At 47.2% G+C, this 121,896-nt stretch overlaps 1 protein-coding gene across 2 annotated transcripts; it reads left to right on the top strand.

The window, feature by feature from the left end:
• Window positions 1-39,399: 39,399 nt before the first annotated feature.
• Window positions 39,400-120,250, top strand: TMCC3 (transmembrane and coiled-coil domain family 3). 2 transcript variants are annotated; one of them, XM_075551168.1, is made up of 4 exons: window positions 39,400-39,571; window positions 107,033-107,940; window positions 110,190-110,370; window positions 114,898-120,250. In XM_075551168.1, exons 1-4 carry the CDS (start codon window positions 39,494-39,496, stop codon window positions 115,198-115,200), a joined length of 1,470 nt encoding a protein of 489 aa, XP_075407283.1. In that variant the 5' UTR covers window positions 39,400-39,493; the 3' UTR covers window positions 115,201-120,250. The 2 variants fall into 2 exon arrangements, with proteins under 2 accessions (XP_075407283.1, XP_075407284.1); XM_075551169.1 differs by having other exon boundaries at window positions 110,190-110,325.
• Window positions 120,251-121,896: the final 1,646 nt, after the last annotated feature.

A 121,896-nucleotide genomic window follows, 5' to 3' on the forward strand; every position in this document is an offset into this window, starting at 1 on the left:
TATTCCCTTCTGGCAGTGTTTCCATCTCTCCTACACTTCCCTCAAAGAATTCTGAACTTTAAAAAATTTACACCGTGAAAAACGGCAGTTTGGGCATCCTGGAGGGAATCAACGCTTGTTTCTTTGAATTGTCATTTGGGATTAGTCTGATGGAGCAAGGTCTGGACGGTAGAGTGAATGGGGAAATGTTTCCCAAGGATATTCCTATAGGACAGCCTTTGCTACACTCACAGAATGAACATGTGCATTGTCGTGATGGGGAAACGAAATTCCCAGCACAACTTTCTGGCCTTTTCCTCCTCAATGAAGTTTTCAAATTTTGAGAAATGTAATAAGCACTCATGATTGTCCTGTGTCTTCTAAGAAAATCTATCAAGATTACCCCTTTGGGGATCGTAAAGCACGCACTCTTCTGAGCTGACCTTGCTCCCTTGAATTCAGCGGACCCTTGGAGGGCACTGTTTTGAACAGACCTTTCTCTTGCGGGCACCCTAATGAGACTAACACATGGGGTCCTGGGAGAACTTTTCTGCAGCCAGCCGTTGATCGCAGAGCCATATTTAAACACATATAAACTGGAACCCCAGTAGCAATGCTTCTGATTCGCTCTGGTAGAATTGAAGAGAGAAATCGATACGACTGAAATAATCGTTGGAGATTTCAGTACACAAATTTCAATACAAACAGAACATCCAAAAAGAAGACCAAGGAGACAGAAGACTTGCATACCAACTATGGACCAACTAGACGGAACAGTCATGTGTAAAACTCTCGACGACAAACAGCAAAATGTATGTTTTCCTCTAGTGTACAGAGATCAGTCTCCAGGGTAGACCACATTTTGAGAAGTTTTAAAAGATTGAAATTATACAAAGTATTTTCTCTAATCATGAAGGAGAGTGAAACTAGACATCAATAACAGAAAAAAATAATAAAACTTTGAAAATATACAAACATGGAAATCATGCGATAAACTTTTAACTATGAATGGAGGAAGGGGGAAAATTCGCACATTTCTTAGAGTCAAATGAGAATGATTTGATGTGATGAAGACAATTAACAGAGGGAAACTTTAAACAATAAATACTGACAATCAAAGAAGATCTCTAATTAACAGCCTACCTCTACAACTAAGTAATTAGAAAGAGAAGTGCAAATGAAGCGTACACCTAGAAGAAAGGACAATAACACAGATAAGACAAGAAATAAGTAAAACTGAAAACAGGAAAACAACAAAGAATCAATAAAACCAGAAGTTGGTTCTTTAAAAAGATCAATAAGATTGACAAACCTTTAGTTAGACTGACAAAGAAGAAAGCTACAAATAACCAAAATGGGAAAAAGCAGCATTACAATTGTCTTCATAGAAATAAAGAGAATTATGAATGAACATTATGAACAACTGCATAGCAACAAGCTAGATAACCTAGAAGAAGTGGACAGAGTTTTAGAAGCACAGAACCCACCCAAATTGATGCCAAGGAAATAATCAAAATAGACCCATAACAAGTAAAAAGATAGACTCTGTTTTCAAACCCTCCCGAGCTCCCTGCCAAAAGGAAAATCCTGGACTAGGAGGTCTTCACTGGGGAATTCTATGAGACATTAAAAGATCAACACCCTACTGCTTCAACTATTCCAGAAAATGGAGAAACCAGTATAGGAGATCAAAGGCCTAAACCTGATTGGCATACTGGACCAGATTTGGTTTTCAGCATTTTCTGTACTCTTAACTGGTTGTGTTTTGTTTTGTTCTGATTTGTTTATATTAGGGCATATCTCAGAGATGTGATGTCATTGGAGGCCACCCGCTTGAAGTTGTGTTACACGTGTTTTTCTGTGTTTTGGTATATGAAGCCCAGGATTGATGAACCTATGGGACAGCAAGTTGAATAAGGGTTGGTACAGGGGAGGGCGTGGGAGGGTATAAAAGGAAGACAATGTCAAGGAGTCTGGGAAGAAAAAGAATGTTTGAAAACTGATTGTGGTAGCAACTGTACAATTCTTCTTGATGTGACTGAACTATGAACTGAGAAGTTTTATGTATGAACTCCAATTAATAATGAATTTAATAAACAAATGAAACAAGTGAAGCAAACAAGCAACGCAAATATTTTATATAAAGCAAATAGCCCTGATACCCAAACCAGACAAAGGAACCACAAAAGGGGTGAACTCAAGAATATGCGTGCAAAAATTCGCCACAAAATAGTAGCAAACGGAATCCAGCAGCATATTAAGAGAATCATACACCATGACCAAGTAGGACACATTCCAGGAATGCAGGGATGGCTCAACATTGGAACATCAATTGATGCAACGCACCACATCATTAGAACAAAGGAAAAGAGCAAGACAAAGGTGCCCGCTGTCACCACTTCTACAAAATACTAGACATTATGAGTTCACTATCCAGATCAAAAAGCAAGAAAAAGATATAACAGTTATCCAGGTTGAAAAATAAGAAATAAAATTATATGTATTTGCAGAGAAAGAATTCATATATATGGAAAATTCCTTTTTATTGGAGGCATTTTCGATATGTAAGAAAATTTAGCAAAATTTTCGAGTACAAGAGCAACAAAGATAATACAACTGGGTTTCTAAACACCAGCAATGAAAATCTGAAATGGGAATTAAAGGAATTTACATCTAAGAGAATAAAATGCCTAAAAATAAATCTAACCAGGGATATGAAGCACTTACGCAATGAAAGTATAATACACTGCTGAAAAAGATGAAAGAAGCCTGAAACAAATTGAAAGCCGTGTCATATGCATGGATTAGAAGAATTAATATTGTGACAGTGTTGACATAGCCCAAAGAGATCTATAGATTGAGTACAGTTCTGATCAAAATTCCAACAGCCTTCTTTATAGAAACAGAAAAACCATTCCTTGCCTTTATGAGGAAAGGCCAGAGATTCTTACTAGCTAAAAGAATAATGTTAAAAAAAATAAAAATAAAATAATAATGTTAAAAGAAGAGAAAAAAGTAGGAGAGTTTCCCACTTTCTGATTTTAAAACCTGATGTTCAACTACAGTATTCAAAATAGCCTACTGTTGAATAACAATATGTACATAGACCAATGGAATAGAAATGAGAGTCCAGAAATAAACCCATTCATCTCTGATCAACTGATTTCTTGTAAGGGTGCTAAGTCATTTGATGGGATAAGAAGGATCTTAAAAATTAAAATTAAAAGTACCAAGAAATTGGATTTCCGCATGCAGAAAAATGAAGGTGTCCTTGTCTCACACCATACACAAAAACAAATTCAAAAACTTAAGGAACAACAAGTGATCCAAAATCAATGGTGTGGAGGGTGTAAGAGGCCTGGTAGGACTTGATCAACGGAAATGTAACCGAGAAGAATTACTGAAAACCAAATGAAGGCTAAGCATGATAGTGGAACAAGAGGTAAAAGGAAATAGAGGAAAGAACTGGGAGGCAAAGGGCATTTATAGAGATCTAAAATATGTAAATATTTTATAAGTATATGTAAATATATTTATAAATTCTGATGGGGAAATAGATCTATGTGTATATATTTATAGATTTAGTATTAAGGTAGCAGATGAACATTGGGCCTCCACTCAAGTACACCCTCAATGCAAGAATACTTTGTTCTATTAAACTAGCATTCCATGATGCTCACCTTCCTGACACAATTGCTGAAGACAAAGCAGGTGAATAAGTAAATGTGGTGAAGATAGCTGATGGTGCCCGGCTATCAAAAGATATAGTGTCTGGGATCTTAAAGGCTTGAAGGTAAACAAGCGGTCATCTAATTCAGAAGCAACAAAGCCCACATGGAAGAAGCACACCAGCCTGTGTGATCATGAGATGTTGACAGGATTAGGTACCAGGCATCAAAGAACCAAAAAAATCATACGATTGTAAATGAGGGGTAGGGCAGAGTGGGGACAGAAAGCCTATCTGTAGGCAACTGGACATCCCCTTACAGAAGGATGGTGGGGAGGTGATGAGCCAGTCAGGGTGCAGTATAGCAATGATGAAACATACAACTTTCCTCTACTTCTTAAATGCATCCTTCCCCCGCCCCCCAACCCACTATCATGACTCCAATTCTACATTACAAATCTGACTAGACCAGAGCATGTACACTGGTACAGATGGGAACTGGAAACACAGGGAATCCAGGACAGATGAACCCCTCAGGACCAATGGTGAGAGTGGCGATACCAGGAGGGTGAGGGAAGGTGGGTTGGAAAGGGGGAACTGATTGTAAGGATCTACATATAACCCCCTCTCTGGGGGATGGACAACAGAAAAATAGGTGAAGGGAGACGTAGGAGAGTGTATGACATGAAAAAATAATAATAATTTATAAATTATCAAGGGTTCATCAGGAAGGGAGGGTGGGGGAGGGAGGGAAAAATCAGTTAATACCAAGGGCTCAAGTAGAAAGCAAATGTTTTGAGAATTATTATGATAACAAATATAGAAATGTCCTTGACACAATGAATTGTGATGAGTTGTAAGAACCCCCAATAATAGGATTTTTTTAAAAAAAACAAAACTTAAGGAACAAATGTGAAAGCTAAACTACAAAATTCTTATGATATCACGCAGTGGCAACACTGTCAGGTTTTCAACAATGGATTCTGGAATATAATAACCGAAGCACAAACAATAAGAGGCAAAGTAAATAAATTGGATCTCATAAAAATTAAATGCTTTTGTTTATCAAAAGATTACACAAAAAAGTTAAAAGACAAGCTACAAACTGGAAGCGTATCTTTGAACTCTATACTCCACAATAATCTAATAACTGATATATGTACACATGTGTGACAGTTGAGCAGTGAATAAGGAAGACCAAAGAAGAATTGAATTGCTGTGCTGGTGAAGCCTATCCTGGATTGCCAGCAGAACAACCAAACCTTGTGGACAAATCCAACCAGAATGCTCCTTAGAAAACATGGATGATGAGGTTTTATGTCATGTACTTCGGCCAGGCTATGGAGAGAGACCAGTCCCTGGAAAAGGACATCGTGCTTGGTAAAGTAGAAGACCTTGAAAAAGAAGACTACCCTCCAGGAGAGGGATGGAAACTTTAGCAGCAACGAGGGACTCCAGCATAACAATCATTGTGAGGGAGGCAGAGGGCGGGGCTATGTTTCATTCTCATAGGGTTATTATGAGTCAGAATTTTATGGAAAACCATGTGACAGTCCCTCAAGAGGTGGAAAATAGGACTCCCACAAACCCACACCACTGCCATCCAGTTGATTCCAATTCCTAGGGACAGAGCAGTGCTGCTCCTTAGGGTCCCTTAGATTATAGTAAGTAAGGGGAAGGACCGCCTCGTCTTTGGCCTTTGAAGGCTGATGATTAGCAGTGCCACGCTTAACCCACTGTGCCACCAAGGATAGCGCATGATCCAATAATTCCACTCCTAGATAGATCCTCCACCGCCTTGAAAACCGAGAGAAGGAAACTTGTGTAACCATGTTGATTGTGGTACTAGTCCCAATCGCCAGAAGGTAGAAACACTCTGCCTTGGATACCACTTCCCAGGCGATCGGAGAAATGAAATCTTGACACATCCCACAGTCTGGACATGGTGTTGAGCGAAATCTGTCAATTCAAAAAGTACAAATATTTAAGACAAATGCACAGAGGCCAGTTTGTAAGCAATCTGCTGGGTGTGAGGGAGGAAGGGGAAAGAGGACTCATCATGATTGAAAAGCTGCACTTATTTAGGATAGGGTTGCCCAGCCGATGATTAGCATTGCTCTCACGAGTTGTACCCCAGGGCAACTTTGAACTGACTAAAGGTGGTAGTGCAGTGGTTAAGCACTTGCTTGTGAACCAAACGGTCTGAGGTTCCAGAACGCAAACTTCTCCATGGGAGAAAGACGTGGCAGTTTGCATTCATAAAAATTAGTCTTGAAAACCTTATGGGGCATTCCTACCCTATGGGATGACTATGAGTCAGAATCAACTTGAAAGCAATGGTTTTGGTGTGATTGGTAACTTTATAAAAATTAGCAAGCAAGCAAAAAATAGCTGCTGAGACTGCTTATATAAAACCAAACACCTCGTGGGATTTGGCTCTTCTCTCTGAAGGTTTAAGGTCATGGTGTCATGGGACATCTCAATTAATTGGCCTCATAATATATTTAGTGCTTCTATTCTTGGAAACTTGCAAGCAGCTATCTGAGGTGCAACAATTGGTCTCTAGTCACCTGGGGAAACAGAGAAGAGTCGGGAATGTTGTTGCTGTTCTTAGGTGCCATTAAGTCAGTTCCCACCCATAGCAACCATGTGCACAACAGAACGAACCATTGCCTGGTCCTGTGCCATCCTCACAATTATTCCTATGCCGGATCCCCTTGTTGCAACCACTGTATCAATCCATCTTGTCGAGGGTCTTCATCTTCCTCAAGCATGACGGCCCTCTCCAGGCACTGCTCTCTCCTGACCAAAGTAGGTAAGAAGCCGTGCCATCGTTGCCTCTAAGAGGCACTCTGGCCACACTTCTTCCAAGACAGATCAGGTTTCAGAAGTTCATGATGCTTTCAGTATTCTCTCTAACACCACAAGTCAAATGCATGGATTCTTCTTTGGTCTTCCTTACACAGTGGCCAATTTTCATATGCATACGAGGTCATTGAAAATACCATGGCTTGGGTCAGGCACACTGTAGTCCTGAAAGTAGCATCCTTGCTTTTCAATTCTCTAAAGAGGTCTTGTGCAGCAGATTTACTTAATGCAATGTCTTTTGATTATTTTGACTGCTGCTTCCATGAACATTGATGTGGATCCAAAAAAGACAAAATCCCTGAGAAGTAGACCTTCTCTCCATTTACCATGATGTTACCAATAGGTCCAGTTGTGGTTTTGCCTCTTTACACTGAATCACGGTTCCTATTGAAGGCTGCAGCCCTTGATCGTCTAGTCCCCCTCACTTTGAGCAAGTAAGCTCGTGTCACCTGTGTATCACCGTTCATGAATAAGCCTTCCTCCAGGCCCGATGCCACGTTCTTTGTCTAATCCAGCTTCTCTGATGATTTGCTCAGCATACAGATTGAATAAGCATGGTGAGAGGCTACACCCCTGACCCATACCTTTCACGGTTTTAAACCATGCCGTGTCCCCTTGTTCTGTTTACACAACTGCTTCTTCATTCATGTATAAGTTCTCGTGGGCATAATGAAGTGTTCTGGAATTCCCATTCTTCTCAAGTTTATCCATAGTTTGTTCTGATCCACAATCAAAAGCCTGGACATAGTCGATGAAACACAAGTAAACATCTTTCTGGTACCCTCTATTTTTAGCCAAAATCCAGCTAACATCAACAATGTCAGAATCGGCTTGTTGTCAATCTAGCATCGCTGCGCTGGATTCCGTGAAGCATGTGGCATCAGGATTGGAGGCAGTAAATTGAGATGAGCGATCTATGCTAAACCAGATCAAACTCACTGCCGTTGTTGACTCTGACTCATAGGGACCCTATAGGACAGAATAGAACAGCCCTTAGAGGTTTCCAAGACTGGATCTTTACAGGAGTCGAAAGCCTCATCTCTGTGCTGGCCTTGTGGTTAGTACCCAACACATAACCTATTTCACTCCCAGAGCTTTTACCAGAGACCTACAGCTACCAACACAAACATATGTATGCGCTCCAGTGTTTATTGCAGCTTTGTGCACAACAGCAAACATGTGTGGACAGTTGCCTCGATGAGCAACTTTCTCTTTTGCCATGAGATCAGAACTGGATGCCTTCACTCTAACCATTAAGAGCAACAATGCTTCTGTGAAATATATTCTGACATGAATGGGCCTGGAAGACGTAAGGCTAAGGGAAATAAGCCCGTGGAGTCACATTGTCTGACCGCTCTTTTGTAGGAAGAAACAGAAATAGACATAGAGAGAGACAATAAAAATTGTGTAGTTCAGTGATTATCACCCTGGGAAGAGGGAAAAGGGAGGTCTGAAAGGCCTTTCTAGATAGGAAATACTTGTTATTGGGCTGATGGAAAAGGGGTGCCCTGAGCACAGCATGACCTAAGTCGGTGATACTGCTGAGAAGTGCTCTTGAGGAAAGGCTGCCTGAACAAAGGCGTTTGACATATAGTAGAGGGTAGCAAGTCAGATACCATGGGGCTGCAAAAAAATTGCGGAGGGAACTGTTTATTATCTTTTCATTCCCTTGTCCATGAACTTTCTGAAGCTCCTCTTCCTCCTTAAAACAACAGCAAACCACACCCAAGGTCCCATCAGGTGTTGGGTGCTGTGGTACTGACAGGGTCTATAATCTGTCTAGTTATGCCCATGGAATTAAAGCTGCCTCTCCAAGTTCCCCTGGCATAGGATGCCCTCAATTCCTGCCAAAGCGTTTTGGTTTTTTTCCCACCCCCTGTGGAAAAGACTTATCTCAAGCTTAAAGACATTAACTTCCTTTTCTTTAGGAAGTGTGTGCTTCTACCTAGAGACAAAGGGGACTTAAAAGGAAGCCGATTTGATTTGCCCCTGGCAACTGAGAGAAAGCAATCAGGTCTGAAAATGCACTCAGGATGAGGCTGGCCAGTCTGCCTCCTGGAAGTGCAGAATTGCAGCAAGATGATTATGCCTGAAGCTTTTGTTCTTTTCCCCTTTAAACATACTGCCGAATTTTGGACATGAGGACATGAAATCCAAAGGAGCTCCTTTCCTTCCTGGCTCCTAGCTTCTGGAGGATGGTCCCAGGAGAGACTGAGTTTTCTCAGGGACTCGAAAGAAAATGGAGGCATATAAAAAAACAACAGTTTTCACCTTAGACTCGAAAACTGCATTAATCTAAGTGCCAAGACAGAAGAGTCTGCCAATGGGTGTTGCCTGCTATCTGTTGAAAACGAACACTCTGCCGCTGGACTACTCTGAATAGTGAGTGCCCTGCCTTTCGAGCGATTTTTATGGAAGGGACCATAGTCACGCCCTTGTTTTTGCTTTGTTGTTAACATTTTATTGTGAATTAGGTGAAGGTTTACTGAGCAGATCACCCCATTCAACAATTCATACACATTCTGATTCATCTCATCTATTGCATGCCCTTCAATGTCCCATCTTGGCCTCGTGTTTCCTATTTCGATTCCTCCTCCTTTGCTAACCCTCTGAACTTTGTGAAATGCTACAACTTCCCTTTTAATCTTACCCGGTTGCGTAGTCTAATACAGAGGTGTGCTCAGTTCCCAATCTTAAGGATAAAGGCCAAATTCTTGGGGTCCCACCAGTCCCTATCCAATCAGTAAGTCCACTCTCTTTTATGATTTTGAGTTCTGCTCCACATTTTTCTCTAACTCTCTCCAGGACCTTCGAATCTAAGGTGATCCTTTTCAGAGCAGTTGGTAGTGGTAACGGGGTGCCTTCTAGGTCTTCTGGTCTCCAGGCTGTAGAGACTGGTGTTGATGTGGTCCCTTCGTCCTCTGGTTTTCATCATTCTCCTTTCCCTGAACCAGGAGAGACCAATAGTTGCACCTTCAAAGGCTCGTCTCTAGCTCTTAAGACCCAGTGGTTACTCGCCAAACTAGAACATAGAACATTATCTTTGTGGGCTGTGTCCAATTGTGTCCGCAATTGGCCTTGGTGTCCCCCCAGGACAGAACCAAGCTCTGACCTTATCTCTCGTGTAGTCCTGATGTTCCGTCTGAAGGTTTCTGTAGTCAAGGAGTGCTGGTGGCCCAGAAGGCTGCGTGATGGGCTGCTAACTAAAAGGTTGGTTGGCTGTTCAAACCCAATAGCGATTCTGTGGGCAAAAGATGTGGCAGTCTGTTTCTGTAAGATTGATCCTCAGAAACCCTGGGGAGCAGGTCTCCTCTGCCTGGCTTTGAGGTGAAATCGACTCAGTGGCAGTCGGTTTTGTTTTGTTTTGTTTGGGAGTTTACAGCACTTTGGGTCAATCCTTGTGAAGCATTAGCTCTCGTTAGTTCTGTGGTCCAAGTGAGCGAGTCTAGCTGTGGCTGAATAGTTACCAGACTGTATCAAGTAAATCTCAAGGAACTATTCCTCTGCCAAACGAAAATATTTCCACTCTACAGGGCCCCAGACCTTGAGCACAAAAGCTGCACTTGATTAAATATGTTCCAACTGGACTGTAAGTTTTGTGAAACAAATGTAAAGGCCTCAGAAGCCTTCTCATCTAAATTTGCTGGAAATCTTTTAAGCATGGATCCTGAACTGCCCCAGGTGTATTTCTTCTTCTACCTGGGAAATGTTGCACAATAAAAAGGGCTAGCATCTCGTGTCAGGCAGTCTTGAGCTTGAATCGGTTACCAGCTGCCTTTTGTACCTTTTCGGATTCTCACCATGAACATTAGGTGTTGGGCCCACGACACACACTCCGTAACTACCTGTTTGAATCATATTACTAAATTCCCTTTCTTCTCACCTCCCTGCCATCGAGTCGATTCTGACTCCTCGTGACCTAGAGGGCAGAGCAGATCTGCTCCTGTGAGTTGCCGAGACTGTAACTCTTTACGGGAGTAGAGAGCCTCCTCTTTCCACCATGGAGCGCCTGGTGGTTTGCGCCGAAAGCTTTGCGTTGGCAGCCCAATCTAGAACCGCGACACCACCAGGGCTCCCCCAAGCTCCTTTGCTGCTCAGTTCAAAACCCCAAACCAAATTCACTGACATCAAATGGATTCCCACTCATAGCGACCCCCGAGGACAGAGTAGAACTATTGCTTTGGGCTTCTAAGACTTTAAGTCTTTACAGAAGTAGAAAACCTCCTCTTTCTTCCACAGTTAAGACTTGCTAAATAGATTTGATAGCTTCCCTCTCTCCATTAAACATGCTAAATAGTATTGGATTGTGTTTTTAAGGTAATTCATTATTTATATTCAAAATATAAAAGCTCCACAGATTATGGGACTTTTCATTACTTATTAATTAAGGCCAAATAGCCAGAATTTCACTTGATTTGCCTATCCATATGTATTGCTTCATATTTCCTTAAGTAAATGTCAGCTATGCTGCCAAAATAGAAACGAATACCAATCCAGGAATAAACCTAAGATTTTGAAAAGCTATCAAATCTAATTTTGTATAATGCCATTATAAATATCAATTTTGAACTTAATAATGGAACTTGGTTCTGTTTGTTTTCTTAGAAAGACCAGGGCAATGGAAAAGTGTTTGTCTCCGGTCTCAGACAGATGTGTTGCAATCAGTGACTCTGAGTGGCATGGAGCAAATTTCTGACCTCTCTTGGGCTCGGCCCTTTGATCCTTGGCCTGTCCAAGGAAGCGGTGGGGAATGGGTGTGCAAGTGCCCACAAGCACTGCCAAGTCTCTGCACACTCCCTCCTCGCCCCTTCTCCAGCCTCTTCCCCAAGAGCTCTGGCTCTTGATTAGCAATTCATTTCACAAACTTGTACCTCAGAAGCTCAGAGAAAAAAGGAAGGCTTGACCATCCACAATATATTTTTTAATGGTTTCTACTTGGAAGATAAAACAAATAGAGATGGTACCACACAAGGAGATGCCAGTCAAAAAGTTTGTGGGGAACTGGAATGAAGGGATAATGGAGTTAATGCAGGCACCCTATTGGTGGCTGATGACCAGAAACGTGGATTCTTCACCATGTTCCTCACTCCCTCCGGGTGACCAGAGAGTGATCAACCCCAACATCACTCATCCAGAGGCCAGTGACTGTCTACCCTACCCCCACCAGCTCCTGCTCTGCTGTTGTCAGAGCTTTGCCCTTGTGAATCAGGCACTGGCTTCACTGCCGCCGCCACCACCCTCCCTTGTGTGGAGACCAGCAGAATGTGCAGATCTATCCTAAGCATGCATGGGAGGACAGGAACTCCTTCCATACATACCCAGCCATCCTACCCGAGCTGCCCCCTGGGCCCTGAAGAGTTCTTTCTGAAAATAAGGACCCTGGCCTCAGCCACCCTCTGAGCCTGCAGGAATTACTTCCTAATTAGGTGCCCTGACACCAGACACCATCCAGGCTGGCAAGAACTCTGACTAGGACAAGAGGTCCCCCTCCTCACTCCACTTCACCCCTACCCCAGGAGCTCCCTGACTGGCAGAGGGCACTGACCCCCCCTGAGTGCCCTGCTCCACAGTGTCCTCATTTCTAGCTTCTTCCCCTCAGCCTCGGCTTTCTCTTTCCTTTCTTCTTTTTCAGGCCATCTGTTCTCTCCTTTTTTCTTTTATTTTTACTCTCTGTTTTTATGACTATATTCTCTCTTTTCTTCAAGTTTTATTTCTATTTTTCTCTTTAATTTTCCTTTCCTTTCTCTTTAGCTATGAAATTATGTTTCTTGCTTTCATTTTCCTGTTCTCCCCCACTTTATGTATTAATGTATCTCTTTCTGTTGTCTCTTTTTCCCCCTTGTTTCTTTTCTGTTTGTTTCTGTGTTTCCTTGCCACGGTCAGTGGCATATAACTGTGCCAATGCAAACAAATGTGCCCCTGATACACCCGTACCTCCTGCAGCCCATCAACTAGGTGAGCACCACTACCTGCTCCTATACCACCTGATCAGTAATGGACAGCGGGCAACACCAGCCGAACCTGCCCTCACTGTGCTACGCAAACAGAATGGTGCCCATTGCTCACATGCTCTGTCACACCCAACCAGGACACAGGCGGGAAACGCCTAATGCCAGCACACAACTGTCGACTAAATATAAATACAACACCACATTATTTCCAAATAATAGACATGTTCCCTTCACTTGAAGAAACAAGACAAGGTGGCTCAGAAGAGTCCAAATTACAGAGCTGGAAACTCTTTGTGAGGAGGAAATGGGATTGGAGCTACCTATAAGAAATTCCCAAGAATGCCATTTTTGTACTTTCAATGGGTTGAGAAAAAGATTGAGAACACTGCAGGTGAAGTCCATGAAAACACTGATGTAACATTAGAAGGATCAGGAAAATTCTACAAAAACAAACTGACAAAATGAATGAAAAATTAAACCATATAAAAACAGCTAATAGGAATTCAGAAGATTAACACTAAGACTTCAGAAATAGATAATACATTGAAGACTAAAGGAGTAGAATTAAATCAGTGGGAAGCTGAGTTAGTGAGCATGAAGACAGGTCTCCCAATATTAATTTGCACAAGAACAATCAGAAAAAATGAGGGAAGAAGTATTAAGAAAGCCTAAGACTTATGTGGAAAACTATCAAGAAAAATAACTTAGGTGTAATCAGAATTTGGAACAGGAAGTGATCAAAAATTAGCAGAGAAAATTATGGAAGAGGAATTGAAAGGAAACTTTCTTAGTATCAATAAAAATGAGAAAGTAGTCCCTAAAATAGGATCACTATGACATATCAGAAATATACTTTCCAAAACTAAAGACAAGACTCTTGAGAGCTGTCAGGAAAACAATGCAGACCCAGTAATACCAACCTCTGGTTCCTCAGCAGAAACCAGGCCTGCAAGATGGCAATGGGATGACAGATTTAAAACTCTGTAAGAAAATAATACCAACCAAGAATCATATGCCCAGGAAAATTGTCTAAAGGAATTTTTCAAAACCAGACCAACTTACAAGAAATACTGAAGGGAATACTTAGGGCAAACAACCAGCAACAGCCGACAACAAACTAAGATAGAGAACCAGAGATATAAATTTGTAAATGAAGGCAATGACAGATAAATGCAGGGAATAGTGTAGTTACAGAACTTTTACATGGAGAGGAAGTCTAGTATATCTCAAGAGATATTAGGATGCTTTAAACTTGAGAATAAATTAATATTTTATAGGATAACTTCAAAGAAAATTATAAGCCAACAAAATAAAAAGAAAATCATAAAAATTTAGTAAACATTTAACAGCAATAAAGACAATGGAAACAAGAAAGCAATGACAAGAAAGTAATGACGAGAAAGCAAGCAAAATGAACTCAGCTCAGAAAATTATGTGGAACAAATAAATTAACCAGCATTCTAGGGGGAAAAAATACACACAGCAAAATGACACCAATCAATCATACCTACTGATAATTAGATCGAATGTAAATGGATTACATGTGCCAGTCAAGAGACAAGAGTGTAGCAGAATGGATAAGAAAACAGGACCCATCAAGATCTGTCTACAAGAGGCAGATCTTAGACAAAAAGACAAAATTAGACTAAAAATCATAGGATGGAAAAAATGTTATCGAGCTGACATTCAGAAAAGAGCAGGAGTGTCCATGTTAGTTTCAGATAAAACAGACTTTAAGGCTAAAGGTAAAATAGACTAAAACTAAAGTCAGGATAGCGCAAAGATAATGTTTCCATTCTCCTTCAGTGTAGCCTTAAAAAAGCAGATAATGTTTCCATTCTTCTTCGGTGTGGCCTTAAAAAAAGCGCATGAGCAGCTGCCTCTCAGGCATCTGTTGGTCTCGCACTGTCCTGAGTAAAGAAGAGTGATCAAAATGGAAAGATACATGAAAGCAATTGGTCCTCACGAAGCTCAACCTCCACAAACCCAAGACGAGAAGAGCAAGATGGTGCCCGGCTACACTGCCAGCTGCTCTGAAAGGGATCCTAGTGGAAGGCCCTGGGCAGTGAGAGAGACGCGTGGCAGCAAGCTCAACATCGCAGAGGAGATCAGGCTTGCTGGTCAGATCCAGATTAGCAGGACCCCTCGGCATTATGGCCCGTAGTCACCCTATGGATCTGGAAATGCTCTCATCCTGGTAGTTCAATTTTCACCACATGATAGGTCCGGTCTCTAAAGGGAGCAATAAGGTTCGTGAGCTGTGCATGACTTAGGATAATCAGCCATTTCAGATCAATAGAGTAGCATTTACCAAAGGACAAAGTTTTGAAAATTTCAGAGATAAAGAAGAGCTGAAATTGGTAACAGAGAGGACGTGGAATGAATGGTACTTTGTTGAAGGGATTTCAATGAACGAGATGAAACAAAAAATGTGGAGAAGGACATCATGTTTGGACATCAAGTGGAGGACGGCCCTCAAAGAGAGGCGGAGCAGGGGGAGGATTGTGAGGGGGGTGCAGGACCAGGCATTGTTTCGCTCTGTTGTGCACAAGGTCACTGTGGGTGGGAACCGACTCACTGGCAAGTAACATCAGCAACCTCGAGGGGACTGCAAGGAATGAGATGAAACAAAATGTCTGTATTGTTCCATGGAAAACCCATCTGTCCTGCTAACCTTCACCCAATTCACAATAAAAAGTAAGCAAAAGATCATAGCATTTTCTCATGAACTTTTTGAAGTCCTCTTGTATTTGGAAGGATGGTTGATATGTAGATGAGACTTCCTTCTGAAGACCAGGGACTGTATCTCTGTCTCACGTTTTGCTGTTGTAAATTCTGAGAGCAAGGCAATTGCAAAAAATCAAGAAGGCACCAACCATTTTCTTGCCTTCACCTTAAAAGAGCAGTGAAAGCCCATCCCCTGGAGTCTTGAAATGAATCACTGGAAGGGTGTAAATATTTGTTGGAATGAGAATGGAGCTGAAAGAAGCTCGGCTTTGTCTCCTGGTGGGTGGTAACAAGCCTATGCATCATTGTTTGCACTAAGTATTTAATGATCCCATCTGTTGAAAATGTATATTTGGAGGCACTCTGAGATTGCTATACGTTACCTAGAAATTGGCAGGGAAGTAATCCTGGAGAGGTTCCAACCTGCAACAGACCAAGAAATCAAATATAAATCAATACATAATTATAAAATCCCATTTTTGGCCACAGTTCTCTAAGTGCATTGATTTAGACCTGTGTAGACTTCTGACACCAGAATCTGGAACTGCGGAGTTCTCTGCTAGCCTCGGGTTCAAGCCTCTGGAACTGCTGTTTATTGGACCCAGACTCACAGTCGTGGGCAGGACTTCCTGCATCTTTACCCACTTCCATGCCGTTGTTGCCACTGATCCATGGCATGCTCGTCCCCATCTCAACTGTGTTTAAACACAGTGAATTCTCAAAACGAATCAGTGAGCTTAAAAAACAAACTAGGAGCCTGGCTGTCATAGTAGGTTATGCGTTGTGTTGATAACTGCATGATTAGCAGTTCTGAACCACCAGCTGCTCTTCGGGAGAAAAATGAGGCTTTCAGCTCCCATAAAGATGTACAGCCAGTCAGGGTGCAGTGCAGCAACGATGAAATATACAGCTTTCCTCTAGTTCTTTAATGCTTCCTCCCCCCCCCCATCATGATCCCAATTCTACCTTACAAATCTGGCTAGACCAGAACATGTACATGGGTGCAGATAAGAGCTGGAAACACAGGGAATTCAGGACAGATAAACCCCTCAGAACTAATATTGAGAGTAGCCATACCAGGAGAAGAAGGGGAAGGTGGGGGGATATAGGGGGAATCAATCACAATGATGTACATATAACCCCTTCCCAGAGGGATGGACAACAGAAAAGCGGGTGAAGGGGTGAAGACATGAAAAAAATAATAATTTATAAATTATCAAGGGTTAATGAGGGTGGGGAGGGGGAGACAGGGGGAAATGAGAAGCTAATAACAAGGGCTCAAGTAGAAAGAAAATGTTTTGAAAATGATGGCAACAAATGTACAAATGTGCTTGACACAATGGATGGATGGGTGGGTGGATTGTGATGAGTTGTATGAATCCCCGATAAAAAAAAATTTTTTTCAAAAGTACATCCTCAGAAACCCCCAGGGGTAGTTCTTCTTGGGTCTTATAGGGTTGCGATGAGTGGAAATTGACTTGATGGCAATTGAGATTATACTAAAAGGCTCAAAGAAACCCCAAACAACCCTCATGAGAAAAACCACTGTGGTGTGTAATGGGTTACATGTTAGACTGCTAAACGCAAGGGCAGCCACTCCCACTGGAGAAAGAGGGAGTTGTCTACGCCCATAAAGAAACCCACAGCAGCCAGTTCTACCCTGCCATGCAGGCTCGCTGAGGCAGAAGTGAGCTTTCTTTCAGTTTTATAAGCAGCAGCATTTAAAGAGGTTTCAGGAAGTTCAGGGACGGAAAGGCCATTATCTTCTGTTTTCTACCAATTTTGTAAAACACCCTCATATGTTTTCCTTCTGATTTATGTAATGTTTCTCTGCACTAGAACGTCTCTTCCCTTGGCCAGCCCTATGGTGTGTGCTTAGCATTCTGGAGGATGTTTATAATTTTATAAAGGATAAGACTCCACTGTCATTTAATTTTCCATAAAGAACATCTCTCTGCAGAACCTCAGTGCGCAGTTTCCCCCTGCTTGGGAGCCAGTGGATCTGTTAGGTGTCTCGGGTGGAAATACCTCAGTCCTTGGCTTCGCATGAGAAAGAATTCACTCCGAAGCCTGATAGAAGACGTTTCAGGTTTTACACAGGTACCCTCAAGGCACTTCACATCCACACATGGAAAACTGAGGACAGAGAAAAACCATAGCCCACCGGAGGAGCAGCTGAAAAGGAGGGCAGTGGGCTCTTCCTGGCTTTTCAGGGCCCCCTGTTGGGAGGTGTGGTGGATGGTACTGGTTGACCCCATTGACTGATTAAGCTCACCTGGCCCTGTTTGGGGCCCACCCAGGTGTACGGCCCACCTAGGTGTACCACCCCTTCCTGGCTCAGGGCCTGAATTTGGAGCATGCTCAGTAAACAACCTGGTCCCTATTCTGGCTACCTAACAGATCCTGTACCCTGAACTCTGACTGTCTATCTGGGTATCCCCAGCCCCCACCCTTGTGATTTCCACAAAAGGATGCACACTGGGAACTGTAGCTGATCTCACAAGGAAAAAAGACTGGGTGTTTCAGAAGAACGATTAAAGACATTTAAAGGATCATTACCTCTCTAGTTATCTCTCTTGGTGAGATTCTTTACGTAACTCCATCCCTGTGAAATTAAAGTAGAAGTTTAAGAGAATATCTAATCAAAATGAGCAGTCTTCAACATAAGATGTCGGGATTTTTATTTTCCCAGGTGCTTGGACAGTCTGTAGTTATTTACTTTTTTAAATCATTTTATTGGGGGCGCATACAACTAATCACAATACATACATATATCCATTGTGTCAAGCGCATTGGTTCGTTTGTTGCCATCATCATTCTCAAAACATTTTCTTTCTACTTGAGCCCTTGGTTTCAGCTCCTCACTCCCTCCACACCCTCCCTCCCTCATTAAAATTTTTAAAAATTTGATAATTAAAAAAATATTTTTCATGAATCCCCTTACAGAAGGGTTGCAGGAAGGAGAAGAGCCCGTCAGGATACAGTATAGCACCGATGAAATATATACCTTTCCTCTAGTTCCTAAATGCATCCTCCCCCCACTATCATGATCCCAATTCTACCTTACAAATCCAGCTAGACCAGAGGATGTACACTGGTACAGATAGGAAATGGAAACAGGGAATCCAGGGCAGATAACCCCTCAGGACCAATAATGAGAGTAGCAATAACAGGAGGGAAAGGGGAAGGTAGAGGAGAAAGGGGGAACTGATCACAATAATCTACATATAACCCCCTCCCTGGGGGACAGACAACAGAAAAATGGGTGAAGGGAGTCTCTGTAGTTATAAGAGCACCTTCCTCCTCCTCTTTCCAGCAGCAGTTCCTACTGGCCTCAGAGCGCGAGCTTTGAGCCTGTTTGTCAAATTAATCATATCCAGAGTCATAGCAACACCCCATCTGTGGTACCAGAGGATCAAGCTGAAGAATCCAAGAGCCTCTTCAATGTTTTGATGGCATGAGAGATAAGAAGTTTAGAAAACTTGGGAAAAGCAACTCTTCAACAGGCTGTAAACTCACTTGAGAGATGATCTGGAATATATTTGATTAGTAAGATGTTTGAAAGCATCCTTTTTGTATATATCGATCCCATCCTACTTTGGGGGTTTTGGTCTCCTTTGAAGCCAGGGAAGAAACTTCAGTGCAGGCTCAGGCAGACAGATGTGAAACAGCAAGCAACATCCAGAGAGAGCACTCCCCAAGCAGACTCACAGAAATGACTGATGCCTGAGGTTCCTGGGTTCTGCTGAGAGGAGCCGGCTCTGATCAAGGCCAGTGAGCTCTTGAATGTGTACCACTGAGCTCTGGGCTCAGTTTACAAAACCCCGGGGGAGGTGAGTCAGAGGTGCTGTTTCATAGCAGTGCAGCCAGGTCCCTGTGCAGCTGTGTTTGGGGTTTCGGCTTTATGGAGTTAGCTTCAAAGAAGCCTTTAGAAGGGTTTGGCTCACTAACTGAGTCCCTCCATACATTTGATGGCCTCTACTTAACTTCTAAAGTTTGACCTTTTTAAAGCCACAAGTGACCTCTAGCTTGATTCAACGCCTTAAAGAAGAAAAATACATGTGTTTTCAAAGTACCCTGCTGTGTAGGCATCTTCAAGATAAGTTCTTAGAAAGCACCAGTTCTGTTCCTCTCTGTTTCTGTTGCTTGTGCTCACTGGGTAGAAACAATATATAACCATGCATATGCACTGCATAGCACATTCAGAATTTTCCCTGTGTTCTCAATAATAGAAAACTTGACATAATATAAAGAGAGGAAAGAAATATACTAGGTGTGTGTGTGCGAGAGTGTGAGAGTGCGAGGGAGAGATGCACTACCATTTTGTCTTGTCCATGGAAACAACCAGTTGCTTTATTGGAGAAGGGATGGCTCATCTCTTCCCTTTGATTTGTAAAGCCATTCATGTTATCGATTATGCTTCCATATAAGAATGAATGTATTTCCAGGCTCTGTTCTTCTCGTCGGTTTATGTGCCTATTCCTAGTCAGATAAAAGGAGCCGTGGTGGTCCGGTGTTAGGTGGTTCAAACCCACCACATGCTCTGCCGGAGAAAGATGAGGTTGTCTCCTTCCATAAAGATCTGCATCCTCTAACCGCCTTCCGGCCAAGTCTACTCTTTCCTCTAGGGACCCGGCGAGTGGGAGGCTAATTACTACTGCTTAGAAAGCGTCCTAATACCTGGGAAGGAGAACTCATCCTACCTACCTCCATGGGCCACGTTTGTTTCTCGTTCTTCAGAGTTTTGCCCTCCAAACTTACCTTTGCTCCTCCGTGTTTGTCCAGTTTTAGAGAAAACCTCTTAAAACGATATTAGGTTCTGTCTTATTTATCAATTGATTTAGAGAAAAATGGCATCTATTTGATAAGACATCTTCCCCTCCATGAGTATAGAATATCTCAATATTTACTCAGGGCTTCTTTTATAGAAAATAATATTTTTTTAAAAACATGACAATCTATACTGGATTTAAATCCCCAAGCATTTGTGGAGGCAATTTTGTTGGAAGGATTGTGCCAGACACCGGTGCATTTTTAAATGAGCAAGTTAGTCCTTTGTTAAAAAAGAACACAAAAGAAACGTCTAGTGGTGAAGAGGGTAGTAGTGGCCGTTGTTAGTTGCTGAGGCTTTGGCTCCAATGCATGATGACTTAACATGGAATGGAATGAAGCACACAGAGCATTGATTTAACACATGACACTGTCAGATAAATACTATGCTCAAGTTACCTATTCAGAACATGCTACCAGGAAAGGAAGATTGATTTTGACCCAAATGATAACTTGGAAAATGTCTTAACAAGTATCATTATCTTTATATAGTATTTTTCTTGTATTCTATATAGCAAAGTGGAGAGAATATTTGTAAACCCCTGTGTTACCATATTTTGACAACTAAGTAAAAGAGGTTTGGTGGTTGTTAGAATCGTTGGTTTTGTCTATGGGGTTTCCCTTACATCAGAGCAAAGTTTAAATCAGTGCCTTCAAATAGAAATAGGACGTCAGCCACACAGGTCATTTTAAATGTGTCTGTTTATATATGTGCAAATTCAACAAGGAAGCACATGGACTTTGGGCCTCTACTTAAATCTTACCTCAGTACCAGAATGGTTTGTTATAATAATGTGACATTGTATGATACTCCTGACATTACTGCTGATGACAAAACGGTGCTTAAGCAAATACAGTGAAGAAAGTTGGTGGTGCCTGGCTATTAAAAGATACAGCATCTGGGGCCTTAAAGGCTTGTAGCACAGCAAGTGGCCCTCTAGCTCAGAAGCAGCAAAGCCAACATGGAAAAAGCACACCAGCCTGTGTGATCCTAAAGTATTTATGGGAGAAGGTATCAGAAGTTCAAAAACAAGCAACCAAATCGGCATGAGGAGGCATGAAGGTAGTGGAGACCCAAAACCCACCTGTAAGGTAATTGGACACCCTATCTGAAGGGATGATAAATCCAGGGTGTGATATAGCACTGATGAACCACATAACTATCCTCTATTTCTTTAATATTTCCTCCCGGTTTTTACTTGTTTTCTCTCATTGTAATCATGTCAGATTTGCATAGGCTCAGTGTAAGATATGACAAAATAATAATAATTTTTAAATTATCAAGGGTTCATGAGGAAGAGAAGAACGGGGAGGGAGGGAGGGAAAAAAAATGAGAAGCTGATACCAAGGGCTCAAGCAGAAAGCAAATGTTTGAGAATGATGAGGGCAACAAATGTATACATTATTATTATTTTGTCATATCTTACACTGTCTGGCATATCCCTTCACCCACTTTTCTGTTGGTATCCCCCAGGGAGGGATATATGTAGATCCTTGTAATCAGTTCCCCCTTTTTACCCCACCTACCCTCCACCCTCCCAGTATTGCCATTCTCGCCACTGGTCCTGAAGGGATCATCAGTCCTGGATTCCCTGTGTTTCCCGTTCCTATCTGTACCAGCGTACATCCTCTTGTCTAACCAGATTTGTGAGGTAAAATTGGGATCTTGATAGTGGGGAGGGCGGGAAGCATTTAAGAACTAGAGGAAAGTTGTATGTTTCATCGTTGCTACTCTGCACCCTGACTGGTTCGTCTCTTCCCCGTGACCCTTCCATAAAGAGATGTCCAATTGCCTACAGATGGGCTTTGGGTCTCCACTCCTCACTCCCCCTCATTCACTATGATATGTTTTTTTGTTCTGATGATGCCTGATACATGATCCCTTCGACACCTCGTGATCACACAGGCTGGTGTGCTTCCATGTGGGCTTTGTTGCTTCTGAACTAGATGGCTGCTTGTTTAACTTCAAACCTTTAAGACCCCAGATGCTATGTCTTTTGATGGCCGGGCACCATCAGCTTTCTTCACCACATTTACTTATGCACCCATTGGTCTTTAGCAATCATATCATGGAGGTGAGTGCACAGTGATATGCTTTTTTGTTCTTTGATGCCGATGAATGATCCCTTTGGCACCTTGTGATCACACAGGCTGGTAGAAGCACCTTAGTTTAAATTGGTGTTTCTGGACTGGGTTTTTATGAATAATTAGATTTAGTGATTTTGATTCTGATACCTGTGGATTGAAGAGTGTGCAATTGTACAAGGGATCTGATGGAGACATTAAGATTGTGAAATGGCTCATCTCAGCAGAGCATTGTCCAGAGAATAGTTTTGCAAATATGTGTCAGAAAGCTACAATGAAATCTGTGGATTTCCTGCCTCTTTGCATGAAGCAAGAATTTAAAATTGAGTTTATACAGTGTTTGATCTTTTCTTGAGTCTTTTATTTCTTTTTTGGTTTGGTTTTGAAATAGTTTATCAGTTGACAGAAATATTGTCTGTCTGTAACACCAAATGGTCAAATTTATGAACGATCTGATAAATGTGCCCATTGCATTTTTATAATATCTGTCTATCTATCTATCTATCTATCTTTCTATAGCTGTGTTGCCTGTGGGTATCCTGTCTATACCACTGTATTATACTAATTACTTTAAATTTTGTACCAGGTATATAGCATATTTTCTCTTCTAGTGAAAGACAGTCTTTCTAAGTTAGGAAGGCAAATCAATGGGCTGTCAAAGACAGTAACCGGGAGTGCATCAGCCCCAGCTGATCTGGCAAGGAGCAATGAGAAATAATAGAACTATAGAATACCTTTCAAAACTGTCACCTAGGACACGGCGTGCTTATAAACACTTGTAGGAAATTTGATCTTCACCTCCAAAGTGCTGTGAGAGTTCATTTCTCATGTTGCGAAACTAAAGTGCACAAGTGATTGTCCAGGAATGCTTACAGGTGACGGCAAAGAGACTCAAATACCCTTCAGATGCAGGGCGAAATTGTAAGGACGTCATTTTCAATTTTAGAAGTCCCTTAGTGTCCAACTCTGCTGGGGTCTGGAAGAGCCTTTGTGCCTTGGCAGTGAGTTGCGTGGAGGACAGTGGTTGGCAGGCGGGATGCCCCATGGGGCCTATGACCACTTGGAGCACTGTTAGTGGCTGGCCAAAGGGTCCGCTTACTAGGAATACAGGTGGGCGTCAGAATGTTGGTGGAATTAAATGGTAATGCTCTGGAGCGCCCTCCTGTTGTGCAAAGCATTTTTCACACAGGCTGGACTGTGAAGCACCCCCTTCCAGGCAGGGCCTCAGGGTTCCTGCTGCTCAAGGCCATTGTCAGCACTAAGCATCATCATACATTTTTGTTTATATCAGTCTGGGGAGGGTACCCCCCACTCCATGTATCAGCATGGAACAAGCATTTCCTGGTTATGTACATGTGATCTGTGCATATCATTGCAAATTCTAAGTATAATTTTTAGTCGGGCAAACAACATTTATATATATGCACATACCATAATTTTTATACGTAGTATTTTTAGCAACTAAGAAACAATGGTTTCTTAAGCCATCATGTGGATTGTTTCAAATTCTTCACAGCTATAAACCATGAAGATGGACAATCTCTGTGGGCCCAACTTTCCCAGTATGATCTTGTTTCTTTAGGATAGATTCCTAGAGGCTGAATCATTGGATCCACACGTACAAGGAAAAAGCAACTTTGTATTATGTATGGGGGTGGGTGCCTTGGGGACGAAAGGAACTGAAGATTCCTGTAAAGGGAGGAAGCCCGCCCTTCTTGGTTCTGCTGGTTTGCAGATTCCGAAGCCCCGGGGACTGGGAGGGAGGAGGGCAAGCTGGAGCCAGACAGAGGCCCAAACAGAGGCTCCGTCCTGCTTTCTCTCGCATTCTGTTAGCAACATCTGTGCCAATGAAACATGTCATTGGAATGCATTCTCTTCCTTAATGTAACACTTTTCAGGATAACACAGCTGAAATCCTTGAAATCTTACCAGGAAGAAAAAAAGTTGTCCCAGGAATATACAATTTTGCATTTTATTTCTGTTGTTTTTTGTTTCTAAACTCTGATTTTGTGCAAGGCACTGAGCTAAATCCTTTACATACCTTTTCTCATTTAATCCTCAACCACAGAATGAGGTGGATCCGATTCTCCTCGACTAACTGAATGGGAGAGCCAAGAAGACTGTATAGCCAGTAAGTCATGGTGCCAAGATTTGAATCCAAGCTGCCCGCCGCCAGCCTGGTGGCCTGTAATAGTGCAGGACCATGTGTAATTACCACGTGAGTGATAGAAGCCGCAGACACCGTGCACATGGCAGAGAGAGGGACGGCTTCAGCCAGCAGCCCCCCATCTTTTTTCATAGGACTGTAACCTGGGCTGTTTTTTGACATCCGATCAGATTTCTTTGGCACCTTCATCTCCCACCATCCTGATCCCCATAGAACGCAAAGTGAGTCTGAGCACATGGGGCCCCTGCAGTGTAGCTGGCTCATGCTTCAGATTCGGAAGTGCTTACTGAAAAATACTTCTCTAGGGTTGACCAGGCAGAGAAGGGAGCCAGCCAGCCAGCTCCAGAAAACTGCTTTCTCAGTAGGTGCTTTCGGAGCCCACAGCACCGCTACTGAATGGAGCGGGAGGGAATGGAGCCAGGTGTCTCACACCAAGTGTGGCATGCTTGTTTTTCCTTGTGAACTTCAGGGACACTGCCTTCGCGGCCAGCCAGGAGGCATGCGGAGTAACTGCAGTGAAAAGGGGACCGAGCCTTTGGGAGGAGGGTCAAAAGGATAGAAATCATAACAATGTATTTATGTTTGAGTCGGTGAGCATGTGACATAACGCGACGACCCCGGCCAGCCGGGGCACCCCAGAGCAGAACAAAGCACCCTCGTTTGAGGAACTGTCTATTCAACCTTACAGCGCACGTGTGGTCCACATCTACTGAGTCACGTTCAACCCAAACCAAATCTGTGAACTTTAACGCCTTTTCCCAAGCAAATCAGAACTTTAAGTACCAGTCACCCATTTATGCAACAAAATCTTACAGAATCGCTGCTTTGTGCCAGATGCGATGCTTGGGGTTCATCCAAGGATGAAAGGAACCTGCTTTGACCCTCCTCAAGCTGTTCACCGTTGACAAGCTCCAGAGACAGGTCGTTGCCGCCTGGCAATGACATTTGTGGTCACATTCATGGGAAAGACCCACAGCCCCTGCCTTGGTTTCTAATTTCCAGAAGGACTCTCTCATCTGGACACCTTCTCTCGTACCATGTGCGCATACTCGTTTTTTCCCAGTGAAAATGACCACAATCGCGTCTACATTTAAAATAAGATTGTATTGTGTATGTTTATCATAAAAACGGCTGAAGTCACTGTGGATACACATGCAGTTGTAAAGAATAAAACAAAGAAATCCCACATAGCCTTGACCTTGTTACTCCTGATGGTAACATCTAGCCAAATAATATTACAGTACCATAGTAACACTGATACAATTCACCAATCTTACTTAGCATTGCCCGGTTCTGATAGTTGTGGAACTGGCAACCATCAAAGGGATTCTGACTCAGGCTGACCCCTGTTTGTGTGTGTTTGGCGTGTGTTTTTAGTTCTCTGTGGTTTTATCACACCACCACAGTCAAGATCCAGAACAGCTCCATTGCAAGCAGGACCCCTGGTGTTGCTGTTGTGTAACCTTACTCGCTGCCCTCCTACAAACTCCTGGCTCCCTCCTCCTCCTCCCCTGCTCCTAACCCATGGCAACCACTAATCTCTTCTCTATTTCTAGCATTTTCTCATTTCATTAATGCTGTATAAATATAGAATCCTACAGTAACCTTTTGCAATTGGACTCTTTTTATCACCTCCAGCATGATTTTCTGCAGATTCATTCAAGTAGCTTCATCTCAGGGAGGTCGCTGCTTTTTCTGACCCCTCTTCAGACACGTTATCCAGGAGCGACTGGCTAGATCCCTGCCTTTTATTGCTGAGTAGTATTCCACAGTATGGATGTTTGGCTGAGTCATCCACTTGTTGAAGGACATGGGCTATTTCCGGCTTTTGTGTATTGTGAACAAAGCTACAGTGACCACTCATGTACAGCATTTTCTGTGAAGGTATGTCTCTCCCCCAACCCCGACTCCCTCCTCCTCCCCCCTTTTCTAGGTAAATTCCACTTCTGTTGCTGGATTTCATGACATTTGCCCATTTGGTTTTATAAGAAACTGCAAAACTTTCCCAGCATGGCTATGCCATTTTTGCATACCCACCAGAAATGTATGGATGATCTGGGCTTTTTCCTCTCGCTCTTTCACCCATATTTATTGTTAGCACTAATTTTTATCTTTGCCATGCTCTTCAGTGCGCAGTGATAACTGGTGGTGGCTTCAGTTTGCATTTCCTGATGACGAAAGAGCTACAGTCTCGGAACCCAGAGGCATTTCTCCCCTGCCCTCCAGGCTCACTATGAGTCAGAATTGACTCACTCCGTGGCAGTGAGTGTGAGGTGTTTACAATGATGTGGAACCTCATTCCATGCATTTATTTGCTGTTCATATAGCCTCTTGGATGAAATGTCTGGTTTTTGTTTTGTTTTTTACTGTGGTTTTTTTTAAATTTCATTCTTTTATTGCTGAGTTTTAAGAGTTCTTTATGTATTCTAGATACTAATCCTTTGTTGGACATTTGGTTTGCAAATATTCTCTCCCAATCTGTAACTCTTCATCTTCTTAACAGGGTCTGTTGCAGAACGAGTGTTTCATCTTTTTTGTCTATGAGATAAAGTAGATTTTTGTATTTTTTTTTTAAATGTGGCCTCAAGTCACCAGGGGAGACAAATGTTAGAGACCAGTTCCCAGACACTTGAAAGCTGTCTATAGAATAGAATCCCCTTTAGGAATAATTGCTCATGAAATCAACAGCATGGAATCGTGGCATTTGTTAAAGAAAGGAGTCCCAGGAGGCAAGTTCACGAACCTGCCCGTGTGAGTTGAGTCTTCCTTCCCATTTTTGATCAAAAGCTTACCAGGTTAATGTTGGGCCGCTGTACCAGATAATTGTTCAGGCTAAGTGAATGTTTCCTTACAGCCACATCGAACGTGCTATGTTAGAAATAAAATGGAAATGCTGCGTGCTCATTTCCAGTTGGTTGTAAAGCAGGTGGTTAAAAGTAGAGACATATGTTTGCATCAGACGAGGCAGCTTCTAGCATAGTTGTTCCCTTTGGGGCTGCTAACCGCAAGGCCAGCAGTTTGAAACCACCAGCCGCTCAAGGCCTTCTACTGCCGTAAAGTTATAGTCTTGGCAACTCACAGAGGCAGTTCTGCCCCACCTTGTAGGGTCTCCCTGAGTCAGCATTGGCTCACTGGCAGTGAGCTTGGGAATTGGGGCCCTGGTGGTGCAGTAGTAAAGCTCTTGATTGTTAACTGAACACACCACCCCCTCACCCCCCACCAAACCCCACTCCCAGTGGCTCCACAGGAGGAAGATGTGGCCAGCAGCACCGCAGTCTGGGGAACCTTGGGGGCAGGTCTATGAGCCATGGATTTATTCTTGATTTGGATTCGGACAGCTTCTGGTCTCCAGTGTCAACATTTCAAATATCTGATCTGCCTGCATTCGCCTTAAGCTAGTTGAATAAATTTTTTAAATATGATTTGTTCTCCCTTTCCCTCTCTCAGTTCTTACATTCTGAGCGGGGAGGGCGGGATAAAAAGGCTTCCTGTATTTTTTGTCTTATAAATCTTTCCCTCAGAGGGAGCACTTTCCTGTACAATGAAATCAAGATGCAATATGAAAAGAAATACATTTCCCTTTACCTTCCTGTACAAGAGGCTTGCGTTTCATCTTCAGAACCCGGCTTTCCTTTGTGTCCGTTTCCTCTCCTAGCTGTAATGCTGTGATGAGGCTGCAACACCTAAGGAGAAGAGTTAGGTTCATGAGCAGGTCGGGCTCTCTGTCCTTCCACAGTGCCAAGGGCATAACTGCCTTTGCATCCCTAGCAACTGTGCGTGTCTGTCTGTCTCCCTGTGTGAATGGGATGTCCCTTTAGGATTAAATTGTACTTTATTCATTTTTATAGTCCCAGCACCAAGAACAAAACCCTTCACACTGAAGGTTATCAATAAAAAATGTTTAATAAGCAAACTGACATACTTCAATACGTATTCCATATCTGAAAACTGGCAGCCTCCATTATTGAACAAGTTGCCCTGCTTATTCACTTGTATTATTAATTCCAACCCCTCGAGGGCAACAACTATCTATACCTTAGTCATTTTTTCATCTCCAGCACCTAGAACACGAGACAGTCTTGTTAATCATTTTATTAGGCGCTCATACAACTCTTATCACAATCCAGACATACATCAGTTGTAAAGCACATTTGTGCATTCATTGCCCTCATCATTCTCAAAACATTTGCTCTCCACATAAGCCCCTGGCATCAGCTCCTCATTTCCCCCTCCCTCCTCGCTTCCCCCTCCCTCATGAACCCTAGATAATTTATAAATTATTATTTTGTCATATCTTTCCCTGTCTGACATCTCCCTTCGCCCACTTTTCTGTTGCCCATCCCCCAGGGAGGAGGCCACATGTAGATGATTGTAATCAGTTCCCCCTTTCCAACCCACCCTCCCAGTATTGCCACTCTCACCACTGGTCCTGAAGGAATCATCCGCCTTGGATTCCCTGTGCTTCCAGTTCCTATCTGTACCAGTGTTCATCCTCTGGTGTAGCCAGATTTGTAAGGTAGAATTGGGATCATGATAGTGGGGGAGGAGGAAGCATTTAGCAATTAGAGGAAAGTTGTGTGTTTCATCGTTGCTGCATCGCACCCTGACTGGCTCATCTCCCCAAGATCCTTCTGTAAGGGGATTTCCAGTGGTCTACAAATGGACTTTGCATCTCCACTCCACACTGCCCCCTCATTCACTATGATAAGATTTTTTGAAAATAAGACAGTTTATCAATGTTTAATTTATCCATTTATTTATGCATCTATTCAGGAAGTGTGTATTTAACTACATGACGCTGTGTTGCCCAGAAGACATCGTCCTTTCCCTCAGGTAACCTACAGTCCAGTTGGGGCTGGGATGGGGCATGGAAATGATCACATGAAACATTTATGAGATATTGGAACTTTCCATTGTGTTAAAGTGTTGGAGTATAGATTATAATTTGTGACAGCTCATAGAAGGTCATCTGGCATGAACTGACTAAGGCAGGTTGGCTAGTTAGTGTCCTGAGGAAACACTGTGAGCCCACGAGAATTCTTTGCTCAGTCCTGACCTCCCTCCCCCTCCCCATGCATGTTATCCATACTTCTTGCCTTCTCTTGAAATGCTGCCCTTCTTTGCCATACCTGGTGTTGACTTTGTAACAGGTACAATGCCTTCCATCTCTGACTTAAGCAAAAAGACTGCCTTGGCTCATGGAACTGAAAGGGAGGGAGTCCAGGCATGGCTGTGTGGCCAGCAGAGCAACCCTGTGGCTGCCAGCAATTTCCGTCCCCCCTTGCCCCCCCTCCCACCCCCTGGTGTGTGCATATCACTCCTGTCATGAAGACGCACACACAGTTTAGCCTCGTTTCCAACGTGGCTCTTCTTTGGGTCATTTTAACTAATTTGAGAACGAAGTGGCTGCCATTCAGGAAGACCCCAAGACTGCTCTCGGGTTCAAGGATTCGCTAGAAGGACTCACAGGATTTAGCAAAACCATTGTACTCACTCAAAACTCAACTCACTGTCCCCAAACCGATGTGGACTCATAGCGACCACCTGCAGGCTTCCAAGACTGTGATGGCTTATGGGAGGAGATAGAAAGCCCCATCTTTCTCCCCTGGAACAACTGGTGGTTTCTAACTGCTGACCAAGTGGATTGCAGCCAACCAAGATAACCGCCATGCCACGGGCTCCTTAATGTACTCACAATGGTGGTTTAGCACAGCAAGAGGATGCAAATTAAAATCAGCAACCAGAAACGGTCTTGAAGGAGCTGGGCATGCATTTCCTTTTGCCCTCTTGCCCTCTCCCAGAGGACTGTGCGGAGCAACACTTGCCCACTTCTGCCCACAATGGTGTGTGGAAATGGGCATGGCATGCTGCCAAGCAGTGTCCAAGGCTGGAATCAGAGGCTGGTGGCACAGACATGGCTGGCTACCTCGTGGTTGAATTGAGTCTCCAGCTCCTCCTGAGGTCAAGCTGATACCATCTGGCCTAAAGCTCCCACCATAAATGACATTAGTAGCAAAGTCTACCCGGCAGGGCCTCAGTCCCCCAGGCAAACAAAGGCACTCTTAATCAGGCTTCACATTCCAAAGCCTTACCACCAGGAGCTGACCAAGGAGCAGGCCTCTCTTTAGGCAAGGTGAGTCGTTTACCAAACAGATACACTCTGTCCATTCCAGATCTGGAACCAAAAAGGCCTGGCAGCTCTCATTTCTCATTTCGTACCAGCCACCTGGGTTTGCCCTCTTAAAAGCCAACTGGCACGTCGAGATGCACATCTGCCCTGATGGAGAAAAGCGAGGATGCAGCACTGAGAACAGAGAGGCCTGGCAGCTTCCAGTCGCTCCAGCTTCAGGCGTGGATCCTCCCGCCCCAGCCAGTGAAGACAAACCACCCCTTCTGGGCGCCCCACCCCGCCCCAGTCTCAAACTTGAGCAAATGAGTGGTAGCTACTGCTGTAAGCCAGTGTGTTTTAGGGTAGTTCATCACACAGAAGGAAAGATCGTGGAAAATAAATTAATAATGATTTAAAAAAGATGACGAAACTGCTGTAACAACCCGGATACAAGTCCTTCCCCTCTTCCTGGCTCTGCGCTCCTCAGAGGCTCTCTCTGTACGGTGACCAGGCCTGCCCTCCCAGCCGCCGGTGTACAGGACGCTCGCCTAGCATAAGGTGACCAGACGTCCCGCTTTTGGCGGGATAGTCCCAATTTTTAACAATTTGTCCCACGGTGTTTTAAAAAAGTCCCGATTTTTGGAAAGAATGCACGACAAGCGAGGGAACGGCGGGAGAACGGGAAGGGAATATACGGTTTTCGGCTGCCATGTGGCTATTTCACCAGGATATGAGTTTTATATTATTTTTGTTAATTTTATAATATTAAACTTTAATAGTAACAAATAATTGTTGAGAACTGATTATCGAGAACTGCTTATCAAAGTTCGCACTGTTGATCAGTTGTTAGAATTCGACCACCATTGTTTGGACTTATGAACAATGGCATTTTTTGGCATTGGCAACAATGGAAACATTTGGTAACTGTCTCGCAGATGATGCACATATACTGCGTGCTAGTGCTGGTTAAACAAGGGATTGCCATCAAATCAGCTATTCTGATAATGCCAATTTATTTTCTTCATCTCCATAAGTTGTTTTCCGAAAAAAATTCCTGTATTTTGGAGGAAGATGCAGCAGTATTTAAATATCTTTTATGTTTTGGTGTCTCCAAGTACTTTGAAATATCTTCCTGACGTGCAAAAATCATTCGATCATATTACTCAAAATTTCTCCTATAGTAGTATTTCTGAAAATGATCTTTTTAATGATGTATCATTATTAAAAATATATTGATAAGGAAAAGGTTAAATCATGGGGATTAGCAAAAATCACAACAGAGAACAAATAGTTAGAAATATTTCATCATTTTGAAACAAACCATGTTCCATACAACAATGCACTAAAAATTGTGGAATACACGCTGTCCTAACCAGGAACTAATGATGCAACTGAACGTGGTTTTTCTACGGTAAATAAAGTGTGGACATCAGAAAAATCACAATTCAGTGTTGAGACTTTGAAAGTCATTTAGTGTGTGAAATATAATTTAACAAATTCTTGTGAAAATTTTCATGACCTTTTAAACAATGACAGCAATCTACTAAAAAAATTTCACTCAAATGAGAAATATGCCAAAGAATAAAATAACACTATACATAATTTTTATGTATTATGTTTGTAAATTATACTTGTGTTGAAATTAAAAATATATATTACAATACAATTTTTGCGTTCTATGAAAATTTTTGTTGGCTCCATATACACCAAATGTTTAGTCAAGATCCCCCCACCCCCAACCCACTCAGTGATGCCCCGCTTTACAGATGTTAAAATCTGGTCACCTTCGCCTAGCAAAGCCACTGAACGGGCACCGCTCTTTCCCGCAGAAGTCCAGGGTGACTCTTAATGGCTCCGCCTGGGTAGAGAGTTTACCTCTGCACAAGTCACAGTGACTCTGATTGGCCAAGGCTGTATCACAAGCCTCTCATTGGGCCTAGGGTAGGAGTCATCAGCCTCACCTAAACCACCTGGGTGGAGAGTGGGTGGGCTGGGTTCGAGGCCAGCTAAACAAAACAGACATAGCTACAAAACTCCGGTGTAGCTCCCTCCACCTGCAAGCCTGCTCAGCATTCCTAACCTCCAGCGATGACAGCTCAAGCAACCTCTCCCCCCACCCCACCCCACCCCACCCCAAAGCTGACTCAGCCTGTGCTCCCAGGCTGTGCTCCTTACCCTTGGGGAACACCTTTTTCTTGCACACCGAGGCTTTGTGCCTGGGTTCTCTACTGCTCCAGTGGCATTCCCTCCCCTGTTGGGGGGACGGGCATTTGAGGTGTCATCAGAGGCAGCCAACATTCTTAACTTGGCAGAAGAAGTTTACTCTCTTCCTTGGATCAAAGCAAACACCCCCACTGCCGTGGACTTGATCCCAACTTACAGGACTTTCTAGGCAGAGAGGAACTTCCCTGTGGGTTTCTGAAACTGTTAAGTCTTTACAGGAGTAGAAAGCCTGAAGCCTCATCTTTCTTCCTCGGAGCAACTGGTGGTTTCAAACGGCTGACGTGATGATTGGCAGGGCAATCTATAGGCCACTGCACCCACCAGGGCTTCGCTCCCTCTCAGGGACGACTAAGCCCCAGGCGTTTTGCCTGGAGGCTCCTTCCCAAAAGGAGAGCCCCGTGGCAGTGAAGTTTACGTGTTTGCTCTCTTTCCTGGGGAGCTGACTCTTGCCCTTGTACTGTTTAATTTGTGTACTTGAATACGTGTGTGTAAGTGTGTGTGTAAGAGAAAGAAGAGAGAGAGAGAGAGAAAGAGAGAGAGAGAGAGAGAGAGAGAGGGAGGGAGGGAGGGAGGGAGGGAGGGAGAGAGAGAGAGAGAGAGAGAGAGAGAGAGAGAGAGAGAGAGAGAGAGAGAGAGAGAGAGAGAGATTGGATGAGTGCCCTGCAGAGCAGTTTTTGGGCAAGTAGCTGGCAAAATACATCGAGTGATCCGAATAAGAACATCTTCAAGGAGTTGAAATGTGAAGCAAGCCTAATGAGTCACTTGATGGCAGTGAGAGGTAGCCGTCACTGTCTTCACTCGTCAGTCCTGTGGGCCAGCATTTTCATGACAGTGTTCTAAGGAACGCCAAGTCTGGAATAAGAGTGCAAAGTCGCTGCTGGCTGGTACACTGGAACTGGTTTATTGGGCATCTCACTTAGGTGTGGTGGCAAATCCGGCCTGCCTAAAGTTACCCACACCTGAGCCGTGCACAGTGATACTTCAGTTGTCAAACTCAATGTGTTGCAAATCTGTGTTTCAACAATGAAAAGTTCGAGAATTGACTACATTTTTCCCATAAGAAATAATGGAAGCCAAATAATTGGTTCTGAGGCCTCAGAATTAAATTCATTTCCCCAGGACTTTAAATCACTATGGAGGCTTTTAGCCTGCTCAGATACCATTGTCTTGGATATACTATCACCATCTAGTTGTTTCTGATTTATCCAAATTAACAGTAACTTTTCAACCTCTTTGATGGTTTGGGTTCCTTGTTTCTTGGTTAATGATTTCACATTTTTCACCACATTATCTGCTTTATTTAATCACATTAAAATGTTCATAATATCGCTTTAGCTATGTTGTATTCAAGTTGCTAATGATTTCTTTCTTTAACTCTATTGTGTTTCTTAGTATTTGTAATGCTTCAAAGCTATGCATAAGACTTTCAGCGACTTCTTCTTCCAAAGTGGGGTGCCAAATTCTACAGGCAAAATGCTTGATGATGCAGGAAGCATCAGGAGAATGCACAGTCACTGTGCCAAAAAGAATGAGTCGACAGTCCACCATTTCTGGAGGTAGCATGTGATGGAGAACCAATGGTGCTGAAGGAAGAAGTTCAAGCTACACTGAATGCATCAGCCAAAAAGAAGACTCCAGGGAGTGACTATACCCATTGAAATGTTTCAGCAAGCTGGAAGCACTCACTCAGCCATACTAGGAAATTCAAAGACAGCTACCTAGCCAACTGACTGGAAGAGGTTCATATCTGTGCCCATTCCAAAGAAAGGTGACCCAACAGAATGCTCAAAGTACAGAATGAAATCGTTGATATTTCACAAAAGCACAATTTTGCTGAAGATCATCCAACAGCAGTTGCAGCAGCCCACGGGCAGAAGTTCAGGCTGGATTCGGAAGAGGATGTGGAACAAGGGATATCATTGCTGCTGTCAGATGATCTTGGTTCAAAGCAGAGAATACCAGAACGAAGTTTACTTACGTTTTATTGACTATGCCAAGGCATTTGACCAGATGGACTATAATAGACTGTGGATAACTTTGAGAATAATGGGAATTTCAGAACACTTCATTGTGCTTCTGCAGAAGTTGTACGTGGATCAATAGGCAGCCGTGCAAACAGAACCAGGCATGGTTTAAAATCATCAAAGATGTGCCTCAGGGTTCTATCCTCTCACCGTACTTATACAGCCTGGATGCTGAGCAAATTATCAGAGATGTTGAATTATATGAAGAAGAGTATGGCATCAGGATTGGAGGAAGGCTTATGAACAACCTGCAATATGCAGATGACACAGCCTTGTTTGCTGAAAGTGAGGAGAAATTGAAGCACTTGCTAATGAAAATCAAGGATTATAGCCTTCAGTATGGATCACAACTTAATGTAAAGAAAACTCAAATCCTCACAACAGGACCTAGAAGTAACATCACGATCAGTGGAGCAAAGGTTGAAGTTTTCAAGGATTTTATATTACTTTGATCCATAATCAGTGCTCATATACGCAGCAGTCAAGAGATCAAAACATAACATCCTGCATTAGGCAAATCTGCTGCTTACGACCTCTTTAGAGTATCAAAGACAAGGAAGTTACTTGGAGGACTGAGGTGTGGCTGTCCCTCACCATGATATCCTCCATTGTATCACATGCGTGTGAAAGTTGGACCTTGAATAAGGAACAGTCGATGGAACAATCGATACTTTTGAATGGTGGTGCTGGAGAAGAATATTGAAAGTACATGGACTGCTCAAAGGACAAACCGAGCTATGTTGGCAGAAGTTAAGGCCAGAGTGCTCCTTAGAGGCAAGGAGGGCAAGACTTTGTCTTACATACGTTGGGCATGTTGTCATACCTGTAGGAGGACACCTTGTTTGGTAAAGTGCAGGGGCAGCGAAAAGGAGGAAGGCCCTCAACGAGATGGACGGACACAGTGGCTGCATCAATGAGCTCGGGCACAGGGACAATTGTGAGATGGCAAAGGGCGGGCAGTGTCTACTGTTGTTGTACAATAGCTCAATATGTGTTGGACCCGACTCAGTGGCACCTAACAGCATCATCGTGGTTCTCACAGTTTTCCTTAGCTTTACAGCTGGATCACTAACTTTCTTTGGAGCTACAAAAAACACAATATGGAATGTTTTAACGTACTAACACGTATAAGCGATGTATGTTGTCCAAGCCAGAGTGGGCCTTAGAGGGAAGCATCGCCCCTTTGTGTCCGAGTTGAGACGAGATGCCTGACTCACCCTCGGCCCTTACAGGCCTTTTTCAAGTCAGATTTTCGGTTCCACTATCAAGCACAGTCACTTTGCTCTTTGAGTAGTGGAAAATTCAAGCTTGGAGCCGTTTGACAAAGATATCGCTGTGTTTTCTGAACCCCTAAACACCTCGTTTAAAAAAAAAAGTGAGTATCAGACTGTCTTGAGAGGAAAACCAAGTGGAAGATCTCAGCGATTTCCAGAATTGTTCTTTGAAAGGTCCAGTTGACACAGTGTTGTAAATTAATCAGGGTTATCTTGCTTTGCGTCAAGGTTATACTTATGAAAGTGTCATTAAACAACACCCCCCAAACTCACTGCCATGGGGCCTGTTCCGACTCGCAGCAGCCCTGTAGGATGAGGTAGAACTGCCCCCTTGGGTTTCAGACACTGGAACTCCCTACCAGGAGTAGCATGCGTGGCTTTCTCCAGAGGAGCAGCTAGCTGGTGGTTCCAAACTGCTGACCTTGAAGTTAATGGTCCAATGCACAACCCATTATGTCGCTAGGGCTCCTTAGAAGGCACTTCTACTGGTGACGTCAATTCCAGCATCAAGGACACCACCATCACATCTATCCCTTCAGTCTTCATTGCCTTTAAACTTTTAAATTACTGTGAAATCGTGTATTGGTGTATGAAAAAACACCTATCCAGGCTACCAAGCGTTAACATCTTAAACAGAGCAGTATTTGTAATAATGAAGCTCTCTGAAACCTTCCTCCTGTTGAATTCTTCTTTTTCCCAGAAGAGCTAAACAGCCTGGACTTTATGTTATCAGGGGTTTTCACATATGTCCTTGTATTTTTAGGGCTGATCGTTTTTGCCTTTTGTTAACTTTACATCTGTGGATTCGGGCTGTGTTGTTTTCTGTGGCCTGTGTTTGTTTCTCAACTTCTTCCATATTGATTTTTTTTCTTTTTAAATTCAAGTTCATCCTCTGGCTTATATTTCCACTATTATTTTCTTCCATAAATGCAAGTTTTAAAAATTTAATGTAATCAAACTTTCATGGCTTATGCTTTTAGGGGATCTGCTTTAATTTTTTTTTAAGTTAGGGGGTTTTTGGTGGGGGGGAATCTACTTTTTATGACTTTAAGTCAAAATGTTATTTTCCCATTTTCCTTCTGGCATTTAAAGTTGTACTTCTTCTTCTTTAGATTTTTAATTTACCTAGTATTGGTTTTTACATATGCCATGAGATGAAGACCCAATTTTTGGTTCATATGTGAAAAAGTATCATGTTACATCTTAGCTTCAAAATGTCTAAGTCTTTCCATCCTCCTCAGAGCCAAAGTTAAAGTTCTTAAAATGGCCTGTATGTAATCCACCCCTGGAAACTTTTCTGACTTCATCACATACTGTTCTTCCGGCACACTGACCACTGGCGTTTCCTTGGCCACTCCCAGAATTCCCTGTATCAGGGCCCGGTGTTTTTGCCATTCCCTCTGTCTGTCTGAAATGCTCCGATGTCTCCATAGTTAGCTCCCTCCCTCCTCAGGTGTCTGATCAGCTATCACCTTATAGGAGAGGCCTTCCTTGATCATCCTCTCCAAAATCTTACACACACACATTTGTCATCGCTCTTCTTTGGAAAATCTTACTGAAAAACCCTTTGGGCCTATTGGGGTGTGTGTGTGTGTGTGTGTGTGTGTGTGTGTTGTTTCAAATGGTTCCTTCAATTTATTGAGTGCATTTAGGAATATACAGAGTTCTTTTTGGTTCTTTTAAGTTTAGCCTCTTTATTTTAAAAGATTTCTGGAACATTTTACCTGTTGAATACTTAATATAAGTTCACAATACAAACATCAAAGTTGAAAAGGCTTCCAGACTCACTGCCATCACATCGATTTTGACTCATAGCAACCCTGTGGGACAGGGTAGAACTACCCTTGTGGGTTTCTAAGACTATAACTCTTTATGAGAGTATAAAGTTTCATCTTTCTCCGTTGGAGCAGCTGGTGGTTTTGAACTGCTGACCTTGCAGTTAGCAGCCCAACTCATAACCACTACATTGCCAGGGCTCCATTAAAAAAGTTTGCAGAGTGAAAAATAAGTCTGCCTTTCATCCCTACCTTTTGGATACTTGGTCCCCCTCATCTGGCACCAGGTTCTTATCTGTTTTTCTATCACCCAGAAATATGCATCTATATAAGTATGTATATATACTCCATTTTACATAAATGGTGACATACTACATGTATTATTCTGCATGTTTCTTTTCACTTAACTGTGTGGTGGAGTCATTTGCATAGCCACTCAGAGAACTTCCTCAGTCCAATGACCAGCAGCCAGTTGCCAACAAGGCAAATCCAACTCATGTCCAGTCCAATGTGCCTGGGTAAAACTGTGCACACTAGGATTTGCAACGACTGATTTGCGTCTGGATGGACTCAAACCTCCAACCCTTTGGTTAGCAGACAGCCGTGATGACCATGTGTACCACCCATGGCGTCCCCTTCAGGTAGCATTTGGTAATATTCCCTCGATGGATACATCATACAGTCTCCTAATGAAACGCATTTCAATTGCTCCTGGTTTTTTACTTGATCTTCTAACCACTGCCCCTCAACTCATCTTTAATTAACACTTCACACGACCATCAGTCCTGGTAGTTAACACATTGGGCTGCTAACTGCAAGGTCAGCAGTTGACTCCAAATGAACACATACGATTGTCACTCTCAAGCAGTTCACAGTAAAACTGGAAATATATGTTACTGTAAGCTACTTGATGGGAACCACTGTCTTTTACATATTTCCAATTTTTTTTAGTGAGTGGATGAGTGAGTGGGTAAATGGTGAGTGAGAGAGTGAGTGAGTGAGTGAGTGAGAGAGTGAGAGTGAGTGAGTGAAAGTGAGTGAGAGAGTGAGAGAGTGAGTGAGTGAGTGTGAGTGAAAGAGTGAGTGAGTGAGAGTGAGAGTGAGAGAGTGAGTGAATGAGAGAGAGTGAGAGAGTGAGTGAATGAGAGTGAGTGAGTGAGTGAGAGTGAGTGAGAGAGTGAGTGAGTGAGAGAGTGAGTGAGAGAATGAGTGTGAGAGTGAGTGAGAGAGTGAGTCTATTTCCAGTTTTTCTGTAAATTATTTGATAGTAACCATCGTATCTTTTAATGTCGAGTCTACAAGGGAAAGGACCAATTGGTGGCGGTGGGCAGCGTAGGGGTGGGGTGTGGTGGGGGTGTAAGTAAAAACTCATCTCTGGACCCTCTCCCAGGGTACACGCTCATCAAGTGCATTTTGAAATTGAAAATAACACACAGGAGGCACTTAAGGCAAGCCTCAGCATCTGCCGTAAAAGCCAGTTCTTATAAGCCAATGCACGCTGTAGGTACCCTCCTCTGGAGAACGGGAGGCCAGTGCAGGAGGCGGGGGATCAAGTTTCGCCGGAGCGGGAAGCGGGGAGCTGCACCTGGAGCCGGCTCCGGGCTAGGGGGCGGCGGGGGAGGGCGGGGACTCGCGTCCCGGCTCCGCCTTCCTCGCCTCCGGTTGGCGGCGGCGGCGGCGCAGGGCGGGCGCGCGGGGGGCGGCCCCAGCTGCAGCAGCCCTCGCCGCGCCTCGGCCGCGGCTCCCGGCGAGTCCGAGCCCGGCCGACCGCAGGCGGCCCCGAGAGACGGGAAAGTTCCAGCGCGGGCGTCGAGATGCCGGGGAGCGACACCGCGCTCACCGTGGACCGGACCTACTCGGACCCAGGCCGGCACCACCGCTGCAAGAGCCGGGTGAGCAGCGCGGGGCGGCTGCCGGTGGGGGCGCCGAGCCCCGGGAGGAGCGCGCGGGGCGGGGCGGGGGGCGCCCGCGTCAACTCCCGAGCTCCGCGTTTGCCTGCTGGGCGCCCGGCGCCCGCACGGTCCCCGCCGGCGAGGCTGCAGGGGAACGTCGGAGCCCGGCCCGCGGCCCCGAGCCCCCGGTCTGCCGGCGGGATGGAGCACCGAGCCAAGCCCGGCAGCCCCTCGGGCCCCACAGTCCTCTGTCCCCGAGCGCCCGCCGGGGTCGCCCCGGCCCCCCAGCCCCACCCCCGACGGTCTGCGCCCTGCGCCGGGCCCGTCTCCCTCTCCGCCAGGGAGCGCCCGCCGCGCGAGTGTGGGAATGCGACCCCGCTTTCGAGGCCCGGGTGGGACGCCCCCCTTGCTTGGCTCCTTGGCTGCCGCCGCGTCTCCCGCGAGCCCTCGGAGTTTCAGGGTCCGGGCGCCCGGCCGGCGCGGGGCTGCCCGTCTCCCGCGGCAGCTGCTCGCCGCTCTGCCCAAGTGCAAAGTCAGTCTCGGCGGCGCGGCCGCTCCGGAGTTCCGAGCCGAGCGCTGCGGGCGCCCTCTCCGTCGTTTGCAGCGTAATTTGCTGTTGCTGATTTTGGCTGTGGGCGAAAATAGCTCTTCTGAGCCTGCTGCGGAGTCGGGCGAGCCCTGGAGCGCTTCCTACGAGCGACGGAGGCAGCGAACTGCGCGCGCGCGCGCGCGTCCCCGGGGAGGACGCCTCGGCCCCCCGAGGCCCGAGGCCCTGGCCGGCGGGTTCATTGGCGCGCCTGGACGGGAGACGGACGCGCGGCCCTGCCCGCGGCGGGTGGCCGTGCCGTTTAAAGCAGCACTTCCTCCATCCCGCTGGCATCCCTCCTGGCAGGCACGCTTGACCGAGATCTCGGGTTTGTGTCAGCCTCCCCGGGGAAAGTCCACTGGGAGGCGCGGTGCCCGGCTTCTGGGAGCCGTCGCCGAGCTCAGCCCCCGATGGGAAGAGCCACGGTAAAGGGCAAAGGCTGAGCCGGCGGCTCACGGGGTGCAGCACCTGTGTGGTCAGTCGTGATTTGAAGCAGGGACGGATGGCCGCAGAGTTGTTCACCATTCCGTTATATCTTTTGCACCGTTTTCTTCTTAGCAGATAGTTTGATACAATAAAATTGTGTCGATTTTTTTATACTTGGTTGAATAAGTCTTGCACCTACCCCACTCTTAGTTCCCACCTTCCCAAGAAAAGAGGCAACTCGAAGGTTCTTAGCACTTTGGCGGTAAGAAAAACATCAGTAAAAGGTCTAAGGTTACCTGCACTTAGAAATTTCTAGATGGGTGACTAGTAGTGAACACAGATTAGCGGTGAATCAAAGGTGAAGGTCTTGTCCTAACGCATCACCATTTGGGGAGGGGTGCAATATTGAAGTTGACAGAACATTATGGACGTGAACGAGAGTGGCAGCTTAGGTTCTCTGTTGCCACTCTGAGGGAAGGACCCTGGTGGACGTTAGGTACTGAGCAGGGTTAGAAGCCGGTGGTGGCGCATTCAGAGCTGCTCCGTGTGATCTGCAGAGCTCATGGAATTTTCCGAAACTCACTTCTCTTAACCTGTGAAAGGCGGTGATAACGTTTGGGCCTGGAGTACGTGGATGGAAAATGACAAAGCAAATACCACCGCAACTTAACTGCCCATGTAGATTGTCTCTGCCTTTGCGTTGACCGTTTCCACATTTCTTGTGAAGGTACCCACACTCTATGTGAAATGAGTTGCTGGCTTTTCTTTTTTTCAAAACAAAATATTTCAACAGTTTAATTGGCATATAAGAAGCCCTGGTTGCACAGTGAGTACTCATTGGACCGCTAATGGGAAGGTCAGCAGTTTGAAACCACGAGGCACTCAGCAGGCGAAAGATGAGGCTGTCTACTCCTGTAAAGAGTTCACAGTGGAGGAAAGCCACGGGGGACAGTTCTGCCCTGTCCTGTAGGGTTACCATGACTCAGAATTAACTCAATGGCAGTGAGTTTGAGTGTGTGTGTGTGTGTGTGTGTGTGTGTGTGTGTTACTGATCTATAATGCACATAGCATACAATTCAGTGGTTTAGTCATATTAAAGCAGTTGAGCAGTCGTCTCCACAATTTAATTTTAGGATATTCTCTCCTTGCTTTTACTCTGTTGTTAGCCCCCCATTTTGCCCAGCCTCCCTTGCTCTAACCCTAAGAAACTGTTAACCCAGTTTCTGTGTGCAGGTGTCATATACAGAAGAACGTACGAAAACACAAAGAGGCCCAACAACACAGCAAAACCTTAATTGAAAAGGAAGCAGGAAATACTGAAAACGATCAGAAATCCTGACAGATGTCACACTGCCCCCATTGCTTTGTGAGCATGGGGAGACCCCATTTTTACATAGCCTGTGTATCAAAACGGAGCTGGGTATTGTGGGCACTGGTTCTTCTTGACTGCCTTGTTGCCCAGATACACTCTCAAGAGGCCTGAGAGAAGCAGAGGGAAGTTAGCATTTTCGAAGACCACGCCATAAGTTCTACTGCAGGGTTGTTGGACTTCCTGAGATCCCTAATTAGACTAATTTAAAAACAAAACAGGAACTCATACTCCTAGTCATTTCTGACTCCTAGTGACCCTGAAGGACAGGGAAAACCTGCCCCTGTAACTCTACAAGATTTCGTTACTTTATGAGACTGTAACTGTTTACAAAGTGGAAGGCAGGGGTGGGGTGGGGGGATGTCTTTCCCCCTCAGAGGGGCTGATGGTTTTGAGCTGCTGACCTCTCAGTTGACAGCTCAACTCCTAACCTCTGTGCTCCCAGGTGAACTTTAGCCATCTCAGCTGCCTGTGTTTAGGAGGTTTTTGTTTGTTTGAATTTTATCATCGAACACTGAGGAATAAAGAGAACAAGGGAAAGTGTTATAAGCTCATGTGAACTTTTCTTATGTGAGCTCCTAAGAACTTAGCCGAGGTGGACTCCTCAAGCCATCCTGGGACTGGCGACCTGGAGGCAGCAGTAAGCGTACTTAATGAAGTGGTTGCCCTGTGCAGGGAGCCTGTTCAGTGGGAGCCCTTGAGTTGAGTTTGGACTAACGCTGTAAACACGCTGAAACTGACCGCACTGGAAACACACTGTGCTGTATTAGGACTAAGTTCCTTGTCACTTTCTTTTAGGGAATAAACTCTCACTATAAGCATTCCTTTGTTGGACCATTTGGTGAAGTAGCAACCACAAGAGAAAAAACAAACCCAAAGGAACAAAAAACCCACTGCCACTGAGCCAATTCCTTCTCCCCCAAAATGTTGCCCAGGCTGGAGGTGCCAAGGAAGAAGCGTGGGTTGGCTTGTCAGGGATATGCTGGAAGGCGCTTTGACCCGGCGATTGCATTCTTGGTTACGGAATGGTCATTTTTCTGAGTTGAAAATTGCTGGGCTTGTTGAAGTCTCTAAGACTGGAACAATAACGAGGCACCGTGCTATTTTAACATCTGCAGGAGTCTGTTTTTTACAGCCAGGTGGACTAACCTAGATTCTCCCACCCCACCCCACCCCCTCCTGACACTGAAATGTAACCAGGCAGCATCATTCACAGTTTTAAACGTAATCTTGTAAAACTCAAATTGTGTGTGTTATCTCAGTGCTCATAATATCCCTCTACTTTCAAAGAGAGTACATCATTAGAACCCTACTTTTTACCCAGCTCCCTTGTCCTAGAGCGTTAAAACTACCGTATATACTCGAGTATAAGCAAACCCGAATATCAACTGACGCACCTAATTTTACCACAAAAACTGCATTAAAAATGTGCTTGAAAACTCGGTTTATACACGCGTATACACGGGATCCTTGCTTAAAGAATGCAGGTGATCTGCTCTCTACCGTAACTAGTTCTTATTATTAATGAGTTTTGTGTGGATCCAGGATTGATTCAGTTGGTTGGAATTTTAAATGCCAACCCAAGCCCCTTAGTGTGGAGGTGAACATCTGGGGCTGGAGTCAGGTTGACCTGGACCATATCCCGACTCACTCTTCCCAACTAACTGGCTACTGGGACAAGGTCCTGGCATTCTTAAGCCTCAGCTTCCCATCTGTGGATGTGAACGTAACAGTTCAGTAGTCCAGAACTACTGGGAGTGGAGTGAGTGTGAGTCTTAAATAAGAGGACATTTGTTTAAAAGGAGAAAAAAATGATAGTGTATGTGCACGTCAGGTTGACTCTGTGTGTGTGCGTGTGTGCGTTCTGTTGGTAGCTTATGGAGGCCTGCTGGCCTAGTGGTTAAGGTCTACATTGTTAATCGAAAGATGGGTGGTTTGAACCGACCAGCCACTTTCTGGGAGGAAGAGTTCGGTCGGATGCGGTCTAGATTACGACCCCGAGTCCCCTGTGAGGCAGTTCTAGTCCCTCATAGGGTTGATGGTAATGGGTTGGGTTGCTGACTTGCATCTGGAATGCTTGCCCTTCTCCCTTCTGCCCATTCGGTCAGCAATTCCACTTGGGGATCCGTCTTTGATTTTTCTCTGGAATTGGTTGCTGGGTGATGCCTCACTCATCTCCCTCCTTAATTCAGCCACTTACATGGCCTCACAGGGTGACGGCTGCACCAGCTTCCTCATTGTGCCAGATTTCACCAACTTCCATTATGGTTTGCCTCCAAGGGCCAGGGGGTTGTGCCTCCATGACCACTCTCATTAGACGCTCTCCTGGATAATGAGCTCTTTGCGAGAGTCCTGCCTATTAGCAGTGGGACCATGGACCGACCCTGTGACCATGCTGAGCCTCCACTTCCTCTTCTCCATCACAGGGGTATTGTTAGGAGTCAGTAAAGTAGTGCCTCTGAAATGACTAAGCCTGCTGCTGTAAGAACTCAAAAGTTGGTGTTAGTTTTGTTGGTTGCCATCGGCCACCTCCCAGGGTGAGTGGAAACGGCCTTCCATAGTGGCAGACACCGGCCCGTGTGAAGCAGCGAACTCAGCGGCTTGTGAATACACTTTGAATCCGTGACTTGCTCTGCGATGCCCATTACAGGGCCAGGGCATACGGTGAGTGTGTCTCTTGCCAGATTTCCCTTCACCTTGGGATTCGTGGTTGGACGCGCTCTGTGTTTTCCAGCTGTGCTCTGCTCCAGGATCACCTGCTCTCCCTTCAGAGGAGAACAAATTGCCAGCCACCACCAGCGCAGCTGCTTGTCACTTCCCCTGGCTGCCACCAAGTTGGATTGTAGGATGTATTCTGCTTCAGACTCACTGCCTATACGCTCTCTCGGCCCCCCTGCCCCCCCACCCCGCCCCGCCCAGCCCCGAGGGCAGAAGCCAGCCTGATCGGCAGCAGCGGTGGCAACAAGAAACCCACCAGTCTGGCTTGATGGGAATTGCCAACATCTTGCCTTTGGGGAGGCTGCAGCTTTCGGCCTGCTGTTTCCTAATTGTGTTTTTATGTTTTGAGTGGAGGAGGGTTGGTGAGAAGAGCAGGAAGAGAGCCATGAATCACTCTGTACCGTGAATCAGAGTGAGGACTTCTCATTCCCTCGCAGGGGAACATCAGGGCTGATGATCTGTGTATCAGCCAGCCTCTCCATGGGCCCAGGGCCTTGCTGCTGGAAGGCAAACATGCGGTATGTGTTTCTTGTTCCCTGGGAAGGAGGCAAGACGAAGAACGCAGTGATGAGGCCACAGCCAGCGTGCACCAGTAGTCCGTACTATACGCGTCACGTACTTCCAGTGCACTCTCTCTTAATCCTCTCAGTGCGCATTGTTCCATGGCAGGCGCCTCCAAGGCCCCCAGGCTCAAGCACTTGTGTCTCACCAGGAGAGGTAGAGTAGGATTTGAACCTAGACCTGCCCATCTCCCTGGCTAGTCTCCATAGTGACGACCAGAGAATGGTGGTGGAGTGTCAGGGGATGGTGGTATCCGGCTTCCTGGAGGTTCCAGAATGACACCATGCTCTGATGTCCCTACACTTAGCCGAGCCTTGGCACGCTGCCGTAGTCACTCAGGAATCAGATAACAAATGAGCAACAGTGAGTGACAATTGATAGACTTCTTGTAATGCTTGGGACAGGAGACACGTTCCAGTAGTTTGGGAACATCTCAAAGGCTTGTGATCTAAGGCTGTCACTTTAAGAACGGATCTTCTAGTTTGGTGTTTTGGTGCCAGGAGGGTGAGCACACTGAGGGAGGTGGTTCTTGGTGTGCCCACAGACACGTTTCTCCCTGGTGGACCTCCACGGCTGACCTGTCTGTCCACACATTCTGTTCTCTCAGGCCACATGGTCAGTCACCTAGCGCTCTTTCTGTGAAGGCCCTGTGGTAGAAAGCTGCTTCTTTTGCGTCTTTCCCGCTCATCTCAGCACATCACACTGAGAGGGGGTGCGCGTGCCAGGTCTAGAGTTGCCTGTACTGTATTCGTGGGCAGGTTCCCAGCAAGGAAATGGGCGTTGTAATACTACTTCCCTGAGAGGACTGTGCTGAGCATGAACTGACAAAGCACGTAGAAAACACACGCTAAGTGTTGGCCATCGAGTCAGTTCCCCCTCGTGGGGGCCCTCTGGGGCGAGGGTAGAACTGCCCCGGCCCCTTGGAGTTTCCGAGACTTTAAAACTTTAGAGGAACAGCCTGGTTCTTCTGCCTGAGAGGGGCTAGTGGGCTCGAACCACTGGCCTTGGCAGCCAGCAGCTCCACGTAGAGTCCCCCACTATGCCAGCTGGGCTCCTTGAGGTTAAGACGGGGAGAGAGCAGTAAAAGTACTAACAGGCAGCCTGGCTGCTCTGGCCGTGAAGGGACTGGCTGAGCGGAGACAGCAAGTGTGCTTTCCAGCAGCAGCACTGTGCCTTTACCCCAGAGACTACCTCCTTTCCAGGGCCACTTCCAGAAGGCCATCCCAGCCAGTGCAGGCCTCCTCAGGAAGCTGCAGACGAAATGGCTGGTTGTAAACTTGTATCAACCTCAGGCCCAAGGCCTTGCCAGGAGCCTGTGCCCACTGAAAACATTCTAAAGGATACTTGGAAGCAACTTAAGAACACAGTAGCCTGATGACCACAGCAGAACTCCCTGTGGGACTATAGTCTGACTGGGCAGGAGGCACATGTTTCTCGTCATGTGTAAAGGCCGGGAGTTGGAAAGTTAGATTGGGGATTTACCATGTTAGAAGTGGAAAAGAGGTTTAGAAATCATTTGAGACCATTCATTTTTCAGAAGTAAAAAAAAAAAGTGATGCTTAGCAAGATTGTCAAGCGGTGAAAGGATGTAGCCAATACAGACTATTTGAAACTGACCATTCCAACTTATTTTTATGTCTTAAAATGTATTCATTTATTGCTGCAAATATTTTAACCACTAGGTTAATCACTCAGTGTTTGGAATGGCAGTGCTGATAGGGTGTAGGGTATACATCTCTACCTTAAAATACGCAGCATGAGAGTTTAAAACGATTTTCAGTCGAGATTGTGATTGATGAACAGATTTTTTAAGTGTGTGGATTTTCTAGGTGGAGAAATGTGACTCGGAATGGTTTAATACTTGACTGTTATCCTGAACTGATTTCCATATTTCCTTAGGAGATGGAGAGGTGTGCTCCATCAGTTACTTAGCTGCACTGATTTATTGTCATTTTTAAATAGCCTTTTCTAAGGTCCCTCCTTTCAGAATCACATTTGGTGAAGTGAGGAATTCATCCTTGTCTTGACCTTCCACTTTCTGATAAAAGTTGTTGAAGGGGAAATTACTTGCATACGTATCCGTGTGTGTGTGTGTGTGTGTGTGTGTGTATGCTTGCTTCAGAGCCATGGAATGGCCTCTGAGGCTCTTGGTGCCTGTGACTCGCACTGTGAGGGCATCTTCCAGTGCCAAGTGTTTCTGTCTGGTGTAATTTTCACATGCACCATCCCTAAACTCAAGAAAAAACTTCTGCTCTTGACTACAGGAGAAAAAAACAAATCACATGCTCCACTACTGGGGGGACTTGGTCTATTGAGAGAAGAATGCCAGCCTCCTTAAAGGTGCCTCCCTGACTCCTGCCACATACTGACTTAATGAGCCCAACCCGTGTGACTTTACTGCATAATGAGAGATTTCCACAAGCTCCTCACAGTTGACAAGTCAGACTTAATCTATCCTCCCAGTCTCCCCACCAACATCTCCCCCCCACCCCATTCCTGGTTACTGCTCTCCTCACACACCCCATCCTCCCATCCAGATCCCTGGTATGCTCCATCATCACCAAGCATTCACCCCGCATCCGTGAATTACAACATCCTCTGGAGTTGCTCTCCTGCCCTGGGCTGGCGGCCCCAGGACCTCTGTTTTAGCTCATCTCTGGCTCTTGAGGAATAGTGGAGTGCTTCGGGATATGAGTCTGGAATCAGATTGGAGTGTCAGCCACTCCCCTTCCAGCTGTGGGAGCAGCCATGAGAAGTGAGGTCAGGAAACCAATGTATCACAGCACTTGTTGTTCTGACGTGGAGTCATTCATCATTTACCACCGAGTTTCCCAACTTCTGTCTTCCCACGCCTCCTACACGCAGCTTCACACCACCTGCACTGCTGTTTGTTGAATACTTCTGTCTACATTAAGTCACTTGTATAAGACTTTATTTCTTAAAGTACCAATGCTCCTGTTCTGGCTAGGTCCTGCTTGAGCCTCAGGCCTGGAGTGCTCAATCAAAGAGGAGGCTGGCCAATGTTGGAGAGAGTAGAGATCTCCCAGCAGTAAACTGACCCTTCTGAGCTGGATCAACTGGATTGGACTGAGGATTGAAAAAGTGACTCACAGACTCTGCATAGTTTCATGCCCTGAGATCCTGTTTTAGTATATTATTTCTCCTCTGCCCTTTTTAAACTACTTCTTATAAACCCACTGACTAGAAGATGCTTAGGAACATTTTCCCCCTCCTTGATTATGAAAATTTAGATAATGGGGTTTTGGCTGGCAGGAAAAGGTCCAGGTGTGGCCGAGCTCAACAAGATATTTGCTTATCTTTCTGTCTTCTCATCTCTTGACTTTGGTTCCCTTCCCTAATTTGTGTTCCCTGGCCCCACTTTAAAAAGGAGCCCAAATGGTGCTGTGGCTTAGACATTGGGCTGCTAGCCAACCATGAGGTCAGGAGTTCAAGTCTCCCAGCTGCTTCTCAGGAGAAAGATGGACCTCTCTGCGCCTGGGAAGATTCACGGTCTGGATGTTTGCGTTGGCCCCGTGATTCTCAAAGGACTCAATGGCAGTAGGTTTGGTTGGGGAGGGGTGGGGGTAGGGTGGGTTTGGTCTCACTTGAGACTAAATGTTTGTGCATATACATATTCATGCATGTCCTGCAAGCTACCTTTAAATCCTTCATGTACCAAATGGAGTGTAGCTCAATGTCTTTAACTTAATCTAGATAAATGTTATTTGATATTGGGAAAAGACGAAGCTCACTCTGGTGAGATGAGCCGAAGGTCGACTTGTCGGGGTAGCCATAGTCGAAAGAGTCTGGAAAATTGAGGGATGTGCTGGCTGCTGGCGGCCAAGTTTCTCTGTGTGTCATCTTTAGTTTCCTGGTGACCTGAGAGAAACTGAGGCTGAAGAGTGGAACATAACCCGCAAGATGTGATTCTTGGAGGATGTCAGGCAAGAGCAGATAGTGTGTGGAGAAGAAATGGAGGCTGTTTTTCTGAAGCAAGGTTGAACCTCATTAAGATGTGTTGAGTGGGCTGTGACACACGAAAAGGCTGCAGCCACACACCAACGTTCAGATGGAAGGACTTATTCACAAATGCAGTGCACCCTGCCTGAACACTGGTCTCTACAGAAACAGACTAGTTTTCACTCCAGCTGTGCGCTGGGGCCAAAGTCCCCTCTCTGTGTCATTGTAAAGATGGTGTAATCATCCGGAAGGCCAGGGACTTGACTCGGAATAGTCCGTGGTGTACTATTTTAATCTCACTAATTGGAACAGGTGGCCTCTATTTGGGACTGAATCACTAGTTGGCATAAATTTCAACTTATCTGACAATATGAAATCCATTCAGAAAGAGCTGCTCAGGCTGTGTGCTAGCATCAGGCAAAGGGCTAGAAAGCCTGCATTGAAAATCCCCGAAGATGATGTCAGAGAACAGTCAAATGACCCTGACCAGACACGCCCCACTGCCGTACAGTGATCTTCTCTAGGGCGTCCGAGTCTGGGAGTCCTCAGGGGAGACCCTCATCTTTCTCCCCGGGAGCAGCTAGTGGTTTCTTGAGCCACCAACCTTGCCGTTAGCAGCCCAAAGCTTACCTTCCAGCACCACAAGGGCTCCCCAGAGAAACCTCCCTCTCACTGCCACCAGGGCCACTCTGACAGGGTAGAACTGCCTTGAGGGGCAAGGGGGGGTGGGTTGTTGAGACTTTAACTCTCTACAGGAATAGGAAGCCTCCTCTTGCTCCTGCAGAGCGCCTGGTGGCTTCAAACTGCTAGCCTCAAAGTTAGCAGCCCAGCGTACCTCCAGGGTAGTCACTATTTGCTTCCTTTATTTGAGGTCTCTATGCTGCGTGTAGCGCTAGTGAAAGATCTGGTTGAGTGCAGCATGTCTAGATGCTTGAGGAGAGGACTTGTAAGTCTTTCTTCAGGTGACGAAAACGTCATTTAAGTATGACCTTTCAATCTGCCCTATAAGGTAACTTCATTTAAGAGTGCTTCACGTTGTCTTCGTGGCTTCTTTGTTTTGTTTTATAAGTAGTAACACACTCTCAGGCATGAGGGGAAAGTGTGTGACCCTAAGTCCACACGACGAGTTACCTTAAGATACTTCTAGTGGCCTCTAAGGTGGTCCCCAGATAATAGACTTCTCTAACTGGTACATTACTTAATATTAAATGTTTGCCCTGAATACTGCCTTGTTTTAAATCGTACAAGACAGCAGAATACCAAGGAGCTGATACCAAGGGCTCAAGCAGAAAGAAAATATTTTGAAAATGGTGGTGGCAACATATGTACAAATGTGCTTGACACAGTGGATGGACGGACGGATTGTGATAAGAGCTGTAAAAGCCCCCAATAAAATGATTTTTTTAAAGGACAGAATCCCTGCTTAGTGCAGCTCCCAGAGCCTCTTCTCTGGCCCTCTTCATTCACCCATCCTCAGCCCTGCTGTCCTTCCCCTGTGGGTCTCCCTGGATGCCTGCCATGTTCTTTCTCATAGAGCCTGGGACGTAGCCAGCACTCCGTGGATGCTGGCTACATGCGTGCCTCTGGAATGCTGTGAGATCAGGAAATGGAAAGCATGGGCCATGCTTCATCCATTTCAACAGCTCTGGTGGAGGTTCAGTGGTGAAATCCTCGCCTTCCGTGAGGGGACCCGGGTTTGAATCCCGGCCAGGGAGCCTGGTGTGCAGCCAGCACCCATCTCTCTGCGGAGGCGTGTGTGTGGTTGCTACAATACTGAACATTTAAGACCAAATAAGAAGAAAGACTTGGTGAGCCACTTCCAAAAATTAGTCATTGATAACCCGGTGGCTCCAGTGGCCTGCTCCTCAGCTGACCACGAGCACGGTGTAGACCCAGCCGGCCTCTTGTTCCTCTGTGCCCGCCGTCACCGGGAGTCAGGGGCCAACTTGAAGGCAGCTGCGAACAAATTTGTTTTGAAAACAAAATGTCCATATCAGTGAAAGAAAAATTCTTTTGCGTTAAGTTTGGTGCCCATGAGCCCCACAGCCTCAACAAATACCTTTCCCTGCAGGACGTGGTGCTACCGCCCCTGGAGCTCTGAGTCCTTTGAAAGCCCTCTTGCCAAGAGAGCACTGTAAATGGCCCGAGTGTGCGTCAGGATCTTCAGCAGCGATGTTCAGCATGCTCCACTCACTCAGGAGAGCTCTTCAGGATGCTGGAAACAGGTGGTGGAGCATTCAGTGTAAATAAGAGAACTCAGTACTCGCTGGGTAGCACACAGGTAGTACACGAGTGAGCCCCTGAATGGGAGAGAGGGCTCATACTTTAACTGAGGGGTCTGCAGCCCAATGGTCTTGGCAGATACCATTCAGTGAGCACCCTTAAATTGGCTGGCACCTGAGGTAAACTTTGGTTTGCTTTCTACAAGGGATATTGCTCGATAATTTGCCTATGTCAAGAGGTTTTACAAGCATGGTACCTTTTCCAAACGAAAACACATATGGTGAGAGCCTGTTCATTTCCCCCTGAATGTGCTCTTGGGTCGGGTTAGGAAATGGTGTTTGTTTGTTTCCAGGCACACACAGCAGTTTTACTCTCCCGCGGTGTCAGACGCAGGGACTCCCAAGCAGATGGACCTCTTTCAGTAATTAACACAGGTACACATGACAACCAGGAAATACCGAACAATATTGAGTAGGACACAGGAGTAACATAAATAAGGATACTGAAGCCCTAAAAGAAATGGCTTATTACCTACAAATCTGAAATTCGTAATTTCCCTGCTTAGGGACTTGAAAACAAGATGTTAAATGTGTTTACTAAGTGAGAGGGATCTATTGTACGCAGCCAATTTAATTGTAAGATACCAGTGGAGCAAAACCTCTTAGATCATAACCCTGAAGCAATGGAAAGGAAGCTTCCTCAGAAGTGTGCCCTACTTCCTATATAAGTAGATATTATGGAAAGGATTGCTTGGTTTTTTTCTGTGTTTGGATCCTCCACCCGGCTCATCGACCTCCAGTTCTTTGGACTTGGGCCCACAACCTGCCCTGTTGCCTGCTGACTCTGGGAGCCATCAGCACCCTGCCAACCTTGGATTCAGTGGACTCTGCAGCTTAATATCAGCTTGTAGTCTTCCTACTGATCATCAGTTTCCAAAGCTACTGGGGTCAGGAGAAGCCTCCAGCTTAACATCTGACCCACAAAACTTGAGCTGGACATGCCCACTTTTACAACTTATGTGAGCCACAGAGAGACCTATTTCCCCAGTGATTTGCTTCTCTAGAAAACCCAGCCTAACACATACAGTTGCCACTACTGACTACTCTGGCCTGAGCACAATGGAGGGCCCTGGTTAGGATGGGTGAAAAATGTGGAATAAAATTCAAATTCCTAAAAAAGACCAAATTTATAGGTCTGAAAGAGTGCCCCAAGGCTATTGCCCTTAGCCACCTTCTAATGTGAAACTGAAACCTCCCCAGAGGCCACATCTCAAGCAACAATAAAACCACACCCTCTGGCATCAAGTCATTCCAACTCGTATCAATCCTGTATAGGGTTTCTGGGGCTGGGAATCTTTGTGGGAATAGATCGCTTCCACTTTCTCCCACTGAACACCTCGTGGGTTTGAACTGCCGACCTGTGGGTAGCAGTTCACTGCCTGACCCACGGCTCTCCAGGACTCCTCAGCCAAATAATCGAGTATAAAATAGACATTAACACACATGAGGCATGTGCTCCACAGAGCTATCAACTATGTGACTAGACCAAGAGGGCTACATTTGCCTAAAAGCAAAGATTAGAAGGCTGGGCGAGGCAGGGAAATGAGGAAAAGAAAGACCAGAGTCCTTAGTTTATGTACACAATAGCCTTAAATGAGCCTGCGTGTTTCTTCTAGGGCAGCTAGCTTATTAAACTTCCAGTGGATTTTAATTTTCTTATGTTTCCCCTTGCTTACTTTAGTTATTGCATTTAGTTGGAGGTTGAAGCTAATGTCCTGTGTAAATGCAGTGACACCAGATTCCAAAACTACGAGGTAATGAAATAGCCCATCAGAAGCATCAAGGTAGACAATATTTACAAAAGTACACTGCGGATTAAAAGATGGGAGAATTTTCTAAGCATGAGGAAAGCCCATATCCAACCAGTAACCAAATAGTTCTGGTTAAGTAGGAAGTAGGCAAATTGATTTTTTTAAATTACTTAATACTTCAAATGTAGAAAAGCATTTTTTAAAAACAATATGACTCCTATACACTCACCTCCTAGATTTAACAGATGTTAAGATTTTGTTCTGGGAGCTTTGGTGGCGCAATGGTTAAGTTCTCAGCTGCCAATCAGAAGGGTAGTGGTTCAAACCCACCCATCAGCTCTTTTGAGAGAAAAACCGGGTAAATTATACCAAACAGCATCTCGCTGTGTTTGCGTCGCACCTGCCACTTCTTTATAAGACACAAATGGCTCTAACCAACTGGATGTTATTTCCTCAGAAGCTATGTTCTTGTGAATCACTCCTTCCCGTGTTTCCACACAGAGGCGTATCCAGAAATGATCACACCGCATTGTTTCCCGTATTTCATTGTCACAGAAATGATAGCTCTTCAGTCTTGTCTGAGGCGCTGTTTCTTCAGCCTGGCCTGGTAGACTCCCCCCATGTGTCAGCGCTGATCAGTCTAGGTCCCTTCCGTCACTTCAGTGGGTGACTTGGCCAGAGCGTGCTTCCTGTCTTTCTCCTAAGGATGGGCTGGAGGGGTGATTCCCCCAAGGTCTCAGTACCCGGGGAGTTTCTCTAGAGCAAAGCTGCTTCACCCCAAACTGAATGCAGGATGGTGGAAAATTGGCAACAGTACAAGGTTCCTGAACGTGCAACAACCCAAACGCAACTCGAAATGAACACGCAGAATGATTCTGAGGTGTTTCTGGCAGTGCCTCCCCGCGTGGCAGGTTTCCTGGGGGACAAGGGTCTCCAGTGGAACAAGTTTACGAAGCCCTGCCGGCAGCTGCCGAGATGGGAAGTCGCTGGGGCACAGAAAATGTAATCTTTTCAACTGGGTGATCCGTTCCCAAGTGCACTCAGGTGGTTGTGCTTACAATACTGATTTATTAAAATCTGCAGTCAGGAAAGTCACTCTGGATTCGTAGTTGTAGTTGGGTGGCACCGGGTGAGCTCTGACCCATAGCGACCCTACGGAAACACCGCCCTGTGCTGTGCCAGGCCCACAATTGTTCCTGGCCCGAGCCCATTGATCGGCCACTGCGTCGGTCCATCTTGTGGCCTTCCCTTCTTCCCCGCCCCTCCACTTCTCCGAACACCATGTCCTTCTGCAGGGAGTGAGTGGCCTCTCCCGACCTGAATTTGTTCGCAGGCAGTCACTGGGCATGGACAAGAAGGTAGCAGCTCCACACTGGGTTCTGTTGTGCGCAAGGAGCCCACTCGGCAGCCCCTAACAGCAGCAGCAACAACACTGCGCGTGTCTACGAAAGACAGCGTGGTTGTTTTTCAGTTAGTGGTGGTGTAATTTAAACCGTAGAATTTCCCTCCTCCAGTGTGAGTTTTAGCACAGAAGAGCAGGTAGTTGTGGGCACACTCTCCAGGAGCCCCGGCCGGCGAGGACCTTCTGGAGAGAACCTGCCCAGGGGCCTTCTTGAGAAGCTCTGGACTGGAAGGAACCAGTGTCGGCTGGCACACCAGCCCGCTCTCCACTCCCACCCTTCCTTGATGTACACTGTGACAAGCACAGGCTCATCACCATCTTCCAAGCAGGACCCCGAATATTTCCAACACCCCCGGAAGTCGCCCCGTTATCGTCAATACAATCTATCGATCTGATTTCGCTCACTGTCGGTTTCCCTGTTTTCGGAACGTAACAGAAGTAAAATCAGTTGAGGAGCTTCTTTCACGGAGCATAATGCTGCCAAGATTCCTCCATGGTGTGGAATATATCAGCAGGTCAAACCTTTTTTTATTAGCATCTATATGATTAGTATCCATATCTATTTAAGAGTCGTGGCGTGTTCATGTTAGAAACACAAGGACGAATGACGTCAATCCCTTCGTGCCTTGCCACGACTGATTTTTCTCACCGTTTTGTGTGTGTGTGTGTGTGTGTGTTTCTGTGTGTTGCAGTCTGGTGATAGTTCGCAGTGTTATGGCCCACATTTAGAAGGAATGTTATAGACCTGAATTGGTTGGTATGTCAAGAGGTCATGCTTTTATGTTGATTGAGAGTGTCTACAAAATGTTATATACAGCAGGCACCTATTTTTTTTGTTTGTTTGAAAAATGAATAGATTCGTGATTTTAATCATGCTAACAACTGATTGGTATTGTGTCTGATAAGGACTTTCTACAAGCCATGATAGATTCAAACAGTTAATTCTCAAGACAGCACCACGGAGTAGGTACCATTATATTTATTTTATGGATGAAGGAAGGGAGGCTCACACAGGGTTAAATGACTTGCCCCAGAGCTTGTGTCTAAGAAGTGAAAAATCTAGAATTTAAACCTAGGATAGTGTGATTCCAGGGCCTTTGCAGCTCCACCAGGCCTGAACACCTGAAAGGATGGGCCCATAGAAACCCAGGTGTAGGCCCTGGGAGATAGAATGCTAGCCAAAAAGAGCATATTTTGCAATGAAATTGAGTTAAATGGACACATGGAACGTCTCAAAAAACTTTTTACAGAAGAAATGATAGTATTGGGATTATGAAAAAAAATCAAACTCCCATAAAGTTGATACCGACTGAGAGACTCTATAGGACAGGGTAAAACTGCCCTTTTGAGTTTCCGCAAGACTAATGCTTTACAGGAGTAGAAAGCCTTGTCTTTCTCCTAAACATATAATACTGTAACTTTCTGATTTACCAGGGAAGGGTCCTGGGTCCAGACTCTAGCAACAGTGCTGAGTTGTAGATTTCCCGGGCTACATGCCTTCCAATGTGGGCCTAGAATTCTGTCCTGGCTTTCTTCTCAGTCAGGGCCAATTTGCAGCAAGCTCGACCCAAACCTGAGACCTCAGCAGGGAATTCATAACTTACCTTAGCTAAGCGCGCTGTTCATTGTCTCACATGCTTGCTGTGTTCCCGTGCTGGGCTAGACTCCCAGCACAGCGGGCAGCAGTCAGTTGCAGGTACTGCCCGCAGGAATCTAGACTGGGGGCCCGAGAACAGCTTGAGAAGTTCTAGACTGGAAAGAGTCAGTGTTGGCTGATACCCTTGCTCTCTCGTTCTCCCTTTGCCCTGGCTACCCTCTTACAGGCTGTCTTTGTAAGCTGGGGCTAACACAGATAGTAACACTTTTAGGTTTGGGGTCACTCCTCATTAACCCTTTTATAAGTATGTGTATTGGAGAAAGAGAGCGAGATAGACCAGCCGAGAGAGACTGTGTCCTCATGCCAGGGCACACACTAAATCATGGGCGTTGTGTATAGATTTCTTTGATTTGACTCAGAAGAAAGATGCTGTACAAAGAGGAACAAGGACCTCCGTTGTCATGGCAACCCACAGGTTTTTGTAGTGGAACCCTGCATTTGTAACCCAAACCAGTCACCTTTTTGCTAACTACCAAAAACAGACCGACACAAGCTAAGGAAATTATAGCATCCTCTCTCCGTGGGGTTTATTTGCTTTCTTGGAAATGGTTTCACAGTGATTTTAAGTCCATCATAGAATTGCAGAACTGAGAGGCACTCTTTAAAGGTCCGACAATTTTACCCCAAATCAGGTGCTTAGTGGCTTTTTCATGGGCCATACCACCACCACTCCAGATCCACACGGTCAAGATTTTTACAAAGGACTTAGAATGAACATGAGCTTGGAGTTTGGTTGACATTAGACATTCTCCTCCCTGGGCACAAGCATTCTCCCTCCCACATTTTCAGAGCAAATCATTTTTGCTATTTGACCTTTTGTGAACTCAGCATCCAGCACTCTTCAGCAGATGCTGAGCTGCTTAGAAGACATCATACCTGCCAGTTGCTAGGTAGGCAAGTTCACAACCACTCTTGGCGGTCTGAAGGAGCGCTGGCGGCATGGAGGTTGCACGTCTAGTTACTAATCCCAGAGTTGAAACCATCAGCCGCTCCGCAGGAGAAAGATGGGGCTTTCTATTTCTGTGAAGAATTACGGGTCAGAAACCCCTGGGGCAGACTACCCTGTCTGTAGGGTCACTGTGAGTCAGCATCAGCTCAATGGCAGGGAGTTCTTCTGTCTTCCAGCTCCTGAAAGCGTGGGGCCTCTGTGGTGGTCTTTCCATTGCCCTGGTGAGGTTTCCTAGGGCTGGGATGGGAAGGCTAGTGTTGGGTGTGTACAGGAGGGATTTACATTGAGAAGAGAAAGAGCCCTGGTAGCACCCCAGCCCCGCTTTCTGTTAATTAGCACCTTGAAAGACAAAGGCAAAAACACAAGGCAAGGGGGCATCAAAAGGTTTGTGGAAAACTGGAATGAAAAGACGGAGGAATTTTGCCAAGACCTCGTTGTAGCCACACAGACACACACACACACACACACACACACACACACACACACACCCTCCTATTCTTTTCTTCATTTTTTACCAAAGGCTGATGGTTTGCTGGTTGGAGGAGTCTTAATAGAAGTCTCCCAGGAACTCTCCTGGAGATTGAGAGCTCTGGAACCATCTGCCCTCCTGGCAGAGAGCATATGTGTGTGGGGGTGGGGTCCTTGAACCATAGTAGAGACTGGTAGCACCACCACAGGATGTGGCAGGGAAAGAGTTCACACAGGCACCTCTTCATGGCACTGGATTTCAGGAGCTCCGCTCAGCCTCTAAGACTGGCTTCTTACCACCCCCCACCATCAGGAGCGGGATGGGACACTGGAAATGCCTAGCTAGAGTCCATTCATGAGCAGCACAGGTGTAGATTGTGCTTAATGGTTGGTTCAGCGTCCAGTCGAATTCAAAAAATTCATTCAGGTATTTATTGAGGGGTATCTTCTATGCGCCAGGCAGGCAGGCCGCCCAGCGAACAACGCAAAGTTCTCCGTCATCGAGCTTTTAGATTCTCATGGGTTGAGGTAGACCAACCAGACCAACCATACAACGCACGGTATGTGAATTGGGGCTAGATGTAGTATTGAGAAATAAAACAGAAACCCAGTGTGAGGGGTGAAGCTCTTTCAAGGAGAGCCCTTCGGAAGACTTAGGAAAGGAATCACCAAAGCACCTACCTAGGAGAAGAAGGGTCCCAGGAGAAGAAACAGAAAACACAGAGACTGCGCCAAGGAGGCACGGAGAAGTAGTGGAGGAGAAGTCAGGTCGTGAGGAGGTCAGCCCATGCCCAGTACATGTTTAGCTGCTGGGTTGAAAATAGGTTGTAGGTGGGCACAGGCTGTTGCGGTGAGCCGTCTGGCAAGTCTCTAATAACGTCTGCAGGTGAGCAGTGATAGCAACTTGGATTAGGGTAATAGTGGAGTGATGTGAAGTGGTCAGATCAGATCCTGTAGATGCAGGCTATTTAAAAACCCACCTTTGTACTGCATCGGGGCCCTGGTAGTATGGTATGGTTATGCATTGGGCTGCTAACTGCAAGGTTAGTGGTTTGAAAGCACCTGTTGATCCAAGGGCAAAAGACAAGGCTTTCTATTCCCATACAGAGTTGCCATATCAAAACCATCCGGGAAGTTCTTTGCTGGCCTGTAGAGACGGAATCAACTCCATGGCAATGCCTTTCACACTGGGTGCCTTGCACAATGAAGTACAAAGGGAGCATGGTGCTAGGTCTCTGGGTGATCGTTATTAAACCTGGCTCTGCCCCTTAGAAGCTGTGTGAAGAAGTCATTTTAGGTAAATTGCTCAACCCATATGAACCTCAGCTTCCTGGGATTAAAAAATAAAAAGAACCTAACTCTTTCCTTAGGAAGTGCGCGCTGATGGCGTAGTGGGTTATGAGTTGGAGGCTAAGCACAAGTTCAGCACTTAAACGTGCTGCTCCGCGGGAGGAAGATGAAGCTGTCTGTCCCCTTAGAGAGTTACAGTCTCAGAATGAGAGTGCTCGCTGTGACTCGGCATGGACTTGATGGCCGCGAGTTTGGGTTGGATTTCCTTATCAAATGTTAGAGGATTATGTAAGAGAATGTACAGAAAGTGGCTTTCCTCGCTCCCTGGCTCTCCTCACTGTTAACCTCAGTTCTCCCCCTCGCCCCAGTTTGAGGCCTAGTGTCTTTGTGACGTGCGATCCATTTTTCTCTCCTCCCATGGGGATGTGCGCAGAGATTGTGTCTCCAGTGGTAGGTATCTCCCCGCCCTCCGCAAAATATGGGCAAAAGCTCCTCTGAACAGAGCTTTCATGATACGCATTTTTCCTGCTAGGCGAGCATCGAGTAACTCACTCTGAATTAGTACACCCAGTGGTGTCGCCTGGGAAGGTTCTCTGTAGTCACGGTGAATTTTTTCGTAAAAGCAGTTTCACTGGAACCTCATTTTTTGTGATGGTCGATGTAAGAGAACATTGTGTGGCTGTGAAATTTTGTTTCCTGCTCAGGGAAAGTGCCGCAGAAACTGTTGTGATACTGAACACAGCTTACAAGAACAGTACTATGGGAAAAAACTCAAGTGTACAAGTGGTTTTCAGAAAAGGTGAAATGTCAATTGATGACAAACCTTGTTCCAGACTTGTGTCATCTTCCTGTACAGATGAAAATGTCAACAAAACGTGTGCCCATGTGCTCAAAGACTGACAATGGACCACTGAAGAGTTGGGGAAGTTATCTGGACTATTTTGGAGCTCAGTTCAGTGAATTTAATGGAACATTTGGGAATGAGAAAAACTGCTACGGAATTTGTACCTTCAGTTATAAAAGTCGGTTTGTACCTGACTGACAGGCAGGGAAAAGAGCATCTAGTGGAAACATGCAGTACTTTGAAAGAACAGTTCCAGAGTGACCCTGACTTTTTTCCAAGGTCATTACTGGTGAGACATGTTCAATTCTTACGACTCTGAAATCAAACATCAATGCCAGTGAAACATGCCCTCCTCACCTTGGCCCCCAAAAGCTTGTCAAGTGAAATCAAAGATCAAGAAAGTGCTCGTTTGTTTTTTAATGTGAGGACGATAGTGCATTTGGAGTTCGTTCCACCAGGTTACAGTTACTCAAGCTTTCTATTTAGAGGTTCTGAAAAGATTGCATGATCGTGTGTGACAAAAAAAGGCCAGATTTGGGAACCAGCAGAGAGGTCTGAGGGGCTAACCCCTATCCCAACTATGTGGACAGCCACCCCTCCCACCAGAAGAATTTACTTGAGAGGACAGCACTGAAGCTACAGCTTAGGGAGAGGGACATGTCTGAACAGAGAACATGGCAGCAAATGAAGAGGGAGGAAGAGAGTGGAGCACATCTTGGCCCTCCAAGCCTTGAGAATTGAGGTAGTTAGTTTATTGTGTCAACCTGTCCGATAAACACGTGGGGTTAATTGAAGGGTGGAGGGATAAATGACTCGTGAGCTTCACCTTTCTAGTTCTCGGTCTCTTGCTTTGTGATGGTCGCACCAGGGTGCAGCTGCCTTACCCAGTTCCCTGCTTCAGCTGGCAAGACTCACTTCCTGTAAGACATCCCAAAGAGAAGCCACATGGACCGACCCTGATGCAGCCCTGGGTGCTGGAGCAGCCATGTGGAGACCCCTGCCAGCGCTGAGATGCTTACACGTTCACTGACTCGGCTTTCCTCCTGCAGTCGGCATCATTGCACTTGTTTTGTGAGATGGAGGAGGACTTTGTGGATTGGTGTTGGACATATGGGCTAATGTTGGACTTGTGGGCTTGGGCAGCACTGGGTTGGGATGTTTTCTTGATGTGCACTTAACCTTTATATAAAACTCTCTTACACATATGAGTTTCTGTGGATTTGTTTCTCTAATGTACCAAGACTAACACAAGAATGATATCCCTGCTCAGAGCAGCCAATGCACAGCGAGGACCATATGGCCAGCCCCACTACTAGACACGACATCCCTCACTGGCCCATAGCCCTACAAGGGACAACACTGGATCTGACCCCACCACACCGAGGCAAAACACTAAGGGCGTGCAACAGAACAGCCAGGGAAGCAGAATAAGGAAGTTCCAAGGAAATACCAAAAATAGACTTGGGGGCCAGGGCGTGGCCCTCCATCAGACTCCACTGGAAAACATTCCTAAAGATCAACAAACAGACCTTGAACTATTTACAGGTTTTTCCTTGTTTTTTTTTTTGTTGTTGTCACTTTGTTTTGTTGCTTTGTTTTGCTCTATCTTGGGTTTGTGCATATTATTATCTCTGCAGGTCTATATAGGTAAGATAGGGTGGATAAGCAATCTGGAGGAGAAAACAACGGGACCAACAGTTCTGTGGGGACATGGAGGTGGGAGAAAGGAAGTGATGTTAACAAACCCAGGGACAAGGGTACAACAAGTGATCCAAAATCAGTGGTGAGGAGGGTGTAAGAGACTTCGTAGGACTTGATCAAGGACAATGTAACTGAGAGGAATTACTGAAACCCGAATGAAGGTTGAACATGATAGTGGGACAAGACGAAAGTCAAAGGAAATAGAGGAAAGAGCTAGGAGGCAAAGGGCATTTATAGAGGTCTAAATACAGGCATGTACATATGTAAATATATATGATGATGGGGAAATAGATCTATGTGCATATATTTATAGGTTTAGTATTAAGGTTGCAGGTGGATATTGGGTCTCCACTCAAGTACTCCCTCAATGCAAGAACACTTTGTTCTATTAAACTGGCATTCCATGGTGCTCACCTTCCGGACACGATTGCTGAAGACAAAGCGGGTGCATAAGCAAATGTAGTGAAGAAAGCTGATGGTGCCCGGCTATCAAAAGATATAGCATCTGGGGTCTTAAAGGCTTGAAGGTAAAAGCGGCCATCTAGGTTGGAAGCAACAAAGACAACATGGAAGAAGCACACCAGCCTGTGTGATCACAAAGTGTCGAAGGGATCAGGTATCAGACATGAAAGAACAAAAAAATTGTTTCATTGAAAATGAGGGGCAGTGGGGAGTGGAGACCCAAAGCCCATCTGTAGATAACTGGACATCCCCTTAAGGAAGGGTTGAGACGAGGAGATAGCCAGTCAAGGTGCAATGTAGCAATGATGAAACATACAACTTTCCTCTAGTTCTTAAATGCTTCCTCCCCCACCCCTCACTATCATGATCCCAATTCTACTTTACAAATCTGGCTAGACCAGAGGATGTACACTGGTACAGATGGGAACTGGAAACACAGGGAATCCAGGACAGATGAACCCTTGAGGACTAGTGGTGAGAATGGGGATACCAGGAGGGTGGAGGGAAGGTGGGCTAGAAAGGGGGAACCTATTACAAGAATCTACATAAAAACCCCTCCCTGGGGGATGGACAACAGAAAAGTGGGTGAAGGGAGACATTGGACAGGGTAAGACATGAAAAAATAGTAATTTATAAATTATCAAGTGTTCATGAGGGAGGGGGGTTTGGGAAGGGAGGTAGAAGAAATGAGCTGATACCAAGGGCTCAAGTAGAAAGAAAATGATTTGAGAATGTTGAGGGCAACGAATGTACAGCTGTGCTTAACACAATAGTTGTATGTATGGATTGTGATAAGAGTTATATGAGCCCCCAATAAAATGCATTTTTAAAAAAAGGCTTGATTTGTGGAAGGTGGGGGACTGGTTTTGCCACCATGACAATGCACCTGCTCATACAGCCACCTCAGTACGCCACTTTTGGGCACAACACAGCGTGTCTCTCTTGCCCCACACATCTGACTTCCCTCTGTGCGACTTCTTTTTGTTTCCGAGAATGGAGAGGGACATGAAAGGACAGCAATTTGATGACTTGGAAGAGATGAAGAAAAAAATGAGGGAGGTGCTGTCAACCATTCAAACAAATGAGTTTGAAAAATGTTTCCAAGAATGGAATAGCAGATTTAACAGATCTATAAAGTGTAATGGGGTACTTTGAAGGTGATAAAGTTTTGTAAAATTTTTTTTAAATATGTAGGTTTTTTAAAAAAAATTCCATTGGGGGGGTAGCCCCTCGTATAATATAAAATACATGTTTGAGTGGGAGGTCCAACAGAAGCAATTAAGTGAATTAAGCAATTAAGTGAAGGAGTGAGTTAAGTCTTCGCGTGTGTTTGAGTACAGTGTTTGCATTCACACCTCCAACAGACAGCACGGCTCTCCTTTCAGAGGTCAGTGTTGGAGTGCACCAGAGGATTTAGTTAAGGCCTTGGCTTCACTGTTTAAATAAGTCTCATTAGAAAAGACAGGTGCTTTATTTCCATATTTCAAAATGTATCTTCTCCCTGTCTGCCTTGTAGAAGACTGCTTGTCCGAAAATGCTAATTGGTGTCTTTCGTAGGTATTCTTTCAGAATAAGGATTTTTGTTAACAGGTTTCATTAGCAGTCTTCTGGAAGTCTCCCCCACCCCCAGCATTGCATTGTGTGGGAAAATTTCAAATCCATGGCAAAATACAAAAGTCTGACAACTTAATGTGTTGCTAACCTAACCCACCTCTCACAGTGTGAGTGTAATAGACATTTTAGAGTGTTTCTTGTGGGTGTGGCCTGCTCTAACCCACTGCATCGTATGGAAGGCTGAAGGTAGCATAGCTAGGCTGTGTTTGAGACCTTCTACAGTATTAGTATAGTATTGTATAGTATAGTTTTGTATTGTGTAGTATAGTACAGTATTGTCGTTCATCATGAGGGTGGTTGACCAGTAGGGATGGGGTGGTAATTCTGTTTAACCGTTGGAAGGGGTTCCAGTTTCTCCTCATCCTCACTTTAACTTATCTCATTTTTTCTTGTGCTCATACTAGTGAATGTGAATTAGCTTCTCACTGTATTATTGGGTTAGATTTTGGAATTTCTTTTCATGAAATATGTTGTGTTCATGAGGTGAGGAAACATCCCAAACATCCTTAACTGAGAGATTGGAATGATTAAAAATGTCCCTTCAAAATTAACTCCCACACGCTTGCCAATCTTAGTAGTCATTCCTTGAAGCAGCTGTCAGAACCCAAGGTTGGCTCAATGGTTGTGGGGGCATAGCTTTTACCTTGTTTTTAAAATGCACAGGAACAGCCCAGTGACCCATGATCTTGCTCCCATGAGTCTAGGGGTAGAAGACCCTGAACTCTGGCTCTGGTCTTGAGGGTGCCTGGGTTTATGTCACCCTAGGCAGATGGCCAAGAGGCAACCGCTGTTGTGCAGGTGCAGTAGTCGTTGTCATTGGTTGCAGGGGAACTAGCCCCTTGTGTCACTCCATTAGGATCCCATGCCGTCTCTTACTGCCGAGCTTGCCGTGCTATTGGACGCCATCACAGTGCCTGTGTGTCCAGAAAGAAATGGTATCTGGATGAACAGATCACTCCGGCATTGAAAGTCAGAGACCACTCTAACCTGAGCAAGTGACCTAACCTCTCTGAGCCCAGGCCCCTGATCAGCACAACAGAGGGAAATGACTGCATGGGCGGCTCTCCCGGTGATGCCAAGGTGCCAGGTTCGTGGCAGGCGGGCGTGCCTCTAGTGTTATAATTCTCCATAAGTCTCTCTGCCCTCAGTCTCCGATGGCTTTTCTCTCCGGGTGGAGTCCAGTACCACATATGGCAGAACACAAGGGCCACTGTATTATTGAGAGTATCTTTTCCCTGTAGAGAAACAATGAGCTTCTGATTTAAAAAAATCAAGTATTGGTGGAAATGAATGTTGCAATTTGGTAGCTGCTGACTGACACATGTTTGCAAAACAGCGACTCATATTTCAGGGAGCTTTCTGTACAGGGAGGGGAAAAACTAAAAGAAATCTTAACAGGTTTTTACCCTCTTTGTCAGGCATTTAGACCTAAAGTCATTATCTTGGGAAAGGATATTCAGAAAGCACTGGAAACCTTTGACTCAAGACTTCTAGTTAGCCTGCACAAAAGCTGGTACTTCAGGGGGTGTTTGAAGAGTTGGGCCATTTTCTGGAGCCTCTTGACCTGGGAAATTTGTTGATTTTTAAAGAAAGCTGGTCTTTGGGTCACTAGATCTCTTTCTCTCTTTCTCTCTCTTGCTTTTAAACTCCCAGGAAGTCATAGTAACAGACTGGGGTCTGGCTGGGCTCCCTGGCAACGAAGGATGTGACGTTGTTAGAAGAGCTAGCGCTGAACACGGCCAGAAGGATAGAAGTCAGAGTCTGGAAAAGGGCCGACCAGACGAGCGTGTTTTGTGGCCGCACCTGGACCGGGAAGGTTTGCCAAGCCAGCATCAGTCTCCCGGACAAATGAGAGCCCCATGGGCTTATCATTAGGGATCAGTGCTCATTTCCAAAATCAGCGTCTTTGCTTTTATTCATCCATGCTCCTTCCTCTTCCCCACACCCCGTAGATCTCAGAATATTAAAAAAAAAAATCCCCCCCCCCAAGAGAGTCATGAGGAAGGCCTACCAAGAGAGGATCTGAGCTTAAAGAACTGTAGCAGGCATTTGTGTGTGTGAAACCGATTACAGCTGTAAACTGAGAGACCGCGTGGGAGGGCCAATTAGAGGCAATTATAACTCGATTGCACTCTCCCCGAATTAAAGCTTGCTGTGTGCTTACCATGACAGGGCTTTTTGTTTCCCACCAATGTTTCTCGCTGGTGGGCTCAGAGGGCTCCTGTTCCAGGCCCGAAGCCCGGGTCTCCGTCGGAGCCGCTCTTTGCTGGTGAGATACCGTTGTCCCGGGAAGTGCCTGCGATGATCAGCGTTTCCATAACCCCGAAGGTTCCAATACTTGACCAAGAAAGGGTGGGATCGGTGCTGCTGTTTGCCCGGCTGCCGTCACGCAGAGCTGCGTGTGTGCGCGGTCGGCTGTGCCGCTGTCGGTTTCTGCGCCTACTGGCAGGCGATGGCTCGGCACCGCCGCAGGTGTGCACATGACCACTGGGTTCCTGCTTCCTTGGTCACTTCGCTCTGGCCAACTCGCAGAGACCGCTGCCATCAGAATTAAACATGATCATCACCAACAGTCCTGGCAGGCCAGGAGAGTGACCGCTCATCCGTGTTGGGTCTCCCAGCAGTCACGTTCTCAGATGTAAGCCCTTGACTTCCTTTTCATAAAATGGGGAGTTTGACGTACAAGTGTGTGTCCCACTTTGGTATTTTGGCAGAAACCTGGGGCCCTTGTTTCTCTGCTTTGAGCAGTTAAGTAGGCCTGGGTGGGGTAAGGAGGCAGGGCCTGGGCTGCAGGTGATCTGACAAGCTGATGTAAGGGCCATCTAGCTGATGTAAGGGCCATCTAGCTGATGTAAGGGCCATCAAACTTTATTGGGCCATAAAAACGGGGTGGGAGTCAAAGTGAAACCAATGTGTCAAATGCAGATACCCCAAAGATCCCCTTGGGCGGGGATGGCAGCCTGGCCTTGGGAAGCACTGCTTTATAGGACCTCAGCTCCTTTCCAGGGCCCCCAGGTGGCTCATCCTGCCTTCCACCGCCTCAGGTGGGCCAGGAGAGTTGCATGGTGGGAGGCAACCGCTTCCCATGACTACACCCAAGGCTCCCTCCGAGGTCCATCTCTGAAAAATGGTTTGCTTTGAAAGCTTACAGTGACACAGTAGTGAATGGCGTGGCTCGTCGAATTTTCCACCTGAAGCCATGTTCTGTCCTCTGGATCAGACCCAGTGTTAGCTAAAGCACAGTTACTCCTTGTGTTCGCGAGGTAGTACCAACAATGTAGGAATTACCTGGGGAGCTTGTTAAGACACAGGAAGCTTTTATAAGTTCTCTGCTTCCAGAGATTCAGACCCTAAAGGCGCAATAAGACCTACATAGGAGCCTGAGCGAGCCTGAGCCAGCGTCTGTCTCTCATGTGGCCTGAAGGGTTCTCTGGGGTCTTCTCTCTGATGTGGTACAAGCATATGAAGCTGCTCGTTCCCTCTCAGTCACTAAATAAGCCCATGGTTGCCTTGCTTATTGGGTGACCCGATGCACAGCAGAACAAAGCCCGCCCGGTTCTGGGCCGTGCTCACATTTGGGGTTATGTTTGAGCTCATTGTTGCAGCCACGGTGTCAGTCCATCGCTTTCAGTGCCTCCCTCTATTTCTCTGACCTTCGGCTTTACCAGGCATGTGGTCCTTCTCCAGGGACCGGTCCTTCCTCATAACACATCCAGCGTACAGGAGATGAAGTCCCACCATCCTCATGCCTAAGGACATTCCGAACACTCCTTTCAAGACAGATTTGTTTATTCTTCTAGCAGTTCATATATAAAGTATTCTTCGTCAGCACCATAGTGCAAAGGCATCAAATCCTCCTTTTTCTTCCTTATTCATTGGCCACTTTCCACATGCATCTGTGGAATGGTGTGGAAGTATCATGACTTGTGGTGGTTTCAAACTTCAAATGGTTTCTTTGCTTTTTAACACTTTTAAGGGTTTTGTTTGTTTGTTTGTAGCAGATTCAATCCATGCAATACATTGGAAGGCTTAAAAGTTCGCTATTACTGGTAAATACCTTTGTGATCATCGGTATATACCTTTGTGATCAGTGAGGTGCCCTAGTGTTGCACTAGGTGCCAAGCAAAAGGACAACCATTTGAACCCACCGGGAAAAACATATGGCAATTTTCCCTGCAAAGATTTATCCAAACTCACAGCCATCAAGTCAGTTCTGACTCATAGTCACTGTATGGGGCAGAGTAGAACTCCCTTTTGGCCTTCCAAAGCTGTAAATCTACAAGAACAGAAAACCTCCTCTTTCCCCTACAGAGCTTCTGGTGGTTTCAAACGGCTCGCCTTGAGATTGGCAGCCCAAGTGTATGACCCACTACACCACCAGAGCCCTTAGCCTGTAAAGTTACCCAGCCTTGGAAACCTCCGGGGAAGTGCTACACTGTCTGACAGGGAGGGTCCCTCGGAGTCCCTGACTCCTTGTCACTGGGGTTCGTGTGGCGTGTGGTGTGATGTGGTTTGGCAGTCTCAGTCACTGCCATGGAGTCAATTCTGATGCAGAGAGACCCAGTAGGACAGGCGGGAACTGCCCCCGTGAGTTTCTGAGATGGTAGCTCTTTACGGGAGTAGAAAGCCTCATCTTTCACCTGTGGAGCAGCTGGTGGTTTCAGACCACTGGCTTGCAGTTAGCAGCCCAAGGTGCATAGCCCACTAAAAGTCGGTCTGATTTTAAAACTGTATTGTAATTGTAAAATGTTCATGGTAAAAGTTAATAAACAGCAAGCAAAATGAGCCTGCCAAAGAAAGTGTGTATTTTTTATATACAAAGTGTACTATTGACTTAACATTTGGTCTAGGGCAAGATCCATTTGCTAGAATTTATTATTTAACATTTATTTAAGGCCTTTACTTCTGTGCCAGGGGACAGAGGCTATGCAATATTAACTCCAGGAGACACACTTCCTCTTCAATATTGCAGTACAGTTTTACCCTGAGTAGAGAGCTCTGTTCCTTTGCCTGGACTCTGTCAGAGTGACAAAGCCCTAGTCTCCACACCCATTGCCTTTCTTTCTCCTCAACCCCCCCTCCCCCCTGCAGAGTTAAATCAGTTCTCCGCAAAGCACTGAGCACTTTCGAGCTCTTTGCACTAGTTGTTGAAAAAGCAGAAAACCCTGGGTCCCCTGGCCCTTTCTGGCCTGAGATTTTCATATGACTTGTGGCAATTCAAATATTTGAGAAACTGTGCGTACAAGGGAGGTGAAAGAAGTTTGTTTAAAGATGAGTGACTGACAGCAAGCACGTTTGTAGTCTATTGGAGAAGCTAATACTCAAGTTATTATAGTATGATTAAGAAAGGGCAAGAGAAAAGTATTAAATAAACCTCTTCTGTGTCAGGCATGACATTGGATTCTTTTCTGGTCTTAGTAACCCCCCCGGGGAATTCCCTCAGAGGAAAGCTTCGTTTACTCGCCTGAGTTTGTGCAGCTGTCAAGTGCAGTATTGGGTTTTGTTGGTCAGATCTGATGGATCCGAAGAGTGCCGGGTAGCACAGACAGTGAAGCACTCTATCACTAACTGAAAGTTTTTGTGGTCCCAACCCACCAACTCAAAACACCAAACTCACTGCCGAGTCGGTTCTGACTCAGAGGGACTCTGTAGAGCAGAGTCAACTAGCCCCATGGGTCCCTAAGACTGTAAATCTTGACAGGACTAGAAAGCCTCGTCTTTCTCCAGCTGAGCGGCTGGTGCTTTCCCACTGCTGGCCTTGAAATGATCAGCCCCAGGTGTAACCACCAGTCCACCCAGGGCGACTGCAAACCCACCCAGACACCTCAAAAGAACGTGCCAATGCTCTGTTCTCAGACACCCTTAAAAACTATGGAGAGCCATTCTGCTGGTGCGCACGAGGTCACCACAAGTCTGCATCGACTCCAGCAATGGTTTGGCTCACGAAGTGGAATCCTGGTGGGCATCATCAGAGAACCATTGGACCGCTAACTGGAAGTTCAGCTGTTTAAACTCACCAGGCGATCCATGGAAGAAAAATGAGTCTGTCTGTTCCCATAAAGATACACAGCCTCAGAAACTCCACGTAACAGTCATTAGAGTCAAATCCACCTGATGGGAATGGTGAGAAAGTCGAGGTATGTCTTCTCAGTGAGGTATGTCCTCTCAGTGAGGTATGTCCTCTCAGTGAGGTATGTCCTCTCAGTGAGGTATGTCTTCTCAGTGAGGTATGTCCTCTCAGTGAGGTATGTCTGCCCTGTAGGGTATGTCTGTCTGCTCACTGAGGTACTCAGGAGACGTGCTCACCGATTGGGCCCTGGTTTGGTTCCTTCAGCTCCTTCCTCTCTGTGCTTTGACCTGCATTGTCAACGGGTGTACGGGCATCTGTGCTGAAATGCCCCCCAGGAAGTTCAGAGTCATCCTGTCTAAAGCCATCCTCTCCCCCACTTCGCCGCCAGCTTCTCAGCTACGGACTCTGGGCAGCCACCAGAAGGAATGGAACAAAGCAGGAGTTTTCTGTGACCTTTTCCTCTCCCTTCACCCCCACAGCTGCTTGATGCAGATTACTTGGGGTTCTGAGTCCTGCATTTACTTCCAACTAGGTTCCTCCTTCCTCCTACCGTAGCCTGACCTCCATGCTCACCAGTGCTTACCTTAGATTAGACGGCAAGCTGCCGTCTGCTCAGCCAAAATGCGTTCTCCCTCCTGCCCTCTCCAAGGAAAGGCCTGACAGGCATCTGGTCACAATGCCGGCTTCTCAGACCTTTGGAAGAGATGCAATGTACCAGGGACCCTCAAGCTGTGATCCCTGCCTGCAGCAATGTGGCCACCCTCTCCAAACCCTGCCGTGCTAGCTGGCTACCTCCTTTCACCTGACACCCCGCTTTCTGCCCTCTGACAACTTGGTCCCCTCCCCCTCAGCTGCCCTACCAACATACTCCCTCCTGGCCACCATGCACTGCCACTCCTGACACATACCAGTGGCTCTCATTGTTCTTCCTCCCCTCCCTGCCAGGCTGGGAGGGGCCTGGCAAAGGCCTTGCCCGCGCCTGACACCCACAGGCGCGGCCCAGAGCCCCTGTGACTGCGGGGGAAGGAGATCCCCTGACTCCGCTGACTCTCCTTTCTGGCCACTGTCCTCAGTCATGGTTGTATTTCCCAGAGCTTGGGGAGTTTTTGGATTCCTCATCAGGAAGTGGGGAAGGCCAGGTTTCATGTCCTCTCAGGTGGTGTGTATACTTCTGACGTGTGGCACTGTTAACTGCAAGTTCCGCCGTTCGAAACCACCAGCCACTCTGAGAGAAACGAGGCTTTCTACTCCCGTAAAGAATTAGTCTCAGAAACCCACAGAGGCAGTTCGACCTTGTCCTATAGGGTCGCTCTGAGTCAGAATCAGCTCAGTGGCAGTGAGGTTGGTATGGGATTTGGAAGGTTCTCTTGCCCCCTCCCCCCAACACCCAAGTTGTGTGATAGCAGGACTCCCTTCTAGCCTCTTCCTGTCCGCCCCCCCCCCCCCGCATCCCCCAAGATATAGAAAGTGCCTCTTTTCTGCCTGCAGCACAAAGGCCTGTTTGTTCAGCAGTGGTGTTGAACGCAGGGCAGAATTGCTGGCCATGGGACGAGTGACAGTGCAGGACGCGTGACAGTGCAGGAAGCGGGGCTCCTCAGAGACACAGGAGAACCAGAGATAATGCGACAAGCTGTTCCTCCAAAGTCCAGGCTGAGTCATCCCTTCCAGAACCCTCCCATGCCTCTCGGGCAGGAAGGCAGGCTGGCTGCACGTCCTGGTTGTGGCGTGGTCTGTGAGTCAGTCTTCACTGCGCTCCGTAACAGTCGGGGCGTCAGTGTGAATTGCGGAGCTTTGAGCTAGTCCCACAGGTGACTTCATACTCTTCATACTTACCTGTGTGCACGGCCCAGCACTTGCTAGTGTTTACTCTGGCTGAACTCCGAGTGAATCGCCCAAGTCCTGATGGCTTGGTCCTTTAAAACCGTCTGCGGCCTGGGCTGAACGAGCTGGATAAATGTCTGAGTTTGAGGAAACTGGCTTCCGCTTGGAAAAGGGCCAGCTCGCCCCAGGTCCACCTCCCTGTGGCTCTGGAAGCCCTCTGGGGGCCAAGGAGACTGGCTTGGAACCGAACTTAACACTTTAACGTGCCGTCTTTTCACCCTTGGACATGTCTGAGTCCCCCACTTCCCACCATTCGTTTTGTGTGTGGACCGGGTCAGCCTAATGGAGGAAGACCCGTGTGGGGCCTGACCCCGAGGGCAGCAGAGGAAGCTGCAGGGAGCAGCCGGGCTCCGGGGGCACTGGACGGTGCTGCCTGGGCAAGGACGCGGGCCTCCCTGCAGGGATGGAGGAGAACCATTTCCCACCGCCTCTGCTTCTGAACTGCACAGCCTCCTGGGAAGGCACACTCCTCCTGCCCCCCCGTGAGCCGACATCATGAAAGACCTCTGTCTCATACTTTAAAATAATGTCACCGTCCTTTCATTGCCTGGACACTTGGGGTTTTTTGGTCAGTGTTCCTTTTTGAAATGTTGTGCGTCAAAAGCTCGTGGGGAGCGGCACAAAGGAGAGTGAGGTGTCGATAATGACCACAGCCTTTGTGAGGGAAAGTAGAGGTGGCGGAGGACGGAGGCTGGTGCTGATGGTTTGGTCCTGTGCATCGTGAAAGTTACGTTTCAGTTGTTTTTTTAAAAGGGGGCTGCTGCAGGTGAGTGGGGTAGTGGTGGTGGTGGTGTGTGTGTATGTGAGAGAGAGAGAGCGAGCGCATTTCCAACAGTGCGGACCGTGGAAGCCTGGGAGTACAAGGGCAGGTGCTGGTGGGAGGTTGGGAGGTTGCGGATGAAGTGGAAGGGAAGTTGATGCTAAAACAATGAATGCTCGGAGCAGAGCTACAGCTGCCTTCTGTGCGAGTCTGTCCTTCACCCTAGTTCCTCTCCTCTCGCACAGGCAGGGGTAGGACGCGTCCAGCCTGGGGACCATATAAGGCCTGCAAGCTCATCAATGCAGCCAACATTACACGCCTCCCCCAGGAGAAGCCATTCCAGCCGTCACATGAGGTGTGAATTAATTAAATATTTGATGCAGCAGGCTAATCATAAATAAAGCAGTTGAGCCTGCGTGGCCTCTAAGCAAACAGCCATTAGGTGAACTCTGGCTCCCTGTAGGCACCACGATTAGAGGCTAACTGCAGGCTGTGGGCGTTCTGATTGAAGAGTCTGCATGAGAAACACCTCTGCCCACATAACACAGGGCCGGAGCTGAGGCTATTGGGCGAGCAGTTTCTCTGAGGAAAGGAGAAAGGGCCCGCAGTAGCAGTGGCTCTTGGGAAGGCCTTGTTTGTGAGGTCATATTAAACAAGGGACAGAACACTACAATATCTCTGTTAGGATGTTTCCATCCAAAAACTTTTATTTATGAGGTGGCCACCCCAGGGTATCTCAATAATTTTATTTGATTTTGAAGGCATGGGTTCACTTCCTTGGGAAACTGGCTTTTGAAACTCTTTTTAGTAGGAAATCACTTTCCTAAAAATAACCATAGAAACTAAAGAAAGTTAGTTTGAGCTATAGAGATGCTTACCATCCTGGATACCGAGGCCAATTATCTTGCTTCTATTAGCAAAATCATAGGAGGTACCTGGAGTGTGCTCATGAACATTGCAGATACCTGCATCCCTGTCTCTCTTTGAGGATGTAAGCAGTGGGGTCTTTTCTTTTAATGGGAAAAGAAGGTGAATTGAAAAGAAATGTATGCAAAATAAATATAAAATAGAAAGAGAGTCTGCCTGTCCCCAGCTGGACTCCCCAGAGATAACTACCCTCGATGATTTCTAAGCTCTCCTTCCAGAGACTTCCCCAGAAGATGATGCATTTGTGTATTTTGTGTCTCTCTATTCTCTCTTAAAAAGAACCCCAGTTGGGGCAGTGGTTACGCATTTGGTTGCTAACCAAAAAATCTTCGGGTTCAACCCCCAATTGCTTCACGGGGGAAAGACATGGCACTCTGCTTCTGTAAAGGTCACAGCCGTAGAATCCCATGGGACCATTTGCCTCTGTCACCCGGGGCCACAGTCAGTGCTCATGAGAGTTGCTGTCCAGAAGTCCAACTGTGCACTGCCTTGACTAACTGTGTCGCACAAGACCCTTCAGTGTGTTAAAGAGGAAGGATGGACTTTGAGGACTCGGGCACGCCTGACCCCGGCCATGGTATTTTCAGTCCCCTCGTATACATGTGAGAGTTGGACACTGAATAAGAAAACCTAAAAAGAATCGATGCATTTGAATTACACTGCTGGTGAAGAATGTTGTAAAGAACAAGCACATCTGCCTTGGAAGAAGAACAGTCTCTTTACTTTGATTATGTTACTAGGAACCATCCATCCCTAATAAAGGACTCCATGGTTGGTAAAGTAGGACAGTGAACCAAGACCCTTGATGAGCTGGATTGAGAGAGCACCTGCAACAGTGGGCACAAACGTAACAATTGTGAGGATGGCACAGGACTGAGCCGTGTTTTTTCTGTAAATACATGGGCCACTCTGAGTCGCGAAACCTATCTGACAGCAACATCACAGGGTCCCACTGAGTCCGAATCAGCTCACTGGCACACAGCACTCAACGGTCCTCTCTGAAAGCATCCTGCTGTCGGCCCCGCACATCGATTGGACAGCTCTTCCTGGTAACCCATTGAACTCCCTGTTACTGATTGCATCCCTGTCCGCAGTCCTACAGTTTTTAAGTGATTCCCTATTGACTCGATGCTGTTCCCAGAATTCGGCTGTTATCGGGGGCCTTAGCGTATAGGTATAAAGCTATTGCTTACTTTATCGTACATAATTTGAATGGTTCAAATCGTCACATAAAAGAGGCTGTAGAATTTCTCCTTGGAGTTTATCATAGAGCCTCATGAGTGCACAGATAGAGATGATGAAGAGTATCTGATTACCAGAATAGACTGTGCTCTGGGGCAAAGTGTTTCTTCCAGATGAGTAAATTTTAACTATAGCAGCTCAGAGGAAACTAATAAGGTTAAATGTCTAGAGGGCCCAGTTTTGATTGGACTTTGTTGCATAGTAGCTTGGTGTGGCTAGGCCATAGACAGGAATCTTTTTTATTATTTAATCATTTTATTGGGGGCTAGTACAACTCTTATCACAATCCACACATACATCCATTGTGTCAAGCACATTGGTACATTTGTTGCCATCATTCTCAAACCATTTGCTTTCTACTTGAGCCCTTGGTATCAGCTCCTCATTTTTCCTCCTCCCTCCCCGTTCCCCTTCCCTCATGAACCCTTGATAATTTATAAATTATTATTATTTTGTCACATCTTACACTGTCCGACATCTCCCTTCATTCATTGTTCTGTTGTCCCAGGGAGGAGGTTATATGTAGATCCTTGTCATCGGTTCCCCCTTTCTACCCCACCCTCCCGGTATAGCCACTCTCAGCACTGGTCCTGAAGGGCTCATCTGTCCTGGATTGACAGGGACATTTTAAAGCTTTTAGATCTTATTTTCTTCCTTCGTGAAATGGTGGTAATAATATCTAAACAGAGGCGAGATAAAATCAACTAAGAATTTGTGCTGCTGTAGTGCATTTGGACGTGACACCGGGAGCAGGCGGTCTCTAGAAAAGGGCACCGAGCTTGGCAGAGTGGAGGGGCAGCGAACAAGAGGAAAATTCTCAATGAGCTGCATGGGCACAGTGGCTGCAGCAACTCTGCGGGGGGCTGGGACGGGGTGGTGTCTCCTGCCATGCACAGGGTCGCTAAGGATTCGTGACTGGCTCCATGGCACCTAACAACGACAGCAATGCCATTTCAGAAGCTACAAACCCTGAAGTGAGCAGGTATCACTGCCATGTAATCCACCTTCTCTCTGGATTCTTGACTGCTCCCATGGACTTCAGTGTGATTTGGGCACATAGAAATTGTAAACTTTCAGAATGTGAAAATATTTAAAAGACAGGTTATTTAGTCTGTATTTAATCTCGATTGTTCTCTTTAGATGGTTCTTAAAAAAACAAACCCTTTTTCATTGGCATATAAATACCTCGTGGCATAGTGGTTACATGTTGGGCTTGGATCTGCAAGGTCAGTTGTTGGAAACCACCTGCTGCTCCTCCAGAGAAAGACCGGGCTTGCTTCTCCCGGGTCGAGTTGGCGTCTCAGAAACTCACAGCGGCAGTTCTACGCTGTCCTCTAGGACCACTGAACTCAGCACCGCCTTGATAGCAGTGCTTGAGTTGAAGTGAGTCGAAATACTACAGTTGAATGAAACAAACTCCATTACAGTGATCTCTGTGGAATACCTTTATATATTTTCCCCTTGTTATGATGAACATTTTACTAGAAAATATATTTCTGGGTCAATAGGGACTAGAGGGTCACTAGAACTTTCCACCTTAAAAACAAGTGTGTGAGAAGAGTAGCCGTTGGCGCAGTTTTGTATTGCACGCCTGCTCTGGGCTGCAGACCCGCTAGGGAGATGCCTTCTAGTGTGCAGGGTAGGAGACCAGCTGTAATTGTACATCGTGGTGGTGGGCTAAAGCAGACTACAGTGTTTAAGAACAACAAAGACTGTTTGGAAAAAGAGATTTGTAAAGACTTTGATCTTCATTTCTGCTCTGTAAGTCTCATGGTGTAGTTCATGTTTGCTGTGTTAAGATATCTGGTGAGGAAAGCTCTGTTAGTGTAATGGATCACAAGCTACGGACCTTCCAGCTACTGGGAGAGAGAGAGAGAGAGAGAGAGAGAGAGAGAGAGAGAGAGAGAGAGAGAGAGAGAGAGAGAGAGAGAGAGAAAGGTGAGCTCTCTGCTTCTGTGAAGGTCTCAGCCTTGGAAACCCAGAGGGTGGTTCTGCTTGACCCTGTAAGGTTTCTGTGAGCCAGAATCAACTTGATGACGGTGGGTAAAGTCACAGTTGGAAGACTATCCAAAATTTCAGACTCACAGTGGCCCTATAGGATAGAGAAGAATTGCCCCTGTGGGTTTCCGAGACCGTCAATCTTCATGGGAGTAGAAAGCCTCTTTTTTTTTCTTTCCTGCAGAGTGACTGGTGGTTTTGAACTGCTGACCTTGTGGTTAGCAGCCCAACGCATTGCCCAAAGATAACACCTGGGCTCCTGGAAGACATACAGAAGCTCAAGAGGGTGGGGATATTTCTTTTTGCTGGTGGTTTGTTGGTTAGAATGGTGATGTTTAGCTAAGGGTGTGAAGAAGGAGAATGTGTTCGCAGCTTCATGACTAAAGCATTGAGAAGTACCAACATTCTTCTGCCCTACCTCTTGGGAAAACACCACCCTATTGTAACTTAACTGCTGCAAGCTGATTCATAAAACCTCTGTATGATAATTTATCTGTACGGATGTGAGAGGACAATTGTTATACAGAGCTTAGTATTGAATTGATGTTTCCCTAATGGTGTTGTGTTTTTGTTTTTGTTTTTGCAAACATTGTTGGTTACCTTTCCAAACACCATTTCCCTTCCATTTCTACCTGGTTGGCACTACCTGGCCCCACCATGGAGGCTGAGAATAGTGGGTCCTCCTTTCCCAGTTCCCTTGGCAGCTAGGGCATGAAGGGTGACTCAGCCCTGGTCAGAGGGGACCTTTAGGGATATTCTAATGAGCTTGTGGAAAATGTGTTCCTTCCCAATAAAGGAGGAAGGAAGAGCAGCGTGTGCTGTTCTGTGACCACAAATGGTCTCCCCATGGCTCCTGAAGGGCAGTTGCTCCTTTGCCTTACACGCAGTGTTCTATGGATGTTGTTGTTCTTTGTGCCAGTGAGTCGGTTCTGGGTCATGGTGGCCTTCCAAGGCAGAGAAGAACTTCCACATAGACCTCCTCAGGTTACCATCTGTATGGAAGCAGATTACTAGCTCTTTTCTCCTCTCAAGCGACCGGTGGGCTCCAACCTTTAGGTTCACAGCGGAGCACTTGAGCCTTGCACTACCAGGACTCCTTGTTCTAAAGTTCCTGCTGCTGTCGTGTGTATTCTGACTAACAGTGACCCTACAGGGCAGAGTAGAGCTGCCCTGCCCCAGAGCACTTCGATGCTATAAATCCTGTGGAAGCAGGCTACCACCTCTTCCTCCCGAAGGGCAACTGGTGGATTCAAACAGGCAGCCTTTGGGTTAGTAGCCAGGTGCTTAAACACCATGCCACCAGAGTTCCTTGTTCCAAGGATGTTGTTGTAAAGGTGACATCAGGCCGGTTCTGACTCATAGCCACCCTATGTACAATAGAGCCAAACACCGCCTGGTCCAGTGCCATCCTCACAATTGCCCATCGATGCAGCCGCTGTGTCCATCCATCTCCTTAGAGATCTTCCTCGTTATCCTCGGCCCCTCCACTTCACCACGCATGCTGTTCTTCTCCAGGGACTAGTCTCTCCAGACAGCATGTCCAAAGTGCACCAGATGAAGTCTCACCGCCCTTGCTTCTAAGGAGCAATCTGACTGTCTTCTTCCAAGACAGATCTGTTGGTTTGTCACCAGCACTGTACTTCAGGTGCATCGATGGAGTAAGAAGATGACTCATTAGGTCCTTGGTGATACTTTGAAGCCACCAAACCACCCTTCTCCTCTGACCTCCTTAGCTTGTGAGATCAAAAGTGCCTTTGTTACTGAAGCTTCTTTTATTTGAGTACAGATTACTGAAATCATTCTATCCGATATCAGAATTTATGCAAGGGAAATCTAATTAAAGTGACCAATTGCTGCATCACCTAACAGGTGAGTCTGAGATGAAATGAATATTCTTCAAGGCAGCAAAGGATTTAGTGAAACCGGAGAGTCTCACGGTAAGAACAGTAGGAACTCCGAAAAAGCGCAGATGCTAGAGTAGAGGCGGTGAGAAACCAACTGAGTGTAGAAAAGATTAACTTGAGCCCGACTTTGACGGAACCCTTACAGTTTGGAAAGTAGGCCACCCGGGGTGGGGCCCGGGAGCCCTGAGGCTGGAGAAAGAGCACAGCTTATGGAGTCAGACTTTCGTTAGAGCCCTGCCTCGTCAGTAACTGTCTTGTGACCTTGTCTAGACACTCGGGCTGCTTGATCCTCAAACCCGACACACCAAACGCAACGTACAGAATGTGGGTGGGGCGTAGAGGGAGAATACGGCACTCAGTCATCCTGACTGACACACAGCAGGCATGAGTGGAAAGTGTAGCCGTGACTGTTTGTGCTGGAGGGGAGACACCATGAGCAATGATGAGGCGAGCTCGTAGAAGCGGTGTTGATATGTCACTCTTTGTCTGGTTGCACTCCACCTGGATTTGGTCTAGGAGGGAGGGTGGTGAGTACAAATTCTGGAGGAACAGGTTGGGTCACGAGCAGAGGACCATCTAACTTGAGGGATTAAGCCTTCATCCTGTAGAAAGCTGACTCACAGTTGAGAGGAGCGGCAGCAGGGCGAGCGTGAGGTAAAATAAGTGATGGTTGAAAGGGTCTAGCCAGATGCACAGAATGAGCGACTGAGACCAAGTGGGAATCAGGCATCATCGAAGCGAAAGGAAGGGTCACCTGGTAGAATCTAAGAATGAGAGTGAGAACTTCGTCATATCAGAGGCCAGGGAGAGAGAACTAACTGTTCATAATGATTTCTGAATACTGCCTGCCAGTCACTGAGTGAGAAATTCAAAACATTTATAACACTTCCAGATAACTCTAGCCCAGGTTGGGGCAAGAACCGTTGGGAAGATTCATTGACTCTTTTGATAAAAAATGCTACCTAAGTAGAAAACCAATGAAGTGGCCAAATCTGTTGATGAAGTCTGGGTTAATTATGCTTGTCACGTTCCCTCTGTGTATATATAAAGCCTGGTTCCCTTGAAGGATGTGCCTTTGCCTCGGACGAGATATGATTGAACACCGCGAGTCCATCCTGTCGGAGGAAGTGTGTGCCCGGAGCATGTGTGGCTTAGATGAAGCATAATTAAGCAAAGTGTTTCTGTGCCATGGGATCGTGGCTCTTCGGGGTAAATCGACAGTTGCCTTGGTAATCAAGCCCCAACCACAACAACACCTCAAGGAATGAATGACACCATAGGTATTGTAAAACATTGAAACCAACAAAATTTCGGTGCATCAAACTCCGGGAAGTACTGGGCTGCGTGAGGTTTCAGAAGGTTGTCAGTTGGTGGGTGTTGACCAGATGGTCCTCTAGCATTCTGAGAGGCTAAATAAGGTAGGTGGACTGATTGAATTAGTAAAGTACACCACGTTGGAGACATGGTTAGCGAGTTAGTAACCTTCCAGAGCCTGGTGTAAATCCATTCACTTTCCTTGCCTCAGTAGAAGTCAAATAGAATATTCCATCCTTCGCCTATCTTAGAGAGTTAGCTATGCGTCAAGAAACCTCATAAGAAAGACTTGTTCCCCCTTGTGGACATGAACTTGATGTGTTTTCTGTTATTTTGCACACAGGTGGCCCTGAGGGCTGTAGTCATTCTGAGAGCCTGGCAGGCTCGGTAGGACACCGGGGCTCTGAGGCAGCTCTGCGGCCCCGGGCTGGCTTTGCGCAGTTCTCAGTGAAGAGAAAGACTGCCAGGAATACGGCCATCCTCTTCCTTCAACCCCTTTTGTCTACTCTAATTTGGATTTTTAATTTGTTTCAGTGTTCGAGTCATAATACTGAGTAGACTGTGCCAATAGGTATTCTCCCTCAGCTGGACGAATCTGGGGAATTTTCTGTAAGGACAGCTTCAAGTCACAGGAAAGGCCTGGCGATCTACTTGGGAAACAACCAGCCAATAACATGTCGCAGAGCACGGGTCTGCCCTGACACACTCGTGGGTGACCAGGAGTCCAGCTGACTCACCGGCAGCCGGCCTGGATTATTTTGTGACAGGAGGGAAGAGAACATGATTTAGAGCAGACACCAAGAATTACCTTTCCTCTACCCGTGACGAAGTGACCAGAGGGCTTGCACTTCCCAGGAACGTCGTCCTCAACCCCTGCCTTTCCTTCCATCCCAGCGAAAGCTTGCTGCTTTTCATCAGTCAGCTTGACAGGTTGTAAAGGGCAAGCTTCAGTGGGATGAAGAAAGGAGAGGCAGAAGTTGGAGATGCCTTTCCCGAAAAGTCTTGCTCCCTGCAGCTTGTTGTCTCTTGTTTTATTGTCGTGAAAGTACATGTGGCAAGGCAATTTGCCAGTTGAGCAGTGCTGCACCTGTGCATTGAGGAGCAGCGTGTGCAGCCGGCATGGGCTGCAGGCACCTTTGGGGGCTGATTTTTTTCCTCCTTTCTTCATTACTTCCTACCTTAGAAACACTGGCTTCCCCTCATCTGCCCATTAAGACTGCCAAGTCTGGTGTGGTTTACAGAGCCCAGTGTGGGCGGGCCACCCTCCAGAGCGCCTTCCCCGCTCCTCTCTTGCCCCAGCCCTCCATCGCCCCCTGGTTTACAATCGACCAATTAGTTATTCTAGCAGGGGTCCTCAAACTACGTCCCGCCGAGGATATCTATCCAGGCTGCCGGGTGTTTTTGTCCCGTTACGTTTTTTACTTCAAAATAAGATATGTGCAGTGTGCATAGGAATTTGTTCATAGTGGTTTTTTTTAAAACTATTGTCCGGCCTTCCAACGGGTCTGAGGGACAGTAAACTGGCCCCTTGTTTAAAAAGCTTAAGGACCCCCGCTCTAAATCCTAGACAAGCCAAACCACTCATCAAACTGCCTTGGTGGCACTGTGGGTTAAGTTATTGGGCTGCGAACCACAGGGGTCGGTGGGTCAGACCCAGCGGCCACTGCTCCGGAGAAAAGCACTGTGACTGCACACTTGTACCCTGTCCCGTAGGGTCGCTATGAGTTGGGGCACCTCAATGGCAGTGGACTTAAGTTTGGTTTGGCATTCCTTGGTGATGCTGACTACAGATTTTAAGCTCTCCTGAGAGAACTGTAAACTTCCTCTTCTACACTACAGCCAGGTCAAATAGCACCATCTTAGAAGCTAGCTGGCTGGCTGACGCCTTCGCTGACTCGGTTTCCTTCTTGCCCCTATAGTACTTCTCACATTTTGCTTTTACTATGGTTCCACAGGTTCTCTGCCCAAACAGTGAACTCCTACAGCAGAGTGGGTCACTGCCTGCCTCTCTGATCCCAGGACAGAAGAGGCCAAGCAGAAAGTCTACTTTCCTACGTGCTTTTGGGAGGCTCATTTGGAATCAAACCAATCAGTCCCATTCGCTACCATCAAAAAGCATTGCAGCTGAGTACGTCCGCCCTCGCTGTACCATGTGTGCTCTCAGGTACATTCATCCTATTAGGGAAACAGTGGCTCTAGCCGTCTGCATCAACATCGTGCTGCATTTTGCAGAATTTAAGACTCAAAGGTTTCCATCCAAATCTGATGTATTTCGTTACAGGTACGAGTGGCTCCCTGCTGGATTGCCTCTCTGTTTACTGTACTTTGTGTGTTTGTACTTTAGCTTTCTGATATTCAACATAAACATGTAAGAGGAAGTGCCAGGAAAGTTTTGGGAAACTTGAAGATAAAAAAAATGTATAAGAGCTGATGGACAAGAAGTAGTACAAATTGACAAATTCATAAAATCAAAGGTTTGTTTTTTACCTGCAAGAACAGAACAATACTACGTCTTAATTGCCAGTCATTTATCAAGCATCTACCATGTTATCTGTACTGTAAAGATACAGAATGTTTTTGACAGCATCTGGGAAGTGGGGAGGGGGGTTGTAAAGTGGTCAGCTACTAAAGGTACCTCAGAAGACAGGCCTGGTGATCTGCTCCTGAGTCTCCCTCTGGAAACCCCTCCCCGCCCTGAAGCAGTATAGCTCTGCAGACTCGGGGTCTCCGGGCATCGCAATCAATTGGTTAGCTAACAAGGTAATGGTGGTGGTTATTAAACTTTACATTGGACCTTTTGAAGTGTAGCTTACACTTGTTCTTTGCTGTGGAGTATTTCTAGACACAGAGTGGCCCCACGTGTGCAGAATAAAACTGCCTTCCATTGGGCTTGTAAGGACTTTTAAGCAGATTGCCAGGCCTTCCTTCCAAGGTGCCCTTGAGTGAGCTTGAACTGCCAGGCTTTCTATTAGTAGTCCAGGGCGTAACCGTTTCTGCTGCCAGGGGATCCTTTGAACACCTCACTCCCTGTCAGGTATATTTTGACACAGAGCCCCCCTAGACTATAGTAGAACAGACCCGGATCAGCTGGGGTTTCAAACTGCGACCCTGTGGTTAGCAGCCCGGTGCATAAGCACGATGCCACCAGAGCCCCCAGGACTGCAGAATTCCCCACCCACATGCCCCTGCTGGCTTCCAAGACCTGTCTGGGCCTCTCCACTAAGTCCTGCCTCGCAAAAGTGGACCATAATGGAAGGGTGCACCCCCTAGGTTACGAGGCAGCCCACAGCTGCTTGCTGACGTGGCTAGAGCTTATACATGGGAACCAGAGCGTCCACACATGTCTATGAGAGCCCCTTCGTGGTGTGGAATGAAGCTGGGGGTGGGAAAAGAAGAGGATCGTAAAACTACTATTAAGTTTCCCGGAAAGTTAACTTTGCCTGGTGGGGGCTTCAAAGGGTTCATGGGAAAATGGAATTAAAACCTAATTGAATTTTTCCATGAACATTTTGAAATCCTCTCATATTTTTAAAAATCTGATTGCATTGCCTGTAGTAAATATAAGCCGTATTTCACAAACTGTTTGTCTCAATGACATATGTACCTGTGCATGTGTATACACACATGTATAGTGTTGATAAATATGTATTTCTTGCTGCGGGTTCCATTCAGAACTTGAGACATACTGCATCTACTCCAGTAAAGAAAAAAAGAGTTAAAGTCTCAAGAACTCATAGATGCTGTTCTGCCCTGTCCTATAGGGTCACTGAGTTGATGGCAGTAGGTTTGGTTTGGTCATGTAGCAAAAGGAAGCTGGTTACCTAAATACTGGCCGCTACTGAGTCTGTGCACTGTGCTGTATGGTATACATACAACGCCGTGGGGAAACCACCAGCGTCTCCAGTGACCTAGAAATTCAACTGCTCAACGGCAAACCTAAGAGTCAAAATGCCTGGTCCAGGTGGGCTAGGACGGGAGTTCTTTGGAAGAAGAGGGGCGGGGGGATGGTATACCGGCTGTGGGTGAGACCGAGCTTAGAAGTGGTAGGTCCAGAAGGGAAAGATCTAAGTATGAAGGTCTCACAAAGTGTGGCGCAGCCTCAGTGAAATAATGAGGAGGCTTCAAAAGTTCGTGCAAAAATGGAATGAAAAGATACTGGGGTTTTTCCCACAAATCTTCTGAAGTCCTCTTGTACATCGACCGCTCGCTTCTAGACTACCTCATTATATCCCGCATTTCACCTTTATGAGCAGCAGAAAAGATCGACTTCCCGACTGCCTTGCACCGGCTGTCCTATACCTGGCGGTCCCGTGATGATGCCGTTGTCCTCCATTCCGTACTTGGATGTGGTCAGCACCGTTTCCACATCGCACCTGCACTCTGGACACAGCCACGTCAAGGAGTGAGGAGCGGGTGTAGTCGGAATAATCCTACTTTGTGAAGCAGGTGTCCGAGAACAACTTGTACAGAAACTGTCCCATTTCAACCTTCACTGAAAATACAGTGAAATAAAGATCTATTTGTCTATGAAGATTTTTTTTCAATGCAGACATGTATGTGGTCAGTGTACTCTAGTGCTAAGCACTGTCTAGCAGAGATGGTGAAAGAAGAAGGAAGGTGTTAGATCATTGGAATAAAAAAAAACGACTCAGTGTGTCAGTACCAGCAGGATCCTGCCCAGTTCCTTGATGAAAAGAAGAGCCATTGTGCGTCTTGAGCAGTGTTGTAATGTGAAGTTCAGAGATAAGAATAACGACTTTGTATGGACTGGAATGAAGGTGTAAAATGTAAAAGCTATGAAATGTGTCCTTTGTGTAGGAAATGAGGGTCTCGATTCAGTTACACAGACAAAGAATAACATGGAAGGACCAATCTGGGAGAAAAGATTGAACAAAAATACAATAGAATTTGGTGACGGTTTGAAAAAGGGATGAAGAACAAGAGTTATCTTGGGTAAATAGGAAAATGATAGCATTGAGAGATAAGGTCACGGAAATAGGTAAAATCCAGTCCAGAGAGAGCCATATGTTACCTATCACAACAAGCTTCTGTGTTATAATACTCTGAAGACGTATTACAGAGGCTTAATAAGTAGCAAGTTTTAAACACTAGATAAACTTTTCTGGGCCAGTTTTTCCTTGTTTTGCCTAAAGACAGGGAGATGAGAATGATAGTCCATAAAGTCTTAACTCAGGAGCCCTATTTTGACGGAAAAATAGCAACATAGAAGACAACATTTATTTTTAAAATTAAGGAGCAGATACCAAGATTTTGAATTTTAGTTAACTCTTTTATTTCACCATTGCTTTAGCTACTCTACATTCAAAAGAAAATTTCAAAGTCTCTTTTGACATCTGCTTTTGTCTTTCTGTGCTTTCTTATTACATACTTTCTTTATGTATTCTTGATGTCAGCCCCACAGCTTGCCTGCTCTTTGGTCATTAGTGTTCTTGAGATGGTCTGTGAATTCAGTTGGAATAAAGTCAAGGTCTGTTTTGGCTCCTGTGAACTTGTTTTCATTTTCTTCAGCTTCAACTTGAACTTACACGTGAGCACTTGGTCTGTGGTCTGTTCCACAGTTGGCCCCTGGCCTCATCTTAGCTGATGACCGGAAGCATCTCCATCTTTTCCCACAGATAGATTGTTTGATTCCTGTGTACGCCATCCGAGAGGTCCACGTGTACAGCTGGCATTTATGTCGTTGGAAAAAGGGGTTCACAATTTAAAAAATTGTTGGTCTTGCAAAATTCTCTGTTGGTCCAACTTCATTTCTGTCACCACACCCGTAATATCCAACCCCTGAATCCTCTTATTTTCAGCTTTTGCAAATCTAATCACCAATAATTATCCATTCATTTTGACCACATGATTAAGCAAGTTCAGACTGCAAAAGTTGGTAGAATTCTTCAATCTCTTTATCATTACTAGTATTTGGTGTGTACATTTGAATAATAGTTGGATCCACTGATATTCCTTGAAAGCATATAAAAAATATATTATCCCATCAGACATCATTGTACCTCAAGGTAGAAATCTTGGAATGTTCTTTTTGATGATGAACGTAACACCAATGCTCTTGAATTTGTTGCTCCTGGCATAGGAAACCAGATGACTGTCCAATTCAAAATGACCAGTACCAGTCCTTCACATCTCACCATGCCGAGGACATTGATCTTTATATGTTCCATTTAAGGTTTATGACTTCCAACTTCCTAGATTCTTGCTTTGAACGTTCCATGTTCTGGTAATTAATGATGACGGTAAAGCCGTTTCTCCTCACTTTGATGTATGCCACACCAGCAAGTGAAGGTTCGGGAACTTTGCTCCGTCCCCATCATGGAGGTCGACGCTCCGTGTTTGGAGTGCCTGCCAACCTGCGGAGCTCATCTCCAGCACCGTGCCTGACAGCGTCTGCTGCCACCCCACGGGGGAACACATCTTCCTTCCTCTGAGTCTGTTCCTTGGCCGGAAGCGCCCCTGGGACCTGTTCACACGACGACTGCCCTGCTCTTTGAAATACCATTGGCTTAGCTTCCAGTAGTACGAGATCTGCCGCAGCCGGGCACTCTGATAGACGAGGAGGGGTTGGGTATGTGGGCATCTTTAAGACAAAGTATTTCCCTTACTATTTAAGTTTATTGAAACTCGATCCTCTGCGACTTACTGGCCCGAGTTGGAGAACCCTCTCTGCTGCCAGCAGCGTACCCACACGGGTCCCGTAAATGTTGGGGAGGGGGTGGGCGTGGGGAAGTTGTCCACTCCTGTTGGGACAGCTTAACCGTAGTGACAGTCCTTGGCTCTGCGCCTCTCTGGAGTTCCCGCCTCATTTAATAACGACACCAGTTGCCGTCAAGTCAGCCCCGACTCGTGGGGACCACCCGTGTGTCAGAGCAGGATGTGCTTCATCGCGTTTCAGTGGCCGGTGTCTGAACGGCGAGCTCCAGGCCGTCCCTCTGAGGTGTCCGTTTAGCAGCCGAATCCTTCACCGCGTCCCCCCCTCTCGGCCTCCAGGTAATGGTGAACATTGGCAATGCCCATGCCTCACTTCCTCGGTATAAGAAAGATGTTGCGCCGGTAAAGATGCCGGCTGCTAATCAAAAGGTTGGTGGTGCAAACCCATCTGCTAGCTCTGTGAGAGAGAGCCTTAGCAATCTGTTCCTGTACAAATTACAACCTGGAAAGCCCTGCGGGGCTGGTCCCCCATGAGTCAGAAATCACCTCGAAGGCCCTGACACCGACTCCGCACATGGCCCTGCCCCAGGCAGGCACTGCATAAATGGCCCCAGAATCACCCTGCGACAGAGGTCCCCGGTCCCCGCTTTATAGGTGAGGAAATGGAAGCACAGAAAGGGGAAGTTGCCCACTACGACAGGGTTCATATGGCAGAGCTGGGATGTTGGCGCTAGCCAGCGTGCCTCTAAAGTCCCGGCTTACGGCACCCCACACCCTAGAATGAACGCTACCAGAGGAGCTCCCCTCAGCAGACTGGACCTAGGGAGAGAGGCCTGGCACCCGCACCCTCGGCTTTGTGGTGCGGAGGTCCTTTGAACACTGATCACTGTCTTCCCCATGTGGCAACAGCAAGTCGCCAGACACCCCAGTTTCCTAAATATCTGACCTCTTGCCTGATTCAAAGCCATCAACAGTCAGCAGTGCGGTCGGTCTGTCTCGAAAGCAGCCCAGCCCGGCCCGCTGCAGAGCCTCTGGATCGCCCTGCAAACAGCTGAGGGAATGTAAACACCAGGGACAACGGCTGCCCCAGTTGGCGGCTTGTCAACCACTGATTAATTCCACAGACACTGAAGTCCTATTGAGCAAGGAGTGTGGGACAGGATACAGGTGGCTGGTTAGACAGAGAACAAGGGAGGTCACGAACACTGGCCAGACATGGAGAGTAAGCAGTGTTACGGGGGAAGATAGAGAGTTTGGGAGAGAGTGCCGGGTGCTGAAAGCTTGGGGGGAGGGCATCATGGGGGCGGGTGTACAACCAGGTGAATGTATTTAATGTCACTAAATTGTGCATCTAGAATCTGTTGAAATGGCAAAACTTTTGCTATCTTCATTTTACTACAATAATTTTTATTTTAAGTTTTAGGGAGACCACCAAAAAAAGAAAGAAAAGGATGGGCTTAAAGGGGGGCAGGTGTGGATGTCACAGAAAGCCTGGTGACGATGGCCCAGGACTGGGCGGTGTCTCACTCTGTTACACGGAGGTTCAGTGTGAGTCGGAACCCGCTCCATGGCCCCTAACAGCAGCATGAGGACAGAGATATGAAGGGGTGGGGGGGACAGGAAGACTGGGGGAAAGACATACTTGCATTTGGTCCTGGAAAGATCCATCAGAGAGGGAGGCCTTCCTAGAGTGCGTCACTCACTCAAAAGCAACAAGCCCGCTGCCGTCGAGTTGATTCTGACACATCGAGAACCCCACGTGGGGTTCCGAGGTTGACTTGCAGGGACAAAAAGCCTTAGGTTTCTCCTGAGGAGGGGTTGGCGGGTTTGAACTGTCGACCTTGCAGATAGCAGCCCGAGGCACACAAATAGGAAACCTCAGGAAGCATCCGGGAGCAGCATCCTTGGATGCTGGAGTGAGGTGAAGGTTAAAAAGTGAGACTTTGGCTTAAACCAGGACTCTCGGTGTCAGTCACTCTTCGCTGCTCTGTAGTTGGCCTCGAGGTCTGTGTGACTGTGGGCCCTCCGCCATCCCCACGCCTACTGCCGACCAGAGCTCGGGCACTGTGGACTATCACTGGCTGAGGTTTGGAAGTAGCTCTCCAAGCCTTTCTTTTTAGTTTCTATTGAGCTGGAAACTCGTCTGCACCCTAGCAGCCCGAAACCCTCCACAGACAGACAGGGGTGACTGTGTTCCCGATGTATTAGCCGGGAATCGAACTCATGATTTCCGCCACTGACCCACCAATGCCTCCTCCTTTAACGTAACCACAACATGATGCCTCCCCACTTCCAAATGTGAGTGTGCCGCCGAGCTATGTCCTGGCAGGCACCGTGCGTATCGAGTGAGTGTGCACGCCAGCTCCGCGTATAGAGGATGTGCTCGGAATGCCATGCTCGCACCCAGGGGGATGTGCCCTTCGCAGCTCTAGTCGAGGGGGTCCTAAGTGCTTTGCTAAGGATGTCTCGCTGTGGAGCATTTAAAGGTTTCTGAGAAGGAACGCGAAGCGCTCGTTTGTCTTCTAAGGAGATCGTTTTATTCCGTCTCCAGAAATCAGCGTTTTGAGTGGATGACTTCATTCGAAGTCCTAGCACATCTCAGAGCAAGCAGTTTTAGAACGAAATACTAAAGTGTTGACTGAGTGCACTTTTCATGGGCATTGAACAACACCCCCCGCCACCCCCACCCCCCATCGCCCCATTATAATTAAAGGCAGCTTTTTATTTCTGGTCGCCATTGGGTGATAATGCCACTGGCTTATATTAGAAAATAAATAAATAAAACGGCTCCAAGAAAATTGCTTCAGGCAAAGGGCAAAGGATTCATGTTACTCGCTTTTCCATTTGCTCCTCCAAAACCACTCAAGTTGTTTCTAAGTCGCAGCTGATGGCTAATGGTGCTTAGCCCCACTTATAACGGGATTTTGTGCCCCAGGCCATCCAGTACAAATGATCCTGCCCACAGGATGCCCACCAGCCGCTCCGCAGGGGAAGGATGTGGCAGCCTGCGTCCACGAAGAGTGCAGCTTTGGGGCCCCTGTGGGGCCGTGCTGTTCCCTTCTGGAGGATGGCTGCGAGCCGGAATCCACCGGACGGCAATGGGGTATTTGTTATCGTCCCCAAAGTAAATGAAACCCTGTCCTGGGAATCACGGAATTATGAAGCTGAATTTAATTTGGGGGACTGTGCTTTTGTTTGGGGCCCGAGTGCCAAGCAGTTCCGTGCCTCAGTCTCACAAGGTGACGTTTTGAAGAAGGTGGGTCAGGCCGAGCCCTGGGCGTGAGGCTGTGGGGAGCAGCAGTGCTAATTGATGAGCGGGCGTGTTTGACCGTCCCCCACCCCCGACCCAGCACACATGTCCTCAACTACCATGAAGCAGTGGAGGTAGAAAGTAGGTCATGCATTGTGATGGTTAGCTATTATGCCGACTAGTGACTCTGGTAGGGAGGTGAGCTCACGGTGTTTGCCTCCAGGGCAGAAGGCATACATCTGCAGAGGAAAGTGCATCTGCCTCCTTCCAGAGGGGCCCTGGTGGCACAGTGGGTGAGACATTAGGAAGCCGTAGCAGTCTGCTTCCGTAAAGAGCCACGGCCGCGAAGCCCCCAAACAGAGTTCTCTTCTGTCGCGTAGAGTCGCTGTAAGGCAGAGCCTCTCCATGGCAGCGGGGTCCCTCTTTCCATTAAGAGCCACCTTGTTGTACGGAGACGAGGGTGGCAATAAAATCCGAAAAGGAGGAGCAGGCACGCAGCTCGCCAGCAGACCGAGCAGTTACTGAGGCTCATCCTTTAGTCTGTTTCTAAATTTCCTGGCTTCCAAGGCGAAAGGGGGCGCCTGCTTATGCTTCTTCAGCTAGGTACCCCTTTATATTCACATGGTTATTACGCAGGTCGAGTAGATGACTCACAGATAAGTGGTTCTCAGAAACGCGGGGGGCTTCAGATAGATCATGGGGGGAAAAGCATTTTTTCATTCCTTTTTTGCCACACACTTTTGAAGCCACACACTCATAGAACCTTGGGGATAAAGCTGTCGATTCTGATGTGCCATTCCTGCCCCTTGTTGTTTGGGGCCATGGTACACAGCCATCATGGCGGCCCTCTAATGGACTCCGTCTCCTGGCAGCCCATGTGTCAGAGGAGAACCGTGCACCGTAAGGGTGTCAGTGGCTGAGTTTCAGGAATTACCGTAGGTCTCACCAGGCCTTTCTTCCCATGTGCCCCTGGGAAGACTTGTCATTGTTTGAACTGCCCAGGGAAAAAAGCCACGGGCTGGCTGGCATTCGCATTCAAGCTTCTGCTTTTTTAAAAAATGGGAATTGAGCCAAGTCCGCTCTCTAAGGTTTCTCCCAGTTCTGAAGGTCACTTTGGTCATGGGTTAGTGTCCCTGGTTCTGCTTCTGTGTTCAAGCGGGTGCTGGCTAAGGCCTGGTTCTGTCAGGGCCCCTAAGGCATCTGTGTTCACATCGAAGGTGCTCAGAGACTTTGGGGCCAGGCGGGTGTGCATATCATTCAGAAACCTAGATGGAGTACATGCCCCTCCTAGGAATACCACCCTGCTGTTGAAGATGGGGTGAGAGGGCCGCTAAATAAATGCTGACGGAAAAGAGGCGGCAGTCAGCTGGCCAGTCGGCCAGTCCTGGGAACCCAACAGCCCATCACCTGCTGGTGACTGCCTCTCAGACCAGGCTGGCTCCTCTCTGTGCATTGAACTTGTGGGAAATTCCTGTTCTCCCTCCCTTTAAAGCTGTCTCCACTTCCTCAATTCCTGAGAGTGGTTCTGAGTTACCATATATACTCGAGTAAAAGCCTACCCAAATATCAGCAAAGGCACCTAATTTTACCACAAAACCTGCATTAAAAATGTGCTGGAAAACTCGGCTTATCCACGCGTATATACAGTAACTCCCCACCATCAAGTTAATGCCACCTCAGCTGCCCTATAGGAAGGGCAGAACTGCCCCTGTGAGTTTCTGAGACTGTGACTCTTTGTGGGAATAGAGGCCCTTGTCTTTCTCCTGAGGAGCAGCTGGTGGTTTTGAAGTGCTGGCCTTGAGGTCAGCAGCCCAATGGGTAACCACTATGCCACCATGCTCTTGAGAGCATTCCTTGCTGCCCTGAAAACTGGTGCCCAGACCCTTCACTTGAGAAGATTTTACCAGCTCTACCAGAAACCCATGGAAATAACCACCCAAGCCCCACCCAAACCCACTGATGGGGAGTCACTCTGGCTCAGAGTGGCCCTCTAGGACGGTAGAATCCTCCCTGGGGGTTCTGAGGCTGCAAATCATCTTTCTCCCATTTTTTGAATCACTAAGCTTCCTGTTAGCGGCCTGGTGTTTCACACAGTGTGACACCAGAGTTCCCTGGGGAAGGTTCCAGAACCACTCCCACCCCCAAAGTGCTATACCTCTTTCCCTCCTGAATCAAACAGTTAATAAAACCCACAGTCAATGGATGCTTGTTCTTGGTTTCATCTTAAAATTGGGGCTCCCTGCATCTCCTCTCCCCAGAACTCACTATCCCCCATCTCCCCACAAGACAACTTGTGTCTAGGCCTACAGAGGTGAGGGGCAAGGATTAGGTGCTCACAGTCCCCCCCCCCTTTTCCAAAACTTGATCATTTCTGAGATGCATGGGATCCCCAGACTCCTTCTGTGTTAATCTGGGTAGACTAGAGAAACATCCATTCACACACATGTGTATAAGAAAGAGATTTATGTACAAGAGCAATTGAACACTGTGAGAACATCCCAGCCCAGTCCAGATTAGGTCCATAAGTCCAATATTAGCCCATATGTCCGATACCAATCTATAAAGTCCTCTCCAGACTCACGAAACACATGCAGTGACGCTGAATGCAGAAGATCACAGGCCAGTGAGTAGATAGAAAGTCTTTGTAGCCCATGGCATTAGAGATAGCTCCGCGCGGCCAGGGGTCTCTGAATCAGGGTGCGTCCATGTGTCGTGTCAGCTGCTCTGTCTCCCAGGGTGTGAAGTAGTGAGTGAGAGTCTCTCCCGCCTCCAAGAAGGAATACTGGATTTCCCAGAATCCTCGGAGAAGGCCATGCACACACACAGGTCTCATTGGCAATCTCCAGATTGACAGGCTAGACTCCACCCTTACACTCTTAATCCTCAGATTGACACCACATTAGATGACTACCACACCTTCTGTTTCTTCCAAGAACCTTCTTTGGGTGTAGCCTCACAGTACTGGTTGGTTCCCTCCCAAGGGGGCGGGACGGCCCTTAACCTGGGTGTTAGTCTGGGTAGACGAGAGAAACAAATCCACAGAAACTCATATCTGTATAAAAGAGTTTTATGTAAAGGGTAAGTGTACCTTAAGCGAGCATCCCAGCACATTCCAGTCCTAGCCCATGAATCTGACATTAGCCATATGTCCGACACTGATCTACAAAGTCCTCCTCAAACACAAAACACATGCAGTGACGCCGAATGCAGGACAATCACAGGCCAGTGGGCAGAAAGTCTTGAATCCGGTGGTGGTGTAAGCATCTCAGCGCTGGCAGGGGTCTCCACGCGGCTGCTCCAGCACCCAGGGCTGCATCAGGGTAGGTGTCCATGTGGCTCCTCCTCAGGGATGTCTCACAGGAAGTGAGCCTTGCCAGCTGAGGCAGAGAACTGGCTAAGACAGCTGCACCTTGGTCTGACCATCAGAAAGCAAGAGACCCGAGAACCAGAAAGGCGAGGCTCACCAAACCATTTATCTCTCCGCACTTCAATTAACCCCACATGTGTTTATCAGCCAGGTTGGCACAATAAACTTGAACTATCACAACCTGCATTTGGAGCCCAGTAAATGCGGGTTAGTGTCCATTACAACAGCCTTCCCCTTCTACACTCCACAACACAGCCTTTTTTTTTTTTTTTAAGTCTGGCCTCTTTTTTTCTTGACCAACTCTTCTGTGAAAAAATGACCCTGTAGTGGGTGGGTGTGCAGTGAACACTGACAGCACATTAGGTTTCCGTTGGGCAGATTGTTCAGTGTTATCAGTCGCATGTTTCGCCATTCTTGTTGCTCCCTTTAGGATCATTCTTCTGTCCACTTCTTGTAGAACAGATCTTTACCAAGTCGGACTAATTGTACAGGGGATTCACTCGGGTTGATGGAAAGTCTGGGTTACGAGCTGGATTGAAGAGCTGTGTGGTTCCTAGCGCGTGTAACTCAAGTAGGTTAGCACTGTTGTTTTGGTACACGCCTAATGAGAAGATAATTATTTCTAATTGCGCTATCAAGTGTTTGCAAATGCTTGAGGATGCTTGAAGGATTTGTTTTTGAGACTTGTAAACACTCTGCCTAATCTCCTTGGCACTTTTAATTTGCATTGTTGTCCGGGGGCTCTCAAAGGTACCTGCATTTCAGCCCTTGTTTAGAGGTCCTTAACTCGAGAGTAATGAGCTTTTAGTTTACCTGCAGAAACCTTTTAGTTTACCTTCTAGAAAGAGAAGTTTTGATGCTGCTGAATTTATTTTTGTCAGTGATGCTGAGCAACGAAAGGTAGTGGTGGGGGTGGGGGGCGCTGAGTAAAACTTTGAGGATAAAGCTAATGACTTCATTCCTGTTCTGTACGCAGTGAACTTACTTAAGTTCAGAGTGTGCCGGTGTCAGACTTGAACAATGAAAGGAAGTGTTCTTTGTCTATAAACAAATCAAACAAACATCACCAAGACACTCGACTAGTAAAATCTCCTCTGAGGATCTGAAGATCCTCAGTCTTTTCCAGTGTTTCTAGCATGCAGTGAGGGAAGTGTGGCCTGCTTGTTCTGGAAAAGGTAAGTACTGGATAGTCTACATGGCGTCCAGATGCTTGTCGGACCAACTAAGCAGACAGTTGACAAGAATGCTCATCAAGTCTCCGAGTGACTTGTTTCCACTCTTAAAAAAAACAAAAGCTAAACTCACTGCCATTGAGTCCATTTTAACTCATAGGCCCTACAGGACAAGATAGAACTGCCCCTTTGAGTTTCTGAGACTAACTCTTTACGGGAGTAGAAAGCCTCTCATCCTCCCTTTTCCAGCCTAGGTTTACTCAATTCGCCAGAAACCCACGTGTTTGCTACTAGGGTCTGATGGTTTGGTTAGCATCCCTGGCCTGCCACTTTGCCAAGAGTAAGATAAAGAACCACGACATAGCAAGAAGGAAGGTGGTTTCTTAGTGTCATCTAGACGACTCGGGTTAAAATGGCATAAAGTGTATGTTCTGCTGGTAGAACATGTAAAGAGACCTCCTTTAGAGACCACTTGCCTGTCTGTCTCTCTGAAGTTTCAGTGACAGAATATGTTCCCACATGGTGGTAGCTGAATTTGTACAGAACAAGCCATGTCTTTACTTGAGCCCTCGATAAGCTATTGGTTTTCCATGGAGTTCAAGAAGCAAGCTATATTCTTTTTTTTTCTTAAATAAATCATTTTATTGGGGACTCTTAAACAGCTCTCAATTGTATCAAGCACATTTGTACCTATTTTGCTATCATTTTCAAAGCATGTTTTTTCTACTTGAGCCCTTAGTATTAGTTCCTCTTTTTTTCCCACCCTCTCACCTTCATGACTCCTTGATAAATTACTACTATTTTCATATCTTACACCATCCCCTGTCTCCCTTCACCCACATTTCTGTTGTTCGTGGCCCTGGGTGGGAAGGGGGATTATACGTCGATCATTGCAATTGGTCTCCCTTTCTTCCCCCTACTTCCCCTACCTCCGTGGTATCACTACTCCCATTATTGTTCCTGAGGGGTAATTCCATGTGTCAAGAGCTCTTATCTGTACCAGTACATGTAGCAAGGATTTGTAAGGTAGAGCTGGGCCAGGCTGTTGGGGGAGGAAGAATTAAAGAACAAGAGGAATGTTGTGTGTTTCCTTGGTGCTATACTACACCCTGGCTGGCTCGTCCTTTCCTTGTGACCCTTCTGTGAGGGGATGTCCAATGGTCTACAGATGGGCTTTGGGTCTTCTGATGCCTGATACCTGATCCCTTCAACACCTCATGATTACACAGGCTGGTGTGCTTCTTCCATGTGGACTTTGATGCTTTCCAGCTAGATGATCACTTGCTTATCTTCAAGTCTTTAAGACCCCAAATGCTGTATCTTCTAATAGCCAGGCACCCTCTGCTTTCTTTACTACATTTTCTTATGCACCCATTTTGACTTCAGCAGTCATGTCGGGAAGGTGAGCAAAACAGAATGCCAGCTGATTAGAACAAATTGTTCTTGTGTTGAGGGAGGACGTGAGTAGAGGCCCAATGTCCTTCCGCTACCTTGATACTTAACATATAATGTACATAGACTTACATCTCTATCATTATATATTCATATATAAACATGCCTTATTTATGCCTCTATAAATGTCTTTTGCCTCCTAGTTCTTTTCTCTGTTTCCTTTGACTTTCTTCCTGTCCCACTATTGTGTTTGACCTTTATCCAGCTCTAAGTAAGTCCTCCTGGCTACATTGCACTTGATCAAACCCCATCAGGCAGTCTGCACCCTCTTTGCCATCAGTTTTAGATCTCTTGTTCCCTTGTCTCTGCGTTTGTTGGCTTTTCCCTCCATTTCCCCTCCCCTTTTCACCGTGGGTCCCATTGTCTTCTCCTTGGGATTGTTTATCTTGCCTATCTTAAGTAGAGACATTAAAAAACGAAGAAGAAGAAGAAGAAAGGGCCTATAAATAGTTCCAGTTCTGCCTTATGTATGTTCTACCATCAAGTCTGGTGAGATGCCAAGCCCTGCCCTCCAAGTCTGCAGTCTATTTCCGGGACTCCTCGGGGACATCGCTGATTTGTTCCCCTTGCTGCTCTGTCGCGCTCCCTTCATGTTTCTCCCTGGTGGGGGGTGTCAGACCAGGCACAGTTAACTCACGGTGTCTCCAGTGCTGTCCCTGCAGCGCTGTGGGTCAGTGAGGGGATGTCGAGTCTCGTGTTGAGGCCGGCGCTATGGTCCTCTCTGTGCCTTGGTTGTTCCGAGCAGAATTGTCATCCTCAGGGCCTGATGGGCCAGGATGCAGTCCACTCTCTCTCTTTCCCTCATAGAAACATATGTTCTTAACAAGCCTCATGTTATTCATAAAGTAGAATTAATGTGAAGAATAAATGAATATATTTTAAAAATCCAATCACCAGTAATTATCAAAGCATCCTGATTGCATGTTTGATTCTGAAGAAATTGGTGGAATTCTTCAATTTCTTTATCCTTTGTTTTAGTGGTCGGTGAGTAAGTTTGAATAATAGTTGTATTCCATGGTCTTCCTTATATGTATTTATGGATCGTAGCCTATCAGAGCCAGCTTTATACTTCATGATAGGTCTCAAAATGTTCTTTTTGACAAGAAATGCTAATCCATCCCTCCTGAGTGTGTCATTCTCAGTAGAGTGAACCATATGATTGTCTGATTCAAAACAGCCAATGCCAGATCGTTTCAGCTCACTAACATCTACGATAGTGATCTTCATGGGTTTCATTCCACTTCATTGTTCATGACTTCTAGTTGGCCAAGGGTCCCATTTTCATGCATCCGATGTTCCAGGTATCAGTGGATGGTTACAGCAGTTTCTCCTCATTTTGCATCATGTCCCATCAGCAAATGAGGATCCCCAACACTTTGTCCCATACATGTCATTAGAGATCACTGCTTTGAGGAGGCACCTCTTTCCCATTCGGTCTTTAATCGTATTCTTTGCATGACTGGTGTGAGGCCTAGAAATGTTGACTTTCTAGACACAGTTCCTCCTGGGCATGCTGGGAGATGGCACTTCCCTGACCTCGTGAACTGGGCATGGCTGGTGGACTGTGAGTGGGAGACACAGGTGTCACTTGTGAGCACAAGTCTTTAGAAGCCAGTGGGTGATTCGCCATGTGCCGTGACCCTGCTATGGCCAATAACAGCATCTCCATCACAGCCCAGGCCCCTCAGCACTCACAGCTGACTTATTAGCGTGTCTGAGAAACCACCTTTTTTTTTCCATCGCCAAGGTTTTGACATGGCTAATTACCATGGCAAACCTTGCTAATTCCAACAATCACACAGAGAAACAGTCCAGGCTCTAGAGCTGAAGTTAGATTTGGACGAAATGACTGATCCTGGACAATAGCAGCTTTATCCATTCGGAGCCGAGACCACAGAGATTTGGGAACGCTTTGGATGTTGGGCATGGTGGCTGCCGTGGGGTCACAGCACAGGCTGTGACATCATGTTGACTTGGAAGGAGCAGCTGGGTTGAAGGGCCTCACCTGATCCTTGAATACCAGAGCTCACTTGGCTGGTTCTAAGCAAAGGGTCATATTGCATCAGACCTTGGAGAGGCGTCCACAGGTGCTTATCATCTGACCCTTTGCTTCGATTGCTCTATGCCTCTGCTTGTTCTGGGCCCCCAGGGCCTCCAGATCCCGGCCTCCAGATCACCTGCCTCCACCTGCCTCAGGGAATCCCCATGAGCCCACACTCTCTGCTTCTGTTGGGTCAGGGTTTAAGCTGTTGCGCCTCAACTTTGGTTGCCCTTCTCAAAAAGAAGGTCATTTTGTTGAGGCCCAAACAGCATGTTCTGAGCAGACAGGTGATGACTGAGCAATGCCTGGAGTCTCGTACCTACGGTGAGCTGACGGGCAACAGTGTGGTTCTGGAGGCTCAGTTCTGTGCAGAGATGACTCAGTGCTGTGTTTGACGTCTGTCCAGGGCTCCGGCTTTTCCTTAGCCTTTGTTCCAGAACACTGAGCACACAATGGAAACTTTGCTCCACTGGAAGGAAAACACTATGGGGGCTGACGGAGTGACGTTTCCTTCACACTCACAGGCGCTGCGCTGTCGACAGTGATTGACAGGTGATCCTGGAAGAGGCTGGCAGTCCGCTCTAAACACAAGCAAACAGCAGTAATACATGTTCATTAAAATCGGGAAATCACAAGCTTGTAGTGAAAAAGGAGGAGCCCCGGAGTGCCAGTATAACCTTTGACACTTCATCCCCTTGCCCTTTCAGCTTTTTGTTTGCACGCAGGTACGTTCTTAGTGAAGACAGAAGATGATCTCAGCGGTGCATGGTAGTGTCGTCAGTTACTTGACATGACCCTGTGACCACAGCCCCCCACCCCCACTGTTTCTGATGTATTGTCAACCCCAGTTCCCATGGCCATAGTCCCGTTTGAGATGAAGATGAACTATATATTTTGAGTCTCCACTTCACTAGAGGGCGTGACGCAAGTCACCACCCTTAGCTTCCTTGGGGGGTATAGTCTGCAGATGTGCCAAGTGTCTGAAGGCAAAAAAATTATACCTGGCAAAGTCCTGGCCCCGAGCAAGATTCCATCTTTGTGACCTGCCCTTCTCTAGCCAGCATGCACCGAAATCCAGTGGTGAGTCGCCAGTGACGAGCACCAATCGGGTGCCAGTCTCCACCTAGATTGAGTACTGGGCTAAGACTTCGTAGCCATGTTGATGCAAATCCCAGTGTACTCCTGAGCCTGACTGAGCAACCAGAGCTGCCTTCCCGGTGGGGCATCTTGCCTCTCTGCGCCTGCACCGAGCAACATTGGCAAAGTTCTCTCGCTCAGGATCCAGTGCCTGACTTGCCTCTGACTGACTGATCTCTGGTTCTTGGGGCTTGGATTTTGACCCACCTCCTGACCTGATTCCCCAACATTCTGCAGCCTGTGGATGAAGAAGTTCCTCCAGACAGCTGTCTGCCCTTATGGTTTGGGGCATCCCTGCATCCACAGTCATGTGAGCCATTTCTCTGCCTGTTCATGGGGCTGCAAGGGGTGGCAGTGAAGCGCGGGACGCCGTGACTTGAGAGAGCGTGCTGAAGAGGAGAGTGGTAGTTGAGATCGGGGACAGTGGCGTGGTACAGCTCTTTTGAAAAGTCTAACGTTTGAGACATCTTTTATCTCTGCCTCATTGGGACCAGTCTTGTATTAGTAATCTTTTCTGGAATAATTTATTTTTGCACAAACATTCAGCGAACACATCCTGTGTGCCAAGAGCGCTTGGGGCTCTCTGGGTGCATTCTCTCACATGCTTCTCTGTGAGGTGGTTACGTGTTGGGCTGCGGTCCCCACATTCATAACCACCTGCAGCTCTAGGGAAGAAAGACTGGACTTTCCACTCCTGTAAACAGTTGCCATCTCAGAAACCCACAGGCGGTCACTGAGCCAGCCTGGACTCGATGGCAGTGAGGTTGTTCCTTTGTAGAATGATCATCACCATTTTGCAGAAGAGGCAGCTGAGGTGTACAGTGGCTAAGCAAGCCCTTTGTCCACGGTCACCTAGCTCAGGAGTGGTGCCAGGATGGACGACGAGACAGTCTGCCTCCGGAGCCCAAGCCTTGCCCATTGCCTGACACTGCCTCGCGGTAAAGAATGCGTGCTTACAATGCACAGAGATAGAGTGTCCGTGCTGAGTCCGTTGGCTCCGCCTTCTGGTTTTACAGATTTGGAGGCCACAGCCCCCAAGATGACTTGACTCCCCAAGAGCAGACAGCTAGCGAGTGTCAGTTTCAGCACCGACACTGGACCTCCCCCTCCTGATGTACACAGTCCCGAGTGTGCATTCACGGAAGTCCCTATAGAAAGGGCTTCGCTCCATGTGGAAACGACACCAAGCCTATTGCCTCCGAAACCGCTCTGCCTCACAGAACTGTGCCAGAGGGTTTTCTTGCTTTCTTTGTTTTTAATCATTTTATTAGGGGCTCATACAACTCTTATCACAATCCATACATACATCAATTGTGTAAAGGACATTTGTACATTCGTTGCCCTCATCGTTCTCAAAACATTTGCTCTCCACGTAAGCCCCTAGCATCAGCTTCTCATTTTCCCCCTTCCCGCTCCCCCTTCCTCAATGAACCCTTGATAATTTATCAATTATTATTTTGTCATACCTTGCACTGTCGAACGTCTCTCTTCACCACTTTTCTGTCGTCCACCCCCCAGGGAGGAGGTTAAATGTAGACACTTGTAATTGGTTCCCCCTTTCCAACCCACTCTCCCTCCACCCTCCCAGTATCGCCACTCTCACCACTGGTCCTGAAGGGATCATCCATCCTGGATTCCCTGTGCTTCCAGTTCCTATCTGTACCAGTGTACATCCTTTGGTCTAGCCAGATTTGTAAGGTAGAATTGGGATCATGATAGTGGGGGTGGGGGGTGGGGGAAGCATTTAGGATCTAGAGAAAAGTTGTATGTTTCATCGTTGCTACACTGCACCCTGACTGGCTTGTCTTCTCCCCATGACCCTTCAGTAAGGGGATGTCCAGTTGCCTACAGATGGGCTTTGAGTCCCCACTCGCACTCTCCCCCTCATTTACAATGATAGGATTTTTTGTTCTTTGATGCCTGATAACTGATCCCCTTGGCACCTCGTGATCACACAGGCTGGTGTGCTTCTTCCATGTGGGCTTTGTTGCTTCTCAGCTAGATGACTGCTTGTTTACCTTCAAGCCTTTGAGACCCCCAACACTATATCTTTTGAAGGCCAGGCACCATCAGCTTTCTTCACCACATTTGCTTATGCACCCGCTTTGTCTTCAGCAATTGTGTTGGGAAGGTGAGCATCATGGAATGCCAGTTTAATAAGACAAAGTATTCTTGCATTCTTGAGTGGAGACCCAATGTCTATCTGCTACCTTAATACTAAACCTATAAATATATGCACATAGATCTATTTCCCCATCATCATATAAATATATTTACATATGTACATATCTGTATTTAGACCTCTATAAATGCCCTGCGCCTCCTAGCTCTTTCCTCTATTTCCTTTGACTTTCTTCTTGTCCCACTATCATGCTCAGCCTTCATTAGGGTTTCAGTAATTCCTCTCAGTTACATTACCCGTGATCATGCCCACCAGGCCTCCTACACCCTCCTTACCACTAAGTTGGATCACTTGTTGTTCCATTGTCCCTGAGTTTGTTAACACCATTTCCTTTTCCTCCACCTCCCCCTTTCTCATGTCCCCCCGGAACTGTCAGTCCCATTGTTTTCTCCTCCAGATTGTTCATCCAACCTGTCTTATTAGGCAGACCTGTGGAGATAATAACATGCACAAAAACAAGACGGCAAAACCAAGCAACAAGAGAAAACAAAACCAAAAAAAAAAAAAAAGCCAATGACACAACACAACAACAAAAAAGAAAAGCTTGTAGTTATTTCAAGGACTGTGTGTTGGCCTTTTTGGAGTATTTTCCATTGGAGTCTGATGGGGTGCCAAGCCTGCCCCCAAAGTCTATTTTCAGTATTCCCTGGGGACTTCGTTGCTCTGTGCCCCTTGCTGTTCTGTTGCACGCTCTTAGTGTTTTGCCTCGGTGTGCTAGGATCAGCACCGCCAGCATTCCCAGAGGGTTTTCTTACCCGTACGTTTTACCAAAGTGGATTGATTGCCTGGCCTTTCTTACATGGTGCACTGGATCGGTTTGAGCCAACCTTTAAGTTAGTCATTGGTTGCAAAAGACTTGTACCACCCAGGGACCTACCTTCAGTGCCAAGTCCAGACTAAATGAAGGATTGAGAACTCTCAGAGCAGTCTTCCTCATCAAACCCAAACCAAACCCCTTGCCATTGAATCCGACTCACAGTGGCCCCTAGTCCGAGTGGGGCCTGTGCCACAGGTTTGGAAATCCGTCCAGAAGCAGACTCCCTGCTCCTGCTTGCACAGGGCCGTTGCTCCAAACCACGCCCTTTGGGTTAGCAGCCAAGTGCTTAACCACCACACCAGCAGGGCGCCTTTCTCTCTGATCACATGCACCTGATCTCCATTGGTGCGCAGGGGATGCGCAGGCAGATGAGAACGGCATGTGCAGGAGGCTCTCGGTATCTGTGCGCTGGAAGCTGTAAAAGGCTGCTGGGCGGCACAGCTGTGTTGTGCCCCACCTCGAACTCGTTTCCCTGAGATTTGCTGACCCGCGGCGGCCAGGCAGATTGATTTGAGTCTGACCGCTGTTGCCTCCCCCAACCTGGACTCTGGAGGACAGCCAAGCAAGACTACAACTTTAAAGCAAGCCAGCACTTAGCGGGCTACCCATGCGCCAGTGTCCCTGTGTGCACAGGCTGCCCGGAGCCAGCAGCGAGAGAGTGGAGCTCAGTGGTTGGAAGCTGCCGAGCCAGAAGGCCAGTTGTGCTTGGCTGGCGACTCCGAAGCAGGAGATCAGGCGATGGTGACTTACTGCTGAGCTGAGGCAGGTACGACAGAAAGCCCCGGTGTCTTCAGACGTTACTGTGGGCTTCTCAGTAGAGGATATCAAGCCATTTGTTGTACTTTAATCTGATCTTGTCTCTTGGGGGAGGGGGCACAAAAACAGTTCTTAGGAATATCACAGTCAAAAAAAAAAAGGCACAAGAGGGTACATTTCTACAACAGGAAAACCTGATGTTTGCTGTCAGGAGTTCAGTTGTAGTTACCTTGGGGGCAGAGCAATGTCGTTGTGATTGGTGGGCAGGGGAGTGGGGGGGGGGCGGGCATCCAGGAGTCTCTTCTCTTTAGCTGGGTGCTGATCACATGGTGTGCTCAGCTTGTGAACGTGTGTGGCACTGTATGTTTGTCAAATGTGCAAATGTGTTCTGTGTGTAAATTATACTTCAATGATGGTTTAAAAGTCTTCATTCATATGAGCATGAGCATACGTCGCCGCACATTGATCCTCAGAACATCTTCATTTCATTGAGTCCATTTGAGGTGGTGCAGGACTATTTGTGTAGCTATTGGGAAGCCATCCCTACCTGCCAAAGAGCCCTGGCGGCTTCCGAGAGTGCACACGTTAGGCTGCCCGCGCACTGGGAGCTCGTTCAGGAGCAGCGTGATGGTCTTTCCTCCTTGGCCCCGGCCTACGTTGCTAGCACCGTCTCTTTACTCACAAGAGGCTGTGCCACTCCTTGATTGCTGAACAAATGTTACAAAATTCCCTATCCCAGGAGAGCCTAGAGTAAATCCATCCCAGAAAGTGTTGTGTCGAATTGTTCCAGTGCCACAAGGTCAGCAGTTCAACTCCATCCTTAGCAGAAAAATGAAGCTGTCTGCTCCCACAAAGTTTTAGCGTTTGGGAAATGCTATGCAGCCCTTCTAGTCACACCTAGGGCGTCGCTGTGTGTTCTCTAAAGTTAGTTCAGCAATCATGGAGTGACAGCTAAGAGACGGCGCTAGCACTGCCGGCCAGAGGAGGGTAGACCATCATCTCGCTCCTGAAGGAGTTTCCAGTCCACGAGGCTAACGTGCACGGAGGAGGGTGATGATGGTTGAAGTGGCCACAGAAAAATACAAAGCCCCACAGAGGGTCACAGAACAAGGAAGCTTGGAGGAAGCCTCTTAAAAGTACGTAGGATTGTGATGAGCAGAGAAGAGTGGGTGGAGAGAGGCATGGTGACCGTCCTACATAAGAGAAAACTCAGGCTTTTTGGGAAATTTAGGTGGTTGAAAGAGTCACATAAGGTAGATGTTATCTTTCCAGTACAATATCAGGCCTGACAGGTAAAACAGGCCCTTCCAGTGTCCGCTCGGGAGGTATTACATCATTCAGAGACATGAAGTAACCCAAGGCAACTTCTGAAAAGTGGAGTAACATGACAGATCTGCTGTCTCAGTGAGGTCAGTTTCTACAGTACCCATCGCCCTCTGTCTCCCCAGAGTAGATAAATCTTTGGGTGATACAGATGGTTAATCACTTGGCTACACACTAAAAAGTTGGCCGTTGAAACCCACCCAGGGACACCTTGGAAGAATGGCCTAGTGACGTGCCTCCCAAAGATCACAGCCATGGAAACCCTGAAGATATACAGTCTACACCAAAACACGTGGCGCTCCCATGAGTCAGAATCACTCACCTGCAACAGGGTTATTTTTCTTGTTTTACACACACACACACACACACACACTCTTTCGAGATGTGAGGTACATGTTTTGTTGCTGTAATTTGAACCTGTTCCATTCCTAGTTGGGTCTACCAGTGACCTATAGGCACTTTGCTCCCTTGAGATTCTGTGGTGGTTCTGCTAGCACTTGAGACCGATTGTTGCATCCTGCAACAAGGGGAAATCCTTGGGCCGGCTCTTCCATCCGTAGTCTTTGGATCGAAGATCCAGTGGCTGCGTGGAAGCATGCAAATTAGACATCAAGGACTCTAATTCGGGGATAGGGGTTTTTGTCATTTCACTGGATGTAAAGTGAGCTGTGTCAGAAACAGGAGCAGAGATTCCCATGACACTCAGGAATGAAATGCCGAGAGCAGAGCAGTGCAGAGGTGCCTGGCGTGGCATATTGGAGCAGCAGGCGTCCTGCCCCAGGGAATGGGTGAAGCTGAGGGCCTATGGGCAGGAGGCTGGCTTTCGGAGTGGGTAACCTTTGAGCATGTATCGATGCTAAAGGAGTTTTTCAACACTTGCCTGAGCAGGGACCATGTGACTGCGAGACCCAGAACCAGAGAGAGAGAAATGTACTTAGTGACATGGCTGAACACTGCTGCAGACTAAAGAACTGCATTTTGAGTGTTTCTGATCCCGTCTGGTTACCCTTTCACGCTCTGAATAAATCCCTCTAATCCTGAGTATTCTCTGTGGGCTCTGTGTGGCAGAGATTGCAATGGATTATGGATGGACCCCTGCCGAGGAGTAGAGTACCATGGGAGGGGCCATTAGTGTCGGATTAGGGTAAAGCAGGTTGAAAGATGGGGCGTATCTGCCCCCATAGAAATCAGCCTTGAGCTGGTGTGGAATTGAAGTCTCCTTCCCTCTTGTGTAAGTGGCATCCACACCAGGTGTGCACGTATTCCTTACATGGCTCCTTTCCTCGTGACCAGGTGAGGCTACGCTATCCTTTATCCTCTTTCCATTCGTCTTTCTTTCTGGTCACGTAATAAGTCGGCATTTACTTTCCACCCCCAGCCTTGCCTATAGAAGAGAACTTCAAAAAAATCCACTGTCTTTTTATTCCATCTCTTGATGAACTTTTTGAAGCCTCTGCCTGGTGCTGCTCTGCCGACTAAAATAACCAGCCTTGTCTTCATGGCAAAATTGTGGGGGAGGGCATGCAAAGTTAACGAACTTGAGTAAGTTGTGAAGGAGACCTGACCCACCGAGCCAGGGCCGTGTCTCCCTGTACCACGGGGTAAAGCCCTGGGAAGAATTCTTCATGTGGCAAAGTGTTCACACTTACTGTCGCAGACATGTTTGAGTTGTGAGGTCTTTCAATATGGTGGCTGGATTATCCCCCTTCCGTTTCAGCCGACTAGCCCCTAGAACAAAGACAACTCGTGTGGGAGCGTTGTCTCTCATTGGATGGCTCTTGGAACTCTCTTCTGATTCTAATTAACAAGTTAACAAGTAAGAGGCTTCGGGATCAACTTTTGAAAGCTTTGTTTGGAGATTGGGTTCAGATCCTACAAAGACCTGCTCCTGGTCTCCTAGGAGTGCCGCTCGTCCAGGGTCCTGACATGGGAAGAAGACCCGATGCCAGGCTAACTTGGATTCAGGTCTTGGCTGTTGGTGCCTCCGTTTGGACATTGTATTTAGACAAGGTCCATTGTTTGCCTGGTGTGTTGTTGTGTGCCACTGAGTAGATTCCAACTCTCAGGGGCCCAGTGGGAAAGAGTCAAGGTGCTGTGCTCCTAGGACCCCCTGAGCTCTGACCTCAGTGGGAACGGATCATTGCCCCCGTTCTTTTCACCCCCCAGAGCCTGTGGTGAGCTCAGCCCCCACCACACTGAACCATTTGCCGCCAGGGCTCCTGGTTGCTGACGAGGCACAAGGACAATAACCTCTCTGTAGCCTCAGGAGGGGCTGGCACTCAGGACGTTCCCTGTACAGATGTCAGAGCCACCCCTGGCCTGGATGCTCACTGTGAATTTGCAGTTCATTTCCCTCAATGGTCCAGGAATGCCGCAGCTATTTCAGTGGGCTGTTAGTGTGATCCCTGCTAACAAGAGGAAACAGAAATCGCCGTGGTTGTGTTGAGAGCTGTTTGTTTTCATCTCTGACTTGTGTGGTTACCTTACACAGTGATTAAAATTTATCTGGCACCGTTTTTTCCGTCACTTCTCTGTAATAATTCTGTTAAGGAGGCAATGTTCGTGTGTTGCACTTGCCGTGGCCCCGTCCTTCTGTAAGCTGATTGAATTCCGAATGGGAAGCCTTTTTCTGGGTGGTGAGACTCAGTGGCTGGGCCATGGCAAGTACCCCAGGTGCCTGAGCTCACCTTGGGGAACTCAGACCTCTCTTATCAGGACTTTACTACCCTGGCAACCAACAGGGACCATCTAACGAGACATAAAATTGGTCCGCTGGGCAATCTGAATCTCATCGACGGCACCCATGGGAGGAGAGACGAGTCTGTCTATCCTGCGTTTGTCTTCAGAGGACAGTACCAAACCAAAGCAAACTAGACTGCCTTCAGATAGACGAAGGCTCCGAGGGACTCGAGAGGACAGGGTAGAACTGCCCTTGTGAGTTGCCAACACTGTACCCCTTTATGGGGAATAGAAAGCCCATCTTTCTTCCCAGTGGATTGTTGGGGTGGGGAGGGTCTCCTTTTTTAAACTCCCGCGAATAGCTTTCGCAGTTTGGAAATCTGGGACTGAAGGTGCAGGTGTTCCACGGGCACCGAGAATATCGCCCTCCGTCTCCCGGCTTCGCAGCCTAAAGCCCGCCTTTCCTGTCTCTTTCAGGTGGAGCGGCATGACATGAATACCTTAAGCCTGCCCCTGAACATACGCCGCGGGGGGTCCGACACCAACCTCAACTTCGATGTGACGGACGGCATCTTGGACTTCCACAAGGTCAAGCTCAGTGCCGACAGCCTGAAGCAAAAAATTCTGAAGGTCACAGAACAGATCAAGATCGAGCAGACCTCCCGAGATGGGAACGTGGCGGAATACCTGAAGCTGGTCAACAGCGCTGACAAGCAGCAGGCCGCGCGGATCAAGCAAGTCTTTGAGAAGAAGAACCAGAAGTCAGCTCAATGCATTGCCCAGCTGCAGAAGAAGCTGGAGCAGTATCACCGCAAACTCAGGGAGATCGAGCAAAATGGGGCCCCCAGGGGCTCCAAGGACCTCTCCCGGGACCACCTGAAGGACATGCACCACGCTCTGAAGGATGCCCACGCCAAGTCGCGGACTGCCCCCCACAGCATGGAGAGCAGCAAGTCGGGCATGCCGGGGGTGTCCCTCACACCCCCCGTGTTCGTCTTCAACAAGTCTAGGGAGTTCGCCAACTTGATCCGGAATAAGTTTGGGAGCGCGGACAACATCGCTCACATGAAAAGCTCCCTGGAGGAGTTCCGGCCCGAGGCCAGCACCAGGGCCTACGGAGGCAGCACCACCATTGTGAGCAAGCCCAAGTACGGCAGCGAGGACGAGTGCTCCAGCGGCACCTCGGGCTCGGCCGACAGTAACGGGAACCAGTCCTGCGGGGCCGGCCCGCGGGACAGCCAGGGGAAGCTCGCCAGGATCCTGGAGGAGCTCCGCCACATCAAGAACACCCAGTCCCAGGTGGCGGAGGACATCGAGGCGCTCAAAGTGCAGTTTAAGCGAGAATACGGCTTTATCTCTCAGACCCTGCAGGAAGAGAGGTACAGGTATGTCTTAATTGCTCGACACTTAGAAACAAGACAGATCCCCAGCTCACTAACCACGGAGGGACCGGGCTGCGTGAGAGTGATGGGTGAGTGGCCGTGTCCTCCACAAATCCAAAGACAGGCAGGCATCAAAAGTTGCTAGATTCTGTGACTCATACGTTTGATAGCTCGGAACTTAGAGCCAGCTGTTGAGAAAGGCCGTTCTTTGGGGTTCCGAGAGAACAGTCAGTGGTCCATGTGCATCTGAGCTCTAAAGAGACGCCACGCTGATTCACGTTTGGTTCCCCTCCATTAATAGGGCAAGCACAAGACTGATCTTGGTCCAGCCAGGTGGGTTTCATTTGGCGCATCTACCTTGAAGTCATTTTGCAGGGTGTTTGTTTTTCAGCATTTACTGGATTTTGTTCATTACACTTTTCACCCTGACTGCAGCACTTTCAACAGCACTCTTAAGCACATTAAAGCGCAAATCTTAGGGATTCTGTTAGCTAATGTTGAAAGTCGGAAACTGAACGGTGGCTTTTTGCTTGTTTTAAGTGCATATGCCTGAATCTGAGGTGATTGGGGTTTTTTTTAATCCTCCTCTATTTTTGCCTTGAAAACATCCCCAGAAAGTGTTTTGGTCAAAATGAATCTGTTCACATCCAAGATGGCCCACTTAATAGGGAAATGCTGGCTGCCTAGTAGAGCACTTTATCTCCAAGTTTCACAGACAGCGTGTTTTGATCGGATGTGCCTTTTTATGCGATGTGAATTCAGCAGGGGGGCTTTGCCCAGCTCTCGTGTTTTATGAAACCGTTGTTTAGAGTCTCCACAGGCAGCCTGGGCTGTGGTGTCTTTGGCACGCATGTCACATTCCGTTGCCACTTTTCCAGGCTATAGTAACACGAACTCCAGCCAAGTGGTTGGGAGACCACACGCTGGTAAAGATTTACAGAGCAGACCGCCAGCCTCACGTCCGCGCACGTTCCATTTCATCTCAGCCACTGCAGTCCCCTTAGTGAGACATCGTTCCCCCACCTCCTTGCCCTCCCCGCCCCTTCTGAACTCTGTTCTTGGGCAAATGCCACCCCCTTGATAAATCTCAGGTGTGCATTTGGGGGATGCAACTCGTATCACAAGTCACAAGGGTGCATTTCCATAAACTCGAGACTGCGTCTCTGCTTTCCTCTGTCCTGTAGTCAGATGGTGAGTCCCATGATGGAGCCACCCACCCACTACCTTTTGTACTTAACAAAGAGGCCTTGAGAAGGCTTACTTACCTTTTGGCCTTTTGGCACCTAGAGATCATAACCGAGAACAATGGTTAATCTTGTCCAGCCCGTTGCCGCCTTGTTTTGTGAATGATTGTGTCAGGGAGTCCCTGCAGCACCTCCTCCCAGCCCCTCCCTCTCGCAGCCCTCCCTCCTCCCAGCCCCTCCCTCTCGCAGCCCTCCCTCCTCCCAGCCCCTCCCTCTCACAGCCCTCCCTCCTCCCAGCGGCCCTCTCTGAGGGCTCGGCTGTGGGTTCGCATATTTAGAAACACCACCGGATACGCCATTTTTAATTTGGAAAAAGGTGTGTGTGTGTGTGTGTGTGTGTGTGTGTGTGTATGTGCGCGCGCGCACATATACATACATTTATCCACACAGTAGCTGCAGCAGTGGGCGCAAACGTCGGCCCAGTGGTGAGCAAGGAGCAGGACCGAGCGGGTTTAGCCTGTCAGACAGAGGGTTGCCAACAGCGACCGCACACAAGTTTGTGGCATCGCTTCAGCTGGGAGTGTTCAACAGTGTGTTCAGGCTGAGGGGGTGTGTGGGCAGTGGGTGGAACTGGCGCCAGAGCGGAAGCTGGCATTGGAAACCTGGTTCGCCCCTTCTGTGCTCCACAGGTCAGGGAGCTTTGGCCAGTACCCCAGGCTCGGGCTGGTGGCTGGGGAGACGGGGGGAATCACCACAGAGGCCTTGCCTCGAACAGACCTGGCCGGCCTTGCTGCAGCCCAGCAAGGCTCTAGTGTGACGGGGTGGGAAAGCCAGATTTGGTTGACATGAGAACTCCGTGCTAAGAACACAGTGACGACTGCAAACCCGTTACAGACCTTCACTCAGAGTAATCAACATGTTTCCCTCTGGGGGGAGGGTCCAAAGCAGCCTGCTTAGGGGGCAGCCCAGGAGCACCAGGGCAGTCAGACGGACAGAATGCCCTCTCCACTGTGCCATTGGGAGACCTCACAAAGGTGGCTCTCAGAACCGGCTCCTCTCTTTGCCAAGGTATGAGCGCCTGGAAGACCAGCTGCACGACCTGACGGATCTGCACCAGCACGAGACGGCCAACCTGAAGCAGGAGCTGGCCAGCATCGAGGAGAAGGTGGCCTACCAGGCCTACGAGCGCTCGCGTGACATCCAGGTGCCGTTGCCCTCCCACGTACACGGCCACAGAGGCCCTTCCCAGGTCTGGCCTCAGGGAACACCCCACGTGAATCGCCCTTCAGCCCCGACACAGTGCAGAGGGTGGGGGTGGGGGTGGGGGCTTCTCACCATGTTTCTTCTCCACCATTAGCTCGCATGATAGCCGTCATATGAGCCGTACTCTGCGCCTTTTTAGCCAAATCAGTTCATAAGAATCCATCTTTTACCCCAAACCCGCCACAAATACTTTGCCCTTCCCACCATTGCTAAACTGTGAAACATCTGAGAGTAGGAAATGAAGCCAGAATCAGTAAGCTTGTGGTCTAGCTGAGGAGCCAATTGTCCCAGCAACTCAAGGTTCCAGGCAGCTCCACTAAAATGGTCAGGCGTAGGCAGCCCCAGAACGTCAGAGCTGGCCGTGCCCAGCGCCATTGGCCGAGGTGAGATAGTCAGCCAAACGTTGTCTTGCCTTTACTGTGAGGGTCTTGAGGAGGCCTTGGGTCAGTCTGCTCAGCACATTCTAATTCTCATCACTATGTCAGGCACTAGAGGCATGTCTGGCTTGGCTGTGTGGGCCAACACTCGGAAAGCGCATGCATCACTCACCTTGCTCCCGGTGACTGCACAACACCCCTGCCAGGCAGCTCCCAGCATCATCCCCATTTCTCACATGTGGAAGCTGATGCACAGATGCCAAGTGACTTGACCAGGGCCCCCCAGAGAGGCCTCGAGTCATGTACTTGAAGTGAATGTCCTGGAGAAGAGGGGACTTGAAAGGACGAAGATCCAAGAGGGCAGATATTTTTTGGATCAGTACAAAGAAAGGCATGTCTACTCTGTTCTCCCTGACACTAGAGCTGGAGCAAACAACCCTGGGTTTCTTGGTCACCGTTCCTTCCTTCATTCATTTTCTTAACAAAGGAGTGTAATCTTCAAGTAGCACTGCCCTTCTGTTTCACCCACGATCTTGGTTGGCAGTGGTTCTTTTCGCCAGCTCTGTTCAAACCCTGTTTTAGAGGAGAGGAAGTTGAAACACAGCAGGAGAGATTTCTCCTACACTGGTGTGGGCTGGAGTCCCAGCTACCCACACCATGTCACAGGCCCAGTTTGTACAATCCTGGGGACCACAGCATCAGAGATGGTAGGAGATGTCTGTCTGCAAAGACCACGGGCCTTCCTTGGGAAAGAAGACAGTTGGGAGATTTCTGGCCCTACCCTGGGCCAGGAGCCCTAGCCAGCCACTAATGGAATTGGAAAACTTGAATCCACTGACAGTGCTAAGTGACCAGTACAGATAGTGTTAGGTGCCCTGGGGTCAGGCCCCACTGTGTTTCAATGAGTACTGCCCAGCCTGAGCCGTCCTCACCGTTGCTCCCATGTTTAATCCATGTGGCAGACACTGTGGCAACTCCTTGACGAGGGTCTTTCTCGTTTTCATTGACGCCCTGTGTTACCAACACGGTGTCCTTCTCCAGGGGCTGTTCTATCTTGACAGCCTAACAGTGACCTAGGAATCCCGGGGGGCATAGTGGACTACACCCTGAGCGGTTAACCACAAGGAAGCCTTGGAAACCCAAACTATCAGTGCGACCCGTCTCCTACAGGGTCACTCTGAGTTGGAATCGACTCGATGGCAGTAAGCTTGTGGGTTTCTTTTGGGGTTTTTTAGTTCATTCTATTTTAGAACGTGCTTAAGATGTTACCAGGTCTTATCTGAATACGTGACTCAAAGTTGTCTGTCTTATTTGGGAAGTAGTTTGAACTAATACAGTTCTTCCCTTTTCAAGAAATATGTTCGAGTTGAAAAGGTCAGCTAAAGGGAACTAGAGATTCCAGAGTTCATTTCATATTTTCGGGTTTCACCCTAGCTCAGAAAAGCAGCACCTGGCGCATGTGCGACGGATTGGGGGTGGGGGGGTCTTCCTGATCATGATGCTTAGGATCTTGGCTCCACCACTTACACTGTACGCCGCTGGCCAACTGACCACCGGACGCCTCCGTCTCTTTGTCCATAAAGTGGAAACATTAATGAGCTCACCTCAAAAGGCAGTCCAGAGGGTTAGGTGGGATAATGCTTGTGCACATAAAGCATTAAAATCTTTGCTGATACTTAGTAAGCAGTCAGCGAGGTGGCTCGTCTCTTTATTCTGTTGAGAAGTAGATGCGTGCTCGGGGCTTCTGGCCATTGGGCCAACTCAGCTTCATCCTTAGTTCTACTTCCTTTTGTTTTGACAGACGGGGTGCAGGGGCCTCTTTTGGTCAGAGATGCAGGGGGTTCATTGTTCTAAGTGTTTGGGTTTTTGTTTCGATTCTGAATCCCCAGTTTTAAAATGTCTACAGCTACCCGTTCTGCCCTCACCCCAACACTGGGACTAAGGATTAGGGGACCGGATGTCTTGCTGCCAGGGCTAAAATCCCTTGAAGACACGACCGATGGCAGTTCCAAGAGCAGTTCATGACATGTTATGCATCTACCCAATCCCAGGGATGATTTATTTAAGTAATCCATTGAGAACGCATTTTTAGCTCTGCTCTACTGCCTTTTCCATTCCATGCCTAGAATGGCGGAAGCCTTCCTTCCACCCCACGGGGTTGAAAGGGATGCATGTCCTCTGGGGCAGGAGCCTGTTCTGCGGTGGGGTTTTAATGTACCTCAGAAAGCCGGCACGTTCTCCGATGCACGGATCCCAAGTTTTACCGTTTCTCGTTGGTAGCCTTGTGCGATGGAAGTTGCTATAGTAACAGAGAACCCTTTTCTTTCGCCCTTTCAGCAGAAGAAAAGCAAATCAATGTTGAAGTCATTATGCTTGTTTAAAACCTGGAAAAGATGACTGCATCTTAATTGAGCAAATGCATATTGGTCATTGTTGTCCATCAAAGACCAGGGAGCTAAAGGGCCATGTTGCATTGCTCTGCTTAGGTCTTTTTCTCCCAGGAAGCACAGAGGCTTTGGACTGTCAGCTTCTTATCCCCGCACTGGCGCCCAGTCTTCCGCATTCCGCAGATGCGTGCCACCTGCTGCGTGCCTGGCTCGAGGCTCTCTGTTGGAGACAACTGCAGCGCAGCGGGGTGGACGGTGGTCCTCCCTTCACAGCTTCTGGCCTCCTATTGGGGGAGGAAGGCCAGAGGGAGACTTGGCCTGGTTGTGATGGGTCACAGACAGCTTCCCCTGGGAAGTAACAATCCCGATGAGATGTGAACAATGAATAGGAGGCCCAGCACTCAGGAGGGAAGCACAGGGAGATGAAGAGTCGGGGCAGAGCAGACGAGAGCTCTGGGGAGGTGATGCTCCCAGTCAGCAGGGAGCACAGGGCAGGGTCGTCAGAGCACGGTGTGGTGATGGGAGCTGGCCTTCAGTGAGCCTGGAGAGACCTCGAGGGGCCATGTGATGGATCCGACAGGCCTCAAGAAAAGGGATGACGTCGAGTATGCACTGTCAAAAGTGCCCTGGGGCTACTGTGTAGAAATGGATTCGTGGAGTTAGGGACCAAGAGGATGTGGAAAGAAACAGGGTGAGGTGGTTTCCGGCAAGAGGTTGGGGTGACTTAGACTGGGCGGTGGGTGGCATCGACGGGGTTGAGTGATGAAAGGTGAAAGGACGCTCGGGGAGGCTTCTCAGGCTTCTGGTGTGAACTGGGGTTTCCTGAGGAAGGAATGGATGAGGAAAAGCAGTTGGGTGTTGGGGGGTTGGGGCAGGGGCTAAGAGGGATGGGATGTATAAATCCATATTTGGGCAAAGTGAGTTTGAGGAGCTTTTAAGAAGCTTAGATGGCGATGTCATGAGTCCACCTCAGAAGAGACAGGCAAGCTCGTGAGGCACGTGGGAGTTATCTCTGTGCTTGTAGTTGAAGACCCAGAGTGGGAAGGTCTGCCAGGGGCACTCTGAGAGACGCAGGAGCAGTTGTGCCCTCCTTGGTCAGTTCTACCCCTTCCCTTTCCCCCTCTCCATTCACCACTCATCTGTAAACAAACACACAAACGCTGAGCAGTAAAAAATTAAAAACAATAATAGACTCATTGTTTTCAAGTTGATTCTGACTCACGACGGCCGCGTGTGCTCCATAGGATAGTTGTTTGCTGTTAATGTATGCAGAGAGATCTATTTGAAGGGAAGGATCTCGGCTGGACGCTCTACAGAAGCAGAGCAGTAGGCCTGCCTTCCTCAGTACCACTGGGTGGTTTGAACCACCAACCTTTAGGTCTGCACTGCACGGGACCGAGCAGTCCAAATAAGGGCTAGCCTGAAGCCTTCGCCCCTCCCGTGACTGAAAGGAGAGAAGTCAGCTGTCACAAAATAGAGCCCCACCCCTGCCGTCTTTTCTCACGTGGGGCCTGCCAGCAGATGCCAATCTTTTTAAAAGGCAGTAGCCACGATCCTTGGGTTCTGGTGTGGCTTTTCTTCTTTCGGTCTTGTCAGCGCAATCAGCATTTGGGTATCTGAAGCTACCTAGGCCCACAGGCGTTCTGAGCCTTGGGAGGGACGGGGTGCAGGGGGTGGGGTGCACACACTCTGCCCGTGATCGCAGCAGCCTTTGATCCTCTCCGCTCGCTCTCGCTCTCTCACCTGCAGGAAGCCTTGGAATCCTGCCAGACTCGCATCTCTAAGCTGGAGCTCCACCAGCAGGAGCAGCAAGTCCTGCAGACGGACGCCGTGAATGCCAAGGTGCTGCTGGGAAAGTGCATCAACGTGGTCCTGGCCTTCATGACTGTCATCTTGGTGTGTGTGTCGACCATCGCCAAGTTTGTCTCGCCCATGATGAAGAGCCGCTTCCACATTCTTGGCACGTTCTTCGCGGTGACTCTTCTTGCGATTTTCTGTAAAAACTGGGACCCTATTCTGTGTGCCCTAGAAAGGATAATAATGCCGAGATGAAGCTCGGGGGGCTGCCTCCACGTCCTCTCCAGTGTTGGATTTCCAGAGAACTTTGTGCAGGCTACCAAATGTCCGTGGTGTGCCAACGGAGGACGGCAAGGAGGACCGGGGCGCTGTGGTGGTAAATAACGGCGGATCTCTCCCGCAGTGGCAGCTGCCGACCCATTTCCTGTACTTGGTTAATGTGAATCTCGCTCTGAATTCTCCCCACATTGCTCACTGCCTTAATCAGATCAGATTTTCTGCTCACCTGGCCGGCCTGGCGTGGTAAACTTCTGATGCTGAGTCACTGGTTCGCGATTAGTGACCCAGAAGAAAGGGTGTTTAAATCTCTGTCCTATAAATCTCTGTCAAAAAGTCATTTCACTGTTGCTAGTGGATGTATTTTCGCTGGTTGTGATCAAGCAGCAGGCACATGGTATGACCTGGGGATGTGAAGAAACGCGGGGGTTGGTGAACTGAAACACTCATGACCTTTTGACGGGCAGTAAATCCCTGTAGAATCCATTGCCACTTGCCCACAGATGGCTGCCCATCCCCTTATGCGCCCAGTGCCCACAGGGACCAGCTTGGAGCACACCTGTTTTCTCCAGCAAGACTCCTGCTGCACTTTAAATGGAGAGACAGGAGGCTTTCAAATGGGGCTCTCCCTCCCGATACCAAGGGAGCCACCCACCTGATGCTCATCTTCACACACCAAAGTCCTGCCAGATCCCTCTTCCCACCATGGCTTTACCATTCACTTCAGCACTGGGCTTCTGGAAGCTTTGGGTCTTGGCAGATGTTCCCCCGGGGCGGGTGTGATTCACTGCCTGTGACTCACCGTATTCACAGGCTGCGAGAGATTGCAAAATGGACTGGTAAGCGAACAAGGCAAATGGCACTCCCTGTGCTGGCTGGTGTGACATGGTTTTGTTCTTTAACAAGAACAACAAAACTGTAGCTCACCAACGCTAATGTGCTCAGAGGTAGTTAGCGGCTGGAAGCGGGAATACTGTGTGAGTCTGGCTAGACTTGTGGGAGCAATTCGCCTGGAGAAAAGTTGAGAAGGCCCTAAGACCAGCACGTGAGTAAAGTAAGCCTAGGGTTGGAGCCAAACCTCCCATCTGGCGCTCAAGATCGCCCTGAAAGTGAATTCAGAAATAATTGGATGGATTCCCACTGCAGGGAATCAATACCGGCGGACTGTTGGCGGCAGGAGTGCCCTTCACGCTCGCCCCAGAAGATGCTTACCTTTAAATGCATTTCTCTGCCTACTAACCGCCCTCCCTCCCACCCAGCCAACCAAAGGCCAAGACGATGCCGTGAAAACTGGTGTTACCACCTTCCCTCCCCTTCCCAGGAGACACAGGAATGTTCACAGCATTTTCTTCTAGAAAACATGGGGTCACCTAGATTTAAGTTAACCACCGTGTTTTGCAAACAGCTGCTCTTGGGGAAATCTCTGACAGAATGTGACAGCGTGCGCCGTGCTATGAGAGAACGGAATCGTTTGGTATTTCACACAAATGGGGCGCACCCGACCTTCACACACCGGAAGCTTCCTTTTACATGTAGAGTCCCTGTCATTTTTAGACTCTCTACACACTTGTGCCACAACCACCACCATCTAATTTCAGACTCAAGCCTTTTCAAATAATAAACATAATTTCCATGAAGCCGTTTGTTATCAATTATTTTTGCTTCCTGAAAGGGGAGCATTAGTTGTTTCGGCCCCATCTCATGGGTCTGACTGCCATCCCCACCCCCACCCTGGCCTTAACTCCCCCTGGGCTGTCCACACTGACTACCTGTGTGCTGGGAAGGGACCAGGGAGGACGGTGTGCCCCCTTGGACCATTGCGCCCTACCCCTGTAAGCTCCATCTGACGGGCCAGGGCTGGATGTCCTCCGATGGAGCGGGATCCTGGGTGGTTTTGTTTTGTTGCTTATCTGCCTTTCCGGCGGGTGCTGTAGACGTCCAGGGGTCCCCCATATGGCTGTTGAGTCTGCTATTGGTTTTAGGGAATGAGTGAAGAAGCTGAGGGCCCAGACAACTGGGGTTTCATTCTCCAGTTACCACACTGCACCCAGTCACCCGGCCTAGCAACTGTGTTTATTTGCACCTCTCAGACCCGTGACCAGTGTCTGCTCCCCACCCAGTGACTCAGGAGATCTCAAATAACCGTGTTCTCACGTGGTAGACATGATCAGGTCAATACTAATTCATAACGACCTGACTTAACAACAGAACGAAGCCCTGCCCAGTCCTGTGCCAGTCACAAAATTGTGTTTGAGGCCCACTGTTACAGCCCCTGGGTCAGTGCCTCTTGGAGAGCTTTCCTCTTTTATGGCTCCCCCTCTACCAAGCATGATGTCATTCTCCTGATAACAGAACCAAAGCGCATTACCCAGTCTCCACTTTCTCCCTCCAGAGGAGCATCCTGGCTGTACTGCCTCCATGACGATTCCATCTGCTTTCTAGCAGTTCATGGTTCTTTGAATGTTCTTCACCAACACTGTAATTCAAATGCATTAATTTTTCACCTTTATCCATTGTCCAGTTTTTGCCTGCATATGAGGTGATTGGAAATACCATGCTCAGATCAGGCATCTTTGTCCTCAAAATAGCCCCTTTGCTCTTAAATCCTTTAAAGAGGCTGGTAAAACATGTCCTTTCTTGACTGTTGCTTCCAGGAGCATTGTGAACCGGAGTGAAATGAAATCCTTGTTGACACCCATCTTTCCTCTGTTTATCGTGGTGTCGCCGATTGGTCCAGTGTGAGGACTTCACTGGAGGCTGTAGTCCTTGATCTCCATCACCAAGGATACATGCTCAACCTTCACGGCATGTTTATTTTAAAGCCTTCTTGAAAGTTCATGAAGCTTTTTAATGAGATGCTCTAAGGTAGCTCCATCTTTTGTCCATGACGGTGTATGTTTCTCCCGTAGGAAACCAGCCACGCACCCACTTGTGGTCTCTGCCCTGTAGAAGGTGATTAAGTGAACATTTCATACATACACTTTTAAAATCATGATACTGCTCTGACATGTCCTGAGACGGGATGACTTGAAATGGGATATTCAATTTACGTTTAAGTCAGTGCACCCTTGCCCCGTCCTTCCTTGGAACTAAACCTCGAGGGCAGATCTAAAGATGAAAAGTGGTTGAATCCATTTCCTAGTGGTACCCTAACAAAAGAGCACAAACTGGGACTACAAACAAATGAATCCTTGCACGGTTCTAGAGCACAGGTACCTAAACTTAGGTGGCCTACCACACCTGTGGCAGAAGCATCTGCAAGCCCCTCAACCCCAGCAAGGAAAAACTTGTACTATAGCCCGTAGCCCAAGATAAAGCATAGGTATCTGCTTTTGCAGCCCCCACCCCCCACCTCAATCCCCGAGAGGGTGGCAGCACTCACTCTGGAAAACACTGTCCTAGAGACGTGTAATCTAAAACCAGGTGTCCACGGGCTTGCTGGACAGAAAGCTCCAGGGGAAAACTCTTGCCTCTCCCAGGGCTTCTGGTGGCCCCAGGCAGCCTTTGGCTTGTGGAAACCAATATATCTGTTCCCCACATGGTCATCTTCCCTCTACGTGATGTCTGTGTTTCTCTTACAGGGACATCAGTCCATTCACTTGCTGCACTCCCCTCACCACCACCACTCCAGTATGACCACGTTCATGAAGTACATGCACACGGACCCTTCTTCCAGTGAAAGTCACATCTATAGGTACCAGGGATACACTTCAAGCCCTCATGGATAGGTTACAACCTGGTGACAGGAAGCAGAGAGAATTGGAACTGAACATTGCCTTCCAGTACTGGGTGGTTTTTGTGTTTGGGGTAGCATATTGTTTTCATGATAACCAAAAAATGTTTCCTGAGAACTAAATCAAGACCTAAAAATACTGTGGGTTTTGAGTACGTTATTTCAGCTCATATTTTGTATATGATTAAGCTAGAGCAAACAACTCCCCCAAAACAAAAAACACCACAATGAAGCAGTAACGAGAGCATTTCCTCTGCCAAGTTTATGGTGAAAATAGATGAGCCTCAAGATGCTGGCAGAGAACTTGAGTGCTTATGGTTCCACGGTCACTGTGACCCACTGAGAGCCTGTAGCCTGCAGCGCTGTCAGGCGGGTAGTGCCCCTCTCTGTCAGCACTTGGTGTTTAGCCTAGCTCCTGCTTGGTCACGTTGGTTTTTACTTACATGTTGCCCTCGCTGTGATGTTTACTGCCTTGCCATTTTTCCAGCCTTTCAGGTTTAATTGTGGGTTCAATTACACCAACTGGAACTAACTTCCCTTGGGTAGCTAATTACTTTGCCCTTTTGGGTTCCATTTCTTATACCAAATTATTTTGCATTGGATGGAGACTTTATTTTCTTTCATTGAATCCCAATTTAGTTGGTTTGGGAAAAGCATACAAATGTGAAGGTGTGTGATTAAAGAACCTATTTTGCATAAATATATATATTGGGGAAATGAGTTAGGGGTAGGAAAACATGGCACTACTTGAAAGTCCAGGCTTTATCTGGCAGAGGTGTTTTCAAGGTTAGTAACTGTGCTACAGAAGGAATTGGTCTAAAAAGTCATTTTGAAGAGGGCATCGAAACAGTTAAGAATCTTTAAAAAAATTGTTTGCCGTTAATAAAATGTTAGTAACCCATAAGATATAAGATCAACATTGCAAAATTAATTTTTTTAAGTCAGCATGGGTTTCTCTGTAATAAGAAACTAACTCTACCAATCATGTGGGCCGTGATGGTGTCAGGGATGATTTATGGGGTGTGATTTTAATTCATTTAAAACACATCTGCTGGGTCTGTCCTAAGAGAAATGTTCCAGCAGAACGTGCTCTGGGTTTAAGACTGCGTCTGAGCAGTAGTTACAACTTTCTCAAGAGCGGAAACTACGTTCCTTGTGGTGGCTGGGATGCTGTCGCAGCCCTCCCATCCTGCGGCATTCTCCTCCGTCTCCTGTCAGCCTAGCGTCAGTTCTCTGTGGACCATCAATGAATTCAATGCAGGTGTCATTACTTTTTAAAATGAACATTTGATGTTGGTGAGGCTTAAATAAAGAGTTCGATTTCTGAAACGTGTGCTTTTGTCAGTGTCTCTCGAGAGGGCGTGTCTGAACAAGTCTATACCTAATTTCAAGTCTTGACGTCCAGATCCAGTTGGTGATGGGTGGCCCAGTCAAGGGTGTAGCAGGATGTTGAGGGAACTGGAGGAGTCCTCGTGGGCGGGAGGATGGAAAAAAACTGGAATAACCAAACCAGGATGATACCAAGACAGGTGTGAACTCACCTAGGGGCGGAGAATGAGGAGAACTTCTGACATACTCGGACTGTTTAATGGGGTTTCTCTCATTGATTGTACAGTGTCTGAGCTTTACACAGCACTTTCTTTCTTAGTGGGTTGATTTGTCCGAGCCAGACCGACGATCGAGGTACTATTGATGCCACGGCCTGGATGACGCTCAGACGCTTGTGCTTTTCCAAAGGAGGAGGAATTCAGGACTCGCCGGTCTAGCCTCCTTCACACTCCTGCTTTCCACCCTCTGCTTCCAACCATCTTGGTGTCTGAGCAATTGTCCCCACTGGTCATGCTGCCCTAACCTGTGTGAATAAACTAGCTGCCATGCGTAGAGGATAAAAAGCAGCATATGGATCTCGTAGGATTTGACTTCTTTTGCCCGCCCTTTGTCGTTTGCTGTTCCTGGAGATCTCAATATGGAAGGGTCCAAGTAAATGCCTGGGCCAATATGGTCCCAAATGTTGCTTGAGGGGCAACACATGACTTCCCATACCAAGGAAAAAGAAGGTGGGAGAGAGAGAGAACCCCTATTGCTGAGATTTTAGCTGATCATAAAGATTTGCTGTTGGAATAAAGCAATATTTTTCAATTGACTAACATGGGCCCCTAATACAAAAGAAGAAAATTAGTGTCCACTGTCAAAATTGGAGAAAGTAAAGTCTTGATCGCATTGCCAACAGCTTTCTGAGTTTGCAATCATAAGAACACAGATTAACTGACTTTCACACACACTGACCTTCTAGTCAGTGTGACTTGACTGTGAGCTGTAGACATTTACAGGACATTCAAGGACTGGTGAGACCAGTACATTCATGGACCTTCGCAGTTGACATTCTGTGAGCACTGAGCCTTGAGTCAGTTCTAACAGAGCATAGCAGCCCTGGGTGTGAGAGAAGGAGACACTGCCCGGCCCGGCGGGGCCGTCCTCCCAATCAGGGCTGTCTGAGCCCGCTGCAGCCACTGGGTCAATCCACCTCGTCGTGGGGTAGGTGGGGGTGGGTCCTTCCTCTGTTTCACTGACTCGCTACCAAACATGTTCAGTGCTCTACACATCATGAAATCGTAACATCCTGAGAACGAAATAAAACGGGTGCTGTTTCACCTGCTTACCAGCTGCGGAGACAGAAGTTCTGAGTGAATGAGTAGCTAGCAGCCACACTCGGGGTAACAGAGCTGCAGTGTTCGCCTCGAGCTGAAACTTCTGCTCTCTGAGCAAAGGAAGAGACCCATTGGCTTCTTCTAATCGCTCAGCAGCTCCCCGACGCCTGTAAGGGAGATGGCTCTCCCGGAGCCAGAAATGGCCACTTTAAGCCCAAGATTGGATCGCAATGCAGTGCTTGCAAAGTGTGCCAGCCACGGCTTCCTCGGGTTGGCCAGGCTGTGATGGGCCGA

Source organism: Tenrec ecaudatus, chromosome 6 (genome assembly GCF_050624435.1).
Source record: "Tenrec ecaudatus isolate mTenEca1 chromosome 6, mTenEca1.hap1, whole genome shotgun sequence".
NCBI classification, from domain to species: Eukaryota; Metazoa; Chordata; class Mammalia; order Afrosoricida; family Tenrecidae; genus Tenrec; species Tenrec ecaudatus.

Coding starts and splice junctions, on each gene's coding strand:
- TMCC3 (XM_075551168.1), top strand. CDS start 39,494: ATGCCGGGGAGCGACACCGCGCTCACCGTGGACCGGACCTACTCGGAC. Junction 39,572..107,032: donor ACCACCGCTGCAAGAGCCGG/GTGAGCAGCGCG, acceptor TGTCTCTTTCAG/GTGGAGCGGCATGACATGAA. Junction 107,941..110,189: donor CTGCAGGAAGAGAGGTACAG/GTATGTCTTAAT, acceptor CTCTTTGCCAAG/GTATGAGCGCCTGGAAGACC.